This window comes from Megalobrama amblycephala, linkage group LG11, assembly GCF_018812025.1.
Source record: "Megalobrama amblycephala isolate DHTTF-2021 linkage group LG11, ASM1881202v1, whole genome shotgun sequence".
NCBI classification, from domain to species: domain Eukaryota; kingdom Metazoa; phylum Chordata; class Actinopteri; order Cypriniformes; family Xenocyprididae; genus Megalobrama; species Megalobrama amblycephala.
Genome location: NC_063054.1, coordinates 3,259,167 through 3,379,932, shown reverse-complemented (window position 1 = coordinate 3,379,932; position 120,766 = coordinate 3,259,167). Strand labels below are relative to the sequence as shown.

General features: G+C 37.5%; 6 protein-coding genes across 10 annotated transcripts; 1 reads left to right on the top strand and 5 right to left on the bottom strand.

Moving 5' to 3' along the window:
• Positions 1-1,477: 1,477 nt before the first annotated feature.
• On the bottom strand, positions 1,478-12,343 carry fam167ab (family with sequence similarity 167 member Ab). Of its 2 annotated transcripts, none has more exons than XM_048208353.1 (4): positions 11,998-12,343; positions 8,342-8,465; positions 7,873-8,226; positions 1,478-2,984 (listed from the first exon to the last, which is right to left on the bottom strand). In XM_048208353.1, the coding sequence occupies exons 2-4, from the start codon at positions 8,417-8,419 to the stop codon at positions 2,721-2,723; spliced, it is 696 nt and encodes a 231-aa protein (XP_048064310.1). In that variant the 5' UTR covers positions 8,420-8,465; positions 11,998-12,343; the 3' UTR covers positions 1,478-2,720. The 2 variants fall into 2 exon arrangements, with proteins under 2 accessions (XP_048064310.1, XP_048064311.1); XM_048208354.1 differs by having other exon boundaries at positions 8,396-8,465; positions 11,998-12,341.
• Positions 12,344-13,519: 1,176 nt separating this feature from the next.
• Positions 13,520-21,902, top strand: enpp5 (ectonucleotide pyrophosphatase/phosphodiesterase 5). Its single transcript, XM_048208350.1, has 4 exons — positions 13,520-13,631; positions 15,986-16,836; positions 17,212-17,388; positions 19,918-21,902. Exons 2-4 carry the CDS (start codon positions 16,014-16,016, stop codon positions 20,298-20,300), a joined length of 1,383 nt encoding a protein of 460 aa, XP_048064307.1. The 5' UTR covers positions 13,520-13,631; positions 15,986-16,013; the 3' UTR covers positions 20,301-21,902.
• Positions 21,903-22,573: 671 nt separating this feature from the next.
• Positions 22,574-30,460, bottom strand: eif5 (eukaryotic translation initiation factor 5). Its single transcript, XM_048208351.1, has 12 exons — positions 30,337-30,460; positions 29,887-30,116; positions 29,190-29,469; positions 27,920-28,001; positions 27,651-27,823; positions 26,286-26,397; positions 25,992-26,113; positions 25,738-25,899; positions 25,477-25,638; positions 23,470-23,634; positions 23,062-23,202; positions 22,574-22,943 (listed from the first exon to the last, which is right to left on the bottom strand). The coding sequence occupies exons 3-12, from the start codon at positions 29,259-29,261 to the stop codon at positions 22,845-22,847; spliced, it is 1,290 nt and encodes a 429-aa protein (XP_048064308.1). The 5' UTR covers positions 29,262-29,469; positions 29,887-30,116; positions 30,337-30,460; the 3' UTR covers positions 22,574-22,844.
• A 24,951-nt stretch (positions 30,461-55,411) lies between these two features.
• LOC125278933 (tumor necrosis factor alpha-induced protein 2-like) lies at positions 55,412-74,948 on the bottom strand. 3 transcript variants are annotated; one of them, XM_048208346.1, is made up of 13 exons: positions 74,821-74,948; positions 72,906-73,097; positions 72,434-72,586; positions 71,742-72,321; positions 71,518-71,632; positions 71,126-71,248; positions 66,166-66,260; positions 65,983-66,078; positions 65,693-65,819; positions 62,068-62,193; positions 61,806-61,961; positions 58,594-58,715; positions 55,412-58,477 (listed from the first exon to the last, which is right to left on the bottom strand). In XM_048208346.1, exons 1-13 carry the CDS (start codon positions 74,840-74,842, stop codon positions 58,300-58,302), a joined length of 2,085 nt encoding a protein of 694 aa, XP_048064303.1. In that variant the 5' UTR covers positions 74,843-74,948; the 3' UTR covers positions 55,412-58,299. The 3 variants fall into 3 exon arrangements, with proteins under 3 accessions (XP_048064303.1, XP_048064304.1, XP_048064306.1); XM_048208347.1 differs by having other exon boundaries at positions 71,742-72,303; XM_048208349.1 differs by lacking the exon at positions 74,821-74,948 and adding an exon at positions 72,680-72,725 and having other exon boundaries at positions 72,906-73,043.
• A 5,234-nt stretch (positions 74,949-80,182) lies between these two features.
• LOC125278932 (tumor necrosis factor alpha-induced protein 2-like) lies at positions 80,183-102,933 on the bottom strand. 2 transcript variants are annotated; one of them, XM_048208344.1, is made up of 14 exons: positions 102,777-102,933; positions 101,957-102,094; positions 93,290-93,475; positions 91,741-91,899; positions 90,839-91,469; positions 90,608-90,722; positions 86,793-86,915; positions 86,585-86,679; positions 86,410-86,502; positions 84,417-84,543; positions 83,871-83,996; positions 82,471-82,626; positions 81,598-81,719; positions 80,183-81,396 (listed from the first exon to the last, which is right to left on the bottom strand). In XM_048208344.1, the coding sequence occupies exons 1-14, from the start codon at positions 102,799-102,801 to the stop codon at positions 81,210-81,212; spliced, it is 2,283 nt and encodes a 760-aa protein (XP_048064301.1). In that variant the 5' UTR covers positions 102,802-102,933; the 3' UTR covers positions 80,183-81,209. The 2 variants fall into 2 exon arrangements, with proteins under 2 accessions (XP_048064301.1, XP_048064302.1); XM_048208345.1 differs by lacking the exon at positions 101,957-102,094 and having other exon boundaries at positions 102,777-102,930.
• Positions 102,934-108,853: 5,920 nt separating this feature from the next.
• LOC125278931 (E3 SUMO-protein ligase KIAA1586-like) lies at positions 108,854-112,372 on the bottom strand. The gene is made up of 3 exons (XM_048208343.1): positions 111,887-112,372; positions 111,363-111,467; positions 108,854-111,046 (listed from the first exon to the last, which is right to left on the bottom strand). Exons 1-3 carry the CDS (start codon positions 112,065-112,067, stop codon positions 109,161-109,163), a joined length of 2,172 nt encoding a protein of 723 aa, XP_048064300.1. The 5' UTR covers positions 112,068-112,372; the 3' UTR covers positions 108,854-109,160.
• Between the last annotated feature and the right edge of the window lie 8,394 nt (positions 112,373-120,766).

The following is a 120,766-nucleotide window of genomic DNA, read 5'->3' as shown; positions in this document are numbered from 1 at the left end:
ACATATTTGTATCATATATAAGCAAAACTGAATTAAGGCTGTAGCTCCAATCCAAAACGTGATCTGCCTCACTATGGCCTAGATCGGAATCATTATGAAACCTCATACGTGGACAATTTGGAGTGCTCTAGATAGGCAGCAAGTCTGTGTGCATTCCACATGGGATTCTCGATTCATTTTAAGCGCAACAGTTGGGTTCTGGAAATAAAAATACCACTCGTTTTTCCCACAGGGGAACTGATTTTTAAAAATAACTTGTAACCAATTAAAGACTAAACTACTGTGAGCTATGAGGTTTTTAATCGACTTGTTTTTTGTTGAAGCCATCAGCCAGCATTATTTCAAGCGTATTTCTTAAAACATCGTGTTTAACAGCAGAATTCCTGGTGAAAAAAAACTACATTATCCATGATACTGCAAAGAAACGAGTCATTTTCCTACTTAAATATTTTGATGTATATGCATATTTTGCGCTGCGCTCGTTGTCTTTTGACTTCCGGCTTGTATTTCCACAGCGATCTTATGTATTTATGAATGAACTGCTCATTTTAAAATCCTCCCGTTCTACTGACATTTGTTAAGACACCCGCTTTAAACATTACAATGTTCATGATAACTTTTGTTAACTCTACAACACGTAAATCCACTTCACCAGCTAATTATTCTTCAACAGCGATGCCATAGAAATATACAGGGCTACCGCGAAAACGGAAGTTCAAAGACAATATTCTAAAGATGGCGGCGCGCATGTTTCTCTGGAAAATAAGGTCTATATACATAATAAAAATCTTTTAATCAATAGTTTTATATTTAGCCATGGATTTTAATTCGATTATGCCATTCGCAATGCTTCATATTGTAGTTCTTTCCTGCACTAAAGCTGTTAAAGGGTTAGTTCACCCAAAAATGAAAATTATGTCATTTATTACTCGTTCCACACCCGTAAGACCTTCATTCATCTTCAGAACACAAATTAAGATATTTTTGATGAGTTTGAGAGGTTTCTGTCCCTCCATAGAGATCCAATACAACTACCACTTTCAAGGTCCAGAAAGGCAGTAAAGACATCATTAAAGTACTCCATGTGACTCCAGTGGTTTAACTTCAATTTTATGAAGTGACGCGAGTGCTAGGAACATAATTTACCACTTCACTTGCAAAAATATTGATCTGCAACGTGCGTTCATGAGAGCATCACAACGCATGTGTTGCATGAACAGGCTTTAGAAAATATTATTTTGTAAATAAAGTGGTAAATTACACGTGTGGAACGACACAAGGGTGAGTAATTAATGACAGAATTTTCATTTTTGGGTGAACTAACCCTTTAAGTAAACAGTCCATTTAAGTAGCCTACCTTTGTCTGATTTTCAAATACTTTTTTCTCTTTAAATCAAAGTTTGAAATGTTGTTATTAGCTGGCTGGTTTGGTTCATGGCTTATAACTTGTAAACAAAGACTTTTTTTTTTTTTTAAAAAATCCCTATGAAAAAATAAATGGGAAAAATACTTCCAGAACCAAAGCCACAGAAAAAGTGGACGGACACTGTTACACTCTAGAGAGCGTGACGTTAACATGTTGCAAAGCTAATGTGGTGCACTAATAAGAATAAAAATACACAAAAATATTAGAAAATAACACATTTAAATTACATTAATCAATACTTTTCATTATTACACGGCTCTGTGGAATACTTGATTCTGATTGGTCAATCGCGCCATCCAACGGTATGTTATCCCCCGATAACAACCGCTAAAAACTGATAACACAGGCTCATCTGGGTAACTGAACTCAGTGCTTTACTCTTGCTAGAACTGCTTTTTCCACGTGGAAGTTTTGCGTTTGGTGAGCTAATATTAAAACTCAAATCAATATTGTGTGTACAGTTATTTAATTATGTTATCCGGTATTGCAGACTCTCTCTCTCGTTTCATACAAACGCTGCTGCTGCCATTTTGCAACGATTGTTTTGTACACTGTAATGGATTATAAGATGACAAACAGGTAAGATTTTAAAACAGTCTCAAATCAATATCTCTTATCCCAGTAATTATTCATGTGACGAAATGCTGCGTAATAAGTGGTATGACTGTACCATATCCCTTAAATGTCCATCTAGTTTGAACTTGCTGCCTGCTAGCAAATGCTTTCTTTGTGAAAGCTTTGCGTTTAAAGAGCTAATAAAATATTTCAACTCAAGTCAATAATTTGTGTCTAATTATTTACTTATGTGGGTAAATAGCCAAGTGATAAGTGTAATATTATCTACTGAATGATATGCACGTTTATTCATAATTAACATCCCATCCATAATCTTGTATGTATTGCTTTACTAAGCTTATCGCAATGCATTATGGGGTCGCTTTCAGGGTTGCCAGGTCTGTGCAACAAAAGAAACCCAATATGATTTTGTAAGTCTGGGGGGTGTTTTGGGGGTGATGGAGCACTAAAATTGAACGTACGGGGTGGAAAACATTTTTCAAAACATATCTCATGACCACAACAAGGACTGTATCTAAGGCATAAAGCCATGGCTGATGGGTCAGACATTTTGTAGAAGTCATTGTCTATTGTTCATTCAATGAATTCAGATGGTTTCACTGGCACAAGTACATTGACCAAGAGGCACAGGATGTTCTGTGACAACAGATCTCATGGGTTTCAGTTATTCATTTCACTTTTGAGTCGCTTATTCTCTTGTTTTGCTCTCAGTAAATGGCTAGCAAAGAGAGAAGCGTCTGGAGTTGATGTTCATCTTTGTGACACCAATGAGGCGCAGTGGTGAAGAGAGGCCGAACCCCGGCGTGACGGGTCCATCGCACAAAAGATCCGACAGCTCGTCACGTTCCTCCAGGCCAAAGGTGGCGTCATTGAGCATTCGACGATGCAGGTGACACGTCTGCTCCACTTTGAGTTTGTTGATGTCACCGCGTAGTCGCATGAGCTGGCGAGCCAACTGCTGGTCCTGGATGCGCATCTCCATCTATGAATAAATAACATTCAGGAGAAACTCATTAAAAGTGCCCTAGAACTTTTTTTAAAAAAGATGTAATAAAAGTCTAAGGTGTCCCCTGAATGTGTCTGTGAAGTTTCAGCTCAAAATCCCCCATACATTTTTTTTAATTCATTTTTTTAACTGCCTATTTTGGGCATCATTATAAATGAGCCGATTCAGGGCTACTGGCCCTTTAATTCTCGTGCTCCACGCCTACGGAGCTCGCGCTTGCCTTGAACAGTGCATAAACAAAGCTTACACAGCTAATATAACCCTCAAATGGATCTTAGTGTTTGTCATGCATGCGGCATGCATGTGTCGGATTATGTGAGTATTGTATACTGTTATATTGTTTACATTTGATTCTGAATGAATTTGAGGCTGTGCTCCGTGGCTAACGGCTAATGCTACACTGTTGGAGAGATTTATAAAGTATGAAGTTGTGTTTATGAATTATACAGACTGCAAGTGTTTAATAATGAAAATAGTGACGGCTCTTGTCTCCGTGAATACAGTAAGAAACGATGGTAACTTTAACCACATTTAACAGTACATTAGCAACATGCTAACGAAACATTTAGAAAGACAATTTACAAATATCACCAATATCAATATCATGCCAATTATTATTGCTCCATCTGCCATTTTTCGCTATTGTCCTTGCTTGCTTACCTAGTCTGATGATTCAGCTGTGCACAGATCCAGACATTAATACTGCCTGCCCTTGTCTAATGCCTTTCATAATGTTGGGAACATGGGCTGGCATATGCAAATATTGGGGGCGTACATATTAATGATCCCGACTGTTACGTAACAGTCGGTGTTATGTTGAGATTTGCCTGTTCTTCTTTTAAACAAATGAGATTTATATAAGAAGGAGGAAACAATGGAGTTTGAGACTCACTGTATGTCATTTCCATGTACTGAACTCTTGTTATTCAACTATGCCAAGATAAATTAAATTTTTCATTCGGGCACCTTTAAGGCTTATTATGAGAACTGTCTCTACGCCTACTCAAATTTTACAGTGAATATTATGAAGCATATGCCTTTACTTAATCATTATGAAATAATATTTGCTTATTTTACACAGATTAAGGTTTAGATGCACAACGAACTGCACGATAACAACTGAATAATTAATGTCACCATGAAATCATAATTGACAATTATTTTTTACGCAATATTTCAGTTTTTTTTTTTTTATAAATGATTTATTTGTGCACATAATTATTTTACAATGTATGTGCCCTCATAATCTTTAATCAGAAAAGTAATTTCCCCTCCCTCTAACAGCGACATCTCTTCTGTGTTTACTAGCGTGAGGGCGGGACAACCTGTCACTCACATGACATCACAACAATAGCAAACCACAACCATCCAATCAGATCTCAACTTTTTTCTTGTTCGAGAAGCTGTTTCACTTGGATATGCATCACAATAGTGAAGAAAACACGACAACGTTGTCAAAACAAACCCCGTTCACATGGATCAGCAAAAACGATTAAAAACGCTGTATTAATGATAGATGGCGATGTCACTTTGAAAAGAAACACTACACACCTATAGATTGAACATATTATATGCATGTGCATGACGTACCGTGTTTCCAAATTCGCATTTTTGTAGTTTACACCGAGACAAAAACGATATCATTTTCAAAATCTTGAAAGCCGTTTTCAAAAGTTTGCATTTTCAGGCCCCTAAAATGCAAATGTCATGTAAAATAGAAATCTTTTATAACATTATTAATGATTTTACTGTCAATTTTGATACATTTTATGCATCCTAGCTGAATGAATAAAAGTCTTCCTGCCTTTTGAATGGTAGTGTATATCTTACATACTAACAGCAAAATGCCTGGCATTAACCTACTGCTACGTAATTGCCTAATTGCTACTAACCATTTAAATAAACATGGCCATGTAGATCCATCTTTGTTAGCAAACATGCTTTTGTCCATTTCACATAACAAGGGGCTCAAAATTAGGGGAGATGGTATGGATCTTCAGAAGTCCCATTGAAGTCCACAACTGGCTCTGTTTATTTGTTATTGTGTCCAATTTTCTTTGTGTAAATGTTTATGGACACACACGGGGCAAAGCAGTAGAAGAAAGGCCTCTGATGTGGTGAAGGAGCCTCATTGCGTGCAGTGGCTATAATAGACTGTGCATACAAGTATGTCATGAACCACATGGCTGAGTGGAAGAGAAGTGATTACACTTACAGGAACAGAGAGCCAGGAAACAGACCGATGGCCTCTCATGCTCGTCTGCCCACCATCTTTTCCACTCACTTTAACATGATGAATGGGAATCTCGCGCAGTGATGTAGTAATGGAGGCCTGCGCAGTCACTCCATTGTTTCAGTCAAATTAGCTAACTAATGGGGATGCTTTTTGTTTTCTTCCCTTAGAAAAAGATGATTGCAAAGAAGCAGAAAGTAATTTGAAAAATCTGATTTGATAATGACAAATAGGTGTGTATAGGATAAAGATAAATCTTTTAAAAATCTAGTTTAAAAGCTTTTATTTCATTTTCACCATTTTTATTTCATTTTTACCATATGTTAAGAGACTTGATACAGTCATGAGGATCTGCAGGGGTCCCTTATAATTTCCTATTGTTTTGTTTGTTTTTGTATGACTGTTTGGTGGGCAAAATAAATTAGTCCACTCCTCATGGAAAGGACTTTATAATTAGCAATATTATTGATTTGACTGCACTGACACTGACACTGTCAGATGAGAACTGAACTGAGCTGGACGATCTGCAGAGCTGCTTTATAGCTGAATTGAACTCATTTCATATTTGATGATCTTTACATAGTTTTTGAAAAGAACCGAATCAACACTGAACTGACCTCAGCTGAACAATGACACTTTTCTTTATAGAGCTGCTTCACAGCAGAACTGAACAGAATTGATTTGCATCATTGCCGAGAGCAGCTGTGTGTGTGTGTGTGTGTGTGTGTGTGTGTGTGTGTGTGTGTGTGTGTGTGTGTGTGTGTGTGTGTGTGTGTGTGTGTGTGTGTGCGTTTTTGTGACATATCACAGGACAGGACACAAATTTGTATAATGACATGGGTATTACAAGGAGAGGGTGACTTATGAGGACATTACCCCATGTCCCCATTTTTCAAAAGGCTCATAAATCACACAGAATGAGTTTTTGTGAGAAAGTTAAAATGTGCACAGTTTCCTGTGATGGTTAGGTTTAGGGGTAGGGTTGGTGTAGGGGGATAGAAAATACAGTTTGTACAGTATAAAAACCATTACACCTATGGAATGTCCCCACAATTCACAAAAACAAACGTGTGTGTGTGTGTTCATGTGTTTTGGGGGATGCGTAGCTTTGGACGGCGATTTCCAGGGAGAGTGGTATTGTATGCTTTCAATGCTAGCAGGCTATTGTTAGCATTTCCCAGATCATGTACCGCACATTTAACATGTTTTAACACATTGCTAACACAAATTAGCATGTTTTGCTCGCATGTTTTGACAGGTTTCAAGCATGAATTAACATGTTAACACGTTTTAGTATTTTGCTAACATTTTTAGCATTTTGTTAGCATATTTTATCATGTTGCTAGCCTAAATTAGCATGTTGCGAACATGTTTCATCACATGGCTAGCATGATTTAGCACTGCTAGCATGAATTATCATGTTTTAGCGCGTTGCTAGCATGAATTAGAATGTTTTGCTGGCATGTTTAAACAGGTTTCAAGCATGAATTAACATGTCGCTAGCATGTTTTTGCATGTTGCTAGCATGAATAAGCACATTGCTAATATTGCAAGATTTTTTTAATACTATGCTAACATGAATTAGCATGTTGGTAGCATGTTTTAACTCATTGCTAGCATTTTTAGCATGCTATTAGCATGTTTTATCATGTTGCTAGCATGAATTAGCATGTTTTGCTAGCATGTTTTACCACATTGCTAGCATATTTCATCACATTGCTGGTCAGATTAGCACAGCTAACATGAATTATCACGTTTTACCCTTATTGCTAACATAAATAACATGTTGTTAGCATTTGTTTTAGAATATTGCTAACATGAATTAGCTTTTTGCTAACATGTTTTACCACATCACTAACAGCAACATTCCAATTCATGCTAGTAGTGATAAAGCATGCTAACAATGTGCTGAAACATGTTAGACACATAATTCTAATTTATGCTAATTTATCCTAACAAAATGCTAAAACATACAAAAAATGCTAACAACATGATAATTCATGCTAGCAATGTGTTAAAACATGCTATCAATATTAGTAATATGCTAATTCATGCCAGTAACGTTAATTAATGCTTGAAACCTGTTAAAACATGCTAGTAAAACATGTTAATTCATGCGAGCAATGTGCTAAAATGTTGCTAGCATGATTTAACATGGTGCTATCATGTTTTAGCATTCTGATAGCATGAATTAGCATATTTCTAATATTGCAAGATTGTTTTAACACTTTGCTAACATGAATTAGCATGTTGGTAGCATGTTTTAGCTCATTGCTAGCATTTTAATATTTTGTTATCATATTTTATCATGTTGCTAACATTAATTAGCATGTTGTTAACATGTTTTAACACATTATCATGCTTTAAAGCATTATCATTCTTTAACATTGCTAACATGAATAACATGTTCTACCACATTGTTAGCATGTTTTATCACATTGCTAACATGAATAAGCATGTTGCTAGCATGTTTTACTACATTGCTAGCATATTTTATCATGTTTGCTAACATAAATTAGCTAGTTTGCTAACATGTTTTAGTACATTGCTGGTCAAATTAACACGGCTAGCATGAATTATACCTTTAAGTCCTAATTAGGATACAACGGGTTTTGAAACTTTTTGACTCACCAGTTCTTTTCTAAGCCAAACCAGAGCTTCGTCAATATTATCGAATCCTCCAAGGCTTTTAGAGATCAGGCCGTTTCCTGCAGTCACTTGGGAATTCTCAATGTTCCTCAGAGGTGTCGCGCTGGGCTTCAGTCCATCACCGTTCTCCAGCTCTGATGATCTCTCCGGCGCGGCCGAGCCTCTGGAGCTCTGAGCTTCCACTCGTTCCTTCCACTCCAGATACGACGGCCTTCTGGTTTCAAGTCTCAGCTTCTCAGTCAGTGCTTTCAGGTTTCTCAAATGATCATCTGGGGCAACCTCAAGGCCATCATAGTCCTCTATATTAATCTGAGGTATTGAGCTCGCATCCATGGCCTTTGAGGAAGTGGTTAGTGTCGCCAGAAATAAACAGTGAAAATCAGTCGTCAGATGATCTCATCGCCTTGTTTGATCAATAAAGATAAAGACCTTTGGATTTGCTTGCTGTTACCATGGATGGTGAGTCTGTGGGGCTATAAAATAAATCAACAATGCATATATTGACCTTCCATTTCTCCAGCAGTATCATCCTGGTAGTGTAGTCATCCAGACATCTCTTGCTTCTTGATCCTTTCCTTCAATTGAAACAAACTTGGTTACCTTTTTATCGTTTAAATGTTTAGGCCTAATATTAAATATTTAATTACATATATATTTTAGCTTAAAGTAATATACTTAATGTGATGCATAAATGAAATGGTTACAATTATTTCAAAAGTCCACTGTAGATATTCTTCTCGCTATATGCAATTTTTCAACTACATGTCAGCTAACTCTCATTGGATTATTAGTAGACTGTTAGGTTAGGGTTAGGGTTCGGGTTAAGTTGACATGTAGTTGCAAAGTTACTTATAGTTAATCAAATCAAACTTTATTCAATATCTGTTGTAGGGTATTACCATCTGAATAGCAGTAAGCTGTAATTAGTAATTCGTTTCTTTGTTCTTATTGTATTGCTGAATGTTTACTTGTCTTCTGTAGCCTTTTTGAGGACCTTTTACTTATATTGGATAACCTAGTATTAGTTATTGTTGAAGTATTGATAATTGTGAAATTTCACTGATAATTAAAATTTCTATAAAATAATCGTGACTTCAGTAGGCTATTAACCAAAATAATCGTGATTATGATTTTTGCCATAATCGAGCAGCCCTACTCCTAATCCAGATCTTCTGGAGTGAATCATGGGTTAAACGGGAAGTTTACTGATCACGTGGACACTTTCCATCCATGCCTTATATCACACTCTGGATCTTACAAAGCTGGCGGTTGCCATAGCAACTAAGCCCAGCCTATGAGTCAGCAGCACTGAAGACTGTCTGCTCTAAAGAAATAAATGTCACTACCAGCCAGACCTGTGACAATGAGCAAAGAATATAATGCTGCTCAATTACAGTCTCTCATTACTCTAATACAGATAAGCAAAAATACTGCTGATCAGACATAATCACGTGAAGAATTGGCATTGTTCTTATAATGTAATTGGTCTCAGGACCACCCACATTTTTAACACTTTCCCACAAAGCTGTCTGTCTAATGTATGTGTGATTTAGTGTTTGGCATACTGCCTTGATGTATTTCATCATCACAGCTGCTCTAGGAATGCGTCTTTCCCATAAGATGAGAGGATGTTAGAGTATGTTGGTTCTTAATTGCCCCCCGTTTAACCTCCACATGGCTCCAGGACTTTAATCACACTCCTGACCAACGTCTCGGCTCATTTAGCGCTTTGTTCCACCTCCTGCACTGTTCCAGCTCTGTGTGTGGCAGCAGTAACGTCACTCATCTCACAGGGGGATCCATTCATCCCAAACCACTCTCACTACAGTCTAAAAAAATGTGCTTAAACCTAGACTTTAAAATATGAGACAAAATAATGATAATTCATGGTGAAATAAGGGTGGAGTCTCTACAAAGAGAATGAAAATACTGTATGGAATGTGAGAAACAAATGACATGTATAGGTTCAGATGAATATTCATATTCACATTCTGTTTACATAAAAATATGTAAAAGCCTGTAGTATGATATTTATCAACAGACAAAATGAGCTCTGAAGTTTTGCCTTTGCATTAACTTTATTTATATAATATAATATAATATATATAATATAATATAATATAATATAATATAATATAATTAGTGCTGTCAAATCGATTAATCGTGAGTAATCGCATCTAACATAAAAGTTTGTAACTATATATATATTATATATATATACATACATATATATACAAACTTTTATGTTGGACGTGATTACTCACGATTAATCGATTTGACAGCACTAAATATAATATAATTAGTGCTGTCAAATCAATTAATCGCATCTAACATATAGCCTAAGTTTGTAACTATATATATTATATATATACATACACACACTCACACATATACAAACTTTTATGATCGATGTGATCACTCACGATTAATCATTTTGACCACTAAATATAATAGTTATTGCTGTCAAATCCATTAATCGCATCTAATAAAAGTTTGTAACTATATATTTATTAATATATACACACACACAAACATACACACACAAACTTTTGTTAGATGCAATTAATCGCATATAATAAAAGTTTGTAACTATATATTTATTAATATATATACATACATACACACACAAAGTTTTGTTAGATGCAATTAATCGTGATTAATCGATTTGACAGCACAAAATATAATTATTGCTATCAATTTGATTAATCGTGATTAATCGCATCTAACATAAAAGTTTGTAGCTATATATTTTATATATATGCATACACTCCTATAAAAACTTTCATGTTAGATGCGATTACTCACGATTAATCGATTTGACAGCACTAAATATAATATAATTAGTGCTATCAAATCGATTAATCGTGATTAATCACATCTAACCTAAAAGTTTGTAGTTATATATTTTATATATATATATATATATATATATATATATATATATATATATATATATATATATATATATATATATATATATATATATATATATACATACAAACTTTTTTGTTAGATGTGATTAATCACGATTAATCGATTTGACAGCACTAATTATAATTAACTAAATATAATATAAACTTAGTGCTATCAAATCGATTAATCACATCTAACATAAAAGTTTGTAACTATATATATATATATATTGGTATATATATATATGATGCATACACACATATACAAACTTTTATGTTAGATGCAATTATGATTAATCGATTTGACAGCACTAAATATAATATAATAGAAATTTTCAAAAAAAATAAATAAAATAATTCTCTTTTCATGAATCATAATAATGGTTTTGAGTGCTGTATCTTTCCACACTCTCTAAAGTATTATGTTTAGAATGCAGATCTCAAGGGGAAAATTCTCCTTTTTTCCAGACATATTAAATGTTCTCTGGCCAAACAGACTAGTCATGACTGAATTTATCCATGTCTAATTAGATGCGGTGAACTTAAATGTCATATAGCTGGAGTGCAGATCTTGTTCCTCAGCATAAAATTATTGTCTTGTTTGGAGTGAAAATGAACTGTTCCAGCCAGTGTCTCGCTTCACGACCAATAAGATTAGTCATGAATTCTTTTCCTACATGACTAAAAATTTTCCATGTGGAGCTGTTCGGTTGTCTTTTACATCTCATGTTATAACAACACTTCTTTGATTATTAGCAAATAGTTTATTTATTACACGTCACATAGCAATGATTAACTCAGACTAACTAATATAAACTACATATAAAAACCTGACTGGGTGTTGAATAACCTAAATCAGGAACATGAAATTTGTTTACTTTTCTTTTTCAAGACAAGAACAACATCATAAATTATATTATGTTATGATGCACCTGCATTAAATATTATATATATGCACCTATTATATATATGCAACTCCTCAGTGAAGTAGATCTTGCATAAAAATCAGACTAAAAGTCATCTTAAAAAAAACTTTATGCGCGCAGAGGACGTACACCAGCACAGTGATTCAAAGTAAAGAAATTATAAAATAATAAATAATACAATAAAATTGAAAATATCCAGTTCATATGGGGTTTAGAGAGTCTGAACACTCCCTTCGTGCAGATAGCATTAAAGAAAAGATGAGTCTTACCTTCAGAGTAGTTTATCAGGCACTTGTAGTCTTCGCGTCCTGCTCTACTGGAGAGCACAATAACACTGCTTTTACTCTACACTTGTTTCTTGAATGAGATGAGAGGCTCGGATGGAGGAGGGGCGTAAGTTGCGTCAGGTTGTGGTTGTCGTGGAGACGGTAAAGAATCTGCTCAAAGCCGCGAGTGAAGCAGCATCCCCGGATCCCACAGCAAGGAGAGGCCAACTTACACTCCAATAAAAAAACACTCAAGATGACCGATGTCCACTTGCATTAGCCTTATACAACTATAGGAATCCTGTGAAAATGTGGAAATATCATAATAGGCTACTATCAAACATTTAAAAGCCCGATTTTACATCTTATTCAGCATACTTTTAATCATAAATATTTTAAAGAATTTTACAGAGACTTAGCCTACATGTGACGTGTGTTATTGTGTGTATTTCAGTTCTTTCAAAAGGTATAAAGACCAGAAAAGTAGACTATAAGCCCACATTTTGTCATCATATCAGGTCTATTTTCAAATACTTATTATCCAAGAAGACTATATCAATGCATTAAGCCTACCTATATATTGGGTAGGCTATTTGGGCTAATTAAAGGGATAGTTCACCCAAAAATGAAAATTCTGTCATCATTTACTCACATTCAAGTTGTTCAAACATGTATAAATTTCTTTCTTCTGTTGGACATATAAGAAGATATTTTGAAAAATATTTGTAAGCAAACAGATGTGGGGCACCATTGACTTCCAAAAATACTATGTAAGTCAATGGTGCCCCAAAACTGCTTGGTAACAAACAATCTTCAAAATATCTTCCTCTGTGTTCAGCAGAACAAAGAAATTTATACAGGTTTGGAACAACTTAAGGGTGAGTAAATGATGACAGAATTTTTAATTTTGGGTGAACTATCCCTTTAAGATGCTTATTGATGACCATTTATTATGTTTGTGTGACCTCTGGTGGAGAATGTTGATAATGAAACTTACAATACTTATGTTCGTTTTTTAAGTATAAGACTATATGCGTTTCATTGACATTCAAAAATAGCCAGAATGTGTATTTTCACATAGGCTAATAGACCCTTACGAACAGAAATTGTTCGTCGGAGGAGCCTGAGGTAACCACATAGGCTCTACTTTAGCGCTTTATTTGTTTACATTTGACAAAACATAGGGTAAATACTTAATTATAGATTTAATATCTCAGATATATTTATTTAAACACAGGTTTTAATCGCTGTGGCGATTGTAAGAGGCGGTAAAGAAAATTCGCCTAAACTCGACCACCTTCAAGTCGTTTTAAAATACAAGAACTGGTTTTAACCAGTTTATTTTTTACCAGTCATTTAAAAAATAATAATAATAATATAGTACTGCACAACAAAAAAACGTTTTATTTACATTTACTATTGCAGAGTTGCCTACACATTAATTCCACACTAAAAAACGATTGAATTAAAATAAAATGAATAGTGTTGTTAGTTTATCGCTAATGATTTTTCCGTAACGCGTCGCTCCTAATGAGATTCGTTTGGTGATAACGATGCGAGGGAAATAGGCGGGGCTTCCTGTGATCGACCCTGTGTTTATTTTTTAGATGAGCCAAACACCCTCCACACACACAGAGGTAAGCGGAACGGTTACTTGCATGCCATGCACACGTTTAGTTGTAAATGGTTTTAACTGCGAAGATGCATGATATCGGAGACATTTTCATAATGTATCGTAATGACATAAGAGTTGTCATAGAGCATGCACTGCGCTAACTTGAGCTGCGTTTTCCCGTTCGTTAACAGCGGCTGCCGTTGAATGGAGAAGCGCACTGGTCCGTTGAGGTTTACGTGAAAGATATTATTTAGATCCAACAAGGATTGTTTTGTAGATATATTCAAAACGAAGGACAGGAGTGAAGCGAGCGCGAGGATCATTCCAGGCGCTGCATTGTGCATGATGTCATCATGTTCCATTTTTAGTGACGCACTAAACAATCGAATTATATCGGTATATTTGGCCTGTTAGAGCGTTTATAGAACGAAATGTATCCATTAGTTGTTACATTGTGTATTAGAGAAATGCACCTGTTAACTGAGCAGGCGCGCTGAAAGTAGGCTGCACTTCCATGACCGAATATGACATATAGCCGTACATACATGTAGCGCCGTTCATATATTACTGAACAATGAGCGACCATTTGCATTGTTTTGAAGACAGAATCATCTTTTTAAAATTTAAACAGTGTCAGTTGAGTGGCGATTGACGCGAGTCATTCTGTGTGTATATATATATATATATATATATATATATATATATATATATATAGGCTATTAAATATATGCTATATATAACTATAATTTTTTTTTTCTTTCGCAAAGCAGCATTCTCCTGTGTGAATTCATTCACTGGTTTACAGCTCTTAATATATTAAAATATAAATCAGAAGTTGTTAACACATTACTTTGATAGGCATAATCACGTTCCGATTAAGTCAATATTCTGGTTTCTAAAAATACAAATATATCCTTTCCCAAACTGGAGGGGGTTTGTGAGTAGATAAATGCTAATAATTAATTGAATAATAAAAATGTCAATTTAAAAGAAATAGATGATTTTAAAACAAAAAAATAATAAAAATAAAACACTTTAAAAAAGAACAGAGAACCATGAAAATGCAAATGTGCTTCAAGTAAGTTTTAGATTAAAGATTCGGCTGACAGAAACATTTGGGAATCTCAGATCTAAATAAAAAATAATAAAAAAAATAATATCACCATTTATTGTTTGAAATTAAACTTTACACTGTTCAGTTTTTTTTTGATGACATCCAGGTCAAAAGCAGGGCAAATCAAATACGATTTGCGCACAAAATTTTTTTTTAATGTGTCATTTCCAATAATAATTGGATTTAAGGTTGGGCAAAAAGTGTCAAATAAATATTATTACATATTTAGGATACATCAAAACCTGCCAAAATCAGATTCCGATTAAAGGATTAGTTGACTTCGGAATGAAAATTTCCTGATAATTTACTGATAATGTCATCCAAGATGTTCATGTCTTTCTTTCTTCAGTCGAAAAGAAATTGAGGAAAACATTCCAGGATTTTTCTCCATATAGTGGACTTCACTGGGGTTCAACGGGTTGAAGGTCAAAATGTCAGTTTCAGTGCAGCTTCAAAGAGCTCTACATGATCCCAGACGAGGAATAAGAGTCTTATCTAGAGAAACCATCAGTCATTTTCTAAAAAAAATAAAATGATATACTTTTTAACCACAAATGCTCATCTTGCACTGCTCTGTGATGCACCGCGCATTACGTAATCACGTTGGAAAGGTCACGTGTGATGTAGGCGGAAGTACTGATCCAGTGTTTACAAAGCAAACATGCAAAGACTAAGTCAAACATCCTTTACAAACAGAGGTAAAACAACGTCGGTCAATTTTGAAGTTGGAGGAGAAAACGAGAGTACTACCACGGTACTTCCTCCTATGTCACACGTGACCTTTCCAACGTGATTACGTAATGCGTGGCGCATCACAGAGCAGTGCAAGATGAGCATTTGTGGTTAAAAAGTATATCATTTTATTTTTTTTAGAAAATGACTGATGGTTTCTCTAGATAAGACTCTTATTCCTCGTCTGGGATCATGTAGAGCTCTTTGAAGCTGCACTGAAACTGACATTTGGACCTTCAACCCATTGAACCCCAGTGAAGTCCACTATATGGAGAAAAATCCTGGAATGTTTTCCTCAAAAACCTTCATTTCTTTATAACTGAAAAAAGAAAGACATAAACATCTAGGATGACATGAGGGTGAGTAAATTATCAGGAAATTTTAGTTCTGAAGTCAACTAATCCTTTAAGTCAATATTCTATTTTCTAGAAATCCAAATTAACACCTTATTCAGAATAAAAAAATGTTGTTAATGGCACAACTTTCTTTCCTTCCCCATTCATGTCTATACAATGAATTTGTTTTTATAGGTCTCCCTTTCATAGAACAGCTTGCATCATGCCATACCAGAACTTCTTCCTGAGTTGCTTTTTAGTACTGCTACAGACATCAATCTCACAGCAGGAAGAGCAAAGCCAGCTGCTGCTGGTGTCCTTTGATGGCTTCCGCTGGGACTATGTGAATCGAGTGCCCACGCCCAATTTCCGTGACCTGATGAATGAGGGTGTGCAGGTGGAGAAAGTGGAGAACACCTACATCACCAAGACCTACCCGAACCACTACACCTTAGTGACAGGATTACACGCCGAAACCCACGGCGTCATTGCTAACGAAATGTACGACCCCATCCACAACAAGTCCTTTTCCATGGAGGGACCCTCGGTGTATGATGCGTGGTGGTGGGAGGAGGCCGTGCCGTTGTGGGTGACCAATCAAAAGGCTGGCAAGAAGAGCGGAGCTGCCATGTGGCCTGGATCAGATGTAGCAATCGGTGGAACGTACCCAACACATTACTTGAGTTATAATGCGTCAATGCCCTTTGAGACCAGAGTCGAGAAACTCATTGATTGGTTCTCGGGGCCGGAGGCCATCAATTTTGGTGTCTTATATTGGGAGGAACCAGACGAGAGCGGGCATAACTTGGGGCCGGAGAGCCCACTAATGGATCCAGTGATAGCAGACATCGATGATAAGTTGGGATTCCTCAGGGAAAAGCTCAAAGCCGCTGGCCTTTATGATAAGCTCAATCTGATTGTTACAAGTGATCACGGAATGACTCAGTTATCACATGATAAGATTATTGAGCTGGACACCTACGTCAGCCGTGACCTTTACACATGGGTGGACAAGAGTCCTGTAGTTGGCATTTTGCCGAAAGAAGGTAAGAAAGAGTTTAAAGCATTTGTAATTGTTTATTACACTATTAATACAATCAGGTGTTTGTAGTTGAAGAAACATATGTTGTTATAATTGGTGACACATTCACACAGAATGCATTTTTGCTGTTGAAAAGACACAAGTCAGTGGAGCGGAAAAAAATGCAAAGTCTGGAAACACGTTGAAAAAAACAAGTTGAACTTGTTTTAACTTTAGAATGCTGCATCATGCACAAGATGCTGCAAAAGATGCGAGTGCAACAGTTAGCTGGCGTGTTTATATTGAAAAACAATGGAAAAGTGGCACAGTGGAATGGAAAAACGTGTTCTGTGTGAATGACCCTTTACAGTATTTGAGTGTTATTCTCTTCTTAACCCAGGAAAACTTGAAGAGGTCTACAGTTCGTTGAAGAACGCCAACCCTAACATGGTTGTGTATAAAAAGGAGGAGATCCCAGAGCATTACCACTACAGACACAATGCCAGGATCATGCCTCTGATCATAGAGGTCAAAGAGGGATGGACGGTCATGCAGAACAGAAATGGATCCTTTATGTGTGCGTATTGTTGTTTACATATAATTAAAGTGTTAGTTCACCCAAACATGATTGATTACTCACCCTCATGTTGTTCCAAACCTATAAGACTTTCGTTCACTTTCAGAACACAAATGAAGATATTTTTGATGAAATCTGAGAGCTTTCTGTCCGTCCATAGACAGCTATGCAACTGACACTTTGAAGCTTCAAAAAGTTCATAAAGAGATCATAAAACTAATCCATATGAATTGAGTGGTTTAGTCCAAATTTTCTGAAGAGACTCGATCACTTTATATGATGAACAGATTGAATTTAGGCTTTTATTCTCACATAAACATTCATCAACTCACACATCCGTTATGGTAAACGGAAGCTCAAGCATGTTTGCTTGACACGCAAGAACCAATGAGGTTCATTCTCGTGTTACGCAGCATGTTTGAGCTTCCTCAAGAACCAATGAGGTTAATTCTCGTGTTATGCAGCATGTTTGAGCTTCAACAAGAACCAATGAGGTTCATTCTCGTGTTACGCAGCACGTTTGAGCTTCAACAACCAATGAGGTTCATTCTGGTGTTACGCAGCACGTTTGAGCTTCCTCAAGAACCAATGAGGTTCATTCTCGTGTTACGCAGCACGATTGAGCTTCCGTAACAACCAATGAGGTTCATTCTCGTGTTACGCAGCACGTTTGAGCTTCCTCAAGAACCAATGAGGTTCATTCTCGTGTTACGCAGCACGTTTGAGCTTCAACAACCAATGAGGTTCATTCTGGTGTTACGCAGCACGTTTGAGCTTCCTCAAGAACCAATGAGGTTCATTCTCGTGTTACGCAGCACGATTGAGCCTCCGTAACAACCAGTGAGGTTCATTCTCGTGTTACGCAGCACGTTTGAGCTTCCTCAAGAACCAATGAGGTTCATTCTCGTGTTACGCAGCACGATTGAGCTTCAAAAAGAACCAATGAGGTTCATTCTGGTGTTACGCAGCACGTTTGAGCTTCCTCAAGAACCAATGAGGTTCATTCTCGTGTTACGCAGCACGATTGAGCTTCCGTAACAACCAATGAGGTTCATTCTCATGTTACGCAGCACGTTTGAGCTTCCGTAACAACCAATGAGGTTCATTCTCGTGTTACGCAGCACGTTTGAGCTTCAGCAAGAACCAATGAGGTTCATTCTCGTGTTACGCAGCATGATTGAGCTTCAAAAAGAACCAATGAGGTTCATTCTCGTGTTACGCAGCACGATTGAGCTTTCGTAACAACCAATGAGGTTCATTCTCATGTTACGCAGCACATTTGAGCTTCCGTAACAACCAATGAGGTTCATTCTCGTGTTACGCAGCACGTTTGAGCTTCAACAAGAACCAATGAGGTTCATTCTCGTGTTACGCAGCACGTTTGAGCTTCAACAAGAACCAATGAGGTTCATTCTCGTGTTACGCAGCACGTTTGAGCTTCAGCAAGAACCAATGAGGTTCATTCTCGTGTTACGCAGCACGTTTGAGCTTCAACAAGAACCAATGAGGTTCATTCTCGTGTTACGCAGCACGTTTGAGCTTCAACAAGAACCAATGAGGTTCATTCTCGTGTTACGCAGCACGTTTGAGCTTCAGCAAGAACCAATGAGGTTCATTCTCGTGTTACGCAGCACGTTTGAGCTTCAACAAGAACCAATGAGGTTCATTCTCGTGTTACGCAGCACGTTTGAGCTTCAACAAGAACCAATGAGGTTCATTCTCGTGTTACGCAGCACGTTTGAGCTTCAGCAAGAACCAATGAGGTTCATTCTCGTGTTACGCAGCACGATTGAGCTTCAAAAAGAACCAATGAGGTTCATTCTCGTGTTACGCAGCACGTTTGAGCTTCCGTAACAACCAATGAGGTTCATTCTCGTGTTACGCAGCACGTTTGAGCTTCAGCAAGAACCAATGAGGTTCATTCTCGTGTTACGCAGCACGTTTGAGCTTCCTCAAGAACCAATGAGGTTCATTCTCATGTTACGCAGCACGTTTGAGCTTCCTCAAGAACCAATGAGGTTCATTCTCATGTTACGCAGCACGTTTGAGCTTCTGCAAGAGGTTAGTTCTTGTGCGTCAAGCAGGCTCGGTTGAGCATCCGTTTATGTTCGCTGATCATCATTTATGTGTAAAAAAAAGAAGAAGCCTGAATTCAATCTGTTTATCACATAAAGTGATCGAGTCTTTTCAGACATTTTTTGGACTAAATCACTCGATTCAAATAGTTTTATGATCTCTTTATGAACTTTTTGGAACCACCAAAGTGGTAGTTGCGTAGCTGTCAATGGAGAGACAGAAATCTCATAGATTTCATTAAAAATATCTTCATTTGTGTTCTGAAGATGAACGAAGGTCTTCCTGGTTTGGAACAACATGAGGGTAATTAATGACAGACTTAATTTTTGGGTTAACTAACCCTTTAAAGCACAATGAACACATGCAATAACACATTAAAGTCGACAATGTGCTTGCTAATCAATATTTGATATACCTTTGCAGTTATTTAATTATCTTGTGCTTGATTTGCAGTGGGAAACCATGGTTACAACAACAGCCTTCCCAGCATGCACCCTGTGTTTGTCGCCCGCGGACCCGCTTTCCGCCGCGAATACACCAAGGCCTCCATGCGCACTGTCGACCTCTATCCTCTCATGTGCAGCATTCTTGGTCTCAAGCCCTTGCCCAACAATGGCTCTTTGTCAAGCGTGCAGGATCTCTTAGTGGAGACGCCAACCTCAAAACCAGAGGTCCTGCTCGCGCCCAGACAGTCTTCCTACGCCTGGGCTGTGGGATCCATCCTCGGGACCGCCCTCGTGATTGGGTTTCTCTTCATCTTCGTGCAGCAGGTGACACAAAGGCAGCTACCTCCACTGCATCTGTCCAATAGTGAGATAACACAACCCTTACTGTAGGCTCAAACACGTCACTTTTCTCATGCGAGGTTCTCAAAGTATGCAGCACTGAATCTTTCATCCAGTGCCACAGATCTCATTTCAGTCTAAAATAATTCTGATAACACTTTTTAAAAGGTCAACATGATCGCTTGAATTCAAAAGCGATCAATATCCACGGTACCATGCCAAAGCCGAATATACCAAAAGCAATATGGGGAATGATGCTACAGTGGAAAAAAGGTTGTGCAATCGTCAAAATCACAGCTGACTGAGCCAATAGTGCCCTCTTCTGGTGAAGCTGTCAGTGATACCTTTATTCTTGTCATCTAAAATCTAGTATTCGGAGAAAAATGGTTAGCATCCCCATGCTTTTCCTTTAAATTTGAATCTGATATTTATTTAATAAGAGAGAGATTTGCCTTGTTCTCTTGAATTTGCATTAAATGTATGGGTTCAGATCAGATCAGTGGCATAATGTTATTACAAAAATTAATTTCAACGTGTTCCTCCTTTTCTTAAAAAAGAAAAAAAGCAATCTGGGACACAGTGATTGAGGCACTTACAATGAAAGTAAACCAATCCATTTTCACTATTTCAATAGTATAGGCACAAGTTAAACCCCTAAAATGTATGTAAAAAAAATTAACAGCATTACAGCTCAAATAATATGCACATTTTATCAATTTTAAGTGATTTTATTAAACAATAAGCTTCACATTTTTGCTTTTAAATCCTCATTTACTTCTATTGTAAGTGCCTCATCGTAACCTTAATTTTTGCCTTTTCTTTTAAATAAAGAAAACAAGTTGAAATTTTTCCTATTAATCAACATTATGCCACAAACGCTGTGGATTGTTTGTTTATCTTGTCTTGAACCTGGAATACTCCTTTAACTGAATGTTATGGATATTTATGATTCTGAAAAGAAAAAAAATTAAGGGACATTAGTAGCAGTTGCTTTTTGAATTTGTTGTTTATTCTCATACCTAGTTTTTTTGTTAATTTGTTTAATGCAGTTGTTCAAGTTGGCAGATTAATGTTAATAAGCGTTAATGAAAAAGAAGCTGGTAGTTGTCAAACTACCGCCGTGTTGCACTAAGATGTAAGCTAATCAGGATAGAAAGATAAAGTATTAGACTAGTGGGATGTTTTAGCTTATTTGCATTTTGCACAATGTAATACCATCCAAAATTTATATAAAAAAAAGTGTGCGAGTGCCAAAATCCTTTTGATTGACTTAGAGTAGTAATAGTATAGTTCCTGCGTTAATGTATTTTGTACTTTTTGAAACTAGCGTTTAAGAAAAAGCCCTGCGTAGGGTAAAACACTGTGATCGGTCTTTTACTGGTGCAAAGACTAAAGAGAAATTAAATATTTATGCTCTTTGAAATAAATGTTGCTGAAATAGTCATAGTTAGCTGCTTGCAGATTAGGATTGTTTGTGTTATTAAGAGGGAAATTATGACTTTCTATATGGACATGTGCAGAGATTGTGTTTTGTGTTTTAAGTATTCCTATGATTTACTGGGTTTGTCTTTTATGGCCTAATGTCAGATTTGGACCTGTCAAAAGTCCCATAACAATGTGCTACATTAAAGGTAAAAATGCCTAATTTGGAAACTTCCGAGTTCTTATTTGCAGTCTCAACCCATTTTTCCCACAGTGATCATCTTTATAATCTTTTGCAGGCTACCAGGACATTATGTGAATGAGCCATCACTTTGTTGCATACTGGTCTATTGTTTTTTTTTTTATGCTATTCAGGGACTGTTTTTTGTCTAAGCCACTAGCTTCTGGCCAGAAAAGGTTTCATTAGACTCTATACCGATGATCAAAATTCATCAATTCAATAATTTTGCTTTTTAAGACCATAACCTTAAATTCAGGAACATACCCATCCAGATAAAATAATTTTACATGTATACACTAATGATACTGTATACACTAGTGGTCAAAAGTCTGGAGTTGGTAAGTCTTTGTTTTAAATACTGGCAACAACAAAACAGGACAATCTCACGCACTGAAAAATGTTAAAAAGGGCATTTGTGTGCAATTTATAAATACGAAATTATTGTTTACAATTGTTCTGATTAACATGTGAGGGAAGTATCAGTTCTGGATATGAAGTTTGAGCACAAAGTGTTGTTATTGACCCATCTTTCGGAATCAACTGTTGTTTATATATATATATATATATATATATATATATAAATAAATAAATCCAGCATTGAACAGACTTTCATTATATTACATATGAATATTAGTAGTGTCAAAAACAACTAGATACATGGTGGAATTCACAGGCAAATCTTTAATAGCTGCAAAAATACAAGGGGAACTCATGTGCATTTTATGCTCTATAATCTAAGAAACTCATGCATACAAACAACAGCAACAATTAATCAATAGAGCTGGTGAGAAGACTAAAATAAGAGGCTTTCAGCAGAACGCTAACCCAGGCCTAGAGCTGAAGAAAAGGCCAAAGGAGGTGAAAAGGCATGCGTCTGACAAAAAGAAGCTGAGCAATATGGAAGAGGCAACTGAAGCTTTTTGGTTTTATCTTTAAATGGCATCAATATCAATGTCCTCCTCCTCATGGTCTGACTTCTCGGGTTTTGTAGTCTCCATTTTTAGCTCACGGGCAGAGGAGGAATACACCACCTAGGGAAAAGGGAGATTTGAGCAAATTCTCTGCTATCCAACAATAACAAGTATTACATTATGTATATGAATCTTACTTAATATCTAAAGGTTATGTAATAATGTGGCTTTTTTTTACCTCAACATTGTCCTCGTCATCATCTTCCTCTTCCTCACTGCCCTCACTCTCCTCCTCTGCCTCCTTGAGCCATTTCACGAAGGGCTCTGCCTTGGCATGAATCTCTTTAGCCAACTCTTTAGAGATATACTTCTTAGACACCTACAGTAAAAACATCACAAACGGGCTTAAACTCGTGAACACTGGACTAGTTCAGTCGAGTATGATTGCTGTTACCATATTACAACCCCCTCAGACACAGGCTAAAAATGACAGAGATCCTACAAGGGTTGCCTGGCAACTAATCACATCAACCTTAAGCCTATGGCTACATTTACATTTGGTTTCATGCATGTAACCTACTTATGAGATCAGATGTTTGGCATCTGATCATGACAGGTTCTAGAAAGTCTTGTGTTGGCAGGTTACCTTTTCAGCCCATGCGAGTATGACATCTTCCTCCAGCAGGTCTGCGTCATACAGGTCTTTGAGTATGATGGGGACTCTGGGTAAGAGCTGAGTCTGATGCAGCTTCACCAGGCACTCAAAACCACCCAGCAGATACTTCTGAGCTTTCTTATTGTTGTGGCAGAACTGTGGGACAAAATTTAAACTTACATTTACTATAGTGCATCAACAAGTCAGTATGATAATACAGCAGTAATGCATTTTAACAAAAGAAATATGGGGAGACTTTGTTGTAGTGCAACTAACAGCATGAGATAAAGATTTACAGTTACAAGTCATATTCTAAGTAAGAGGGGCTCAATGATTTAAAATAAATCCAAAATAAGCATTAAAATAAGTTAAAACAATAAAAATCCAAATAATTCACTCCCTCTTCTTTGAGTTACAACAACCACCAGCGTTTCCCAGTGTCTTGGACATTATATATATATATATATATATATATATATATATATATATATATATATATATATATATATATATATATATATTTTACACACACAGTATATAAAAAAAATTGGATAATGTTTTCAAAAGTTATAGGCGTTTTTGCAAAATTCCTTATCTCTCTGGAACACTAGGTGGCGCTGTGTTCAAACTTCTCAGGTATTTTCAGGACATTCTGATGATACATACCATTTTTTTTGCTGATGTGTCAAATTGTTTAAAAGATATTGCAATTAATGACAACATTCTGACAAACTGTTCAAAGGTTGAGCACAAAAAGTCATTTCAGATCTCAGGACCTGTAGGTGGCGCTGTTCCCAAATTTGGCATTGACCCTCAGATCATGGTTGAGATGAAGCATACCAGTTTTTGTTTTGATTGCTCAAAGATTGGCTGAGTTACAGCCTCTGAACCAATTTTGGGTCAACCTTGTTAAGTTCGAGACATTCTGAACAAAGATGAATAAAAAAAAATCTGTTCAGTCATTTCTGTGGGGCTCAGTCAAAAGATCATCTGATCAAATTTTGGAAGAATTTTTGGAGTAGCAGCAAAAAAACAATACTGTACTTTTCAAAATGGCCACTATTGTAATGGGCAGAGTCTTAATGTAAGATGTTGAATGTGATCAGCATGATGAGAGGAACATGATTCTCATGTTCTGTTGATAGGGCTGCCATAGACTCCCGTTCAGGAAAAATAATAAGAAAACTAACAATTACAATAGGAGTTACAGCCCCTTTGGGGCTTGGCCTCTAATTATTTGGCTAAAAGTAGGACCCCTGAAACTTGTAGGGGACCTATAATGCCCCTTTTTACAAGTTGTAAAATAAGTCTGTGATGTCCCCAGAGTGTGGATGTTAAGTTTCGACTCAAATAACCCACAGATCATTTATTATAGCATGTTAAAATTGCCATTTTTTGGGTGTGAGCAAATGCAAATGAGCTGCTGCTCTCGCACCCTTTCAAGAGGGCAGAGCTTCCAGAGCTCATGCTCCAGCATACCGGCAACAACAAAACAGGACAATCTCAAGCACCAAAAATGTCAGAAAGGGAGTTCATGTGCAATTTTTAACTAGAAAACTATCGTTTACGATAATTCCAATAGCATGCGAGGGCAGCATCAGGTCTGGATATGAAGTTTGAGCACAAAGTGTTGGTATTGACCCATCTTCCAGAATCAACCTTTGTGAAAATCCAGCGTTGAACAGACCCTCGTTTGTAAAATTGGTGCATGTGTACAAGACTTTGCATCAAAAATGAAATTTAACCAGGATGTCCTCAATGACTCAGATGGAGGGAAAGACTTATGTGTATTGGTACATCCCTAAACAGTTCTTGTAATGCCTCTTTGGCACAAGCATTGTAAAACTCCAGCTGCTTAAAGTGAATTTTGCATTATAGGTCCCCTTTAATTTACAGTGTTCTGTCTTCAAATATTGTGGACAATGAGGGGCCTTGGAATCAAAGGTTTAAGAAGCATTGTTCAAAATGTTCAAAATGCTAATAGCTGTCAGGACATACCCTGAGGAAGTGACGCTTGTACTTCTTGATCTGTTCACGGATGTTCTCATCAAAGAGCAGCTCGCTCAGGATCAGAGGACCCATGGCCTTCACATCAAGCCTTTCAGCCTCAGCCAAGATCTCTTTATCTGCAGTGTCAATCGCACCACTGTCCTTTTTTTCCTGAAGAGCAGAGACAAAAAGATTGGAGCTGAATAAGAAAGTCTTTATATAAAGAGCGTCTTTCTTTCAAAATTTCCAATAAGACTTTGAAACAAACACCTTCACAAAGTTGTAAAATATGTTGACCCTCTCCTCCAGGGGTTTTTCCAGGTCTTCAGTGAGCGTGAGACCCTTGGCGTGCTCGCTGATCTCCTCCATCCTGCGGCGCTGGGCTTCCTCGGTGGTCTCTTCAGCCCAGTCTTCATCATCATCATCCCTATCCTGCATCGATGAAAATCACATTCAACACCAGCATTTCTCATTTCCTCGGCTGGTTAGGCTAGAAGTGGAGTTGATCTCAAAGAAGCTCTTACCACAGCATCAGGGGCATCTATGTCATTATGGTTCCCGGCCTCTCCACCACTTGAGCCGTTCTCTTTGTCCTTCTTTCGGTTCTTCTTTTCCTTCTCTTTTTTTACAGATCCACTGTCATTCTCTACCACAACAAGACCAGAGAGAGGAAGTTAACAGAAAAAGCAACAGAGTTATTACATACTTACTGAGGCCAAAATGCAAATAGCCAGAAACTGAAAGACCTTTGTTTTGGTTTCATGTGAAAATAAAAGGTTTCTCTCAATTCACAGTCTCTTTATATAGTCTGTATTTACCAGGTGGATTCTTGAGAATGAAGGTGCAGAGTTTGTGTCTGGTGTCCAACATGCCTCGGTATCCACAAGCTTTGCAGGAGTTTCCAATGGTCTGCTTCTTGGGATTAATGTGCTACAATGACAAGAACACAATAACAAGCAACTTTATTAAGGTACACTGATAAACAATCTCTGGGGCAAATTAAACATCTAATCAGGCTTTCTATACTTGCAGACTATTATATACTATGTATAGGCCTGCGTGTTGTCTTATTTGTGACCTTACAGACAGTTCATAAAGCAGACTGCCGCATGAAACAGAAACCAGGCCAGCTGAGACTATGCAAAATCTCAGGAAGTCAAACAGTACTGCACTGCAGAGGAACATCCGTACGGGGAAAGCACATTGCTCACTTTAATTATTGTTTTTTTTCTCTAAGAAATGAAACGTCGTTTTTTTATTTACTTGCTCTTATGTCGTTCCAAACCAATAAGACTTTTTTCAAAATGAAACATACAAAAAGGAAGATATTTTTTAAGGAAACAAGAATTTTCTGTCCCTCTATCGAAAGTCCTTGCAACCAAAACTTTAACACTTCAAAAAGCTCATAAAGACATTGTACAAATAATGAGGAACATCATTTATAAACATACACTGATCAATGCACATACATATAGCACACTGAATTTGGTAAACAGAAGCTCAGCTGTACTTGCTTGATGTGCAAAAACAGTTATTTTTGTTTTGCACACAAAAAAGTATTCTCGTCGCTTCATAACATTAAGGTTGATCTACTGCAGTCACCTCAACTGTTTTAACGATGTCTTTAGTACCTTTCTGGACCTTGAAAGTGTTGATTATATTATTGTCTATGGACGAGTCATATACTGCTCAGATTTCATCAAAAATATCTTAATTTGTGTTCTGAAGATGAACGAAGGTTTTACGGGTTTGGAACGACATGATGTTGTGTAATTAATGACAGAATTTTCCTTTTTGGGTGAACTATCCCTTTAAGACAAAACCCCTCCTGCCAGTGGCTGGTTGGCTTGGGCAACTGAAAACAAGAGACTGAATAATGCATCAGTGAGAGACTGAAGGTGGCCTGTATACAGCTCATGACACAGCTACTTTCCTCTGTACACCCGCAAAACAATCTCAACACACAGAAGCTACATGTGTGACCCTACAGAGACCTGCATACTCAGCAACATGCATACAAACATAAAGGGCACCCAGTTCAGCTGGGCATCAAGGGCACACATTTTTGTTCAGAATGCACTTGTTCAATCAATAATCTCACCGACCATCACTCATCTATGCATCTTTATTACCTATAAAAGTCTAACTGTATATGGCAAAATGGAAATGGAGAATGTATTTACCAAATCAGTTTCAGGATTGTCACACTCAGGACACAGCACAAACTTGCGAATGAATCCATCTAGCATGTCTTGCAGTTTGTTTGCCTCATGAGATCCATTGACGATGTAGCGGTCATTCTTGGTATCGAACTGGGTTTGGGCTCCCAACTCACAACCAAAGAATTTGGTGGGATCTGAACAGAGGTTACAGTACAATGTTGTATGAAAAAAAAAAAAACTATTTTTATAAATAAAATTAAAGTAAAACAGCTTTTAAATTCAATGCTCACATGTCGGAGGCCTATTCAGAGCTTTGGCAACATCAACCATGTTGACTATGACGGTTTTAATTCCATTCCCCTTGCCTTCCACCTGTGAGAAAGACAAACATGGTTTAGGCTGCATCTTTAATATAAGAAGATATATATATATATATATATATATATATATATATATATTTTAAGGGTATAACAGTTCATGTATTCGTCCTGAACCTTTTGGTACGGACGTCACAGTTCATTGCATACAGTCAGACGATGAATAGTCAATAACAGGCGATCCAGAAGGAGGCGTGTGTGTTAATGCATTGTAACCCATCTACTTTTAACCAGCATTAAACACTAATAAATCACAATAAGTTCTGTGTTTTTAACTTTTCATAAGAAACAAATTGTCATCTGTCAAATTCTGTCAATTTTTTTTCATCGAACTTCAAACAATAAATGCCTTGACAGATCTCCGTATAGGCAGCGCGAGTGAACACGATAATCTCTTTCTCTTTAATACTAGTTACAGAATAAATATGAATGAACATCTGAAGGTATGTAGTACAACTTACTGTAAAGTATCATATCTCGTGTAATCGCTCAGTTTCAAACGCAGAAAGACGTCAATAAAACTTGTAAACAATATCACATAGCATTACATTCACCTCAGGCAAGTCATTTAGTGTCCACAGCTTGTTAATTCACTAGAGAAATGAACTCTTTCGCTAAATATATGCACTATATTAGCCTATATATGAATTATACTTAACCTGTTAATGATGTCTTAATTATTTAATATGTTTCAAATAAAGCTGTCATGAAAATAAGTTATGACAGCCACTGTGTAAATGATTTTATTTCAACAACGAATTTGAGAAACAATTTTACAATTAGATATAGAAGTTAATGCAAAAACTGCCTTATGTTTATGCATTTAATTATTTTTTGATGTAATAAATAAATAAATAGCAACTGAATTTAATAGTTTGAACTCTGTTGTTAATTGTAACCTTTAATATTATAGTAATGTGCAAGTTTACAGCATTAACAGAGACAGATTTTTGTTTTTATCCTTAAGAAAATTAATTATAATTGAATGAATTTATAGACAGAGAGACAGTTTGTTCAGTAAACCACTTTTTAATAAAAAAATACTTAGGTTTTCTCACCCTGCTGTGCAAAACCCTTACCAAACCGTGACTTCAAAACCGAGGTACGTACTGAACCATCATTTGTGTGTACCATACACCCCTAATATATACATATATAAACACCCACACCATTTAATACCCACCTTTGCGATGAGACGGGGCATTTTATAGCGGTAGAACTGGTCTGACACGCTGCGGTTGACATTGAGTGACATTTTGGCTTCCCGTATGGTTTATCAGCAAGACGAGAAGATCTTGAATTGGCAATTATTAGTATCTTCTGTTTGCAGAAGAGGGGATGACATAAACGACTGCAAGAGTACTTTGTCTCTGACATGAAAAGGGTACGGCCACTGAGGCTCCAGGCTTCGAGCTCGTTGACTAAGTTCCCCCCAAACAGGTTCCGTCAGCTGCACTATAGCACTGCAAAAGAGAAAATAAAGGGATTTTGAGCAGAAAACACCAAGCTGGTATCAAACACAGCAGACATTTAATTCAAGGTGTGCCCATTCTCCACACAAGCAAACTAGTTATCTACTAGGACCACCTGTCATAGTGATATTAGGGTATGCATGTCCTATGCAAGTACTCAATTGACATGATCAGCTCAAATACACAGAAATTGGGTGCAGCATTTACTAGCTAATGGGATCAAAGCCCAAACAGGCCTCAGTTGAGCAACACCATGCTGCAGAGTGCGTCACACCATAAGAGGACGCCATTTTATTCGGTGCAGTAAGCAACACATTAAGATTGATGCGCACATAGATCAGATTAAACTATCGCGAGAGTACAGGAGAGGAAAAAACATGCTAGAAAAAATTACAAATATCAACGTACCTTTCCCATCCGTAGCTCCTGTCGTCCAGGTACTCACCGTTTTCGCAAAACAAAGACATAAACACACCGCTGGTCGCCCTGAGAAGAGGTGAACTACTGGTTTGAGTTAGTCAGTTTAGTTGGATAGGCTAGTTAGTGGTCGGCACGGCGGTGCCTGACTGGGTTACACCTTGCGGAGCAGAGTGATAAACCCTGGAGATAAATCTCACGACGCCCTCAATACAGGGGACCTGAAATAAAACAGCAAAATTTATACAAGCTGCAATATAATATAGCCGTTGAGTATGTAACTAGCATAACATGACTGACGTAAGAGCTCGTCAGCTAACATATGGCAGCATAACACGCATTAGCGTCTCAAGTCAGAGTAAAATGTGAATCATAATGATTTCTTATTTAAAATAATTCCTTATTGAATAGGCCAATATGTTTTCGCGAAGTTTTACTCACCTCTCACACGCTTTCGCTCGTATGCTAAACCACAATGAGCACATAAACCTCGTGACTCGTGACTTAACTCGGCTAAAAACTAGCCCCGCCCCTTCACTTAATCCGATGTTTTAATTGGCTCGCGCCTCACTGGGTTCCATTTCATTTGTCAAATGTTGCCATCAATCATATTGGGCTGCTACTTGCTGATTGGGGAAGATCTCTTTTGTGGTACGTAACTTATTATTTTAGATATTTTTTTTATACATAAATGCAGATATTTAAAAACATCACCATCCCAGCTTCATGGTATTTACAGATATTTTTAATTTGTTTTGTTCTTTTGTAATAATATTGCAAATAATTATTGGTACCGTATGTTTCATATATGTCTGGGATATATTGGATAAATTCACTATTTTATAAAGATGGAAAATCATATTAGTTTGCTTTCTTTTATCATAGTAAAAGCGAAGCCATTATTTGCAAAAACTGGCAATTTTATTCCAGGTGTTTCTTAACTTTTATATTTTTTTAAAAGGAACGCTCCACTTTTTTTGAAAATAGGCTAATTTTCCAACTCCCCTAGAGTTAAACAGTTGAGTTTTACCGTTTTTTAATTCATTCAGCCGATCTCTGGGTCTGGCGGCACCAGGGTTGGGCAGAAATACATCAAAAATGTATTTTTGAAATAAAATACCAGATACCTTAATTTTAAGTGTATCAAAATAAACTACAAAATACAGCAGCCACACCATGTATCAAAATAAACTACTGTATTTTTGTATTTTAAAAATACTAAAAAAATACTTTTACAAGGGAGCATGACATTTCTTTGCAAACTTTCCATCAATTTATTGATCCCTTCACCATTACACTGACTCAGATGATTAAGTAAACAATGTTTGATAGCTTTTCTCTGCCTGAGTCAAGCAATAAATAAAAAAAAAACACTAGAACAATGTTATATACAGTCAAACCTAAATTTATTCAGACACCTTGAACATTTCATTCATTAATTCAGTTTATTCACTATATGACAAGATCTCAGAGTTAAACTGTGTCAGAAAAAAAATTATCTCATGTCAGATAACACTGAAAAAACATGGTCAGACCAGTTTTTTCATTAACACAAATGCTTATTACGATGTAACTACAGAAGAGTCAAGTTTTAAATAGGAAAAATATCTAAACTCTTTGGTCATTTTTGAGCGAGATGCTAACGGTCTAATCCGATTCAATGAACTATGCTAAGCTATGCTAAAAGTGGTACCGCCAGACCCGGAGATCGGCTGAATTGATTCGAAAACGGTAAAACTCAACTATTTAACTCTAGGAGAATTGGAAAATTAGCCTATTTTCAAAAAATGTGGAGTGTTCCTTTAACCTAAATTATTTCCAGTAATGATGTTTTTTTAATGATTTGCCTCTCCTACATATTCTGGCTTCAGAAGCAACACAAATGATAGCCTGGGACAGTGGATGACACACAGAGTGAATTCTCTGGATGTGTTTACAAACTACTGGAACAAAAGATTCCTGGCTGAGGCCATCATGATGTAGGCCAGAGTAGAGGAATGCAGGGGACAAACAGCCAGTGCGGGTCCACGGGATTACCTGTGGCATTTTCAGGGTTCAAAGGGTTTACTGTTGTAAGGGACAGTGACAAAAGCTTTTGTCTGTCATGTAAAAAGGGAAATATCCTACATTTCTGACATTACAGGGAACAAAAACATTTATCAGCCTTTATTAGATAAGTGAATTTCTTATGTCTGTTTTTTAGCACTATTTATGACCTAAAAGGTTATAATGTTGTTTTTAACAGCAACAAAATGCAAAAAATATAGCCCACAAAGTTTACATTGCAAATCAGCCCTCTTGTTTTGAAGTGAAAACATAAATGTGATTCCTTGTTGACAGTAATTTATATTTTATATGCTTTAATCCAGCATACTTTTAAACTATACAATATAATACATGCTTTCCCTTGAGATGAAACCATTGGCATTAGTGCCACGCCCTAGATGAAATACAGGAACTCTTAAAGGGATAGTCTACCCCAAAAAAAATTCTTACCCTCATGTCATTCCAAACCTATATCCAATTTACCAATAAAAGCACATTAAAGGATTAGTTCACTTTAAAATGAAAATTACCCAATGATTTACTCACCCTCAAGCCATCATAGGACTTTCTTCTTTCTGATGAACACAATCTGAGTTATATTAATAAATATCCTGACGCATCTATGCTTTATGCTGAAGCTCAAGAAGGTACTCCACACGATGGAGCGATAAAGCAAAGCGATGTGTTTGTGCAAGAAAAATATCCATATTTAACAAGTTATGAAGTAAAATATCTAGCTTCCGCCTGACCACCTTCCATATTCAACTTAGGAAGAAAGCGTAACTGGCATTATGGAAGGCGGTCTGGCGGAAGCTATTTTACTTCATAACTTGTTAAAGGGATAGTTCACCCAAAAATGAAAATTTGATGTTTATCTGCTTACCCCCAGAGCATCCAAGATGTAGGTGTCTTTGTTTCTTCACTAGAACACAAATGATGATTTTTAACTCCAACCGTTGCTGTCTGTCAGTCAAATAATGCTAGTGGATGGGAACTTCATCTATAAGAGTAAATAAAACTTGCTTAGACAAGTCCAAATTAAACCCTGCAGCTCGTGACGACACATTGATGTCCTAAGACAAGACATTGAAGTCGATTGAAGTATATGCGCGAGACATCACTGCCGCTGTCAGAGCGCGATCAGACCAAACGAATCGAGTGATGAATGCCGTTGGACATAGTGGTGTATTAGAGGTAAAAAATGATATAAATACTGTTCGGTTTCTCACACAAACCGATCGTTTCTTGTCTTAGGACATCAATGTGTCGTCACGAGCCGCAGGGTTTCATTTGGATTTGTCTGTCGTGTTTTATTTACTCTTATAGTCCAAGTTCCCGCTGACTTGCATTATACCACTGACAGACGGCAGCGGTTGGAGTTAAAAATCATCATTTGTGTTCTACTGAAGAAACAAAGTTACCTACATCTTGGATGCGCTGGGGGTAAGCAAATAAACATCAAATTTTCATTTTTGGGTGAACTATCCCTTTAACAAGTTATGAAGTAAAATAGCTTCCTTTAAATCCCTTTAAATATGGATATTTTTCTTACACAAATGCATCGCTTCGCTTCAGAAGGCCTTTATTATCCCCCTGGAGTACATTTTGCTTTGGATGGAGGAAATTTCTTCAGCTCATACTCGATGGTATCGCTCACTGCCATTATAAAGCTCAGATGCGTCAGGATATTTATTAATATATCTCAGGTAGTGTTCATCAGAAAGAAGAAAGTCATATACATCTAGGTTGGTTTGATGGTGAGTAAAGCTTAGGCTAATTTTCATTTGAATGTGAACTAATCCTTTAATGTGTGGTGGTATAATTAACGTTAAAAATAAAGTAAGAGCACCTAAAAAAAAAAGCAACCCCAGCTCCATGCATGTCAACAGGGATGTTGTTACCTGGAATTTACTTGCATTTATTTCAAATTGCCCTTGTTCTCATTCTTCAGTGTATCAGCCTGATATTAGCAGCGCCTTGGATATGTTTTTCCCTGCAGTTTGGACAACAAAACTATTCTGAGCTGCTCTTTGTAGTTGCAAGCAATTGGAGGGAGGGACACTTGTACAGTTATTACATGAGAAAGAATCAGCGGGGGTGAATACTTTTATGCGTACATTATCCACATTATTTTCAACAAAGCGGCTGTTTGTAAGTTAAATGTCCAAGGCTCCCAGTGTCATCCGCTTCAGCAATCAGCAGTAAGGGGCGTGTCCACTCATGAGGAGAGGAGGTGCCTGTGCTGCATAGCGTATTCGTGAATTTGGGGGCGGGGCTACCAAGATAAAGGTGTGATCCTTTTGGGAGGGGCGTGTTTGTTTTGGTGATTTCAAATATCATCAGCCTCTCTCAGAAATCGCTTACTGCACCTTTTACTTTTGAATGTTCTCTGAACAATCTGAAACAAGAAGTAGCTAACATTTAAAAATGTTAGACGAACATCCAACTAAAATTTTTCAGAAAAACATTGAACGTTGTATAGAATGTTGTGTTTTTGTGCTATGTTTTGAGAATATTATTAAAGACCAGATTATTATTAACAAACATTATATTTAGAACACAGGCTACTTTAAGAACATTTGTTCTTAAATTCGTCACTCCCTCAATGTATTTTGCATGCATTTCCTGCAATGTTTTACTAAATGTCAGAGAGAAACCACAGACTCATTACTTTTTGTGCATCAAAAAAAAAACCAACAACAACAATATCTTGTGATGGGCGATTTCAAAACACTGCTTCATGAAGCTTCGAAGCTTTACGAATCTTTTGTTTTGAATCAGTGGTGTATCAAACTGTCAAAGTCATGCCCCCCAGTGGTGAACCATTGAAATTTCGGAACACTTATGATGTAACGAAGCCTCGTTTACTGAAATCACATGACTTTGGCAGTTTGATACACGCTCCGAACCACTAATTCGAACCACTTTTTAATTACTTTTGACCTAACTCGTTTATCATGTTAATTTGAACAGGATAATCTTGTACCATTTTGATATAAAAAATACAAAGTGAAAGAAAATATATTTCATTCTTTGTTATCAGCAACATGAAGTGCATTAAACATTACATTCCGTCAACGTTTCCCAGACTGGGGTTCATGAGTTATTAAGTTAAAAGCTATTAAGTAATTAAATCATAAAGATTGAAAATTAAAAATAAATCTCACTGGGTGGTAATTCAAATAATAATTAATGTGTTCGTCAGGAGCTGATCAGATGTTGCAATTAAAGTGAAATAATTTCTGTGAATCCAGTAATCAAATGCTGGTCACAGTTTTCAGTGACAGTCACATGACTAGTGGCTGGTCTGTGTGTGTGTGCGTGCGTGTGTGTGTGATTCCACTAACCTAGAAGACATTCTGAAGGCCTATATGCTGTAGGATTTTTTAGAAAGGAACATTTAAAAGATTAAAAAGTAGTAGTGGAGAGAAACAATGAATTGTGAAGAACTGTAAAAAATAGCATGTAATCTATATATATATATATATATATATATATATATATATATATATATATATATATATAAAGTAGTCTTATTGCTAGCACTGTCTACAGCAGTATCAGTGTAATTTGTATAAAACTCAAAGTAGATCATGCTGAAGTAGCAGCTTGTCAAATATACTGCAGGTGGCAGTATAGCATCTGGTAAACAGATCTGGACACACACTCAGTGAACACTTCAGTCCTCACTGTCAGGGAAACCCCAGAATAGACCAGATAAGGTCAGAGGAAGCTGAATGTTCGCTTTTGTTTTGAGTTTTCCACAGGCCTTTCCAGAAAATCATTTAAATGCAGATCAGTAAAGCACCTCGTCAAAGCAAAGGGAAGAAACGGTGTGTCACTAACTATGCTAAAAAGTAAACAAATGACAGAATACAATTTTTTTGTTGTTGTTTTCTTGCATTTTTAAAACACAATCACAAAATAGGAATTATATTGTATGTTGGATTATTGAACTTTTTTTAATTAGTTCTAACAACTTACAGTCATTAGAGTAATATCTTATATAAATAAATACGCAGGCAATGGCGTACACAGCCAATCAAAGTACTGGACAAACTTGACGGAATTGAAGTTTATGATGATGAACCTAAAAAGCCTTTTTTTTCCCTTTTTTTTTTTTTTTTTTTTTTTTTAAATTAGCTCTACAGACAAATGTAAATTGTGCTTATATGAGTTTCTTCACAAAACTGTGCAGTAATTGTAATGATTTTTTGATGAGTGATACAAAGAAGTGGCCAACACATGGGAACTTCTTTAATAATCTAAAGGCAGCCACTCTATAGAATATAAAATATGAGCTTGGGCTAATTGTTTTAACATTATATAATTCCCATTCTTCTATTTGTGTTTTTTTCATAGTTTTGAAGACTTTGCTATTATTCTAAAATGAATAAATACTCAAAATTATGTTTGTGCAGACTTTTATCTGTACACTTTTAAAAATAAAGGTTCCAAAAGTAGCTTTTCAAAGCGAAGACCATAGAGCTGTTTTTGGTTCCTCGAAGAACATTTCAGTGAACAGTTCTTTAAAGAACCTTCTTTTCTTCAATTTAAATAATCTTCTAAATCATTATACTCTTGATCCACTAAAAAATCTTTAGTGGAATGGAAAGGTTCCGTGGATGTTTAAGGTTCTTCATGGAACCAGTGATGCAAATAAAGAATGTGTGTATTAGATGTCATTTCAAACAAAGTAAAACAGCTTCAATTTTATTGTATCTGTCTCAAGGCAACAAAAAATCAGCACAGACTCAGGTTCACACTTCCATTATAATTAAACAAAGATTCTCTTCAGTGTTACAGTCAGTGTTGAGGGAGGCACTGTTGAGTCACTGTAAACAGGCAAGATACCTCAGGTATCCAGCGCTAGTTTCGACAACATTGTCTTGCTTCCTTTGTATGGAAGCATACGTGTAGCAAATTTCAATTTGAAATGTAATATGTAAAATGGCAATGCATTTCTGTATTTAAATTTACATTTTCCATACCATATATGCAATGTTGGAGCAAAATGATAATTCAAATTTAAAGGTCCCGTTTTTCGTGGTTTTTTGAAGCTTTGATTGTGTTTATAGTGTGCAATATAACATGTGTTCATGTTTCGCATGTAAAAAAACACAGTATTTTTCACATAATTTACTTATCTGTATACCGCTGTTTCCACTGTCATAAAAACGGGCTGATGACTTCCTTGTTCTATGAAGTCCCTCCTTCAGAAATACGTAACGAGTTCTGATTGTGCCAGCGGTTCCTGTGTTGTGATTCGACAGCAGCTTAGCGAACCTTGCCCGGAAAGGTCACGCCTCTTACCATAACGTGGAGATGCACGCGCTCAGTGTTATTGTAAACATGTCTTTAATTTTACCCTATCAATATGAGCCGGAATCAGACCCGGTGATTGGACTGCGGGATGAAAATAACAGCGTTTCGACGACATGGCGACAAACACACTCTACAAACGCAACTCTTGTGTATTCCTGTGTGCGGAGGTTAGTCAAAAACTGTTTTAGTGACGTCATTAAAGAAGGAAGTAGAGGGATGTAGTCCAAACTGGCCGTTCGATGTAGGCGACTTCTGTTAAATAAAATATCTCGCTTGGCATTGAACTTTGAGCTTTAAAATTTTACCAGATTTTATTTATACTCTAACAACAACATTACACACTAACTAAAGTTTGAAACATGGGATCACGAAGAACGGGACCTTTAACAATATAATTTACATTTGCTATTTCCTAACACAGTTTTAATATATAATTGAAACATATATTTTAATGCTTTAAAAGTTGCAAAATTTAAATGAAAATGTATTACAGAAATGGTTATATATATTTAACATGTTCAAGCAAAATTGTAGCAAAATGATCTTTTAAATGTTATTTTTCTTAATTGCATTTGCACTCACAGTTAAGACATTTGCGATTGCATTTTCATTAAATGTCCCGCAATGAATGTAGCAAAATTCAATGTGGATTTGAAAATGCATTTCGCGCCGATCACGTCTCCGCCCCGCCCTGTCAATCACTGCGTCAAGGCGGGGCCAGGTGTTGGAAACATGGCGGCGGCAGAGCTAGGAAGAGCGAGGCATAAACTGATGAAGCTGAGCAAGAACAGAGAAATATCAATGTTTCTGAAGATTATACGCGTAAAAACATGGAAAGAAGCAGTTGTAATTCCGATAAGGAAACCTGGCAAGGATCCATCAAAACCCATCAGTTATAGACCAATAGCATTAACCTCTAATTTATGCAAAATAATGGAAAGAATGATAACAGAAAGGTTGTCATATGAGCTTGAGAAGAAGGGAAAGATAGCAAATTATCAGAGTGGGTTTAGGAAAGGTAGGAGTTCTATGGATGCAGTTGTTAGACTTGAAAATGAAATAAGGAAAGCCCAGGAAAATAAAGAGGCGGTAATTGCAGTATTTTTGGATATAGAAAAAGCTTACGATATGATGTGGAAGGAAGGAGTTCTAATTAAGTTACATAAGTTGGGAATTGGAGGGAGAGTTTTCAATTGGATAAAAGATTTTTTGTGTCAAAGGAATATCCAAGTAAGAATAGGGTCAGAATTGTCAGATCAGTATACTGTGGAAAATGGTACACCTCAAGGTAGTGTAGTAAGCCCACTACTATTCATAATAATGATTAACGATATCTTTTTAAAGATTCCAGCGTATTATGGGTAGATCACTTTTTGCAGATGATGGGGCTCTGTGGAAGAGGGGGAGAAATATGGGTTATGTAGTTGGGAAAGTGCAAGGAGCTGTGGATAAAGTGGTGGAATGGGGGAAAGAATGGGGATGTAGATTCTCAGTGGAAAAAACCCAAAGTGTTTTCTTTACTAATAAAAGAATAGATGAAAGATTGAAAATAAGGATGTATGGAAAAGAAATAGAAAGAGTAGGAACATTCAAATTCTTGGGGGTACTTTTTGATTCGCGTTTAACATGGGCAGATCATATAAGAAGAATAGTGGAAAAAAGTAAAAAAGTAATAAATGTAATGAGATGCTTGACTGGTAGAGAATGGGGGGCAAGTTGCCAAGCACTGAAAATAATTTATGTGGCCCTGATAAGATCTACGGTGGACTATGGTAGTATAGTGTATTCTTCCGCAGCTAGATCCCATTTAAAACATTTGGATGTGATTCAGGCTCAGGCGTTGAGATTGTGTAGTGGAGCTTTTAAGACATCACCTGTCTCAGCTATTCAGGTAGAGGTAGGAGAGATGCCACTGGAGCTAAGGAGACAGCATATAATAGCAAATTACTGGGTTAACTTGCAGGGGCATAATGACTCGCACCCCACAAAAGAAGTGCTGAAGGAAAGCTGGAGGAAAGAGGGAAGTAAAAAGGATAGCTTTGGTTATATGGGGAACAAAACAGCAAAAGAACTTGGGGTATCTGATTTGAATATCAGCTCTTCAATAGTACATCCAGTCATAGCCCCATGGAAGATGAGATGTCCAGAGGTAGATTGGTATTTATTAGAAGTGAAAAGGAAAGAAGAAAGTGCTGATCTGGTTGGGGTGTTTAATGATTATATTACTGGAGTATATAAAAATTTTACTCAAATATATACAGATGGCACTAAGAACCCTGAAACAGGGGTAACAGGAATGGGTGTGGTGGTTCCAGCAAGAGGAATTGAAGTCAATAGAAGAACATCTAATAATTTAGCAGTATGTACAGTGGAGATGGTTGCAGTTTTAGTTGCTTTGCGTTGGGTGGAAAAAGCAAAAATTGACAAAGTCATAATATGTTCAGCTTCTGCTCTAGTTAGTTTAACATCGTTCCATTCAAGTCGACAGGATATTTTATTTGAAATTCTCTATTCAGTCACAAGAATTACACACCAAGGTGGACTGGTTATATTTTTATGGGTTCCGGCACACATAGGAGTGGAGGGTAATGAAAAAGTAGACAAGGTTGCAAAGAAGGCACTAAAGAAAGAAAATGTAGAAATGCAAATAAGAATCAGTAAAGCGGAAGTAAAATGTATAATCTGGGAAAAAATTAACCAAAAATGGCAAGAAATGTGGGATAGTGAGGGGAAAGGGAGACATTTATACTATATCCAAAAGAGTATTAAAGTAAATAAGGTAGGAGGTAGAGATAGAAAAGAGGAAACAGTACTTACAAGACTAAGGCTGGGACACTGTGCTCTAAATAAAACATTAAGAATGGTGGGGAAACATCAGACGGGTGTGTGTGAGGAATGTCAGGAAGAGGAATCGGTGGAACATGTAATTCTACATTGTAGGAAATATCAGAGGGAGAGAGTGATAATGGATAACAGACTTAAAGAACAAGGGGTGCAGAAAATCACTTTAAAAACAGTACTAAGTATGAATGACAGAGCACAGGTGAGAGAATTGTTGGTTTTTTTAAAGGATACTGGGCTTTATTATAGGATATAAAGGGGAAATTTTCTCCCTTTTTTTTTTTTTTTTTCTTCTCTTCTCCTCTCCCTGGATGTTATAGATTAGATTGTAAACTTACTGACTGATCCACACTCCGGAACAGAAGGTGGCGGTAATGCACCATTAAACTGGATGCCAACCGCCGTTAAAAAAGAAGAAGAAGAAGAAGAAGAAGATTATACGCGTCCGTCAGTGATAGAACCAATTATTAGAAGCATAGATATTTACTGTTAGGACGACGCATAGAGAACGCGCTCGCGTGTCTGTAGAAGTCTATGGTCAGCGCCCATTCGGTCGGCCATTTTGGCTTCAGTTCATTACAATGGAAGGAAGCGACGTCGCGTCGTCCATCTTTTTTTACAGTCATTGCTGCGTCCCAATTCGCCTACTTATACTACGCCCTAAAAGTATGTACTCTTTCTGTGAACAAAAAGTACTTACTTTTGAGTGTGTAGCAAAAGAGTAGACAAGCTTTGGGACATACTAACACGTCATACAACCGCGTCTTTTCTCTCTGTCGCATCCTGTCACCGTAAACTGGCCTGTCAATCATCTTACATCCTCCACATTTCATTTACTTAATTTCCTACCGTATCGGAGAGAAATGCAGCATGTTGATATGCAGTCACGAGTCTTTCATGTGGAGAACTCTCCTCATATTAATGCATAATGATGCATTTAAAAGTTAATGGCCATTCGGATCTTTATAAAAGTCCACATTGGTATTTGCAGATGAAAAATAACACGGATAACATGAAATATATATTTTCTATCAGGTTAAACTGATTATTAGTCACTCAAACCTCTCAGCGTCGATCGCGCGTATCCGCCATGTTTTGTAGTTTTTTAACACTTTTCACTCATGTTTGTAGTTCTGAACTGAATCCTCGTCCAACGCGCAATGGGTTGTGGGCAATATTAGCCTTTATAGTGTGCACGGATCCACACTTCGAAAATCTACCGGAAATAGTAGACCATCTGGGGACTTTTGGCATACTCTTTTCAACATACTATGCTTTGGGACACACTTATTTTAAACTCACATACTATTTAGGATGGATAGTATGGACATTGGAATGCAGGGTATGGTAGAAGTGCTGAAAAGGACACGTCGAGCGAGCGGTGTTTTACAACAGGTTCCTTTACTCGTAGAAATCATCTGAAACAAGCTGTCCGATGTATTGTATGTTTTTCTCTTTTTATCGTTCTGATATTGTTTATCCATCATTTTAGTAAAATGATAAAGTCCAGGATGCTAATGAGTAGCCTATTATTTATATAATAGTAATAATACTTTCTTTTCCCAACACACCAGAAAGCATCTCACCCAGACCTGCTCTTAAAATTCACTGGTGATGTCTAATTTTCTTAATTCTCTATTTTAGAAACATTTTGGACAGCTACACAGAATAGGGTCATTCTCTGGGTCACATAAACAAATTACATAGGCCTATTTTTTCTTCTATTTCATTTTACAAAATTTTATTTAAAACTTCTCAACTCCAATGTTTTTCAACACTGTACAAAAGCTATCATGCCACAAAACTCCAGCACATCCCAAAGGCGCTCTATTGACTGAGATCAGGAGACTGTATTTGAGTCTAGTGAACACATTTGAGGTCATTTGAGTCTAGTGAACAACACATTGTCATGTTCAAGAAACCAGTTTGAGATTATTTGAGCTTTGAGACATGGTGTGTTATCCTGCTGGAAGTAGCCATCAGAAGGTGGTCCACTGTGGTCATAAAAGATGGACATGGTCAGCAACAATACCAATCTGTGGTGTTTCCTGGTTTTTTACAGCTGGGGCATTTCCGGTGAACTCTAGGCTGTTATTCTGTACTCGCTGTACATCGACACAAAACCACCAGGTTGCCTTTTTTAATGTTGTATTTATATTGTAATGCAGTTATCACACTTACCTAATTTGCCAATAAACCAGTTTTAATGATAACAATTAAGATGAAGCTAATGGGAACGTTTGGTATTCAGGGTAATGCTGGCAAACCACCATGAAGGATGAACCACACCTAATGGGACTAACTGTCGACACAAGAGGAAGCTGTCTGAAAAGGATGTCCGGGTACTAACCTGGATTGTATCCAAAAAACATAAAACCACAGCTACCCAACTCACTGCAGAATTAAATTCACACTTCAACCTCCTGTTTCCATTTAACTGTTCATCAGGAGCTCCACAGAGTCAATATTTATGGTCGTGATGCTATAGCCAAACCTTTGATTCTCATGCCAATGCCAAATATGAGTTTCATAGGTGCTAACAGTGCAAATCTTAGGCCGTGAACAATGTGAAACATGTATTGTATTCTGATGAGTCCACCTTCACTGTTTTTTCCACATCTGTCAAAGTTACCGTGTGGAGAAACCCCAAAGAGGCTTAACACTTGACTGTTGCTGAACAGAGTGAAGCACGTGGTAAATCAGAGATGGTTTGGGCTGCAAAATTCCCTACTGTGATTTATGGGCTTGTCACTGCCAAAGACTACCGAACTATTCTGGAGGACCATGTGCACCTGATGCTTCAAACATTGTTCACATATCAAGATAATGCACCGATACACAGAATGGTCTGATGAACATGAAAGTGAAGTTGAACATCTCCCAAGACCTGTCACCAGATCTGAATATTTTTGAGCTAATTTCATTTTTTTGGAGGAGTGAGTCGGAAAATGTGTTCCTCCACCAGTCGTCACATGGTGACCTGGGCTGAGATATTGACAGTATGACACACTATGATAACCTTAAGCAAAATATCACAGTTTCACAGTATCACGGTATTGCAATTACAGCTCTAAAATATGTTATTTTAAAATGTCTGTGTAAAAACAAAAATTTTTTTTTTTTCATTGAAGCCAATATATTTATTTTTAGGAAAAATATTGAATATTTGGAACAGTAGTAAACATGTCAGGTTAAATAATAATAATAAATAGAATTCTTCTTAATTAAATTAAAATTATATAAAATAGTCATTTAAGTGAACATAAACCTATAGCTCAACAATAATTAGAACATAAATAATTGAATTATTTTCAAATAAATTATTTTTTTATAAAAACTTCTTATTTTTAAAAATGCACACTTAGTAAGTCAGGTATGTGATCAGCTAAAAACAAAATAGAAGGTATCTGAATTATTATGAAAATATTAAAAGGTATTAATAGAGCGTCACTTCAAAGCATCAGCTGCGCTCGAGAAAGAAGTAAACTAATTGAAGAATTTCAGAAGAAAAGTGGTCAACAATTAACATTAAAGAAGATTTAAAACCCAGCAGAAGGGGGTAGTTTTAGTTTATTAATACAATTACTAAATAGAACTCATTTAATTAATAGAATATAGATAGTTAGTAGTAGTATAGGTATCTATTAGTATATAGATAGCATATAGATAGAATAGTAGTAGGAGTACTCCTCTTCTCTGGACTGTGATGGTCTTGGGTTGTAGATGGAGGAGCTGAACACACAGCAACACTGAAAGCACGATATAAGTCTCTGATCCATTACCCACAGTAGATGGCGGTAATGCTATTTATTAAGAATACGACCCACCAATAAGCACAAAGAAGAAGATGATGGTTGGTGCGCGTTGCGTTCCCAAATGCCCAAATTATAAGTGACTCCAACACCTGCAGAGAAGCATTTACTGTGAATCGAAGCTGAAAGCTGTTTTACTTCATGCAGCACGTCAGACTATATATTTATGTAATTACATCACAACTGTTACGATTTGATGATCACACTAAGCCGTATCACATTCTCTCATCCATGCACTGTCAAAATTCATACACAACTGGTGAATAACTGTTTCAGCACCAATTTTTACTCGCATTTGGCGCTTTGAACCCTGGCTAACATGCTAACTGTCCCACAGATGACGCCGCAAGCTCGTGCAGCGCTGTCAGAAGCCTAGATTTCACCTGGTATTAAGATGCATTTTGGTCGATCAGATAACAAGTGGACGACATTAAATATAGATGTAAATGGGGTCTAAAAGGTTTTGAGCTTGTCCACTTTCAACCACTTCCAGAGGTAGTTGAAAACGCATTCAACTGGATTGCTTTCACGCTTATGTGATCGAATGTGTTCAAATAGCCACAAAAGACCGCCTACTGACCTAATGCGTAAACATTATAGGAAGAGCTCTAGCCAGACGGGATTTCAATTTTGTCGGCTGAAGACCCAAGTTTGGTTTAAAGCCAAGCACGATGCTCAGTGTTCGGCTAAGACGAATTGATGGTATTTTGGCTGCAAAATGAGGCCCTGCACCATACTAATAAATTATTGTGGTCTAAAACCAGGTGTTTCAATTTCATTGTTCAACCCCTGTATGACTAGATATTTTCTTGTATTTAAACATACTTCTGTATGCATTTATAGATTGTAAGAATAATGCTTATATTTAGGGGGGAAACGTTTTCAGTTAAATGCTGTTAGGCTAAAACATGTAAAAAAGTAAATTATGTGTAATATATTAAATACAGTTTTGTTTGTCCATGTACCTTGTAAAGTGCACTATAATTGAAGGTGTCTGTGAACGTCCATATAACCAAAGTTTATTGTGGGCCATGACTCAAAGATAGCTGCTGCAGTTCAGTAAAATAATAAAAAGTGGTGGTTTTGCAGTACCAATTCATAGAGGTAATCAGTCAAAAAATAAAATAAATTGGGGGAGGGGGGCAATTATGGTCAGACAACTTCCATTGGACCACTTGAGATGGACCGAACGTTTGGTGTGAAGAGACATGTGAATTAGAGAAAAACTTTAAAAGAATAATATAAATGATTTAACAGTGGCAGCTGTTGTAACAGAGAGTGTCCTGTTTGATGAGTACTTTAGAGAAGAAGGCAGGAGAAGACTCAGTGTCTGGCCTGCTTCTGTTTTCACTCAAACACGCTTCGATGCTGCACAAATCTGAGCTTGAAAGGTTGTTCTTCAGGTTCAGGACAGCAAGAATTTGCTGCTCACTAGTGGAGAATGACAACAAAGATCATTTATGAAACAACTCTAAAGCTATGGTTATGGCTGTGGCCTACTATCTGCCTCTCAATAAAATAATCTTGCCCGCTCACATCTGACTCACCTAATGTCAGGATAGTCTCTTGCCAGAGTCGCAATCTTAAGCTGCAAACTCCCAAGATCCTGCAGTCTCAGAATCTCTGATAATTTGGGCAGTATTTGACAGAGCCATTCCTTGTTGGATCCCTAGAGAAGAGAATGGTACTTGATTTAGAAAACTTATTTAAATGTTTAAGAAGTATATTTGAAGTGATATGATCTTTACACAAACTACTTCTGCTTTTCCACAATTCATTGTGCTCTTTCAAACAAAGAATAGTGTAAAGAAAACACATTTAATGGGTCCATATTTTGTCTGGGACTCAATGTCATATTGTGTCTAAAACTATACAGTGGATATCAAAAAGTCTTCACACCCCTGTTAAAAATGCTGTTTTTGTGATGTAAAAAATGAATCATGTTTAATGTAAAAAATTATTAAATACCACTGAAAACCAAAGTGACACTTCAGAGAAGAAGAAAAAACTTGGAATTACTGTGCAGAAGTGTGCACACCCCTGAACTACTGAAAACAGTTAAAGCACCCTTTACAGGTGCATCTCAATAAATTAGAATATCTTTCTTTAATTTAATTCAAAACGTAAAACTTAAATATATTCTAGATTTATTAGACATAAAGTAAAATATTTCCAGACTTTTTTGTTTTCATTTTGATGATTACAGCTTCCTGCTCATCAAAATAAAAAAAAATCAGTATCTCAAATTATTAGAATATTTAATTTCAAGTTCTATTAAATTACCATTCTCAGGGTATAAATACTGGGTTTAGGTCAGTAATCTTAACAGCAGTCATGGGGAAGTCTGCTGACCTGACAGTTGTCCAGAAGACGATCATCAAGACCCTCTACAATGAGGGTAAGCCACATAGGGTCATTGCTGAAAGAGCTGGCTGTTCGCAGAGTGCTGTGCCAAAGCATATTCATGGAAAGCTGACTGGAATTTGTGAAAGGAATGACCGCAGGCTTGAGAAGATTGTCAGGCGAAGCACTTAGGAGAGCTTCAAAAGGAGTGGACTGAAGCTGGAGTCAGTGCATCAAGAGCCACCACACACAGATGTCTTCAGGAAATGGGCTACAACTGTCACATTCCACGTACCAAGCCACTTCTGAACCAAAGACAACGTCAGAAGCGTCTTAAGGAGAAAAAGAACTGGACTGTTGCTCAGTGGTCCAAAGTCCTCTTTTCAGATGAAAGTAAATTTGGCATTTTTTGCAAAGTACTTCAGTCTGTGTGCATTGAATTTATTTAATACACGAATTCAACAATTTGAGTTGAATTACTGAAATAAATTAACTTTTCAATTAACATTCTAATTTATTGAGATGCACCTGTAATATTTTATTACAGCACCCAGCTGGGATAGGAGTCCATCAGCTTGGTACATCCCAAAGACGTTCGATGAATTTAAGGCCTGACTCGTGCCAATTCATGTGTGAAAATGATTCTTAATGGTCCCTCCCAACCATTTATAAATCAATTTTTCAACTTTTTAACTGTCGACACAAGCTTTCTGATAAGCAATGTCCGGGTACTAATCTGGATTGTATCCAAAAAACATAAAACCACAGCTACCCAACTCACTGCAGAATTAAATTCACACTTCAACCTCCTGTTTCCATCTAAACTGTTCATCAGGAGCTCCACAGAGTCAATATTTATGGTCGTGCTGCTAAAGCCAAACCTTTGATCCTCATGCCAACGCCAAATGTGAGTTTCATTGGTGCTAACAGTGCAAATCTTGAACAATGTGAAACATATATTGTTCTCTGATGAGTCCACCTTCACTGTTTTTTCCACATCTGTCAAAGTTATGTTGTGGAGAAACCCCAAAGAGGCTTAAAGGGTTAGTTCACCCAAAAATTAAAATTCTGTAATTTATTACTCAACCTCATGCGTTCCACACCCGTAAGACCTTCAGAACGCAAATTAAGATATTTTAGTTGAAATCCGATGGCTCAGTGAGGCCTGCATAGCCAGCAATGACATTTCCTCTCTCAAGATCCATTAATGTACTAAAAACATATTTAAATCAGTTCATGTGAGTACAGTGGTTCAATATTAATATTATAAAGCGACGAGAATATTTTTGGTGCGCCAAAAAAACAAAATAATGACTTATATAGTGATGCCCAATTTCAAAACACTGCTTCAGGAAGCTTCGGAGCGTTATAAATCAGTGTATCGAATCATGATTCGGATCGTGTGTCAAACCGCCAAACTGCTGAAATCACGTGACTTTGGCGCTCCGAACAGCTGATTCGACACGCTGATTCATTATGCTCCGATGCTCCTCGTTCCTCACGGTGCAATTATCTTAAACGGATATCCCTCCACTGCAGACAAGCTGAAAATGGGCTAAATCCTTGATTGCAGTCTTTACGTCTCTGAATCATTAGGAGAGAATTAAAGCGATGTAAGTATTAAAATGTAATCTGGCATAATTTAGTTTACAGTTCAACTGAAATGTGTGAATATGCTGACAAAAGGTTGTTACTTACAAATATATATTCTAAAATATAGTATGTTGGAGATTAAAAACAATTTGACACTCTCTGAAAATTCAGCTTTGATCACAGGAATAAATTACATTTTAACATATATTCACATAGAAAAGTTATTTTAAATTGTAATAGTATTTTATATTATTCCTGTATTTATAATATTACTGTTTTTGCTGTATCAAATTAAAGCTTTGGTGAGCAAAAGGGCCTTCTTTTAAAAAATATTAAAATGCTTAATATTTTCCAAACTTTTGGCTGCCAATGTACATCAATCGAACAATGTTTGGAAATAAGTAAAACTATTTTGTAGGTATAGGACGGGTTATGTGTCATGTTGCCTAATGGGATTGAAAAGAACTGTTTTGTCCTTTGTTGGACATGTCCTTTTCAACTGCTTAAAATTGTATTGTTATATTCTGCATTGAATTTAATTATTGATATTTTAATGTAATAAATTTTGACAATAAGAAAAACAACCAATGACTTTACATTCATTTTTTTCAAATGCTAACGTTTTTTTTTAGGATTTTAGATACCTTTTATTAACACAATGTGTGTAGCCAAGGATAACACAAAGTTACACATCTTTTACACATGTTTACACATCTTTGTGTTAACCTTTCAGACACATTTACGGTGTTAAAATCATTAACACAGTGACTGTATAGAAATCAACACAACAAACTTTGTCCCTAAACTCACCCATTGATGCGAATTTAACACAGTTTGAGTCAGTTTTAACACATCCTTTCTAAGAGTGTAGGTCCACCATAAATACATGAATGCCAGTGAAACTGTGTGTTATGTGGTCAAAATAACATGTCCAGTCATTTATGAGGGTGGAGCAATCGTCAAACAGGAAGCACCTTGTCAAAACTCCTGTTTTTTTTTTACACCCATTTCCAACACCCCTTCTGTTTTGTTATTTGTCCCGGGAAACTCCAGTAATTTGTATGGTCCAAACCTCGTTATATGAATAATCACATCAATATATTATTCCAAGGTTAATCACATCATCAATATAATATTGTCCATTTGTGACCTATTCAAGTTCCGTATGTGGCGTTTTGTGTCAGTTAAGCTTTTTCCCTAAGTTGAATAGGAAAGGCGTAGGACGTAGCGTAAGCTTTTTAAACTGCAAGAGGCGTTACACATTCTTCGTAACTTGAATTCAGAAGGTGGTCTGGCAGAAGCTAGATATTTTACTACATTTTTTTACACAAATGCATCACTTCGCTTCAGAAGGCCGTTATTAACCCCCCGGAGCCGTGTGGAGAATGTTTATGGTGAATGGATGTGGATGGAGACACTTTCTTCAGCTGGTATCACTCACTGCCAGTATAAAGCTTGGCTGCGTCAGGATATTTATTAATTAAGTCATAAACACCTACAGTAAGTTGGCTTGAGGGTGAGGAAAGCTTGGGCTAATTTTGATTTGAAAGCAAACTAATCCTTTAAGTGAAAACACCAAATGATCATGCAGTGGGATAAAATAACTTCTCTTCTCTGCAAACGATAACATGAAGAATGTGAATATTTAACCAAGTCAAAAACAAAAAAGGTAAGCAGATATCCATATTAATTTCAGTATCAGCAAATGCAAAACATTAATAAAGGTGACAACATAGGAAAACAGGAATTTTGTGATAGCGATTCCTATATAGAAAATCACCTCCAGCTGCTGTTTCTTACCCTCATGTCATTCCGAACTTGTACATACGTTCATACGTGTTGCAGTAAGAAGGAAATGAGAGAGAAAGAGTTTTAAGAGAGAGAGAGAGAGTGTGATATGATTAACAGAATTCCTATCAATGCATTTCGAAGACCCGAACGAACCATGAATCATTAATTTAAATGCACCAGTTCAGTTTTTATCTGGAGGTTCTTGCTTGCGTTGACTTTAAATGTGAATTTCCCTCGTCGTGCAGAGAAGGGTTTCCCAAGTCGATGATTTGTCCAGGGTCAGGTCCGTTTTGAACAATGAAAGGAAGTCTCTTTTTCGCTGGAGTTAAAGTTGAAGCGGCAGAAGTCGTTGGTTGAACTTTGCGGCAACACTTAGAACACAAGACTTTCAGCGGAAAAGAAAAATTAAAAAAAAAGTGAGTGAAGGTTGGATGGCTTGAATGAGCGGCTTGTCTGTTCTTCTTGTTACTCCATTGTTCTTGGTACTTGTCTTGACTTCTTTGAACAGAACTAACCTAACTAGTTCACCATCTTGCAATATGACAATTTAAACTTAGTTGTTTGTCACACCTCAGAGGAGTTCTGGCCAATCAGATATTGTCCTGTTTCAAAAGGGCTTTTCTCTGCTCCCAATAAAACATACACTGTAAAAAATGACCGTGATTTTAACAGTCAAAGACTGTAAAAATGCTGCGGTGAAAAACTGTCAATTGGTTTACAGAAAGTTTCTGTACTATATACGGTGAATAACTGTAATAGATCTAAGGGTACATTTAATGTAATTTCACGGTAAAATACCGTTAAATTCACAGTTTTTGGAAGTGAAAAATAACAATTCATTGTAAAATTTACAGTGAAAAACCGTAAATTGACATTCCCACAATTCCCTGCGTGACACTTCACATTTGATATATTTTCGTTGAAATAACTCTGTTTCTTCTTAGTTTTTCTCATTTTTTTCTAATCAGTTATGTACATTAGGGTTTTATGTTACATCTAATGTTGTTAAATTAATGTTTATTGCATTTTTAAAATTTCATGCATGTTACCATGATGGTGTTTAATGTGTGTGTGAATGACACTGTGTGCACCTTCTATATGTTAGTATTGTGCTTCTCAGCTTGTGGAAAAGCTGCTTGTGATGAACTTTGATTCATCATGTGACTCTCATCACCACTGTGTTTGGTAACTGTCAGTGTATTATAAAGGTACAAAACAGATATTAGTACTTCATTAGGTTGGTAAATTAACATTATATCAGTTAATGAAATACGTTATTTTACCGTAAATTTTACTGGGATTTTTTTTTACAGTGTGTAACAATGATGTTAATATTACTGAAATCCAATGTTAAATATACATATTTAAAATGTAAAATTCACATGTAACTCCGTAAGTATGTTTACGGTTTGATGTCATTTTTACAGTATTGTTCTGGTAACCACAGCTGCCGGTATTTTTCCGTAGAAACAACAGGATTTTTTTTACAGTGTAGGTATTACATCCCGTTTCTGCTTCAACAGAGAGTGCCATTTTAACATAATTTCTATTAAATGGAATACAATACATTTTAAACAGATTTCATTCAAGTCAGGATATAGGAAAGGGGGAAAGAATCAAATGAAGTCCAAATAAGGCATACTTTCAGTCATTCAGTCAAGAGTTAACACATTTACATGAATTGTGAGTGTTCTAAAGCATAACAGGTTGTAATTGTGGACAGATAATGCAAAATGTATGTAGTTAAAAGATGTTTGATAAGTCCATTAAAATTGTTGGAACAATTTTGATGCAGTTTTATTTGTAGAACAGTCTCTTTGGCTTTTCTGTGAAGTAAGGAAACAAAAGGGTCTGCATTGTCTCTCTGTTTCTTTGCTCTGGTGATCAGTAGCTCTTCTTTCAGTAGTCTGATTACGAGTATTTTAAAATGTAATATGATTTAATTACAAGTACTTAATTTTTGCAATCTGATTATGTAATCCAGATTACATATAATCAGTTACTATACTGTTAACAGCTCACTAGTATCAGTGTAATTAGTATAAAACTCAAAGAAGTTCATGCTGAACACTAAAGGAGCAGCTTGTCAAATAAACTGCAGGTGGCAGTATAGCATCTGGTAAACTGATCTGGACACAGCCTGGAAACCCCACAAAAGACCAGATAAGGTCAGAGCCCACTCTCAATGAGGCTCTTTTTCCTTTGGCTGGAAGTGAAACTAGAAATAAAAGTGAAATTGAAACTGAATGTTCGCTTTTCTTTTGGGTTTTCCACAAGCCTTTCCAGGAAATAAATTATGCATGCAGATCAGTAAAGCACCTCGTCAAAGCAAAGAGAAGAAACGGTGCGTCACTAACAAATGACAGCATGTTTTTATTTTTTACTTGTATTCTTGCAGTTTTATAATAAAATCACAAAATAGGCATTATGTTGGATTATTGAGCATGTTTTTTTTTTTATTATTGTTTTAAATTTGTAAAATGCTACGTTAACAAACCATTTGTGTTGGGAGTACATGAATCATTTATGTTGCATTGATTGAAACTGGGCAGTGGATTTCTAGTTCCCAGCATGCTTTGCTTAGGGATAGATCGGGAGAGTAAATGTTGAAATTAAGTGCTGTTTGATGTGTTTTTTAGTAAAAGGAAATACCTTTTAAAGTTTGATGTTCAGTTATATTTAACATTTAAAAGAATTTATGTTATGTCGATTTTTTTTTTTGAGGTTTCCATTAAGCTGAAGTGTAGACCTCGTGGTTAGGCTGTGGGTGGCTACATAAAATTAATCTATGCTGTTCTCAACAAGTTTGAAAGGGTTAGATCACCCAAAAATGAAAATTCTGCTATTTATTACTCACCCTCATGCTGCCTTATGAATCAGCATGTCGAATCAGAAGAGCGCCAGTCACGTGATTTCAGCAGTTTAGCGGTTTGACACGCGATCCGAATCATGATTCGATATGCTGATTCATAACGCTCCGAAGCTTCCTGAAGCAGTGTTTTGAAATCAGCCATCACTATATAAGTCGTTATTTTGTTTGTTTTGGCGCACCAAAAATATTCTTGTCGCTTTATAATATTAATATTGAACCACTGTACTCACATGAACTGATTTAAATATGTTTTTAGTACATTAATGGATCTTGAGAGAGGAAATGTCATTGCTGGCTATGGAGGCCTCACAGAGCCATCGGATTTCAACAAAAATATCTTAATTTGTGTTCTGAAGATTAATGAAGGTCTTACAGGTGTGGAACGGCATGAGGGTGAGTAATAAATGACAGAATTTTCATTTTTTGGTGAACTAACCCTTTAATGAGTCCGGGAAGTGGGTTATGGGAAATGAAGTCCAAAAGTGTGGTAAGGAACAGTCCGGGTTGGAGTGCCCTCTAGTGACTAATTCGGGCACTCCAACTGGTGATCATAACAAGTGGGTTGTAGTCTCAGAAACCCTCATTAGATGAACTGCTTGTTAAAAGTTTGCTGCTTTAGTTGTGGTGTTGATCAGATGCATTTTACATACAGTATTTGCAAAACGCTTCATTGGCAAAAACAAACAAATAAACATAAAGGACCTGTTTGAGGTCCTGGTAAAAAGTGACCAGCTAGCATAATTTCACTAATCACATCAGCACATGGGAAAGTGCAAACAAGTTCTAGTCAGGACTCAGGAGGAAAAAGTGCTTTCAGTCATTGTGTTCTTGCGTCTTCAATGGTTACCTCTAAAGAAAGATATGTACCCATCATCGCTTTGCAGCAATTTCTTTGCATGTGAGGCCATTTTGATGCAAAGCATCTGAAAGAACCATTAACTGGATCACCAAGAACTTCAAGTTGAGAAATTCAACTGCAATGAAGAAGCCTTCAGAACATCCCAGAGTGTCCAGCAAGCGGCAGGACGGTCACCTCCTGAAGAGTCAATCCTGAACCATGTGCAGAGCTCAATATTGGCAGCAGGTGTGCATCTGTAGGCACAGTGAGGTCAAGACTTTTGGACAGTGGCTTGGTGAAGAAAGGCAGCAAAGAAGCCACTTTTCTCCATGAAAAACATCAAGGACAGACTAGAATTCTGCAAGTACAGCAAGGATTGGACAGCAGAAGACTGAAAGAAGTTATTTTTTCTGATGAAGCCCCCATCCGGCTGTTTGAGAAATCTGGAAAAGGATTAGTCCAGGGAAATAAAAGGTTAATGGTTAATAGTGTCGAAAAGCCGCTGATAAATCTAAAAGAACGAGGACCACAGAGTCACCCGTATCAGTGGCTAAAAAGATGTCGTTTAACACTCTCAAAAGAGCAGATTCAGTACTGTGGGCAGCCTTAAAACCAGATTGAAAGTGCTCAAACAGATTGTTTACAGCTAGGAAAGATTGAAGTTGGAAAGGTTCCGTGGATGTTTAAGGTTCTTCATGGAACCAGTGATGCAAATAAAGAATGTGTGTATTAGATGTCATTTCAAACAAAGTAAAACAGCTTCAGTCAATTTTGTTTTATCTGTCTCAAGGCAACAAAAATCAGCACAGACTCAGGTTCACACTTCCATTATAATTAAACAAAGATTCCTTTCAGTGTCACAGTCAGTGTTGAGGGAGGCACTGTTGAGTCACTATAAACAGGCAAGATCATGTTGTTTAGAATAATTGGAGTGAAGAACGTCATCGAGGCTGAGGACACTCAAGGACTGACAGTGAGGAAGAGACTCATTACATATCATGACATATCGAGTACAGCCACCAAGATGATGCTGTATACATGTCTGATACATCCAAGAAAAGAGGTTTTGTTTAGGTCTTATTAAGATCTATTTTGAAGATTTGGTGCTCTAGAAACATTTATTATCATCAATAATGAAAACTGTTGTGTTGCTTAATATTTTTATGGAAACTGATTTTTTTTATTTTTGATTGATAAAAAGTTTATATTTCTTTGCAAATGTTTGCAAAACATTTATATACCAACAAATTCCAGTCACAAACAAGAGTTAATACTGATTGAAGGATTTTAATAATGTAATACAATGCAAAAAATGCTGTTCTTACTTAGAATTTTTGTCTTGTTTCTAGTCAAAATATCTTAAAGTTCTTAAATCAAGAAGCATTTTCTTGACAAGTACAAATTATTTTCTTGTTTTCAGGAAAAATAAGTCAAAATTAAGTAAGTTTTTCCTTAAAACAAGCAAAATAATCTGCCAATGGGGTAAGCAAAATAATCTTAGTCCAAACTGAAAACAAGATTATATAGCTTATTCTTGGTTTGAAATAAGATTATTTTGCTTACCCCATTGAATTAGCCAAGCTGTGTATGAAATATTGCAATCCACACAACATGGGAGACATGAGAGTTCAAAAGAGGACAAATTGTTGGTGCGCATATCACTGGCTCATCTGTGACCAGGACAGCAAGTCTTTGTGATGTATTGAGAGCTGGTATTCAGGGTAATGCTGGCAAACCACATCATAATGGAACTAAAGCCAAGTTCAGACTACACGATTTTCAAAGTAGTCGGGTCACTGTTCTTTTCACACTGCATGACTATCTTGGCCAGCATTCAGTCACTGCTGTGTTCACACTGCACAATGGATCAGAGGCAGAAGTTTTCACACTGCATGACTTTACAATAGGAAGAATCGCAGACAACTCTGTCTGGCAAGCAAACTACGTTTCACAACCAAACACACGCGAGACGTGACAAGGAAACAACGCGATATCACGCGTGCAAGACCGGAGTTCTCACATGAGACTGGGATTATTATTAAAAATGGTAGCGTCTGCGATTCTCTCAGATCGCGTCTTTGCTCATTCACACTGCGTGATTGTCACTCGCGTGAATGAGCACCGATTTGCCTGTGATTTCGGGCATTTGTCGGCTATTTCTCAAAACCTGTCGGTGAGACAAAATTGGGGCTAAAATTGTGCAGTCTGAACTCGGCTTAACTGTTGACGCAAGAGGAATTTGTCTGAAAGGGATGTAACCTGGATTGTATCCAAAAAACATAAAACCACAGCTACCCAACTCACTGCAGAATTAAATTCACACTTCAACCTCCTGTTTCCATCTAAACTGTTCATCAGGAGCTCCACAGAGTCAATATTTATGGTCGTGCTGCTATAGCCAAACCTTTGATTCTCATGCCAATGCCAAATATGAGTTTCATTGGTGCTAACAGTGCAAATCTTGGACTGTGAACAATGTGAAACATGTATTGTTCTCTGATGAGTCCACCTTCACTGTCTTTCTCAAATCTGTGGGAGTTACAGTGTGGAGAAGACCCAAAAAGGGTTAACACCCAGTGAAGCACGGTGGTAGATCAATGATGGTTTATGCTGCAAAATCATGGCATTCCCTACTGTGCATCAATGCCAAGGACTGCCGAACCATTCTGGAGGACCATGTGCACCTGATGCTTCAAACATTGTACCCTGAAGAGGGTGTCGTGTATGCATGATAACGCACCAATACACACAGCTAGACTGGTGACAGAATGGTCTGATGAACATTAGGCAAGGCAATTTTATTTGTATAGCACATTTCATACACAATGGTAATTCAAAGTGCTTTACGTAAAGAAGAATCAAATACATAATAATGGAATGCATAAGAAATAGAAATAACAGCAAAAACAGAGAATTCTGCTATCTGGATGGAAGAGCTAGGAAGTTTCATGGAGTTTTTTGTTGTCTGTCAGAGCGGATCTAAACAGATCTATCCATCAGAGCGGATCTAAATGGATCTTCCATACACGTCATGACTGCTGTCTAGCTCTACCTGTTAAGGCACTTCAAACTGATACACAAAGTTTCAATCTCCCCTTTTGCCAAGACACCTCAAACTGCGCCACACAGTCCCAATCCCCCTTCCGGAGATAGCTTAACTATGCAACGCAGTTAAAATTTCCCCTTTGGAAATTTCCTCTTTGGAAAGTGTCCTGACTGTAATCCAGAGATATCTTAGCCATGCACCACAGCTCATTAAAGTGAAGTTGGACATCTTCTATATCATGAACAGTCACCAGATCTGAATATTTTTGAGCCACTTTGGAGGAGCAAGTCAGAAAATATTTTCTTTCACCAGCATCACATAGGCCCCGTTTATACCTGGTATTCAGATGCATTTTGGTCGATGAGATCACAAGTAGGCAATGCTAAATACAGGTGTAAATGGGGTGTAAAATGTTTTGAGCTTGTCCACTTTCTACCACTTCCAGAGGTAGTTGAAAACTCATTCGACCGGATTGCTCTTTTATAGTGTAAACCATCATGTGATCGAATGTGTTCAAACAGCCACAAAAGACCGCCTGCTCTCCACCTATTGGCCTAATGCGTAAACATTATGGGAAACTCGCTAGCCAGACAGGATTTAAACTTTGTTGGCTGAAAACCCAAGTTTGGTTTGAAGATGAAAAATTTACCAAGCACAATGTTCTTCACCATTCCTGATTTCTAACACACACTCACAGCAATCGTCTGGTCTTGTGGCTGTCAGAGCAGAAACGAAAGCTGATACTCTCTGTGCTGTTCTGTTGTCTCCGGTCAAGTTCATATGTAAATTGTGCAAGCTTATTTTGTTCATTAGATTGAAAGATCTGAAAAAATCAATACATTAACTCGCCAATAGACCCTCCCCTTGAAGAAATCAGTATAGAAGTGGTGGGAACTGTACAAAAGTGACAGATTAAAACACCAGATGTAAACGGGTATGGGTCTTCCTTGTCTACTTGTGATCAGATCGACCAAAATGCATCTTAATACCCGGTGTAAACAGGGCCCTAGTGACCTGGACACTCTTCTGGAAAGGAAATTACTCAAAATCCCTCTGGTCACTGTAAAATACACTGATCAAAAAAATTAAAGAAACACTTTGAAAACACATCAGATCTCAATTGGGAAAAATATCATGCTGGATATATATACCCCTACAGTGGACTGAATTCAAAGACACCCCGAAAATAAAAGTGAAAAAATGATGCAACAGGCTAGTCCATTTTGCTGAAATTTCATTGCAGCAACTCAAAGTGGTACTCAGTAGTTTGTATGACCCCTACGTGCTTGTATGCATGCCTGACAACATTGGGGAATGATGACGATGGATGGTGTCCTGGGGTATTTTCTTCCAGATCTGGACCAGGGCATCACTGAGCTCCTGGACAGTCTGAGGTGCAACCTGGTGGTGTCGGATGGACCGAAACATAATGTCCCAGAGCCCTACAAATGTCCCTATTTGTAGGGCTTTGGCAGTGCTCATCCTGTTCCTCCTTGCACAAAGGAGCAGATACCGGTCCTGCTGATGGGTTAAGGACCTTCTACGTCCCTGTCCAGCTCTCCTAGAGTAACTGCCTGTCTCCTCAAATCAGTTTCATTTCAGTTTCATTGTCCAACCCTTGTATGTCTAGATATTTTCTTGTATTTAAACATACTTGTATATGCGTTTATAGATTGTAAGAATAATGCTTATATTTAGGGGGGGAAAGTTTTCAGTTAAATGCTGTTAATAGTAAAATATGCAAAAATATGTAAAAAGTATATAAAGTATATAAAAATGGTCAGACAACCTCCATTGGACCACTTGAGATGGACTATGCCTATGTTCTTGACCTTGGTTTTAAGAGACATGTAAAATCATTATAGAAAAACTTTAAAAGAATAATATCAATGAGTTCTCAGTTGCAACTGTTGTAACAGAGAGTGTCCTGTTTGATGAGTACTTTAGAGAAGAAGGCAGGGGAAGACTCAGTGTCCGGCCTGCTTCTGTTTTCACTCAAACACGCTTCGATGCTGCACAGATCTGAGCTTGAAAGGTTGTTCTTCAGGTTCAGGACAGCAAGAATTTGCTGCTCACTAGTGGAGAATGACAACAAAGATCATTGATGAAACAACTCTAAAGCTATGGTTATGGCTGTGGCCTAGTATCTGCCTCTCAATAAAATAATCTTGCCCGTTCACATCTGACTCACCTAATGTCAGGATAGTCTCTTGCCAGAGTCGCAATGTCAAGTTGCAAACTCCCAAGATCCTGCAGTCTCAGAATCTCTGATAATTTGGGCAGTATTTGACAGAGCCATTCCTTGTTGGATCCCTAGAGAAGAGAATGGTACTTGATTTAGAAAACTTATTTAAATGTGTAAGAAGTATATTTGCAGTGCTTTTATTTTACACAAACTACTTCTGCTTTCCCACAATTCATTGTGCTCTTTCAAACAAAGAATAGTGAAAAGAAAACGCATTAAATGGGTTCATATTTTGTCTGGGACTCAATGTCTTATTGTGTCTAAAACAATACAGTGGATATAAAAAGTCTTCACACCCCTGTTTTTTTTTTTTTTTTGTGATGTTTTGTGATGTAAACATTATTAAATGCCACTGAAAATCAAACTGACACATTTCAGAGAGGTAAAAAAAAAAGCTTGGAATAACTGTGCATAAGTGTGCACACCCCTGAACCACTGAAAACATTTAAAGCACCCTTTGATTTTATGACAGCACCCAGTTTGGTTAGGCACTATCAGCTTGGCACATATTGACTATTTAAATATTTTCCCACTCTTCTTTGCAAAAACGTTCCAGATCTGTGAAATTGCAAGGGCATCTCTTCTCTTGTGCATGGCCCCCCATAGATTCAGGTCTGATCTCTGTCTTTGCTATTCCAAAACGTTCACATCATTCTTTCCTGAAGCCATTCTTTTGTTGATTTGCATTTGTGTTTTTGTCATGGTGAAAGGTGAAAGTTCTCTTGACTTTCAGCTTTCTAGCAGACTCCAGAAGGTTCTGTGTCAAAATTGACTGGTACTTGGAGCTATTCATGATTCCCTCCACCTTCACTATAGCAGTTCCAGCTGGAAAAAGCATGATGCTGCCACCACCATGTTTCACCATGCTGTGGCAGATATTTAAGAGTTAATGAGTGAATCATTATTGCTGTGATTTTTATGTTTCTAGCATGTTATATGTTTGGCAACAGTTCTTTTAACCCTGCTTTTTGGAGTGTGTAGCTTTTCATTTCTTAAACAACCATGTAGGAAGACACATATTGGCCATATTCCAGGATGACAATGTCAAGATTCATCAGGCTCAAATTGTGAAAGAATGGTTGGGAGGGAGCATGAAGAATCATTTTCACACATGAATTGTATTGACAATTGCAAGAGTCAAACACTCTGTAAAGTCTCCTCCAGCACATCCCAAAGACTTTCAATAAATTTAAGAGTCTGGACTCAGAAGTGCCAATTCATGTAAGAAAATTATTCTTCATGCTCCCTCCCAACAATTTATAAATCAATATTTTCAGACAAATCTATTGTATTGGATGCCAAAACATTTTAACATTTAAGTTTATACAAACCTGATTCCAAAAAAGTTGGGACACTGTACAAATTGTGAATAAAACAGAATGCAATGATGTGGAAGTTTCAAATTTCAATATTTTATTCAGAATACAACATAGATGACATATCAAATGTTTAAACTGAGAAAATGTATCATTTTAAGGGAAAAATAAGTTGATTTTAAATTTCATGGCATCAACACATCTCAAAAAAGTTGGGACAAGGCCATGTTTACCACTGTGTGGCATCCCCTCTTCTTGTTATAACAGTCTGCAAACGTCTGGGGACTGAGGAGACAAGTTGCTCAAGTTTAGGAATAGGAATGTTGTCCCATTCTTGTCTAATACAGGCTTCTAGTTGCTCAACTGTCTTAGGTCTTCTTTGTCGCATCTTCCTCTTTATGATGCGCCAAATGTTTTCTATGGGTGAAAGATCTGGACTGCAGGCTGGCCATTTCTGGCCACTTCTTCTACGCAGCCATGATGTTGTAATTGATGCAGTATGTGGTCTGGCATTGTCGTGTTGGAAAATGCAAGGTCTTCCCTGAAAGAGACGACGTCTGGATGGGAGCATATGTTGTTCTAGAACTTGGATATACCTTTCAGCATTGATGGTGCCTTTCCAGATGTTTAAGCTGCCCATGCCACACGCACTCATGCAACCCCATACCATCAGAGATGCAGGCTTCTGAACTGAGCGCTGATAACAACTTATCTGAACACAGAGATTGTTCCAGATTCTCTGAATCTTTGGATGATATTATGCACTGTAGATGATGATAACTTCAAACTCTTTGCAATTTTTCTCTGAGAAACTCCTTTCTGATATTGCTCCACTATTTTTCGCCGCAGCACTGGGGGAATTGGTGATCCTCTGCCCATCTTGACTCCTGACTCCTCTTTTTATACACAATCATGTTGCCAATTGACCTAATAAGTTGCAAATTGGTCCTCCAGCTGCTCCTTATATGTACATTTAACTTTTCCTGTCCCAACTTTTTTGGAATGTGTAGCTCTCATGAAATCCAAAATGAGCCAATATTTGGCATGACATATCAAAATGTCTCACTTTCAACATTAGATATGTTATCTATATTCTTTTGTGAATAAAATATACATTTATGAGATTTGTAAATTATTGCATTCCTTTTTTATTCACAATTTGTACAGTGTCCCAACTTGTTTGGAATCAGGTTTGTAAGACAGAATGTAAAACTATGTGAAAAAAAGCATTTAATAGGCTACTCAGAGTAAACTCAACTACAAGCCAATTATAATTAGAATATTTAATTATACTTTTAAGTACATCTCAATCAAGGAAAATCTGGCACCAAGCCTATTAAATTATAGCCATTCATTGTTATTTTAGTTAAGCAGGGTTCAATCAGGTCGATTTGGGAACTGTGATTAAACACGCATGCACAAACACAAACATATTTCCTTTCCTTCTTGTTTTTCTACATTAGGTACTTTTGAAACTTTCTTAAGCACAAACTAAAAAAAAATAATTTAATTTAAAAACCTTTTTTTTTTTTTTTTTTTTTTTTCCTTATAGTATGATTCACAAAAAACAGAAATGTAGAGGAGAGAAACTAGAGGTTTCTGAGAATCCAAAACATAATGACAACCACATGTGTTACTCCACATTCCTGTGGCTTCCCTGAACGTTCCAGAAAGAAGTTGGATTGTGGAAGATATGATTGTGGAAAATATGATGATTTGTATATTTATGCTCTATTCAAATGTGAATGAAAATGTAGAGTATTTTTCTGTGCATGTTTTGGTTGCATGTGAGTGTTTTTTCATACTGTACATGCAAATGTGTGGGTCTGGATGTAATCTCACCACTTTGGCAAACACAGAGCAGATTTTACTGTTGTCGTGGCGAATGAACTCAGCAGCTGCTTCTTGCTGTTCTTTGTCCTTCAGTTTCAGTTTTCTCTTCATCATTCGTCTCACATACTCTACCATTACTTCTATATGCAGCTCGGCCAGCAGTTCCTATACACACACACAAACAGACACACAATCTCTAAAGATTATATGTCTATTTGCATCATATTATAGAATTGTTAGCAATAATATTTTCAGCAAAAGTGATTCTGACCTCTCGGCAGACAGGCTTTAGCTCTTTGAATTGATCCATGTTTTCCTCAAGCGCCTTCATCAGATCCTCCACAACTTCACAATGTCCAGCAAACCAGACTTGAGTCCACAGCTTACGGTACAGCGGCTGTACAGATAAACAAGTCTGGTTATTGCCAAAATGTAAGATTTAATTTAAGATATTTAGAGTAAATAAGCATCACAAACATGGAAGTAAATCACATTATGTGATTTATCTAAGTACAGACACTTGTGTTGACCCTGGAACAATTTTCCTTAAAGGGAACCCCTGATATTAAGACTTGTATGGGTTAATATAACATAAATTATGTCTCTTATTGAAATATGTAGTAGAAAACCCATGAGAGATTTACGTTATTTAAAAAATCCACATCGTTTTATACATATTTTGGACAATGGACATTTTTTTTTTTAGTGCACAGTGCGCTTTATGTTGATGACGTCAAATGGTTGCTCTCGGTGAGCTACTGACACTGTCATATTGCTATTTTAACCGCAACACAACTCGGAATATAATATACGATGCCACATTGTGCGCTTTTGGTTGTAATTTTCAGTCGAAGGGCAAGAGAAGCAATGCAAGTCTTTACTAGTGATATAATAAGAAGAAAAAAGAATGGGATGTTGTGATAAATGTGGACGGGAATAAAACTTCCCAAAGAACTGCGTCTTTGTTCTCTTCACTTTTGCCCTGATGACTGAGGCTTTTAGTAGACCACAGCTTCTGAAAGAGCTTACAGCTGCCGATGGATATAAGTGTGTGCTTTAACCAAATGCCGTTGTGGAGACTGACGAGGGCAGCCCATAACACATCTCAATTAAGACAGTCTCAGACTGCGCTGTGATGCACGAGAAATCTGTGATCACATAAAACAGCAGCATCTTCTCAGCACGTTTAACTGTATGTAATGCATTCAGGTGACACAGACGATTTTTGCACAGCTTCGATGTTTTCATCCTCAATAATGTTGCGCTGTGGTTCAAATTGAAAAGTCTGGTCATGTTTTAAAAGGAACCCCGCAGGTATTAAAGGATTAGTTCACTTTCAAATAAAATTTTCCTGGTAATTTACTCACCCCCATGTCATCCATGTCATTCATGTCCTTCGTTCTTCAGTCAAAAAGAAATTAAGGTTTTTGATGAAAACATTCCAGGATTATTCTCCTTATACTGGACTTCACTGGCCTCAAAATGGTTGAAGGTCAAAATTACAGTTTCAGTGCAGCTTCAAAGAGCTTTAAACGATACCAGACGAGGAATAAGGGTCTTATCTAGCGAAACGATTGGTCATTTTTTGGAAAGAAAATGTAAATGTATATGCTTTATATAAACAAATGATCACCTTCCAAGTGGTTCCTCCAAAAACGCACTTTCATATTCTTCAAAAAGCTTACGCTGTATGTCCTACACCAGGGGTCATCAACTATATTTGTCCAAGGGCCAGAAATTTTCACTGCAGACACTGTAAGGGCCAGATACTCGTAATATAAAATAAAATTCGAATTGTATCCTAATATGTTATTATTTGATATACTAATTCTAATTCCAAATTTATGTTATTTTTTACATATTACCTGTACTGCTGCAAGCCACCAGGGGGCGATAGCGATATTTTAGGCTTCATATTTGTGAGGCTGTCAAGCTGTCCATCACTGTCAAGCAATTGTGCGCAAATCCCAGGCAAGGAAAATTTTGACATTTGTGAAAAAATGAGCACGTGAAACAATAAAAGATGTTCAATGAGAGAACGCGTTTATCGTCATTCTTGACTGAAGGCAGGCTATGGCACAAGCTACTTTTCAGAAGGCTTTTTTTTCCCCGTTAGATTTAAAAATAAAAAACGGTTCTCATTCCGCCTTGAATAAGGCCGGCGACACACTGGCTGCGTGAGCGTCTCAGCTGCGTGGCGTGTCCGTTTTTATTTCGGCTCCCATATTTAACTATTAAACAGGTTGGAGTTTGCACACTGAGACACGCGTCTCAGGCGCGCTCGAGCCACGCAGAAAACGCGTGCATGCTAGAAATAGAACCGACGCGTGTTCCAGCCCTATCGTTCCAGCAACGGGAGTGTTCTCTGGCTAGAGCGCAGAACAGCGGAGTTTGTATGGACCGAAGTGCCTGTCTGAGCTTGTGTTTTGTTGCTTTGACATTGTGGAAAATAGAATAATAGAAACAAAATGTATTAGCATTTTTACCCGTTATTATCAATCTAAATTAATCTCGTTTTTAATTTAACTTAATTTCGTTTTTCTTTATTTAAATTTAGTTTTTTCTTTATTTAAATTTCGTTTTTCTTTATTTAAATTTAATTTTTTCTTTATTTAAATTTCATTTTTTCTTTATTTAAATATACCCTTACTGTGCCAATTTGTTAGTCAGAAAAATATTAGACTACCTTAAAAGTATTGCTTAATTTAACAGACCTGTGTGTGTGCGTTTTATATCACTAGTGCAGTGACCGTTCTCGGAGCATAAGCCGCTTCCCGCTCACGCTGCTCTGACTGTAGTTTACTAAAAGTTTATTAATTCTGAATGTGTCGCGTCTCGCGTGTCCATCTATATTGCACCAAATGCGACACTGCACTCCCTTGTGAAGTCGATTGGATGAACGGTTCTCGAAATAATAAAAATGCAAACGGACATAAAGACACATATTCCTGCCTTTATTAGAGAGAAAAATATGTTCAGCCCCTCTCTCCGAAGCTTCGAATAGTCGATGTTCGTCAAAAAATGGTATTGGGACCAGCCCTAAACTTTTTCCTCTTACAAGGCTATTCCTGAATTCAGTATTATTCTGGGGGCCGGATGGAATTTTCTCGCGGGCCGGATTTGGCCCGCGGGCCGCCAGTTGACGTTGCATGTCCTACACCTTCCCTATTCTACTAGGTAGAAAATTAATAATCCTGGAATGTTTTCATCAAAAACCTTAATTTCTTTTTGACTGAAGAAAGAAAGACATGAACATCTTGAATGACATGGGGGTGAGTAAATTATCATGAAATTTTATTTGAAAGTGAACTAATCCTTTAAGACTATGCATTACTAGATTACCGTTGCACCAAAACATACAGATAAAAAAGTATCAAAGTCATCAAGGCTAAATTGGAGAGAACAAAGACGCAGTTCTTTGGAAAGATTTATTCGTTCACATTCATCACAACTTCCCATTCTTTTTCCCTCTTCTTATAAAGAGGGAAAAAGCAGTAAAGACTTACATCACTTCTCTTGTGGCTCATCGACTGAAAATTACAACCAAAAGACGCACAATGTGGCATCGTATATTATATTCTGAGTTGTGTTGCGGTAAAAATAGCAATATGACAGTGTCAGTAGCTTAGTGAGTGCAACCAATTGACGTCACAGACAAAGAATGCACTGTGCACCTAAACAAAATACCGCCGCCCAAAATATGTATAAAACGATGTGGATTTTTAAAATAATGTAAATCTTTTGTGGGTTTTCCACTACATATTTCAGTAAGAAAGATCCTACTTGGATAAATCAAAGTTAATTTGCTGAACTTTTCATTGTCATATCTGAATAAAATTTTCTAAATACTTCCTAAATTGGTCATCAAATTAAATATGTTTCTGTTGTTTACTAACCTTCAGTTCTGTGTGAATTCGACTGAGGAAGTATTTGTGACAGATGTTTTTGAGGTCTGCTAATGTGGACAGGCAGGCGGTTCTAGTGTCTTCTGAGAAATTATGTTCTGGTCTTTGTACATAATCCCTGATGATATAGAGAAATAATGGTCACTACAATTTGCTAAATGATTGTATTTTGTGAATATTACATTTCTTTAAGTTAAGCAAATTATAAATAATTACATTAAGTTGTAATGGCATATTCAAGTGGTTTTAAAAAGACAATATGAAAAATCAATTAAACTCACCTAAAGTGGTGAATGTCAACCAGATTAGCACTGAGAATTTTAGTAATGTTTTTGGGTTTTCTTTTGACAAGTTTCTCCAGACTTGTTTTATAGCTACTATTTGGGGAAAAAAAGAAAAAAATTTAATTATAATCATACCAATACAATGCTGGAATGAGACGATGATTGTGACTAGTGATTTACCTTGTTAGAAAGCTTTCTAGCTGAGTTAGAAGACACCAGGCTTTACTTTCAGAGCCTAAAAGTGCTTTGACGTCACTTACAGTTATATCAACAAGCTATAAAACACAAATAGCGACACACATTCAATACAAAGCTGGAATTCTGACCAATTTGTGCCGAACATTCATGTTGGTGTGAACATGCCTTAAGACAAAAGAAAATAATATGCACAACTGTAAAAAGTACTTTTCAAATTTAAATTAAATTGCAATAAGTCAAATTTAGCTACTAGTTTTACATTTAATTGAGTAAAAATATTCATTTTAAATAGCTCTTAGAGTACGTCTCAGGTTGTGTATGTAAACCGGTTCCCTGAGAAGTGGAACTACGAACTTGGTCGCTATGAGGAACGGCATCAGTGTGACCGGTGTCTGAAGCATGTGTAAACACATGCCAGTATTCATTGGCAGATGGCAGTCTGTGCACCTGAGTTACATTCTTTTGTTATCAACTCTTTTTCTTAAGCAGGGGTGGATCTACCGGGGTGACAACTGCCACCCGACTGCCCCCTGATCTGTCACATATATAAAATAAAAATGTACGCAGTGTTTCCTGTGCCTGCAATTCAAGCATACCACAAAATAATGGCAAGAAAACACGTCTTTCCTAGCAGTTTACACGTGCATGCAGCTTCATTAACAAACAGGGCCGTAACCACAATAGGTCCCTCCCAATAATTAGATATGGCCAAATTGTCCCCCCAATATTTGATATTATTGATGCTGCCCTGCTGCACTCCATTATGCACCCCTGTTTGTTGTTAGGATGGTAATTTTCTTCCTTTTTGTATTATTTCACCAATCCTTAAAGGATTAGTTCACTTTCAAATAAAAAATAGCCAAAGCTTTACTCACCCTCAAGCCATCCTAGGTGTATATGACTATCTTTAAAAAAGATATTTTAATAAATATCCTGACTCATCTGAGCTTTATAATGGCAGTGAATGGGAAACAATGAGTATGAGCTGAAGAAATTGCTTCTATCCACATCCATCCATCATAAATGTACTCCACATGGCTCCGGGGGGTTAATAAAGGCCTTCTGAAGTGAAGCGTTGTGTTTGTGTAAGAAAAATATCCATATTTAACAAGTTATGAAGTAAAATATCTAGCTTCCGCCCGACCACCTTCTGTATTCAAGTTACGAAGAAAGTGTAAACTGGCGTCGCGCAAAAGTTGAATAGGGAAGGTGTAGGACGTAGTGTAAGATTTTTGAATTATAAGAGTTTTACACTTTCTTCGTTTGTTAAATACGGAAGGCGGTATGGCGAAAGCTAGATATTTTACTTCATAACTTGTTAAATATTAATTTTTTTCTACATAAATGCATCGATTCGCTTCATAAGGCCTTTATTAACCCCCTGGAGCAGTGTGGAGTACGTTTATGATGGATTGATGTAGATGGAAGCACTTTCTTCAGCTCATACTCATTGGTCCCCTTCACTGCCATTCCGAAATCCAGCAGATCGCCTGAGCCGATAAAGAAGGATTGAGAAAGCGAAACCCCTTTCTCAGATTCCTCTGCCAGCTCAACTTTCAGGTTTTCAGCTTTCAGGCCCTACAATCGGATCCATCTGAACGCGTGCGCTCCACTCCCAAGCAAACAACGCAAAGATTGTGAGTATCCTCAGGTGTCGTAAATCAAGGACACGGAGGCAAGCCCTTTCTAAAATTCTTGCTGCTTGACAAAATTTCTTCAGAACGCACTACAAATTATTCAGGAGTGCTCCATGTATGATATCTCAGACTTCCGCCTGCCAATGATTACTGGCATGTTTACACATGCTTCAGACACCGGTCATGCTGATGGCGTTCCCCCATAGTGTCAACACCGAGACGCAGCATTGAAATTCCTCTTCAAAAGGGAACATATCCCTCATAGTATTACTAAGGCCGGGACACACCAAGCTGATGTCAAAGAACTAGCGGCGATGAAAACTGAATGTGCATGTTGTCGCCTGACAAGATGTAATATAAGTCTAAGGTGTCCCCTGAATGTGTCTGTGAAGTTTCAGCTCAAAATACCACATATATTTTTTTAAATTAATTTTTTTAACTGCCTATTTTGGGGCATAATTAGAAATGCGCCGATTCAGGCTGCAGCCCCTTTAAATGCTCACGCTCTCCGCCCCCGGAGCTTGCGCTTGCCTTAAACAGTGCATAAACAAAGTTCACACAGCTAATATAACCCTCAAAATGGATCTTTACAAAGTGTTCGTAATGCATGCTGCATGTATGCGTCGGATCATGTGAGTATAGAATTTATTTGGATGTTTACATTTGATTCTGAATGAGTTTGATAGTGCTCCATGGCTAAAGCTAACATTACACACTGTTGGAGAGATTTATAAAGAATGAAGTTGTGTTTATGAATTATACAGACTGCAAGTGTTTAAAAATGAAAATAGCGATGGCTCTTGTCTCCGTGAATACAGTAAGAAACGATGGTAACTTTAACCACATTTAACAGTACATTAGCAACATGCTAACGAAACATTTAGAAAGACAATTTACAAATATCACTAAAAATATCATGTTATCATGGATCATGTCAGTTATTATCGCTCCATCTGCCATTTTTCGCTGTTGTTCTTGCTTGCTTACCTAGTCTGATGATTCAGCTGTGCACAGATCCAGACGTTAATACTGGCTGCCCTTGTGTAATGCCTTGAACATGGGCTGGCATATGCAAATATTGGGTACATATTAATGATCCCGACTGTTACGTAACAGTCGGTGGTATGTTGAGATTTGCCTGTTCTTCAGAGGTCTTTTAAACAAATGAGATTTATATAAGAAGGAGGAAACAATGGAGTTTGAGACTCACTGTATGTCATTTCCATGTACTGAACTCTTGTTATTTAACTATGCCAATATAAATTCAATTTTTAATTCTAGGGCACCTTTAACATTTTGAATATCAATCATACTGATCACTTTCTTCACTTCAGTCGACTCATGTTACTATGAAAATATTCATGCATTTGAATGCTCAGGTAAAACTTAGAACAGCCTTCTTTCTGTACCGTCTTGACTTATTTGCTCGCTTTCATCACTTTTGCTCTTATACTCGTGCACTGACTCGTTCGCTAAGCTGAACAGCCAATCAGAGTTCTCGCTCACCAACGGCCCGACACCAATTCTACATGTTGAATCAGACAAAAAAAAAAAAAAACTGGCGGCATCCGACTAGAAGCAACGGTGCGGAACACACTGAAAAAAATAATCCGACTAACTCTCAAAAATGTCCTGACGGCAAACTGTTGGCTTGGTGTGTCCCTACGGTGGCCCAGTAGTGCACAACACAACGAAATTAAAAAAGCAAACATAAGTTCACAACACAACGGAAACAAGCCACAACACAACGAAATCGAGCCACAACACAACGGAATAAAGCCACAACACAACGGAATAAAGCCACAACACAACGGAATCAAGCCACAACACAACGGAAATGCTCCCGACCACTAGGGGGCTCTCAGAGCTCGGTAAAGTTAGTTTTCCTTCCTTGCCACTGTTCTATAGAGTCGGCAGTAATATCAATACCACGATTAGTTTAAACAGTATGTAACCACTGCATATCGACATGAAATATTAATTCAATATCACCTACGTGCAAAATAGCTTCATATTTAGGCCTATACTTGTGAATGATTTGACGCGCTACCACGGCGCATGATGAAGGGAACGTCTGCCAATCCCACTAAGTGGTTAAAACGTATAATTTGTATTCATTAAAATTACTTTTAACATTTAAAAACAGACATATTCAAATTCCAAAGCTTGTCAGTATTACCAACAGGAACTAACAACCTTTGGAATTTGAACATGTCTGTTTTTAAATGTTAAAAGTAATTTTAATGAATACAAATTATACGTTTTAACCACTTGGTGGAACTGGCAGACGTTCCCTTCATCATGATTCGTGGTATCGCGTCAAATCATTCACAAGTATAAATATGAAGCTATTGTGAACGTAGTTGATTTTTAATTAATATACCATGTCGATATACAATGCTTACATACTTAAAACTAATCATGGTATTGATATCTTTGTAAAACTGTCGACTTTATAGAACAGTGGCAAGGAATAGTAATATTACCGAGCTCTGAGAGCCCCCAAGTGTTCGGGAGCATTTCCGTTGTGTTGTGGCTTGATTCCGTTGTGTTGTGGTTTAATTCCGTTGTGTTGTGGCTTTATTTCGTTGTGTTGTGGCTTGATTCCGTTGTGTTGTGGTTTAATTCCGTTGTGTTGTGGCTTTATTTCGTTGTGTTGTGGCTTGATTCCGTTGTGTTGTGGTTTAATTCCGTTGTGTTGTGGCTTGATTCCGTTGTGTTGTGGCTTGATTCCGTTGTGTTGTGGCTTATTCCGTTGTGTTGTGGTTTAATTCCGTTGTGTTGTGGCTTATTCCGTTGTGTTGTGGCTTTATTTCGTTGTGTTGTGGCTTGTTTCCGTTGTGTTGTGAACTTATGTTTGCTTTTTTAATTTCGTTGTGTTGTGCACTACTGGGCCACCGTATGTCCCGGCTTCAAAGTGATAGTTCACCCAAAGATGAAAATTTTGTCATCAATTACTCTCATGTTGTTCCAAACCAATAAAACTCCTGTTCATCTTCAAAACACGAATGAAGATATTTTTAATGAAATACAAGAGATTTGTGTCCGTCCATTCAAAGTCTATTCACACAAAACTCCATTTGAATTGAGTGGTTTAATCCAAGTTATCTTCATTTGTGTTCCAAAAATTAATGAAAGTCTGAGTAATTCATGAACGAATTTTCATTTTTGGGTGAACTAACCCTTTCAGTATAGTAATCAGGTATTTTACACCCCTGAGGAAATGATTCAAATTCAGGTCTGACTTAATTTGATAATCCCAAAATAGATGGTTAGACAGTGTGGTTAGACAGCCCATAACCTACTGGTAAAACATCTGCAGCAAGGTTACTGGAGTAGTATCCATCCACGATCTCTGGTTCGATGCCATCACTCCATTTTTTCACTTCTTTCTCAAGAGCGGTGAATAACCACTTTCTGACTTCATTCTAATCAGAGAAAGTAAAAATTGGCAGCAGTAGATATGGAAGTAATTAGAATAGTATCTAACACTCTTTCTACACCAGATGCGAGAAGCACATCAGAGTTAAATTTATGATGTACTCGGAAACAGAACAAATTACTTGTTCATTCTGAAACGTCCAGTTTTGGCAGCCTCAAGACGTGGAGGAGCCAAGTGTAGACAAATCTCTTATCTTGTGCAATTGTTATTTTGAAATTTTGCTGATTTAATCAATTGCTAATAATACTGAATGACCTCTTTGTATGAGAAGTATTGTTCCTCCAATCTCGTAAGATCTTCTTCAGGTAACAAAGGTCCAAGTGATGAATTGTTGATGTGCTCCTCTAGTTCTTTGTGCTTCAATATATTTCTAAAAACAAAAACATTAAAGAATATTAACACATCTGAGTGTCTGAATACTTAATAATTTATAATAATTGAACATGCTTGTAAAAATGCTATTGCTAATATGCCCTTACTTTGGGTAGTAATCCACAATCCAACTCAATATATAGAGGCAGTCCTCAAAATCGACACTGGCTCTGGCGAGCTCCTGGAGTCTGGTGGAGAAGGTTTGATGGTAGAGCTGAGCATATGTTCTGCAGATGTCAAAGTCTGGTGGGTAACATTCTCTCAGATTTCGGACCACTCTGAGCAGATCTTTTTGGACTTGTTTGCCCATTCGACACACCTCTCTCTTCAGGGAGGTAGAAAGCTGGTCTGCTTTATTCTCCCGTTTTTCTGCAGTCTTCATTCGTTCTTCAACGACAATCTTGAGTAGTGTCTTGATCTGTCTGCACTTCACAGGACTCCATATTGGATGTTCATCCACAACTACTTCATTCCAGCATCTGTCCTGTGTCTCCTCTTGAAATATTGAAGCCAAAGCACTCTTGAGGGTCTCCTGATTGTCCTCATTGAAAGAGTCATGGATGGCCATCTTCAGTCGCAAAATCTCATGGGACTCATCTTCTGCCTTGACCACTTCATTTGAACCAAAGAGACGGTCATCAGCTTCCAGATGCTTCTCATTGAGGTTCCCTATGAAATCCAAGCCCACTGCAGTGTGTGAGGGGACAAATCATTTCTATTTACTTATCAATATGTAGCAGAGGTTTTTAAAATTTCTGTAAAACACCTGTAAATTGTTAAAAACTTGCATCTATTGTACCTGATGGAGTTTCACAGGATTTTGTATTCCTCTTCCATCTCATTAAGAATACATTTTTCATTTTGTCTGATATTTTGATTTTGTGTTTCTGACATTCTTCTTCAGGATCATCAGAAGAATCTCCTATGCCTTCACTGGTATCAAAGTCAACTTCTAAAATATAAAACAGAAATTAGAAGATTAGAAACTTCCCCTGTTTTCCCAGAACAGAAAGACTATAAATTTGTAAAGCTATATGAGCTCAACTGCTGGTGTATTGATGTTCTGCTGCAGCTGGTTTGTTCACAGTAGGCTACAATACAATAAAAGTACACAATCATGTATAAAATGGTGTTTATAGTGCTACAAATTGCTAAATGAAAATTCAAACTGAGCTTCGCTAATTTACAGTTTCAGAAAAGAACAATGACTAGTAATAGAAGAATGAAAGTAAAAGAGGAAAAAAAGACAAAAACACATTGTCCTATTTTACCTAACAGAGCTGTAGGGGTGAGAGGAGCTTCAAATTTTGATTTTCTCTTGAATTTATCTTTCAAGAAGTTTTTCATTTTAATTTTTTGGGGTATTTTGAGTCTGTGCTTCTGACATTCTGCTTTAGGTTTTCCAGGACGAACAGCTAGGCTTTCATCACATCTGATGTCTTCAACGACTTCAAGGTCTTCTTCTAAAAGGAGAAAGAAATCAGAAACAACCCTCATATCTGAATATTTGGGTAGAAATCCCCATCAAAATATCATGTGGGGGTTGTGATAAAGAAAGCAAACACCATGCATCACTATGGGAAGCAGAAAGTGTCTGACTTGACTGTTTTCAGCTCATCCCGACAGTAATGGAATGTTCCACTAATCCATGATGGGGGGCATGCATTTGCGCAGATGTAATAATAATGTCAAAACTTATCCTGACCATATAATATATGAAAGAAAAATGAATGGTATATATGATTTATAGAGGCTTCTGGGTATTTGTTGGGGCCCCCTCTTTCCCTGGGCCCTAAGTGGCCACTTACCTCACTTATTGGTTAAGTCTGCACCCTGAAAATAATCACTAGGATTGTCCCAATACCCAAACTTGGGGTCTTAAATAATAAAATTCAAAATATGCAAATAAAGCTCTAAAAAAAATACTGCAAATGCATCCCATTGTGTAAAGTTATACTCACTTGCGTTCTTTATGCCCACTTGAACACTTTGGGCCAAACACAGGAAATACAGTACGTCATGTAAGTAGACAAGTGCTCAGGTGCAAAGAACACAAGTATATATGGGACTGTAACTGAAATGACACCTAGGGGAAAGTGGGGTGAGTTGTGCCAGTTTTTACTCAAAGTGACTTTAAAGTGAGACCATGGCAGTAATGCCTTCAACTTAAGAATGTACATATATTTCAGGATGTGGTGCATGCCTGAGAACAATAACTTTGGATCTGAAATAAATTGTTTCAGAAATATAGCTTTTGGAAAAAAAGTGGTCTCGTGGCACAACTTGCCCCATGGTGCGGGGTAAGTTGTGCCTTTGGGGAGAATACGTAGGGTAACAAATCACCCCACTCTCCCCTACCCTAAATCACTATTCCCTGTGATGTGAATGACAACAAGTGAGCAAAGCTGGACACTTAAGTATTCTCCAGCAGCTCGCTGTTCAATGTTATGTCATTATAGGATTGAATGCATGCTATCGGTGTCCATTATGATGCACTTTATAAGATTAGGCTATGGGGGCTTTTTCAGGCGCATCCTGGGTATTGGGACAGAGCCACTGTTTGCTAATACCATAAATGAATGACTAGTGCTGATGAACTATTGCAATATTGCCCCTTACTCCTCTTATGAAACAGATTTTTTTTTTCGTTGTAAACTGAAATAGGCCTTTAGCTCACTCCAAAATAAATATTTAATGGAAAACATGTTGATGATTATCAGTTTTTACAAAACGTCAAAACCACATCTGGTTTAATGCGATTCAAATGCGATACTTTGTAACGTCTTGTTGCGGTCTGACTCCGCTGCAAACTAGTAAATAGGCTAGATTTGTACCTAAAGTAGTTTCTGAACCAAATTTTTCAAGAAATGAACAAAAATATACAGCGAGAAAGAACTCAACACCCTGGATGCAATACACCACATCATATGCAAGCGCGTTCATACTGTAAATCACGAAAGATAAGCTTAGAAAACTGTATTTTGCTTTCCTTCTTTGTCGTTTTTTTTCTTCATGTTGAAAAAGTTAAGTTCAGTAATACTCGCCGTATGGGCGTATATAAACAGCTGCAGTGGCAAGACACGAACGCGTAGTTTTTCTTTTTTATTAGCCTATATTTTATGCACTTTTCCATAGATTTGTATTCAGCATCTGCAGCAGAGGCAGAATATGCCAGATTTGTCTTACCTTTCACTCTCCTAAAAGCCATTATCCAAAATAGAAAGCGGACTCGTCTTTCAACTTTAAACAGTTTGAGCCCCTCACAAATGTTCAGGGGCGCCGAAAGGGGTGTAGGGGTTAATAGTTAAAACAGCCCATCTTGTAGTTTTGGTTAAAGTGATTCGATTTCTAGTTACAATAATGGATGATTCTCTATAGATAAAGTTGACAATTCTTATTTTTATGGAATATTGCAGTATTTTATTATAAATTATGTATCCGTGCCCATCATTATTTTATTTTATTTTTTAAAATTCATATGTCCTCGTACTCTTTAATCAAAATACATCTTCCCAGCTAACAATGAGCGTTCTCAGAACTTTGGCTAACATTCTGGCAAGGTTCTATGAAATTTATGAACAAACATTATTTCAGTAACATTAACAGAGCATTTATAAATATTTTCAAAAAACATTTATGCAGGGAACATGTTTTTTCCTCCTTTTTTCCCCCTCTGAAACGTTTTAGTTGGATGTTCTGGGTTAGTTCACCCAAAAATTACTCACCCTCATGTCGTTCCACACCTGTAAGACCTTCATTCATCTTCAGAACACAAATTAAGATATTTTTGATGCCAGCAAGATAATTAACACTTTCAGAAAGCTACTAAAGACAGTTCATGTGACTACAGTGGTTCAACCTTAATGTTAAAAAGCGATGAGAATACTTTTTGTGTGCCAAAAATTTTTTTTTTTTTTTTAAATTAAAAAATACTTTATTGAACAATATCTAGTGATGGGTGATTTCAAAACACTGCTTCATGAAGCTTCGAAGCTTTACAAATCTTTTGTTTTGAATCAGTGGTTCGGAGCGTGTATCAAACTGCCAAAGTCACGTGATTTCAGTTAACTAGGCTTCATCACGTCATAAGTGTTTCGAAATTACAATGGTTCACCACTGGGGGGCGTGACTTTGGCAGTTTGAAACATGCTCCGAACACTGATTCGAAAAAAAAAAAAAATCATAAAGCTTTGCACAAAAATATTCTCGTCCAGGGACGTGCACAGGAATTTTGAGGGGCAGTTGCTCTGACCTAAAAAAAAAGGGCACTCCCCTACCAATCCCCCCCCCCCACCCTGAGAATAACGTGGTATAAGCTGAATAATTGACTCCGCTTTGAGTCGTGACCGAATCACCACTTCAGATGTGCATTATTTTTCTAATAATTCATCGGCCGTCGTCAATTATTCCTTACTTGAATCACAGCTTAGTGTTTTGACATCGCCAACCCAAGTGCATTTTACCTCAAACTTGCATCTAGTTAACTTTCTAAAGTAGCAATCGCTTCTCGGGTCGACATTAACACACTGACAAAATTATATTCAGAATTAAAAATATTTTTATACCACTTTTTAATATGTGATTGTGTAAAGGTTTTCACGAGATACCAACCTTTCGCGAACTTGCTTCCAACACTCATTCTCATGGAGGCGCGGTGTGCACGGAGGGGAGGGGCTGTGCGCGCGCGAGTATGTGAGACAGACGCGTGAATGAGAGACGCAGGGAAATGAAATGCAGCTGAACGTTTGCTCTATGAAAGACATTGACAAAGACGAAAACTAAGGACATTTAATCTATAATTTTATTTTAGTTAGTTTTGCCAAACACACATTACAGTTTTGGTTAGTTATCGTTTTTTTTTGTAATGCCTCGTTTTTATTTTTATTTCAGTTAACGACGATGTTTTTTCCCACCTAGTTTTCGTTTTTTTCGTTCGTTTTCGTTAACGATTATAACCTTACTCACCTTTCCGACAACGTTAAGTCGTCTCACCCGACAACCGCGACAATCTCCTTCTAGTGCCGCTCATGCAGGCTCCGCTCAGGTGCCGGTCGCGTGCAGCGCTGCAGCCACGTAAACAGAGTTTGCCCTTCCCTTACTGACTTTCACTTTCGGTCGGGTGCCCGAATATGGAAGTGAATGAGGCTTTGCGTTTTTTTTTTTTTTTTTTTTTTATCTAGGCCTACGTGAAATTCTGCATCCATTGTACGATTTTTTTTTATTTTTTTCCAACTCGGAAGGGCAACATGAGTCGAGAAGGGCATATGGGCAGTTGCCCGGGCAACCTGAGCAACCCCCCTGTGCACGTCCCTGTTCTCGTCACTTCATAACATTAAGGTTGCACCACTGTAGTCACATGAACTATTTTAAATATGTCTTTACTAACTTTATGGGCATTGAAAGTGTTAATTATCTTGCCTCACTGAGCCATCGGATTTTATCAAAAAGATCTTAATTTTTGTTCCTAAGTTGAACGAAGGTCTTAAGCCCGGGATACACTGCACGATTTTTGGCTGTCCCAGATGAAAGATTGCCATCGTGAAACAATCGTGGCGATTTCTGTGATTGTGGCTCTTAATCGGTGGTCCTTTTGTCGTACAGTGAGAGAGGTTCGAAGATGGCTGTTTTCCCGGTCTTGCGACCAAAGATAGCCTACAATAGTTTTCTGACAGTGTCAGAAATTCAGCATGATCAACGAACAGAGTTGTTGCTGCTACGACCATCATCTACTGACCAGCCAATAAAAATGCGACATGGTGCTAAAACTTAAAACTGCTTAATTCAAGCTCTTTTCCCTTCTTTTGCCGCTTCCTTTTTATTTTCAGCACACATAAAAACTACAACTGCCAAAGTGTGGTTAAACTTTTTTTGTTTACCACTAGCGCATGCTGAAGACGTTTTATATTCCTCTATATTGCATCGTAGACTACCGCCCTGTCTAAATACCCACACTTGCGGTCTTGGCCACTGGAGAGCTCGTGCACACGACAGGAAGCAAGTTGCGCAAGACTGTCCCATGTCTTAAAAATGCCCAAGTGCAGTGCACACTAAACCCACACTATCTTGAATACTGCTTCTGAGTGAGCAGTATTCGAGGCTAGCGTATTCCATCATGCATTATGTTCGGGAACTCACGTGCCCCGAAGTCACGAGATGTCAAGGAAAACATTTGACTGTAAGTTAAATTAATTATATATTGCATATAATTTGGTAGTAAAATATAAAGTGTTGCACATTTTATTGATGCAAAGATGAGTAGGCTGTGTGTATTTTGTACGTCATTTGCAACTGCAGAAGCACCACAATTTTAAAAATTTCTTCTGTTAGTTACATAGCGACCACTGAACAGACATTTAGAAGTGTATTTTAAAATGCAAAGTATTGAAAATAATAATAATAATAAAAAAGAAGAAGTTGTAAACACTTGCATTTTTTTGCAAGACTGTAAGTGTGTCCCATCGGGTAATCAAAAGTTCTAGACACACTTGCAGTCTTCACGAGCAAAATACAGGAAATACGTCATGTAAGTAGACAAGTGGTCAAGTGCAAAGACCTCAAGTGCAGGTATTTGGATAGGGCTTATGAGTCAACAGGCGTCATCATCGTACATCTACATGCATGTCGTACCCAAGTTTAGTAGATCCACGTCGCACAGTGTGATAAAGTAACGATCTTATAGGATTGCTAAAATCGTGCAGTGTATCCAGGTCTTTACGGGTGTGGAACGACATGAGGGTGAGTATGTAATTAATGACAGAATTTTCATTTTGGGTGAACTAACCCTCCACCACTGTCAAGGTCCAGAAAGGTACTAAAGACATCGTTAAAACAGTCGCCGTGACTACAGTGGTTCAAACTTAATTTTATGAAGCGACGCGAATACTTTTTGTGCGGAAAAACAAAACAATAACATTTGGAACATCTGCTCAATGATGTAAGCGGGAATCCCCAGAGAGCGATCGAGGCGCCCCAGTGCAGAGCCAGCGCCTGGGAAAGTTCATCTCTGTCGCTGTGCTAAGCGATGGGGGCGATCTAGGGCGCGAGATTCGCAGGGTCAGGGCGGGGATACATCAGAGGAGAAAAGACCATGACTATCACAACTTTCATTCCATGACAACGTTAAAACTAAATTTTATTCAGCTGCTATAGTTGAAATACATTTACATTGACAGCAAAGGTACAAAAAAACCCACATATAACATACTCTGACAGTGGGATTTCTTTATATTTACCAATTTGCATTGAAGACTTACAGTAATTGATAGTTTGTCTGTGAATATGCTGCATTATGAAACATACATGCATCGACAGAACATTTAAATAATTGTCTTTATTTTCAGAGCTTTATTGCGTATATGTTATGAAAACAGTATCAGCTAACACGCTAACTTCATCCACAATGTATTCCTACAAGCCACATGTTTTCTCTCTTGCTCTCTGAATATATTACAGTTGCTTCCCCCAGTCGATCCCCTGCATTCAATTCAGTCACTCCACACATTCATTCAAATAAAGCTAAAACACTGTACACTGAGAGATAAATATATATACACCTTTTCACATTTGATTTTCACAGGTTTTCTCAACTGATTATACAATGTTAGTGCTCTAAAATCATCAACACATCCATCTGAACACATTGTGATGTTTATCGTATTGTAATACGTCACTGATTAAATACAAATTTGCAAATATATTATTCTTGACCTTAGTTTTTGGGAACAGTGTTAACCATCTGAGAAAAACTAACAGAATAACACCACTAAGTTTTCTTAATAATAAATACTATATCAATACATCAATAATATTATATAATATTAATACTGATTACGCGTCACAGTCAGAGGTGTAAAGCGTACCTGAAAACCATACTTAAGTAAAAGTACAGATACATTACAGCAAAAATGACTCCATTACATGTTACAAGTCACCAATTCCAATACAACTTGAATAAAAGTCTTTGAGTATCTGATTTTATGCTCAAAGATATAATAGTCCTCGACCGCTAAGAGACACCCCAGTGAAAAACAAGAAACAGCTGATTCATGAGGAGAGCATTTACATGATTATACTCTAAAATCAACATAAAACTGAACTCAATATTGCAATGAATCAAGGTTGACAACAGCCTCTTAAACATCTACAAACACTCAAGTCTCAGTTAAGCTCAAGTGCTCAAAAAGAGAAAACAGTATTCTTCAGAAAGGTCTCTTCAATATAACGGATACATGAAAAACTGTTAAAGGGGGACTCGGTGATATTTTAAAATCCACTGTTTGGAAGTTAGTCGGGCTGAGTCCAATAACAAATGTCTAACCAATCAGCATCAGGGGGCGTATGACGGTCGAGGAGAGAGAACGAGCAAGAGGGAGATTTGAAAATAATTTAAAAAAACCTGCAGAACGAGAAATGGGACACAATACAAAAAAGCTCAAAAGAATATCACTGGAATGAAGCTTTATGCCTGGGCAAGCGCTTTAGGACCTATTTATATTAGAAAAGCTTTCCAGCGCTGGAGAGAGCTAAGAGGGAAGGCCTGAAAACTGCTTTGATCCCGCTTCTCATGTGAGTAACACTGGGTTTTGATTGACTGGAGCTGCTGTGCTGTATGCGACTACCAACGAGCACTTTGTATTTACTCTTTTGTAGTGTACTGTACGTTCATTTTTTGTGCCTCCTTGTTGTTCGTTCATCATCTGTACTGTATTTTTCGTGAGGCATTTTGTTGCGCGTCAGCTGCGATAAATAGACATCTACTCGCATTGTTTGTGCAACAGCAGATAGTGATAGTTATGCAGGTAAACCACTGCACACTGACAGTCGATTAGAGAATGAAGTGTTTAGTGTCATTGGTTGTGCATTCGGTTCGAGACCGACTCTTACTGCACCTTTAGGGTGAGTGAGAGCAATGCGCACAAGATGGCAGAAATAAACTGCTGCAGAAAAAGTTAGGAGCCATGCAAAATGTAATAAAGGTCGGGGTATACTTCACTGTTGAGTGCGCGAGCCTTTCGAAGTAAACTCCTTTGGCCATGAGCACAAAGAGATGCGTTCAGTTCGTGCACACTATCTAGTTAACTGCAGTTTTGAAGCGCTAAAGTCACTCGCACCTGCCTTGTTATACAAGCACCTTCCGTGCGGTCTCAGCTGGGCTGCACGTGGACGGGGTTTGCGGACCCTCCTGATGACGAGAATTATGTCATGTGGACGGCCAAAGTATACTTTGGGCTTTAAGACCCGGGTGTACTTCATTTTCCACGTCCAGCTCTGTCTTGCGCACAGCTGAACGCACAAGCTTTTCAAAGTATACTCCTTTGGCCGCAAGAGCGGAAAGACGAATTTGGCACATGCACATCTAGTGGACTGCAGTTTTCAAGCACTCAGGTCACTCGCATATGCGCTGTTGTACGCCGAAGTATACTTTGGGCTTTAAAGTAATTGCATTACTCATCACAAATGTACTGGAGTGAAGAGTGCATCTACATAATTAAAAACGTAGTTAAGTAGAGAGTAAAAGTTGCTAATATCTTTGATACTCAGTAAAAGTACGCCAAAAAAAAACTTAAGTACAGTACCTAATTACTTTTACTCAAATACTTTACACTACTGATCACAGTTGACAAACGTTTGATGAGTACTTTAGAGAAGAAGGCAGGGGAGTCCTGTGTGACTTGGGTTTCAATCAAACACCCTTTGATCCTACGCAGATCTGAGCTTGAAAGGTTGGTCTTCAGGTTCAGGATAGCAAGAACATGCTGCTCACTAGTGGAGAATGAAGATCATTGATGAAACAAGACACTGGAAGATTGAATGTTTAGCTTTCTTTTTGCTAATGACATCATTACTAAAATTGTGTGTTATAAATAGTTATTTGTATTAAGAACGAGACATTTGAGAATAAGATGTCTTGCTATGGTTTCTGTCTCTCAGGTAAAACATCTCGCTCACATCTAACAGACTCACCTAATGTCAGGATAGTCTCGTGCCAGAGTTGCAATCTCAATTTGCAAACTCCCAGGATCCTGCAGTCTCAGAATCTCTGATAATTTGGAAAATATTTGATCGAGCCATTCCTCTTTGGATCCCTAGAGAAGAGAATGGTAATTGATTTAGAAAACTAATTTTATTGTTACATAAAAAATTCCCACTGCTTTCCCTCAATTCATACCCTTTCAAACAAAGGGAATAATGAAACACTGAAATGGTCCATAGTTTGTCTGGGACTCAATGTCATGTTATCTAAAACAATGGCACCAGACTACTGGATGTTACTGTAAGCATGTCATGCACACAAATGTTTAAATATTCCATATCATTTCAACAAATGAACCCTTCAACACTCTAAGCCTCTAAGGCTTTAATTATTATTTTAAGTTTTCCAATGAGAACACTTGGAAATGAACATTTCACTGCTATATTCACAACCAAACCTAACATTGTAGTTTGCTCTTTTTGAAACATTAATGTACTCATATATAATGGCTTCAATATATAAAACATTTGTAGCATTTAACATTCAGTCCAATATCAATTTACAATTCAGAGAACAGAAATGTAAAGGAGTGAAATTGGAGGATCTGAAAATAACAAAAAACACATTTGTCACTTTGTTTGAGCCAGGAATTCCAGCGTTTTTTCCAAATGTTTCCACAATAAAAGTAGGAGTTGGATTGTGTTTGCAAGCAAGAGCCAAGAGATTTGTTTTTTTCTTCTAAACTTTGACTTGTGATTTGAGCTTGCTCAATTCGAATGTGGATGATAATCCCTATTGTACGTTTTATATGCATGCTTATATGTTCATTATATGCAAACGTGTGGGTCTGGATGTGATCTCACCACTTTGGCAAACAAAGAGCTGATATTACAGCAGTCATGACAGATGAACTCAGCAGCTGCTTCTTGCTGTTCTTTGTCCTTCAGTTTCAGTTTTCTCTTCATCATTCGTCTCACATACTCTACCATTACTTCTATATGCAGCTCGGCCAGCAGTTCCTATACACACACACACACACACACACATAATCTTCAAACATATATATATATATATATCGATAACTGTATCTTACATAGGGATACAAAGGGGCGGTAAATTAAGGATTCTGGAAAATTTCCACCCTTTTGCATCCCTAATCTTAAACGCTACATCAATGACCAATGTAAGATAATACAGTATGTCTATTTGCATCATGTTATAGGTAGAGATGCACCGATCGATCAGCCAGGGATTGGAATCGGTCAATATCCTGCCTGGATTGGTGACCGGCCGGTCAGTCTTACGTCTTTCCGATCCGATCCATTTTGTTACCATTGGCGCAGGAAATAATTTTTGCTCTGGTTGAATAGTGCTTGTATTGCGCATAATTTTAGTCATTCCCACAGGTTTCGTGCTTACACCAAAAGCGCGCACAACACTGATCTATATTAGAGAAGCGCACAAGCTGCTTCTCAGTCTCAAACAGCCAAAATTAGTGGCTTACTGTGCTTAAACGGTCAAATACATACAAAATTATGTAAAAATGACTCGCCGTCTTGGCGAGTATTCAGTTAAACACAGTCAGTTTTGGAACGTTAAATAGTTGAGAAAGATAACACATATTGTGTAACAGTATATTGGATCCGTGCATAAACTCTTAAAGTGACAGCAGCCTAATAAACCTGCTGCTGTCTGTCATGTTAATCAAAGAACAAAAGACAAAGGCTGTGTCCAAAATCATGTACTGTTAATTAGGTACTACAATTGAATTTAAATTTACTTCACAACTGTTGAAAAAGTATGTTCTATATAGTACGAATGCGTGTAGTATGAATGAAATCCAGACGTACTGCATCGCTAATGTTGTTATTGTCACATGACCTACCAGCGTCAATTACGTCCATTCAACTCCATTCATAAATCCTCTCCCGTGGCTTCATGGGATAGTAAAGTGTCCATCATATGCACACCTCAAAATCTAGCTGGAAGTAGTAAGTCATGAACTATGAATTCGGACATACTACTCTGTTCGCATACTGCTTTTCGCGTACTATATAGTAGAGGAGTATTCGATTTCGGATGCAGCGAAAGAGGTGGTCAATTATAGTTATTAGAAAGAAAATCGGAATCAGAAAAAACGGTATCGGCAGGTCACGCCAACACAAAAAATCGGAAATCGGAATTGGCCAAGAAAATTGCAATCGGTGCATCTCTCGTTATAAGACTGTCAAGCAATAAAATTTGCAGCAAAAGTGATTCTGACCTCTCGGCAGACAGGCTTTAGCTCTTTGAATTGATCCATGCTTTCCTCAAGCGCCTTCATCAGCTCCTCCACAACCTCAGAATGTCCGGCAAACCAGGCTTGAGTCCACAGCTTACGGTACAGCGGCTGTACAAACAAACAAGTCTGGTTACTGCCAAAATGTACGATTTAATTTAATATATTAATAGTAAAGAAGCATTACAAACATGGAAAAAATGCTATTTTCCCAGTAAGTACATCTGTGCTGGCCCTGGACATTCCTAAAATCAAGGTTCATGCAAACATCTAAATTGGCTGTTCCCAGACCAACAAGGATGTTGATGCAGGAAATACTTGGCTAAATCAAAGTTTATGAACTTGCTGTAGTATCAAATGCTGACCTCTACATTCTGTTATCTGGACAACTATATACTTTATATTAAACACTTCATCATTGGTCATCTAACAATAAATGAGATCAAACAGATGGGACAGAAAAATGAGATGTTCATCAGGGCAGTATCTCCAGGTAAACAGGGACTTTCAAGGATTTTGTTGTTTACTAACCTTCAGTTCTGTGTAAATTCGACTGAGGAAGTATTTGTGACAGATGTTTTTGAGGTCTGCTAATGTCGACAGGCAGGCGGTTCTAGTGTCTTCTGAGAAATTATGTTCTGGTTTTTGTATATAATCCCTGAGGATATAGAGAAATAATGGTTGCATGTTTGTACTGTACTGTAACGCTGTGTGCTCAGGCAGATGAGGACAAAGACGAATCAAGTTCAAACACAATTTAATATAAAAATCCATACAGGAATCAGAACAGGCATCAGGGTACATACACATAACTAGCTACGAGACCGGACGAAGAACAAAAGAAAGGCAGGAACTTAAGTAGTGCAGATAACAAGGTGCTAAATGATACACAGCTGACAAACGTGAACTCATAATGACATTGACTATGGAGGCGGAAGACAGGCGGGAACACAAACAAAGCAACATGTGACAAATGAAAACCAAACTGAATGTCCATGAAAACTGAAATTAACGTGACAGAAACACTGTTGATATTTTGCTGCTTTCAAGTCCGTATTTGCGAATTTTGAAGTCGTGTTTACGATGTCAAATGCTTTCAAGTCACTTTTTTTTGTCTGGGCGTACATTCCCTTAATTAACTACACAAAAATACAGCAAGGTTTAAAGGGTTAGTTCACCCAAAAATGAAAATTCTGTCATTAATTTGAAGCTTCGAAACTTTACAAATCTTTACGAATCTTTCGTTTCGAATCAGTAGTTCGGAGTGTGTATAAAACTGCTAAAGTCACGCCCCCCAGTGGTGAACCATTGAAATTTTTAAACACTTATGATGTAACGAAGTTTACTGAAATCACATGACTTTGGCGGTATGACACACGCTCCGAAACACTGATTCGATACAAAAGATTCGTAAAGCTTCGAAGCTTCATGAAGCAGTGTTTTGAAATCGCCCATCACTAGATATTGTTGAATAAAGTAGTTATTTTGGGTTTTTTGGCGCATAAAAAGTATTCTCCTCAATTTAATAATATTAAGGTTGAACTACTTTAGTCACATGACTGTTTTAAATATGTCTTTAGTAGCTTTCTGGGCATTGTCTTGCTGGCAACGAGGCCTCATTGAGCCATTGGATTTTATCAAAAATATCTTAATTTGTGTTTTGAAGATTAACGAAGATCTTACGGGCGTGGAATGACATGAGGGTGAGTAATTAATGCCAGAAATTTCATTTTTGGGTGAACTAACCCTTTAACTCTTCTTCTAGAAATTAAAGAACAAAGAATGTGCATCAGGTGTGTTTTGCTTTTTTATGTTTTTAATTAATTTAGGAAGCCACCAACTTTATTGTATTGTTATATTACAGTGCTACCATATTTTTTGCAGGCATTTAGCTTATTTTGTCGTAAATAAAAAAGCCTCACAATGTCACTGCTAAATACCTACAAGTATCGTGGTATTCCACCATGTTTCTCACTGACACACACCCAACTCATACAGATGGGGCCTCGAAGAAAATCTAGAGCTTGGCATTTATTTGCGTTCAACTTGAAAATACGATCTTTCTGACATGACTTGAATGCACTATTTAAAATCGACACCCAAACAAACATAAGAAACACATCCCTCCCTTCATTGCTCCACCCCCAAAATAACGAACATGAAATACAACACAGGCAACAACCAGGTGAAAGTATGGGTGAATCAACTGTGATTAAACAACAACAGTTCTACAGTCTTTCTACAAATTTCCCACTTGCTCACTCTCTCACCCATCCACCGTTCAGTTCAATCCACTTTTTTTTTTTTCTCCTATTTATTTACACAGCCAGGCCTATGTACAAACACATTTTGTTCCAGCACACACAGAACAGACATCGGGCAAATATTCACAAAATTGTTTGTTCAGGTGTTGATTTAAATTTTCAACAGCGTTTCTCATAAATCACTTACTGCACCTTTAAAAATATAGACATTTTACAACTGCTGAGGTAAGGTAGAAATATAATTAATCAATCAAACTCACCTGAACAGGTAAATGTTAACGAGATTAGCACTGAGAGTTTTAGGAATGTGCTCTTGTTTTCTTTTGACAAGTTCTTCTAGATTTGTCTTGTAGCTGCCATTGAAAAAAGGAGAGAGCATGTTAGTCTTATTTTAATGCAATGAAAATGTGACAGAGATGGTGACTAATTATCTACCTCAGAAGAGAGCTGTCCAGCTGGCACAGAAGACTCCAGGCTTTACTTTCATTGCCTAAAAGCGAGTTGACTTCTCTCACAGCCGCATCAACAAGCTATAAAACAAAAAAGATTTTTTGAGGAAATAGGTTTGATTTTGTTTGACGATTCCAACATGCATAAATAAATTAAGATGATGGTTACAGAGTGAGTAGAGCCATTAACCTACTGGTAAAACATCTACAGCAAGGTTACTGGAGTAGTATCCATCCATGATCTCTGGTTCGATGCCATCATTCCATTTTTTCACTTCTTTCTCAAAAGCATTGGATAACCACTTTCTGATCTCGTTCTAGGGTGAGAAAATAAGCAACAGGTTAGGCTACAAACTAAAGCAGTCACTGATATGTGAGTAATAAGAACATCAGATACGAGCAGCTTGTCTGGTAAAAAGCAAATAGAGCTCAATATAATCAATGATGCTGTCTAAATTGGATGCTCCACATGTTTCTGATGCACTACACGCATTTGTACTACTGACAACGGGATTAATGGATTTTGCTGGCAGCCTCGAGTCGTTGTGGCGTGGTGGTTTGTATCAGTAGACATGGTATAAAAATCTGTTATATTATGCAATTGTGTTATGCTGAAATAAAGTTTACTGCTGATTTAAAGGGATAGTTCACGCAAAAATGATAATTACCCCATGATTTACTCACCCTCAAACCATCCTAGGTGTGTATGACTTTTTTTTTCAGACAAACACAATTGGAGATATATTTAAAAATATCCTGGCTCTTCCAAGCTTTAAGGCCTGTTCACACCGGGACGAATATCGCGCGCGATTTTCGCCAACGTTTAACGCCTCGTGACTAAACAACGGGCGCCAATGTGAGCGTGCACACCGACGCGAAAAACGCGAGGCGTAAAAGCGTCATTTTTTTAAAAACGCCTCGGGTTCGTTTTTTTGGTTTGACGCGCCGCGTTAAAAACTGGCCGACCAATGAGAGTGGTGCTTTTGTTCACGTGCCTGGAGCTGCTGAAGTTACAGTAAAACACGACTTGGTGGCGCTCAAGCACAAAACAGCACACATTGATACCAAGACGACGAAGAGAAAGTAAGTAGACGAGGAAGACCCCTACAAACTATCCCTGCGTCTCAAACAGCTCCCTAGCTTCCTAGGTCATGTATCAGTATACCATTTAAATGAATGTGGCCGACTCCCTGATCAGTGCCCTGACTAGTGAACTAGGGAGCTGATTGAGACTCACGCTATGAGTGCTTTGCCAGTTCTTGGCCATACCAATAGATGAGTATTATTTCTGTATTTTTGTTGTTTTTCTTCTTTTACATTCAAGAAATATAGTTGAGAATGTCTATTCCATAAATGTTTATTTGCACTACCGTTTCTGACTACCATCTCTCATATCATATGCCATTTAATATCTGCATTTTTATCTTCTTTAACTTTATTAATATCATAAATATATTTATTTGCACTACCGTTCAGCACAAGCGCCACATACTGTCAGGGAGTGAATTTGCATGTTCACTCTCCACATCGCCAGTCAAAATCGCGTGGGTTTGAACACAAAAAACGCTGGCGATAAACGCGTGCGATATTCGTTCCGGTGTGTATAGGCCTTTATAATGGCAGTGAATAGGGGGGACTGATTTTGAAGCAAAAAAAAAAAAAAAATTCATCCATTGTAAAAGTAATTCATACAACTCCAGGGGGTTAATAAAGGCCTTCTGAAGCAAAGCGATGGGTTTTTGTAAGAAAAATGTACCCATTTAAAACTTTATAATGTAAAATAACTAAACTTAAAGGCCTGTACACACCGGGACGAATATCGCACGCGTTCATCGCCAGCGTTTTTCGAGGCGTTTTTTGTGTTCACACCCAAGCGATTTTCACTGGCGATGCGCAGAGTGAACGTGCAAATTCACTCCCTGACAGTATGTGGCGCTTGTGCTTAAAACGGTTGTGCAAATAAAACATATTTATGATATTAATAAAGTTAAAGAAGATAAAAATGCAGATATTAAATGGCATATATGAGAGATGGTAGTCAGAAACAGTAGTACAAATAAACATTTATGAAATAGACATTCTCAACTATATTTCTTGAATGTAAAAGAAAAAAAAAAAAACAGCAAAAATACAGAAATAATACACATCTATTGGTGTGGCCAAGAACTGGCAGAGCACCCATAGCGTGCGTCTCAATCAGCTCCCTAGTTCACTAGTCAGGGCACTGATCAGAGAGTAGGCCACATTCATTTAAATGGTATACTGATACACGACCTAGGAAGCTAGGGAGCTGTTTGAGACGCAGGGATAGTTTGTAGGGGTCTTCCTCGTCTACTTACTTTCTCTTCGTCGTCTTGTGTGCTCGGCAAGACTGTTTTGTGCTTGAGCGCCACGTTTTACTGTAACTTCAGCAGCTCCAGGCACGTGAACAAAAGCACCAATCTCATTGGTCGGCCAGTTTTTAACACGGCGCGTCAAACCAAAAAAACGAACCCGAGGCGTTTTTTAAAAAATGACGCTTTAATGCTGCGTTCACACCGAACGCGTCTGGGGCGTCAAATTCGCGCCAGACGCGTCTAGTTGGACGCTTGAACATTTTGAAGTCAGACGCTTCAGACACGCGTAAAATTCGCTCAATTCGCGCGTCTAAACAAAGTGTGTTCAGACGCGAATTCGCGTCATGGGAGGGGCTTTCATCTCTTTCTGCACAGATCCTCTGAATAAACACATAATCTCGTCAGTTGGAAACCTGTAGCGGCAATTTAACTCGGTTATGCCGGCCGACTTTTGCTAGCTAGAAGGTGGGCTAGTATCAACGGCTAAAATCATGCAAAAAGTTTTACAACTAACCAGATTGTCCTATTTCTTCGCTTATTCTCTTCCAGGCAAGGTCCTTTTTATTCCTGTCTCGATAAAAATATAATGAGACATCATAGAGTGGTGGCCACACACAGCGACATCTTTGTTCTGGTCTCCACCACTGATCACATCATAAACACGTTACTACCAAAGCAGAGTCCCTGATTGGTTAACGCGCCGCGAATTTACGCCAAAGTTCAGATTTTTCAACTCGGGCGTTTGGGTGTCAGACGCTCAATTCGCGCGTCAGCCGCGTGAACACTCAATTCGCGCCGCTCTATTCGCGCGTCAACGACCGATTCGCGCCGCAGGACACCTAGATGCGCGTTTACATTGACTTAACATGTAAATCAGACGCCCCATTACGAGCATTACGCCTCGCGTTTTTCGCGTCGGTGTGCACACTCACATTGGCGCCCGTTGTTTAGTCACGAGGCGTTAAACGTCGGCGAAAATCGCGCACGATATTCGTCCCGGTGTGAACAGGTCTTAAGGCAGACGGCCATATGCATACTGAGCAAATCAACTTGTGCCAAAAGATGAACCCATAATGCTATGTATAACATAGGATGTAGGAGTATCAGAAGCTTCTCGCGGTTCAAACAAATAGGGCTGGGCAACAAACTCAAGCTTCTCTTATATCAAAATCCTCAGACATTTCTCTTTAAAAATTCTCATTTTAGATTTCTAATTCGGGAACGGTGCTTTGTTTTGCCTTATCCTCTGTCAAAGCTGCGCTTGTCAATGCGTTATGCGCCTGTTCAGAGGTTACGTTTCTGCCATAAATCGATGCGTACGGCTGTCTGCCGAAAGCTAGTTATTATAGTTAATAAAGTTTTAAATATGGATAATTGGATTAATAATGGATTTTTTTTTTTTTTTTTTTTTTTTACAAAAACCCATCGCTTCGCTTCAGATGGATGGATGCACTTTTTTTGGCTTCAAAATCAGGCCCCCCCATTCACTCCCATTATAAAGCTGGGAAGAGCCAGGATATTTTTTAATATATCTGTGATTGTGTTCATCTGATAGAAGATAGTCATATGCACCTAGGATGGCTTGAGGGTGAATAAATCATGGGATAGTTTTCATTTTGGATGAACTATTCCTTTAATCATTTTCTAATAAGGTCAGCCATGTACTGAATCACCTCTTTATATGAGAAGTATTGTTCCTCCAATCTCTTAAGATCTTCTTCAGGTAACAAAGGTCCAAGTGATGAATTGTTGATGTGCTCCTCTAGCTCTTTGTGTTTTAATACATCTCTAAGAAAAACAATATTAAAGAATATTAACATTTCTGAAACTGTGTTTGAAAATGTTGAATAATTTATGAAGTAATAGGCCATGATTTTGAAAATGCTACAGTAATATGCCCTTACTTTGGGTAGTAATTGACAATCCAACTCAATATATAGAGGCAATCCTCAAAATCGACACTGGTTCTGGCAAGCTCCTGGAGTCTGGTGGAGAAGGTTTGATGGTAGAGTCGAGCATATGTTCTGCAGATGTCAAAGTCTGGTGGGTAACATTCTCTCAGATTTCGGACCACTCTGAGCAGATCTTTTTGGACTTGTTTGCCCATTCGACACACCTCTCTCTTCAGGGAGGTAGAAAGCTGGTCTGCTTTATTCTCCTGTTCATCTCCAGTCTTCATTCGTTCCTCCACGATTGTCTGGAGTAGCACGTCATGCATCTGTCTGCACTTTGTGGGCCTCCATATTGGACGCTCATCCACAGCCACATCTGCCCAGCGTCTGTCCTGTGCCTCCTCTTGAAGTATTGAAGTCAAAGCACTCCTGAGTGTCTCCTGGTTGTCCTCATTGAAAGAGTCATTGATGACTATCCTCAGTCGCACATGAAAGTTCTCATAGTCTGTCTGCAGCTTGTCCTCCTCTTCTTCTGCCCTGGCCACTTCATTTGAACCGAAGAGACGTTCCTCAGCTTCCACAAGCAGCTGCTGTGCTTTAACCAGACGGTTCTGTTCAAGGTTCCCATTGAAATCCAGGTCCACTGCAGTATGTGAGAAGACAGAAATTTAACCTCTGTTCCTGCTAATTCCCTTTGTGTGTCGTATAGCTGGGGTTTTCTCTTTGATCCCAAGGACCCTCTAATATGACCCCTACTAAAATATATTTGGTTATTCTGTTTAAAAAATATTCAATGCAAAATGAAGATATAATGTATAAATGGTAATACAGATAGTTTTTTATATTGCTGGGATTTTAGAACCCAGTTTGAAAACCCTTGTACATTTTGAATACATGAAAAGATGGTCTATTACCTGATGGAGTTTCAGGGGATTTTGGATTCTTCTGCCTTTTCATGAAGTCAGGAATTTTCATTCTTTCGGATATTTTGTTTCTGATTGTCTGTTTTTGACTTTCCTCTTCAGGAGAACCAAAGAAATCTGTTGTGCTGTCATTGGCATCAAGGTCCAAAGCTAAAGTGTAAATCAGAAAATGAAACATAAGAAACTTGACTTATATTCTCTCATTTACAAGCTCTAATTAAAACTCTTGTTAATGGAGTCTTTAATAGACTTCATTTTACCTTTACAAAGAGGCTCTGCCAATGCATATCACTGGTACTCCAACCCTACATACAGTACAGTCCAAACATTTTGGAACCACTAAGATTTTTAATGTTTTTAAAAGAAGTTTTGTCTGCTCACCAAGGCTACATTTATTTAATTAAAAATACAGTAAAAACAGTAATATTGTGAAATATTATTACAATTTAAAATAACTGTTTTCTATTTGAATATATTTCACAAAGTAATTTATTCCTGTGATGCAAAGCTGAATTTTCAGCGTCGTTACTCCAGTCTTCAGTGTCACATGATCCTTCAGAAATCATTCTAATATGCTGATCTGCTGCTCAAGAAACATTTAATGTGTACAATTGTACAAAATATTTGTGTACAATATTTTTTTCCAGGATTATCTGATGAATAGAAAGTTCAAAAGAACAGTGTTTATCTGAAATCTAATCTTTTGTAACATTATAGATTGATTTAATGCATCCTTGCTGAATAAAAGTATTCATTTCTTTAATTTCTTTTAAAAAAAATAAAAATTCTTACTGACCCCAAACTTTTGAACGGTAGTGTATAATGCTACAGAAGCTTTGTATTTCAGATAAATGCTGTTCTTTTGAACTTTCTATTCATCAAGGAATCCTGAAAAAAAAGTACACAACTGTTTTCAACATTGAAAATAATCATAAATGTTTATTGAGCAGCAAATCAGCATATTAGAATGATTTCTGAAGGATCATGTGACACTGAAGACTGGAGTAACGATGCTGAAAATTCAGCTTTGCATCACAGGAATAAATTACTTTGTCAAATATATTTAAATAGTACACAGTTATTTTAAATTGTAATAATATTTCACAATATTACTGTTTTTTACTGTATTTTTAATTAAATAAATGTAGCCTTGGTGAGCAGACGAAACTTCTTTTAAAAACATTAAAAATCTTAGTGGTTCCAAACTTTTGGACTGTACTGTAGATGCTGACCGACACGAGAGATGGTGCCACAACAGTGCAATATTGGCAGAATTTTATGATGCTCTTGTAAAGCCAATGATCACTATTTTGATAGGTATTTCTGTTAAATGTTTATTGTTCAGATCCAAGTATTTTTTCAATAATATTAACCTCTGTGTGCACAGTACATTAGTTAAAGCTACAAACATTAAAGGTTATATATAGTGCTAATGATCTGTAAATGAAACTCCAAACTGAGCGTCACTAACTTAGAATTTCATAAATAGAACATGTAACAATGTAGACAACAAGATAACAAACCAACAAAAACAAATTACCTAATACTGTTTCAGGGGTGGCAGCATCTTCAGGTTTGGAATTCTTTTTATGTTTCATAGGGTTTTTCATTTTAATATGTTTGTGTATTTTGATTTTGTGGGTTTTTTTCTGGCTTTGTGATTTAGGATCTTCATCAGCTATGTTTTCATCACTTCTGATTTCTTCACTAATTTCAAGGTCGTCTTCTGAAAGCAGAAAGTAAACAACAGTGAATGTACAAATTAAGACATTAACATTATAAATACTTCAAAGAAATAAATCCTTGTGTCTGAATATTGGCGTGGAAGTGCCACAATGGTGGTTGTCCAACTAACAAATGTTTGTTCTAAGAACGTTTTCCAAACGTATAGAAGCATTAAAATGTCCAGTTTTCTTGATGTTAGTGGAACATATTTTTAAGGTTAGTATTAATTAAGGTTAATGTTAGTTTTTACTAACAACTCCACATTATAGGAACGTTGATTTGTAACATGCCAAGAACAATGTCACCATGATTGTGATCAGTGTTTGCTTTAGTTGGGTTCCTGACCCGTGACTTTTGTTAACTTACTTCTTATTCAGCAATTGCAAGTGTTGTCAGTGAACATTTGTGCATTGCTCAAGAAATAGAAAGATGAAAAAGCAGATTGACATGTCTGCTTTAATGACTATCAAGTGACTGCTTTTCTGTAGTTTAATAAGTATATAAAAGAGGTAATAAAAAAGGTAATAAATTCAGCCATTGTAATAATAGAAAGATCAGTTGTAGCACTGAGGAGATCTTCCAAAAACATTATCTGGCGCAAAAGTTGAGATGCATTTAACATTAGGGCTGGGTATTGACACAATTTTCACGATTCGATTCGATTACTATTCACATGCTTGATTCGATTCGATTTCGATTATTTTGGATGTAGTATTTCAGTTACAGTACATGGAATATTTTCTAGAGGAAAAAATCTGTAAATAATGCTGTAAACTACACATGGGAGTCAGTTGGTACTACTATGATAATATTGAAGGTTAAATTAATGTATTTATATACAAACACTTAAATTACACTCAATGATGTTTTTATTATAAATAAAGTTTAGAATTAAATAATCATATTTCTACTCCAATTCGTTTTTTTGAAATATAAACATTTAAATCGTGGCTGTCATAACTGATTTATTCAAACATGCATTAAATATGGAAGAACATTAAAAATTATTATGAATATGTAACGGTGCATAGCTATATTTATCAGAATGTTGCTTTCTAGAGCACTTTTCTATCTGACTAATGAGTTTATGGTCACTGAATATGTTTTTCTGAGGTAAATGTGACGTTACGTGACATTGTTTACAAGCTGTTTTATTGAGTCTTTCCGAGGTTGAAACACTGATTGAGCGATTTCACGAGACATGATACAGATTTCGTTAAGTTGTACTGTATATTTTAACATACCTTCAGATGTTCATGCATGTGTATTTTGTGCTGTAACTGGTATTAAAGCGGAGGAGAGGATGATCACATGATGATCTCTTTAACTGAGGCGCTAAAGCGATCTGTCACGCCACATTAAACAGCGCCAAAACGCTATTTATTTTTTGAATCTCATGATAAGATGGACATCATTTGAAATCTGAGACTTTGCTTCATATCACAAATAGCAAAGCACAAAGATTATTGTGATTTATTGGATGGGAGGCGCTACTTATTCTGCTCATTCATCAACTGAAAACAGACTAGACTAATCGATTCTTGGGATCGATTCTTTTACGGTTCGTAAAAATGAGAATCGATTAAAATCGAGGAGTCAATATTTTTTTTTACCCAGCCTTATTTAGCATATATCAACTCTCATACATTCCTCAACAATGGTGACAATCAAAAAATATTCAAATCTAAGTAGTAAAAGAATTCAGTTGCATAATTTATTCATGCTGCAATGCACGCTGGGAGCCATGAATGAGTTTTGTATGCTGGCATGAAGCATGTCACCATTGTTGTGTTTCTTATGCTGATTGTTGATGTCCGTGAGAGTTTAACTAACACCATAGTTATTTACTTCTTGTTCACAACATGTTTTTTGTTTTTCAGAAAGTCTGATTTTCACAGTAGTTCTGATCAGTGATTAGACTTCCGATCAGTGAAAGAGACTACTTCACAACGACATTAAGTAACAGTCAACATCAACTGATATGTTATTCTGTCTCGACTTCCTCTGACGCAGTAAAAATATTTTCCGAACACACAATTAAAGCAGCCAGAGAAAATCAAACAAAACAAACAAGAACCAAGAACCCATTTACGAGAAACACTGATAACCATAATGGTGACTTCAAGTGTTTGTTCCGCTTTGCCTCAGAGTCATCACTCATACTCAATCATCACTTAATTATCTAATAAATTCCAGCACGTCTTCAGTTTAACACTGTACTGTGGACACACATGACCTGTTTAGCATCCAACTTTAAGCCATTTTTTATTGTTTAGCCATAAAGTTAATGATACCTAATATTTAAAGGACAATCAAAGAATAATGTTCAAAAAAAGTTTTCTGCCAACATTATGAGAAATTCATCAAATACTAATGACAATATCTGGTATTTTCACAAACATTGTTTTGAAAATGTTTAATTCTAGCACTTGCATTACGGAAGCCCTGAACCGCATGGTGAAAAAAAAAAAAAAACTTGGTGGGGAGGGAAAAAAACCCCGAAAACGTATCTCGTTATTTCAACATAACAAGTCATTATATTGACATAATATCTCGTTATTTCAAGATATTAAGTCGTTATAACGACATAATATCTTGTTATTTCAACATAATAAGTCGTTATAATGACATAATATCTCGTTATTTCAACATAATAACTCTTTATTATCTATCAAGTATGATAAAGGACGTGCACTTATCAACATCCCCAGTGGCGCAACGCTAAAGTATTGGACCGCCAGTCTAGCTTTTACTGCGATCGCCACGGTTTCGAATCCGCCTTTTGCGAGTTCGTTCTTCTCTAGTTTCACATCACATATCAAAAAAGGCATTTATTTTCAATAAAAATTAAAACAATGTTATAAAAGTGCAAATAACCTGCCTAACGAGCAGTGTTGGGCACGTTACTTTAAAAAAGTAATTAGTTATAGTTACTAGTTACTTCTCACAAATAGTAACGGAGTTAGTAACTGAGTTACATCATTATAAAAGTAACTAATTACCAGGGAAAGTAACTATTGCGTTACTTTAATTTTTTTTTTTAAATATGTCAAATAACTTGAATGCCCCCAATATTAAATATAAGTCTAAGAATAAATTATTCTTGATCCGACTCGTGACTCATGATCCGCTCTTCCTCACGACATGAAATTTCTCTGTACTGTACTATACGCGTTGGTAGCCATTAAAGAAAATGTAGTTTCATATTTATGTTTAAATAGTCATATGTTATGTTTTAAATTCATTTACTTGATTATGAAAAGTGAACACCGTGAGTAAGATGCATCATAAGATGCGCAATATATCGGGAGACATGGAGTGGGTCAGACACGATTCTGACCACTTCATTAAGTTTTGTTTTATAGAAAGCCTCTCTTTAAAGTGAATTTCGTTTTGTAAAAATTGTATCTTAATTTTAATCAATGTTTCATCAATCAATTGCCTGGATTTAATAAATAAGAAGCAAATATAGCAGACTCGTGGCAGGCGCGGGCGCGATCACTGGCGCGTGAACTGGAGCGCGTCTTACAGGCTAAAGAACCGAAACTCAGAGGCTGCTTGCCTCGCAGACATGAGAAATATATCTATAGAAAGCTTGAAATATCTAAAAGCGAAAAGAAATAGGCTACTCTGATTATGTAGCCTAATCCGGATGAAATGTGCATTCTCTCTCTAGGCACGTCCAGTATATGCAGAGATGATGAGAATCAGCAATGTCAACTTCATCTTCGCAGCAGACACTGATTCAGAAAACATTACTTTATTAATAAACAATTAAAATGTCTCCTTGCTGTTTTGGTCACATTCATAATTATTACTTTTGCCGGTTCTTTATGGCAAGCGTTATGCATGCGCTTGAGTGTCTATTACATAAACGCTCATATTATGGTTTATTCTCTCCAGTATTTAAGAAATTAAATTAATATAAATGTGATTAGTCAACTAATGGTTTAAATGAATAGCTACTAGTCGACTAAACAACTTATTTCCCATATTTTCGATCCAGCATATCACAAAGGGTATTCTGGTTTGAGCTTGCGCTCAGCTCGCTTGCTCACAGACACACACACACAGAGCATCGTTCATTATTATCAGTTTAAAATTATATTTGTGTATGACTAACCGCAGCACACACCAGAGAAAAAAACTTTGCAGGTCCTATGGCTAAGAGAGAGCCTACTCAGATTAAAAAGGGCTTCAGAGAGCTCAATTATAGTAACGCGGCATTTTTTTTGCCAGTAACGGTAACGGCGTTGTAACGGGAGAAAAAGTAATTTGTTTGATTACTCGTTACCGAAAAAAGTAACGCCGTTATTCCCATCACTGCTAACGAGTGTTTAATAACATTAAAAGTATTTATTGGGCAGGGTTAGCAGCATGTTCGATATTACCCACTAGAGGGCAGAATAAGACAGGGAATCAATTAAAGAATGCAATAGTTATGTTGAACTACTGTTACAATTTGGTGCTCCAAAATCCCAGAGGTTTATCATGGGAATTTGCGTTCATCCCAGGCTAACCTTCATTGAGGTTAAATTTATTAGACCATAGTAAATAAAACAATTTACAGTGCAAATGTCAGGGGTGTCAAACTTACAGCCCGGTGTCCAATCTGATTTGAACTATAGTAAAACATAGAGATGCACTAGTCCAGGGGCCAAAAACATTTATTTTATTATTATTATTCTGGGCTTGCAAACAAACTGCTTTGTAATATTTTCCCAAAATTTCATCTGTGTATTTACAAAGTATGTAAGCAGGACTTTAACACGCTGAATACGGACACAAAGAGAACAGACCGGCCAGCAGAGGAACTACTGTACCATGCACAAGCTCACTGTTTGCGAAAAATAGGGAGAATAATATAAATATTACAGTGGGATTGATATGAATATATCTCCGAAAAGGCAACTGTTTTAAGAAATGTTTTGATGGCTTTTCCTCTTATCTCCATATAAAGTAGTAATATTCATTCAGTCCGTCTGCTGATTTTGTTTTGTTATGTAGCATAATTTCACAAAGCTAAAGTCAGACCAGACCTAGTTTTTGCTGTTAATCTTGAAATTATTCAGTAATTTAAATTAAAAACAACTGCTCATGCTCATGTGCATAACATCTTTGACTATGATAAAAATGCCTCTAATATCCAAATGCCAGTGTTTGCCTCTAATATCAAAGAGATATTTGTTTAAGGCCAGTTTGGCCTGTGAAAAAATAAACAACAAATACATTTGCTTTAAAAAAAATCTGCAACCAGTATCAGAATCAGACGTTTTGCTTCTCATAAAAATTGAAATTGGCCATGAAAAATCTAAATAGATGCTAATAAAAAATTATTTAAAAAATCGAATAGTCTTTTCACTGTAAAAAAACAAAAAAACAATGCAGTTTTCTTGCAAATTAATTTGTTGTTCATATGTTTAATATTAATGTAACTATCAGCGCACTAAGGTTATTATAAGAAGAAGGTAATTCATTTCTTTCCAGTCCGTCCCTCAAACTAAAATGAGTTTGACACCCCTACTGTAGATGCTATTTACACTAAGTGAAAATACCGATACATCCTATTTATACTAAATGACAATAGCAGCATTTTCACGATATGCTATTTATACTAGGTGAAAATAGCGATATATTCTATTGACACCATGTAAAAGTAGCTTAAATAGTATTAAAGTAGTAATAGTAAATACTATTTAAATAGTGTAAATAGTATTTAGATGCTGTAGGCTGGTATTGGCAGATACTATTTGTACCTCAGTATTTTTGTACAGGATGCAATAATATCATATAGAGTGATTATATTTATTAAAATTATTAAATGGATGCTGCATTATTGTGAGAATAAAACCCCTCCACTTTCCACCAACCCTACTCAATGAACACTTTTAATATTATTAAACACTTGTTCACACTTTTTGAACATTATTTTCATTTTATTGAAAATGTATATGATGAGAAAATAGGAGTGAGCTCTATTATTGGGTGAGCTCTGCAAAATGCTGATTTGACCCTGCAGCGATCGCTGTAAAAGCCAAAATCTGAAACCCTACATGCTATTGTTACGCCACTGAATACATCGAATTACAACTGTCCCTTTTTAAACTTCAGTGGCCCAACCAGACATTGGAGCTATACTGTAAAGAGTGTTTGTCAACAAGGGACGCTATTTGCACTTCCTGTAAATAGACACTCCGTGTCCTATTATTTCAATATATTAGCACCTATTTAGATTTTTATATCTTTAGAAAATATTACAAAGCAGTTTGTTTGCAAACCCAGAATAATAATAAAAAAAACCCACTTAAAAACGTTTTTGGCCCCTGGACTAGTGCATCTCTATGTTTTATTATAGTTCAAATCAGATTGGACACCGGGCTGTAAGTTTGACACCCCTGACATTTGCACTGTAAATTGTTTTATTTACTATGGTCTAATAAATTTAACCTCAATAAAGGTTAGCCTGGGATGAACGCAAATTCCCATGATAAACCTCTGGGATTTTGGAGCACCAAATTGTAACAGTAGGTCAACATAACTATTGCATTCTTTAATTGATTCCCTGTCTTATTTTTTTTTCCTCCCCACCAAGTTTTTTGCGGTTCAGGGCTTCTGTACTTGCATAACCTTTACATAAATTACAGAGAAAAGTTAGGAACAATAACTTTGGGACAAGATACAAAACTTTCCCAAGTTCCAATGTTCTTTTAAACGAGCCAACACAACATTATTCATTTGAAGTTAGTTTTCATTCTAAATGTTTTAAGGATGTTCCAAGAATTTTGTTCTAAGAACAGCAATGTATAAATAATGTTTTTGTGCTAATCTTTTGAGAACATTATTGAACAATAGATAGCACTGAACAAATGTTCTATTAATGTTACTGGAAGAATGTTCGTTCATAACTTTCAGAGAACCTTGACAGAACGTTATGAGAACGTTCCCTGTTATCTGGGTATCTGTCAAGATGTGCTGCCCACTTTGCAAATTTACCTCCTTATTGTTGCTGCGAATTTTATTAATTTATTAATGTTTTGCAACAAGGAGCTATTTTGGCTATATTTAAATAGAAATTAGCAATTGTTTTGGAGGTTTAGGCAATTACACTTCTTTTTTGGGCAATTATACTCTCGCACTGGTTGGATACACATAGGGTGACCATGTGGTTATTGCGTTGTTGCAGGACATAGATTTGCGGGGACATGTGAGATATATATTTACTCCTATTATACTATGTAAATATTGATTTACATTAGTTGGAAAGCCTATTTCACGTGACTTTGGTGGTCTGAACCACTGATTCAAAACAAAATATTTGTAAAGCTTCGAAGCATCATGAAGCAGTGTTTTGAAATTGCCCCTTAACTAGATATTGTCATAAAGTCGTTATTTTGTTGGGCTTTTTTAGTGCACAAGTATTCTCATCGCTTCATAACATTAAGGTTGAACTACTGTCACATTAAAGGGTTAGTTCACCCAAAAATGAAAATAATGTTATTTTTTACTCACATGTATGTCGTTCCACACCCGTAAGTCCTTCGTCAATCTTCGGAACACAAATTAAGATATTTTTGTTGAAATCCGATGGCTCAGTGAGGCCTTCATAGCCAGCAATGACATTTCCTCTCTCAAGATCCATTAATGTACTAAAAACATATTTAAATCAGTTCATGTGAGTACAGTGGTTCAATATTAATATTATAAAGCGACGAGAATATTTTTGGTGTGCCAAAAAAAACAAAATAATGACTTATTTAGTGATGGCCGATTTCAAAACACATGCTTCAGGAAGGTTTGGAGCGTTATGAATCAGCGTGTCGAATCATGATTCAGATCGCGAGTCAAACCGGCAAACTGCTGAAATCACGTGACTTTGGTGCTCCGAACCGCTGATTCGACACAGAAGATTCATAACGCTCCGAAGCTTCATGAAGCAGTGTTTTGAAAATCGGCCATCACTATATAAGTCGTTATTTTGTTTTGTTTTTGGCGCACCAAAAATATTCTCGTCGCTTTATAATATTAATATTGAACCACTGTACTCACATGAACTGATTTAAATATATTTTTAGTACATTAATGGATCTTGAGAGAGGAAATGTCATTGCTGGCTATGAAGGCCTCACTGAGCCATCGGATTTTATCAAAAATATCTTCATTTGATTTCATCTTCATGTGTGGAACGGCATGAGGGTGAGTAATTAATGACATTGTTTTAATTTTTGGGTGACCTAACCCTTTAATGACTTTTGATGAGGTCCACACTGATTCCTTTTCTCGGTCCATTTGTCATCAACAATCAATTCTCTCTACACTGCACTGTATTCCCGCTCTAGCTACACCATGACGGCTGCGCAAATGGATTTGTAAATGCCAGTCGCAGTTTTACTATCTTATTTCTTACTGTGGTATTGTAATTTAAGGGGGGGAAATAATATAATTAAAATAATAATATGTAATTAAAATGCAGGACACTGCTTACGTCTTGCGGGACGCTTGACAAAGCTCCCAATTTCGGGACTGGTCACCCTAGCCACACCCTGACGTGATTTTGCTTTCGTTCTCATCAACCCATGGCCATGAGCAGCAGTACACCTGAAGAGCCTCTCCAAATGTAGAGCTGCATGGGGGAAAAGTTATCAGAGGGTCTGTACAGCAACTAATTAGTTATTAATTATTTATTATTAATTATTAGTCATTAATAATGAATAAAGCTCATTTTCCCGGCCGCCCGGTCGGATATAAACATGCAGTCATGCTCTTTCTGGTTGTCATGGTAATGGTGATGATGTGGAGCACGAGAGAGAGACAGAGCTGTAAGATGCTAATTTAATATGAGAAATTATTAACGCTAAAATCAGACATTTTCTCTGTCGTCTAACGGAATAAAACGGTGCGAGAAATAAATTCTTAAAAAAAAACAAAAAAAAAAAAACGATGAAAACCACATTTGTGATTCGAAATTCGGATAAATTATTCCGTCTAGTTTGTCATTTCGCGACGTCTAAATAAACACACGCCTCTGTCACTTATGTTGTTTCGTTCGCCACAGTTCAGCAGCACCACAGACATATAAAGGGCAAAACGCCACGTTTACCGTCTGTTATCTGATATGGAAAGCTTGTAGAAATTTTTTGCTGACAGGGATGAGATTGCATGCATTCTTAAATACAGGGCATTAAACTACCCAGACCTCAAGAAAAACTTTAATTCATGTCAACTTGCATTTAAAATCGAAAGAGAAGATTTTCAGAGCAGGATGGTGTGTGTCGTGACGCATGCATGTTATAGATCTGTCTTACCTCTCCTCGCTTTCCCAAACGGCATTATCCAGTACTAAATGCGGCTAAAAGCAGCCCAAATGTGTCCGGACTTTCTTTCAGCTGTGTGTGTGAGTGTGTGTATGAGCCCCTGACAACTCCTTTTATAGGCTGCTGATGAACTCAGAACATGCTGCGTCATTTAATATCGGAAAATCTCCCAGTCTCCTAGAGAAAGACTTCATTTTTGACTCTTTATGTTCCAGTTTACTAAACATTGCATATATATATATATATATATATATATATATATTAGAGATGCACCGATATACCGGCCAATAATTGGTAATGGCCGATAAAGGCAAATTTTCACACTATCATCAGATAGTTTATAAACAGCTGATATTCAGGGCAGATATCCTGTCAATCAAAAGAGGGCAGGAAAATGCACTGAATTTGACCTTTGTGTAAAGAAAATGTAAGAAACCAGTTTGATGTTAAATATTAATAGTAATTATATGAATTAATAACATTCAGAAAGTTAAGAAATATTAATTTAATCTTCAGAATTTAGTTAATATTAATTTGAGTAATGTGTTTGTGTTTATAACTGATAGCAGTTACTCTGAAACAAGTTGATGGAATGCAGAGAATAAAGTTTTTATTTGCATTATTTTTCAAAATATAATAATTAATATATATATATAATTAGTTTAGTTTATTTGACTTCAATTAAATAATGAATGCAAACAATAATAATAACCTAATTATTCTTCTGTCATGTTTGATGTACGAGTCACTAACAATGTCATTTACATGTTCTTGTTTTTTTCTCTCTCTCTTAATTTTAAATTACATTTTTTTAATTGCTTTGGCTCAATTTTCACAAGCAATTGGTAATTTTTCAAAAATCTTAGAACTAATATCACAACAGATCATCAAAAGTACACTTTTTTCAAACATTTCTGCATGTTCTCAATTGTGTTAGTACGGCATACGAAATGACAAAGTATCCTTTTCACGACGCAAAAGAAGTGTTTTTTACAGGGATAGTAAAACCTAGGATCACATTGTGGGGACCAGCCAGCAGTGGATTAATAAACATATTAAATGATAAAAATGCCGAAAATTTTGTGTGATGGGTTATGGGTAGGTTTAGGGTTGGGGGATATAAAACCCATTACGTCTATGGAGAGTCCCTACAAGGATAGTGAACCAGACTTGTAAACTTTGTAAACAGTGGAGGATAGAGTACAAGGGAGAAGAAACAGTCTGTGTAACATCAGATTGATCAGATCAGAAGAAGAGAGACAGATGGCATCAAATACAGAATTTTATATGACAGTATGTAAACCATGTGATACTGTAAACAGATTACCATGGTAGAGACTGCCACATTACTGTAACACCCTTATAAATGTCAGCTTCAGTAGATTCAGTCATGTGACACAGCGATAACATTTACTCTGTTCTAGTAAAAACCTCATGACTTCATCACACCTTTTGAAAACACACTGGATAGATACTATTACAAACATTATGGAGTTTTAAAAATGTACACCTTACATGTGAAAATAGTACCAAAGTGAATAATAAAAAAACTGCAAAACAAGCACTGATAATAAGGGTTTGTTTTTGACCAGCACAGTGTTGGCAAAATGACCCAAATTTGTTTTTTGTTTTTCTGATGCAGCATTTGGACACTGGATGTAGGTCAGTCTTTGGAAATGGCCTTTGAGTTGTTCTATTGTACATAACATTACAATTATGTCATAAATATATTGAGATTTTGTTCTGCAATCTCATTTAGACATCATTTTTCGACAGCATTAACAATGAAAAACACAATAGCAAACTTTAAATAGCCTTGAAGAAGAAAGAGAACCGAATGAGATTAAACTTTTTTTGTTTATGTAAGTTTAGCTGTTTGTCTGAATCTATAGTTAATTTACTTGTATTTTAGTTTGGGTTATAGAGATACAATGCAATCTCTAGTTGCAATAATTGATGTTTCTTTTTGATAAATTGCAACTCATTCTATTCGGCTACTCTAGGCTCTTTGTCAGCAAAGGCATTTTCTTTGGCTTAAACTGAACCTCTTCTCTGACAGTGGGATTTATTCATAAGTATTTACCCATTTGTATGTTGCATTAAGTGATAGACAGTTTGTTATTGTAGAAAGGCCAGCTGTATAATAGAGCATGTCAGAACATATAATTGTCTTTATTTTCAGAGCTGTGTGTTGAGTCTGTTACGAAGCACTAACTTCACCCACCATGCATTCCCACAAGACACGTGGTTTCTCTCTTGCTCTATGAATATCTTCGGACAAGCTGCTTCCAAATAGGCCAGTCCTGCCTTGAATAAGTTATTTCACAATGATGCTGACCTATAGTCCACAAGAAAAAAATAGCATCTTAATATAAAAAATAACCCTTTTTTCCTCAAGTTTGCATATGCTTTAGTGTACAGTCTTAATGTTGTTACCTGAATAAGCCACAACTGTTTTATGTTTTGTGATTGACAGTTGTTCATTAGTCTATTGTTTGTCCTGAGCAGTTTTTTGGGGGGAAAATCCACATTTTTTTCCAGTATGTTTCTGCAATATTTGAACCCTTTCAAGAGCTGTATGTAGATTCTGAACAGGCGATCGGTGTAAACTGTTAATATTTTGTGATCTGGGAGACATGTAAATATCTTATGTAGTGTCTGAAAGGCAATTTTTTTTTTACTAAGATTCTAAGATTTTTTTTTTAACTAAATAAAACTGGCAAAAACATTTGTCCTATAGTTTGCCCCTGTTCTGTGTCATTAGTATTGCCCATAGCCACTGCTGTTTCCTGGAAACCTCGTGGTTTCTCCAGAAATGCTCTCACTGCTGCCTCTATGGGTTCCCCAAGTGATGGGCATTCAAATGTGGGAAACATGTGCCTAATGTAGAATAATGGGGGATTGTGATTAAGAAATTAATTTGACTTCCAACACAGAATTAGCTAATGACAGCTGAAAACTGTTATTTTGGTAAATATAATAATCACAATAATAATAATAAAAAAACATCCAGACTAGGTATACATTTGATTTTGATTTCGTTATACAACAAAACTGTCATTCATCCTGGATTTGGCAGGTTTTACTTCAGGGCAGCTTTGGACTTCATTTAGAAATGTAAATAAAGGAGATGAGAAACAATGGCCAGTTGTTAATGAATGCAATCTACTTGATCAGTTGGACAGTGACATCTAGTGGATTTAAAGTGTTTGTGTAAACGCATGAGATCACAAGTTCACCTCAAAACCTGCAATTATTCAAATTAACAGAGGCAACAAACAGTTAAAGGTGAAGTTGAGTGTTCTGTGCAGTTAGAAAAGCAATTATTGCCACAGTATTTCTGTTGACAGTAGTTATACTGACTCATCCACTGCAGAACATGACAATAGCCATGATTATGACTCAAAACTGTGATTTCTGACCCAGTCTAACTATAAACATAAAGTATTCTTGTTTAGTGGGTCAGGACAGCTACTGTTTCACATAACAGTTATTCCTCCTTTACGCAGGGCTCTTAAAAAGGTGAGCTGAATAAATTCCAAACATACAATTTTATTCTGATTTACTAGTAGGCAATATGCAAAATGTTTTTGTGATTCATGGTTATGATTTATGCTGCCTCAGGTGCTATGGGGAATTTCATATTTCCCACTCCAGAAGTCGTGATTAAGAGCTTGTTCAAGTGCTTTGTTGTCAGAATGAGCAGGAATCATGGAGGACTCCCGGTTTATTCTTGCCTTTTTATTGGGAAAATCTTATTAAAACCAAAACTATATCAAAGAGTATAGAACCCAAGAGGCGACACGCTGACAATTTTTGGGTAACAGCCACTAGATGGCGCTCCGGTAACGCGGCCGCCATTATGGGGTGAAAATACTAATCCATCTGAGGTAACGTTGTTAGCCTACTTTATTATTTCCGTTTTATGCAACTTTACACATTTATTAATAGTAAATGAATAATTAATATATTTAAGATCATCATGTTTGCAGCGAACAATATATTTCAGACCTAGTGGAGTAGCCTAATATCAGTGGTGTAGTCTACTTTTTTGTAGTGAGTATACTGTGATTTTCTCCACCCAGCCGCATACTCACTCATACTCACCCATCCCAGAGCAAATCCCCATAAGCACCACCACATTCACTAATGCATAATGCATCTACATGTAACAGAACATTCTGAAGAACTTATGTTATCAACATGGCAATTTATTATAAGCATCATTAACATTTAACATGAGAAAAATCTTTTTTTTTTAATTATTATTATTATGCAAACAAAGTATTTACAGGTGAAAAATCAAATACAAAATAACAGAGACCAACAAAACATACATAACAGCCAATATCATTTGTATGTGTGTGTTAGTGGATGCATGTAAATAAAGGAACATGTAGAGAAGTCAGAAATAACAATAGTATATATATATATATATAAAGATCTGAGACAAATAATAATAATTATTATTATAGTAGTAGTACTATAGTAGTAGTAGTAGTACTAATAGCAGTAATAACAACAACAATAATAGTAATAATAATAGTAGTAGTAATAATAGTAGTAGTAGTAGTAATAACAATAATAATAGTAGTAGTAATAGTAGTAGTAATAACAACAACAATAATAGTAATAATAATAGTAATAATAATAGTAGTAGTAATAGTAGTAGTAGTAGTAACAATGATAATAGTAGTAGTAATAACAACAATAATAATAGTAATAGTAGTAGTAATAACAACAACAATAATAGTAATAATAATAGTAGTAGTAATAACAACAACAATAATAGTAATAATAATAGAAATAGTAGTAATAACAACAACAATAATAGTAATAATAATAGTAGTAGTAATAGTAGTAATAACAACAACTATAATAGTAATAATAGTAGTAATAGTAGTAGTAGTAATAGTAAATAGTAATATTAATACAGCTATTGATTATAAGGTATTATAAGGCTGCCTCTAAACCCTCCACTGCCACAGCATAAGTTAGACCCCCACCAACGTCATGCTGCAATGGGCCATCAAGGAGGGGTGCTGCGGGGCACAGGGCCTAGGGCCCAAAGACCCACCCCCCGCCGCCACACACACAACATGCAAGAGCTTCATTTAGCCTTAGATGTTATATGAATATGGTCCCCGTAGCACAGATTTCACCCAAAAATGAAATTCAGTCATTTACTCACCCAAAAGTCATTCCAAACCTGTATGAGTTTCTAACATAAATGAAGATATTTTGAAGAATGTTTGAAAACAAGCAGATATGGGGCAACATTCTCTTCCAAAGGGGAAAAAATAGTGCTATGGAAGTAAATGGGCCCAGATCTGTTTGGATACAAACATTCTTCAAAATATCTTCTTTTGTGTTCAGCAGAACTAAGAAACTCATACAGGTTTAGAACAGCTCAAAGGTGAATAAATGATGACTGAATTTTCATTTTTGGGTGAACTATCCCTTTAAATGTGCATTGAAAATTGCCAGCTGATAAAATCTGTGCCACAGGGACCATATTCATATAACATAAGGCTAAATGACAAATATCCTTTTAAGAGTACAAGTTGCAACTATTAACAACAATAATAGAAAAAATTGGCTTATCAGTAGCACTATTAACAATGAACAGTTGTGCATTTTTTCACCAACAGTCATTCATTACAGAATATTATTGACTGAATTATGAGGACACAAAAAGTTGTCTGGTCCTTATCTTTTCAAGCACACTTATCTTTCAAAACCGTTTTTAGGCAATGCACTGTACCAGCATAAATGCAAAAGTATCCAGGAACTTCTACAAGGCAAATAAGCTTCAAATTAGAAAAAAAATAAACAATTAATACAAACTTCAACTAAATAAATTAAGGCTGAAAAGGGCAAAGGAATAGTTCACCTAAATTGTTCATAATTTACTCAACCTCAAGTTGTTCCAAACCTATATGAATTTCTTAGTTCTGCTGAACACAAAGTAAGATATTTTAAAGAATGTTTGTAACCAAGCAGATATGGGGCACCATTCACTTCCATAGCAGGAAAAAAAAAAATATTATGAAAGTGAATGGTGCCCCATATCTGATTGGTTACAAACATTCTTTAAAATATCTTACTTTGTGTTCAGCAGAACTAAGAAATTTCTACAGGTTTGAAACAACTTGAGGACAAGTAAATGACAGATGACTGAACTGGGTCAACTATCCCTTTAACATTGTCAAAGTACCCATACTGGGTTCCTGGAGTCCACAGGTCCTGGAAAAAAAGACTGGAACACATACAGAAAGCCAAGCTCCTGTTCCATTTAGATTGCTAGCAGTGTCCTTGGAGTGGGGTAAGAAGGGGAGGAGTGGGGTCACTAAGTCACTATGGGGGGTAGGCAGTCTATAATGCTTTCCAAATATGCTTATACTCTGGCAGCTGATGTGTGCACTGCCTCCTTGCCTGTGTGGCAGAGCGATGGCTTTTTAGCCATATTGTGACATACTTTCTTGGTTCAAAAAGTCTTACTGGGGGCCCATTGATGCTGATCATCATTAAATTACTTATGGTGGACAACAACAGTGTAGATCTTTTGTCAGTGCATATATTGTTCATGACACTGAAGCCCCTTTCACACTCAGCAGTGCTGCAAGGGATGGTCTGCATGCATCGTATGAGCGGTTTTAAGCTTTCAGGCTCACTTTCTGGGTGCTCAAGGAAATCTCTCATACCATTAACTGCTTGCTCTTCACAAAGATTGAACCGCCTGCACAATCGTTTCACTTGTGCCTCACCATGCCGTATGCCAGGTGTTGATGGCCAGTTGCCTGTATCCAGAATACTGAGGTCATGAAGCATTTCACCTTCAAATGAGAGGCGCTTCTCCATGTTGTTAATCAGACTTTGCAGGAACTGCTTTGTGTTGATTGGTATGAGCTTTGCATTTGACTCCAGATGAACTGATCCTAAATGTCCCAAAGCTTGTGCTGTCAGTGCCTCCTCTAATTTCTCTCCTGGGGTGTCTTTGAATGATGCCAGCACTCTGAGGGTGCGCTTCAGAAGCTGCTCTGCTCTCAAGAGTGTGACTGAATGGGCCTGGAGTTGCTGAGACAGATTTGAAAGTTCAGACAGTGCATCGTACATTAGTCCTAGGTCACACAGGAATTCCTTGCTTTGCATACGACGTGCCAAGCCTCTGTACGTTTGTCTCTCTTTGCTGCTTCTTGTTTGGTCTCCTGCAGCATTTTCAAAGTGTCTGTTGAGTGCTTCATACGACCTCCACACAGCCTTTACAGAACGGAAGCTGCTGGCCACCCATCGTGTATTTAAAACCCTGCCAATTTTCAGGACTTGTGAGCCCACTTCTTGCGCTGCTTCCAGAAGCTCCCGTGAATTTTTATTTGACTGACTGTAGAGATTGTGGATCTTCTCCATGAACGCTCTGAAGTGGTTGACTGCCTGAACCTCATCCACAGCATCAGATACAGCCAGTTCCAAACGATGGTTCATGCAGTGCCATGTGAAGAGGTTAGGGTATCTTGCCATCAGCCTGGTTGCAACACCAGTGTTCTTGCCCAACATGACACTGGCTCCATCAGAAACAAATGAAACCCAGTTCTTTTGAAGCCAATCTTCACTGAAGCCTGCAGTGTATAAACAGTCAAGGAGAGCTTCTTCTATATCCTCTGCCTTTTGGCTTTCCAGCTCAACCAGCTCCAGAAACACAAATTCAGGAGTAGCTCCATCTACTGAGGCTTTCAAGTTGACAATCATGGCAGATTTGTGGCTGAGAGATGTTGCCTCATCAATGAGAACAGACAACTTGCTTGAAGACGACACAATACTGTGAACTATTTTTTTCTGCATCTCTTTTGCTATGTGTTCCACAATTTTTGTGGAACTGTACCTTGAGTGCAGACTAGTGCCCATGTTGACACCATTTTTTTCCTGAAGATCAACGAGATTGTCATGGTCAGTGAAAGGTCGGTTCATCTTCGCAAGATAGTATGCTGTTCTGAATACAGCATCTGTCTCAGCCAACACAGTCTCGGAGATGGTTCTCACCATATTTCCAAGTACATTCTGCCCACCCTTTTCAGTGAGCTCCTGGGCTATTTCGTGTGCCCTGGATGTCTCATGTCGGTGTATTTTGTTCCTCAAAGAGGTCAGAGCTGTTGATCGGTTTGTGTTTGAGGCCTGGATCTTAAAGTACACCCACTCCTCGGACATTGACACTCTTTTTTCTGTGAGGATTCCTGTTGATTTTGTTGCGCTGCAAACAGCACAACCTGGAAGTAAATAAAACAATGACTAATTAGCATCATCTTACAAGTTTTGTATCTATATCAGCAATAACATCTGCTAAACAGGGACAAAATTTACTCAAAAGTATTTAATAAACCAGTCTTCATACCATGGCTAACAAATGCATGAAAAGCAGGAGAAAATGTTCCACTTTTTCAATAACTAACTATAGTAATTTAATGGTGTAATGTTTTAAATTAATGCACATGTAAGATGACCATGAATTTACTCTCATTTGCATAATCAATGACATTATGAATGTCAGTTGTCTATCAGCTTTGCATGTGTGCTGATATCTACCTAACTTTCTGTCCCTCCATTCTAACCAAGGATGCCTGTTTTTAAATTCCCTAGCCTGACTTTCAGTCCACAATGCTGGCCAGGAGTTCTCATCCCTCTCATCATCTGAAACAAGGAGATATAAACATTTTGTTTATTCCATGTACTACTGCGCACACACACACAGAGAGACACACACACACACACACACACACGCGCGCGCACGCAGACATACACACGCGCGCGCACGCACGCACACACACACACACACACACGCGGTTTACAGGGACTCTCCATAGAAAAAACATGTTTACGTTGTAATACCCATGTTATTATTGTGTCCTCATAACCCATATATACAAGAACACACACACCGCGCGCGCGCGCGCGCACACACACACACACACACACTATCCAAGGTATGCCTCCTTCTCCCGCATTAATTATCAACCACACTAATGTAATTAAGTTCTAGATACAATTCAATATACCAACAATCCCCTGCTGTTACAGTTATGTAAATGTTAACAGAGACTTTTACTTACCAGGTAACGTTGCGATAACATCGGGCTCTTCTGCACCGCGAAGGACAGAAACGGTCTCTTTTTCTGTCGTTTCTTTCAAATTAACGTCTTCTGCGGCGTCACCCGAAGAAGCGGCAGTAGCTTCAGAGGCAGGCTTACGAAAACACTGAAAGAGTGTCATTTGATTTTGTTTTCGTTTCATGTTTTTCGTTTCGTTTTATAGTATAGGTATTCCATTCATAATTTTCTAACTTGCGCGCCGAAAATGACCGCCAATCAATGAAGGTGACGTCAGACCCAGGTGACGTGCCACGGCAGCGGCGCCCCAATGGCAACATAGACGGGGTGAATTTATGAATGAATGGAATTTATGAATGAATGTGTGAAAGTTCTGTCACAAAACGATGTCGTTACGTATCCTCGCGCTTTTTTAAGTGGGTATACGGAAATCCTTGAACATTCCTAGTGGGTATACGGCGTATACCTGCGTATCACGTAGACTACACCACTGCCTAATATCTAGGTCTGAAATATATATAGCCTATTGTACGCTTTAATGGATCACACTACAAAACATAATAATCTTATAATACATGATGCATTGCTGTGTCTGTTAACATAATTCACACTTTTGGACACTTTTGCTTTAACAGACATTATACAACACTGCAAAATCAAGCTGTTATATTCATATATTTATTGTCCAACATTCCCAATTTTTCTGATGCATGTCCTTAATTTAATTAATTCAGTGTTTATAATGCTAATACTAGATCCTTTAAAGAATTTTAACCCAAACTTACTGGGTTTCTAGAGAGCAAAGGTTTTGTGAAAAAAGTGGAAGACTTAAACACAAAGTGTGTAAAATAAACTGTTAAAAGGATTTGATGATCACTATATTGCCATAGAAACTAGTGGACTTCGACTCGCTTTCACCCCAAAATGGCGGAAACGCAGGGCCGCTGCTGGGCGCCGGTGTTGAAATGGAACGTTCTATTGAGTGTCGCTTCTTGTTAGTGTATAGACCTTATGTAGCCCCACCCCTTTTCAGCACTGCGCTCGTTGTTTTTTGACTTCCGGTTTGTATTTCCACAGCGATCTTACGTATTTATGAATGAACTGCTCATTTTAAAATCTTCCAGGTCTACTGACATTTATTAAGACATCTGCTTTAAACATAACAATGCTTATGATAAGTTTCATTAACTCTACAGCAGGTAAATCCACTTCACCAGCTAATTATTCTTCAACAGCAATGCCATAGAAATATATCCATGGGTTTCATGTGACGTCACTGTATTCTATCGCCGCCATATTTGTGACCGGTCACAGCTGCGCGCTCTGTTTAAGTCTATGGTGACAGCAGCTACAACTAGCAGAGGAAGGCCAACGAAACACTCTCAGAAGGTTCACAACAAATTTACAATATGTCTGGGATATGTGGTGCTGTTAGCCGTTTCAACAGTCGTCAGAACTACACATTTATTTGATCCCAAAGGAGTTAGATCGGCAGAATTATTGGCTTCATTCAGAAAGGACCACACCACTGGCAGCCAAACAGCAATGCACAACATTAATAACTGCTGGGACTGTAATTTACATAAGATTATAATTGTATACAATATTGTATTAAAATATTGTGAATTCTAGTTGCTGTGTTTCGGCTTGTTATTACAGGATGAACAAATTCATGACACGAGCTGACTACATTACTTAGTTCAAGTACATGCGTGCATGATTTTGTGCAAATATAAGTTGTAATTTTATGTCTATCTTGTATAAATATATATGAATTACCCTATATAGGATGTGTTCCTTTGAGTTAATTAACTTAAAGCGCTTCATTTTACGGATGTTCATTCAGCGCGCGCAGCTCAAATAATAAGCTACTATCAAAATGAGATGATTTGAGAAAAAAATCTGTTATTGTTCGTGATCCTTATTAATCAAACCATGTGTTGCTGAATATAATACAAGAACATTATAAGAGCTAGTTATTAAAAATAATGTATAATTTTGAAAGTTTTAATATTACTGTAAACATTATGACTTAATCATTGCTGTTTGAGCTGCGCACGCTGAAGCTGAAGAGAATAAAAACCCGTAAACAAAGTTAATTAACTCAACGGAACACATCCTATATAGGGTAATTCATATATATTTATACAAGATAGACATAAAATTACAACTTATATTTGCACAAAATCATGCACGCATGTAGGCTACTTGAACCAAGTAATGTAACGTTAGGCAGCTCCTGTCGTGAATTTGTTCATCCTGTAATAACACGCCGAAACACAGCAACTAGAATTCACAATATTTTAATACAATATTGTATACAATTATAATCTTATGTAAATGACAGTCCCAGCAGTTATTAATGTTGCGCATTGCTGTTTGGCTGCCAGTGGTATGGTCCTTTCTGAATGGAGCCAATAATTCTGCCGATCTAACTCCTTTGGGATCAAATAAATGTGTAGTTCTGACGACTGTTGAAACGGCTAACAGCACCACATATCCCAGACATATTGTAAATTTGTTGTGAACCTTCTGAGAGTGTTTCGTTGGCCTTCCTCTGGTAGTTGTAGCTGCTGTCACCATAGACTTAAACAGAGCGCGCAGCTGTGACCGGTCACAAATATGGCGGCGGTCATAGCGGAAGTGACGTCTTTGAAACCCATGGATAGGGCTACCGCAAAAACGGAAGTTCAAATATTGTAAAGATGGTGGCGCGCTTGTTTCTCTGGTAAATAAGGTCTATATTCTTTGGTTAGGGTGTGGTTGGAACTTCTAGCTCCACCCATTATGTCCAAATAGGGGGAGCTGGACTTCACGATCCACCCTCTCTACTGGCAGCAGCCTCTATGGCAAGCCGTTTTGACTTTTATTCACATCTCAGGATATGAATTCTTGATATCGACAATTCAATTGTTGATATCAGGAATTACATTTCCACTAGTAACAATGTTAATTCGTGATATCAACATTTGAATTTCCACTAGTAAAAACTATAATTCTTGATATCTGTAATTGTATTTTCACTAGTGAAATGTCACCATAGGCTGCCATTCAAATTCAATTGTTGATATCAAGAATTGATTTCTTACTAGTTGAAATTCCAATTTCACATATCAGAAATACAATTCTTACTAGTAAAAATTGTAATTTTTTATATCAATAATTACATTGCTACTAGTAAAATGCGAATTTTTGATATCAATAATTCAATTGTCAGTAGTTGAAATGAGTTCTTGATATCAACAATTGCTGTAGTAGTAATTGCTACTATTAAAAATTTTCATTTTTGATATCTGAAAACGTATTTCTGATATCAATATAATTTCAGATATTTAAAATGGCTTTCTTACTAGTAACAATCACATTCATGATATCAGAAACTAACATTGTCACTAGTGAAAATCAAATATATTGACATAATATTGATATCAAAAATTAACATTTTTACTAGTACCAATTAATTTTTTGATATCAAGAACTTACATTTCAACTAGTGACAACTGAATTATTGATATCAAAAATTATGATTTTTACTAGTAAGAATTGTATTTCTGATATGTGAAAATAGAATCAACTAGTAAGAAATCAGTTCTTGATATTAACAAACTGAATTTGAATGGCAGCCTATGGTGACATTTCACTAGTGAAAATACAATTACAGATATCAAGAATTCTAGTTTTTACTAGTGGAAATATAATTCTTGAAATCAAAAATTAACTTTGTTACTAGTGGAAATGTAATTCCTGATATCAAGAATTAGCATTTTAACTAGTGAAAATTGAATTGTTGATATCAAGAATTCATATCCTGAGATGTGAATAAAAGTCAAAACAGCTTGCCATAAGCCTCTCTGTTGTGATTATAAGACTTTAAAGGCTACTTCTTAGTATAGCTTTATACGTTCACATTTGAGATTTTGTGTTATAGCACTGCTAATTGATGGCTGACAGTTGAATATGATTGTTTCATCATTTGTAAGCAAGGGAGAAATAATGTACAGTTGTTACTGAATGATATTTTTTGTCAGTTAGACAGCGACATCTAGTGGTCACACAAAACGTGTATTTATTTTATCTTGGCCTACCACATGAGGTCACTGTTCACTTTAAAACATTAACAGATGCACATGTAATTATGATCAAATAAAGCCACAGAAATAAGTTTTTATGAACTGTGCTGAAGTGCTTTAATAAAACAACAAATAATGTCAAAGCATTTTTATGTATTTGTCACTTAAGTACTATATAGTTTACACTATTGCACAGATTTCAAATGCTCTGCCTTTGTTGTATGTCTGAAAGACTGTATATTAAATGTAAGCCTATGTTAAATTGTTCCCTTTCAGACGTCATTGAATCGGGGCACCTGGGGAGTCCGTCATGAGCAAACATGACACGTGCATTTCACCTTCATGTGGATCGGCCAGCTTACAGTCATCCTCAGACCTCGTCCACAACCGATGACGAATGGTTTTGGCGCGCTTGAAGGCTGCTGCACATGTTAGCTAGCGGGGGCTAATCTGCATTTGTTCTCATCGTCTGCTCGTTCGCGTTCACCAGCAAACACGCCAACAACAGATATTGTCTTACAGAATCAAACAGTGATATTTAAGGGCACCTGGCTGCCACAACAATCAGTGGGCGCTTGATGAATAAAATGAATGAGTAACTCACACAAGATGCTGATCTAGTCATTTTCAACATAGTTAATGTTTTGTCCACCCTTGTGTAAAAGACATACACCTAGAGTAGCCTACTTATTACAGAAATAATAGGCTGCTTTAAAAGAATATAGGCTTAACTCAATGTAATGTTTTCAGACCCTTAATTGCCTGTTGCAATTTAATCAAAATGAACTATAAATGCAATTAGCTGAATTTTAGTGATTTTTTTTGACCCACTTATAGGACTTAAGTACATCTTTATATGTGATTTCATAATTACTTATATTGTCTTTTAAATAAAGTGTATTGCTGAGAGTTATAAACTAAAATATAAATGACAAATGATGACTTTTTATTTCAGTTTTGACTTTTGTCATAATATGACCTTTTTTAATGTCATAATTGTCATTTTTAAGTCATAATTATGATTTTTTTTTTTTTTTCTTCTGTGTGCCAGGATTATAATTTACCAAAGCATTTTTTTCTTATAGAAATGGACACATGTTGGCTTCCAAAAAAGATGCTTTCTTACCAAATGAGAGTGAAGTGACTAACAATAAATTATCCAAATGCAGGCACTTACCAAGACGGGTAACAGTGAAAACACATGTCAGGAAATTAACACAGAGAGAGGATCCAAGTGCAAGTAAAACAGGATTTATTGACAGAATACGCTGTACAATAACTTAATTCCAGAAAGGGCAGTCGTTGCAGTCACAAAGACGAGCTGACGCAGTGGTGTGTTGAAGCAGATGAACCGGGTGGCGCAGGGCTGCAACGGGTATCAGAATAATCCAACCCAGACGCGGGCGCAAGACAAAGGTCCAGAACCCCAGGATAACAGGAAGTGAAACACAGAAACACGACAGCGGGACAGCCTGCAACAAACTGACAAAGACGCCATGTAGACACGCACAAGATAAAGCACACACAGAACAAGACATGGCTGGCAGCACATCACAATCAATCAGGTGGGTGACACCCACACAATCAGTAACCAGGCAACACACACCACAACCACACGAGGGCGAGTAAGTGAACCCATGAACCGTGACAGTACCCCCTCTCCTACGAGCGCCTCCTGGCACTCCCAGATGAGCCTACCTGTTGACGATAGTCATCAATAAGAGAGTGATCCAGGATGTCCCTGGCAGGAACCCAACTCCTCTCCTCCGGACCGTAACCTTCCCAGTCCACCAAGTACTGGAATCCGCGTCCCCTTCGCCTAGCGTCCAAAATACGATGGACAGAATAAGTAGGTTCCCCATCTACGAGTCGCGGCGGGGGAGGAACCAGGACTGGCGGATTAATGTTAGAATGAAAAACGGGTTTAATTTTGGAAACGTGAAAGACGGAATGAATTCTGCTGTACGCTGGTGGTAATTTGAGGCGGACAGTCAGAATAAGAATCTTGGTGACCGTGAACGGGCCAATGAATTTGGGTGCTAATTTGTTACTCATGGAGCGGAGCGGAATGTTCTTAGAAGAAAGCCACACTTTTTGACCAACGACGTATACGGGAGGCTTCAGCCGGTGGCGATCGGCCTGGGCCTTGGTGCACGCCCCCACCTGAAGAAGAGTCTCTCGGGCTCTTCTCCACGTGTGACGACACCTCTGGACGAAGGCGTGAGCGGAGGGGACCGCGACTTCGGATTCCAGACTGCGAAAGGCAGGTGGCTGGTAACCTAGACTACACTGAAAAGGTGACAGGCCCGTAGCCGACACTGGCAACGAATTGTGCGCGTACTCCACCCAAGGAAGCTGCTGACTCCAGGAGGAAGGATTCTGAGCAACCCGACATCGCAACATTCTCTCCAAATCCTGGTTGGCTCTCTCAGCTTGCCCGTTCGTCTGGGGATGGAACCCAGATGACAAACTAACCGTCGCCCCCAGTAAACAACAAAACTCCTTCCAGAATTTGGAGGTAAATTGGGATCCCCTGTCAGAAACCACGTCTACCGGGAGGCCATGGATACAGAAGACGTGATTAATGACAGTAACCGCTGTCTCCTTGGCAGTAGGTAATTTGGGCAAGGGAATGAAATGCGCCGCCTTCGAGAACCGGTCCACTATGGTCAAAATCACCGTATTGCCCTGTGAAGGAGGGAGGCCTGTGACGAAATCTAGTGCTATGTGGGACCAGGGTCTCGAAGGGACAGACAGCGGTTGAAGGAGTCCCTCAGGGGGACGATTAGAAGCCTTACCACGAGCGCAGACAGGGCAAGCCAAAACAAAATTGTGAACGTCGCCAGCCATGCAGGGCCACCAAAATCGTTGTTTGACCAAAAAGTTGGTGCGACTAACCCCTGGATGACAAGCCAGATTGGAATCGTTGCCCCATCGGATAACGCAACCCCTCTGGCACAAATAACCGACTCGGTGGGCACCCGGGCGGAGGCATTACCCCTTCTAAGGCTGTGCGGACCTTCGACTCGACCTCCCATGTGAGTGAAGAGACAATGAGTCTCTCAGGAAGAATACACTCGGGAGTGGACGGGCGCTCGGAACGATCAAAAACGCGAGATAGTGCATCGGGCTTGATGTTTTTGGACCCGGGACGGTAAGATAGAGAAAAATCAAAACGACCGAAAAACAGAGCCCACGAGCCTGCCTAGAGTTAAGTCGTTTAGCGGATCTAATATACTCAGGGTTCTTATGATCAGTCCAGACGATGAAAGGTACCCCCGAACCCTCCAACCAGTGACGCCACTCTTCCAAAGCTAATTTGACCGCCAGCAGCTCCCTGTTACCAATGTCGTAATTACGTTCGGCAGCGGTTAAACGATGTGAAAAAAAACGTGCAAGGATGCATCTTATCGTCCGCTGCGGAGCGCTGGGATAGAACTGCACCTACCCCCACCTCTGACGCATCAACCTCCACCACAAACTGACGTGAAGGATCAGGGGCGACAAGAATGGGAGCCGAAACGAAGCGGCATCCGACCACCTGAACGCCGTTGCGGGGGAGGTTAAGGCCGTCAGAGGAGCGACTAGTTGGCTGAAATTGCGAATAAAACGCCGGTAAAAATTGGCAAAGCCCAGAAACCTCTGCAGGGCCTTGCGGGAATCTGGAATTGGCCAATCCACCACAGCCTTAACCTTGTCAGGATCCATGCGCACCCCCTCGGACAACACGATGTACCCCAAAAATGGAACAGACTGTGCATGAAAAACGCACTTCTCCGCCTTGACAAAAAGCCCATTCTCTAACAGCCTTTGGAGCACTCGCCTGACGTGTTGCACGTGTTCCTGGAGAGAAGAAAAAAAAAATCAATATGTCGTCCAGGTAGACATATGTGAACTGATCGACCATATCTCTCAACACGTCATTGACGAGTGCTTGGAATACGGCGGGCGAGTTGGAAAGGCCGAACGGCATAACCAAGTATTCAAAGTGCCCTCTAGGGGTGTTAAAAGCCGTCTTCCATTCATCCCCCTCCCTGATGCGGACCAAATGATAAGTGTTGCGCAGGTCCAATTTCGTGAACAGAGACACGCCCTGCAGCCGCTCAAAGGCAGAAGACATCAACGGCAAAGGATAAGTATTCTTTACCGTGATGTTGTTCAGTCCTCTGTAATCAATGCACGGCCGCAGAGAGCCATCCTTCTTACCCACGAAAAAAAAACCTGCCCCCGCAGGAGATGAAGAAGGGCGAATGATCCCAGCTGCCAGAGAATCAGAAATATATTTCTCCATGACCTCCCTTTCAGGATTAGAAAGTGAATATAACTTGCCTTTGGGCAGAGAAGACCCTGGAACTAAATCTATAGCACAGTCATAGGGACGATGCGGAGGAAGAGAAGCAGCCCGGGACTTACTGAACACTTCCTTCAGGTCATGGTACTCCTGGGGCACGTTTGACAGGTTCACCGACTCCTCCTGCAACACAGAACGAGACACAGACGAACAAGCAGACAACAAACAAGACGCATGACATTGTTGGCTCCACTCCACCACGGATCCCTGGCCCCACTCAATCCTGGGCTTGTGCTTCACCAGCCATGGATGTCCCAGGACGATAGGATGATGAACGGATCTGGAGAGGTAAAATGACAATAGTTCAGTGTGATTACCGGAAATGATGGCAGTGACGGGGTCCGTGGCGTGTGTGATGGTGGGTAGTTTCTGTCCGTTGAGGGCGAAGACAGATATGGCGTGATCCAACGGGCGAATGGGAATGTGCAACCAAGTGGCCAGCTCAAAGTCCATTATGCTTCC

Excerpts from the sequence above, each read along its gene's own strand:
- fam167ab (XM_048208353.1), bottom strand. The coding sequence starts at position 8,419 with ATGATACTGCTGGAGAAATGGAAGGTCAATATATGCATTGTTGATTTA. Across the intron at positions 8,227-8,341 it reads CCACAGACTCACCATCCATG|GCCATGGATGCGAGCTCAAT; the intron begins GTAACAGCAAGC and ends ACTTCCTCAAAG. Across the intron at positions 2,985-7,872 it reads TTTGGCTTAGAAAAGAACTG|ATGGAGATGCGCATCCAGGA; the intron begins GTGAGTCAAAAA and ends ATTTATTCATAG.
- enpp5 (XM_048208350.1), top strand. The coding sequence starts at position 16,014 with ATGCCATACCAGAACTTCTTCCTGAGTTGCTTTTTAGTACTGCTACAG. Across the intron at positions 16,837-17,211 it reads TGGCATTTTGCCGAAAGAAG|GAAAACTTGAAGAGGTCTAC; the intron begins GTAAGAAAGAGT and ends TTCTTAACCCAG. Across the intron at positions 17,389-19,917 it reads CAGAAATGGATCCTTTATGT|TGGGAAACCATGGTTACAAC; the intron begins GTGCGTATTGTT and ends CTTGATTTGCAG.
- eif5 (XM_048208351.1), bottom strand. The coding sequence starts at position 29,261 with ATGTCACTCAATGTCAACCGCAGCGTGTCAGACCAGTTCTACCGCTAT. Across the intron at positions 28,002-29,189 it reads TGCCCCGTCTCATCGCAAAG|GTGGAAGGCAAGGGGAATGG; the intron begins GTGGGTATTAAA and ends TCTTTCTCACAG. Across the intron at positions 23,635-25,476 it reads ACAAGCGTCACTTCCTCAGG|TTCTGCCACAACAATAAGAA; the intron begins GTATGTCCTGAC and ends TTTGTCCCACAG.
- LOC125278933 (XM_048208346.1), bottom strand. The coding sequence starts at position 74,842 with ATGGCTTTTAGGAGAGTGAAAG. Across the intron at positions 72,322-72,433 it reads ATCCTGTGAAACTCCATCAG|TGGGCTTGGATTTCATAGGG; the intron begins GTACAATAGATG and ends CACACACTGCAG. Across the intron at positions 62,194-65,692 it reads GAATTCACACAGAACTGAAG|CCGCTGTACCGTAAGCTGTG; the intron begins GTTAGTAAACAA and ends TTATCTGTACAG.
- LOC125278932 (XM_048208344.1), bottom strand. The coding sequence starts at position 102,801 with ATGCCGTTTGGGAAAGCGAGGAGAG. Across the intron at positions 91,900-93,289 it reads CACCCCTGAAACAGTATTAG|CTTTGGACCTTGATGCCAAT; the intron begins GTAATTTGTTTT and ends TTTACACTTTAG. Across the intron at positions 86,680-86,792 it reads TTGCTGTAGATGTTTTACCA|CTTGTTGATGCGGCTGTGAG; the intron begins GTAGGTTAATGG and ends TTTGTTTTATAG.
- LOC125278931 (XM_048208343.1), bottom strand. The coding sequence starts at position 112,067 with ATGAAACGAAAACAAAATCAAATGACACTCTTTCAGTGTTTTCGTAAG. Across the intron at positions 111,468-111,886 it reads TGTTATCGCAACGTTACCTG|ATGATGAGAGGGATGAGAAC; the intron begins GTAAGTAAAAGT and ends TCCTTGTTTCAG. Across the intron at positions 111,047-111,362 it reads ATGGAGGGACAGAAAGTTAG|GTTGTGCTGTTTGCAGCGCA; the intron begins GTAGATATCAGC and ends ATTTACTTCCAG.